Raw genomic sequence first — 144,179 nt, 5'->3', positions numbered from 1 at the left:
ACAGAAAGCAGACCTGTGCGATATAAGAGATCCTGTTGGCGCGAAACAGTTAATTCCCTAGGCTCCCGACTTGCTCACAGGAAATGAATTAGGTTCTGGAATGAGTCCAGCTCATTTATTCTCTTACTCAAGATTCATTCATTGGCCTCAGGCTTATGATTCCTGGTGAAAAATAAATACAAAACATTTAAATTCAATGTGGAAGTTAAATAAGAAAGCGGGGGATAAAGCCCCGTAGGTAAATCACCAACAAAATAGATTCTTGTCGCATTTACTGAAGGCTGGCATTGAGGCTCGAGGGAGCAGAAAAGTGCAGCACATTTAGGGAAGAACATAAGCCATTTAGAGGCATCGTGTGGGCTGGGTCAGACGCCAGGAGAGTCGTTGGAGGCAGCGCTGGTGAGTTCAGAATAGACATTCATATCCATGACCCGAGGTGGAGGCACTGCATTTCTTCACGGGCTTTCCTCTAACAAGTGGGGAGAATGAGCGTGTCCACAGAAACGTGACTCGGGATGTGTGCTAGCATGCGACCGTATACGTGATGAAATGAGTGTATCCCCCATCCGACTCTATTGCCTAACAGATGATCCAAGCGTGTGACATACACAGTGGTCCCAGCGAAGGCTGTCTCTTTCCCCGTTTCCACAGCACTTGTAAGAACTGTATGTGTTCAGATTCTTGTGCCAGCTGTATGGTATTCCACTCTTAGGCCCATTTCCTTGGGTTTTCAGTTACCTCTCTAACCACTCCAGCCTCCCAGGCTTTTCATGGTGGGCCCCGCAGATTTCCATCTCTGCGAGGACTCCCTATGAGCCCCCCTCTACTTAAAAATGCCGTCCGATGAGCTGCTTCTCCGGGAATCTTACCAGCTTGCCAAAACCAGCTGGAATCTCACAGTCTCCAGAAATCTTTCTCAAACCCTTCTTACCTAGGCTTTGCACCCTCCGGATCTCACCCTAAGCTGCTGTAACAGGCTCCCTAAACGAGGGGATTGACAACTATTTTTAACCAAAGTTACCAGTGATTTTTATCATCTGGAAACTCTGGATAGCGTTTCTCCAATCAAATCCATTGCCCAAGCATTGCACCTTTTCCCCAAATGCTGATAAAAACTTGCAAAGCAAGAATTATTAAGTCAATTTACTGACGACGAACTCTAAAAGGCTTGTGTGAAGCCACACGGCCAGTAGGTGGCAGTGTAGATTCAAGCCCTGCTCTGCCCTGTTTTAAAGCTGGAACTTTCGGTGGGCATCACTCTGGTACCCATGAAATAGACTTGCGTAATGTAATGGGATGTTACTGCACTTTGCTATTTCATTTCATTTCAAATAATCACATGATGATTTTTGGAGATTAACAGCTCTGAATTTTCCAGGAAAGATAAGATACCTGAGGCTTCTCAACGCTACAAGAGGTACCTGAGACCACGTTGTGTGGGTGTCCTCTCAGCCCTAGGAACCCCCACAGTCAGTACTTCTTTTCTGGCAATTAATTCCATGATTAAACCCAATCAAACCCTGTCACATTCCTGACTGAGAAGGCGGAAATCTAATGTTAGGGCAAACCGCTCTGATTTACCATTTGAAAATGAACTATTTAATAATAAGGGACGGGAAGAAGGGCTGGAAATGGTGACACTGCCCTGTGGACGTTCTGCGCAGGGTGTTTCCTGCAGCCGTCTCCTCTGCCCTCTGGTGCTTCCTGAATTATTCTCCTTTTGTCTGCCAGAGACACCCAGTAGATTACCTTGTTGTGTCTCCCTTTTCAAAGTTACTCCCAAAGCCAAGAGGAATTGTGCATTCAGCCTTGGTGCAAAAACCCATGATCATGCTAACGGGATTGTAGCTTTCATTCCCTGGTAAACAAGCTTTACGAGAACAAGAGAAAATTCCATTCAGCTCTAAACAGCTTTCCTCTTCGTCCTTAAAACATTTATCGATGTTTGATTTCTGAAGAGGCGCGCGGAAGGTGGTGGATACAATCATGGCAAGAGAAAGAACCCCAGGAGAGGCCAAACAAATAAATGTCAAAGCCAATGGTTATAATACTGACAGTGAATGAGCTTCTGCAGCCTAAATTACCAGGGAAAGCATGGACCTATTGTGAGTAACACTGGACTCCACCTGCCCTGAGGTTGTCATGGCAACAACACTGGAGTCCACCTGCCTTGAGGTTGCCGTGGTAACAACACTGGAGTCCACCTGCCCTGAGGTTGTCATGGCAACAACACTGGAGTCCACCTGCCCTGAGGTTGCCGTGGTAACAACACTGGAGTCCCCCTGACCTGAGGTTGCCATGGTAGGGGCTGGAACTAGTCATTGGTCAAGCCCCTTTGATAATGAACACTGATACCGGCCCTTGGCTTCCTGCGTTGGGATTGCGTCTCCTTCTGAAAGCACTCTATCGGTGAGAGAAATTGGAAGGTGTAAACCAACTCCCAAAGGAGCCAGATCAGAGGATTATGCTGGCTTGATTAGATGTTGGGCGTTCACTCTCTGACAGTGCATTAAGCTAAAGCCACACAAGAGGAAGGAACTACGTGTTGTGTATGGAAGAGAAACGGGCTTTGCTCCTGTGAATTCTTTCAAACCCAGTCAGTCAGCAGGACTTCAAATGGAGCTGAATGAGTATGAATGAAACAGATACACGAATGGGGAGATTGACAGTTTTACTTTATTAAAAAGATCGTTGTCACACATAATTATGGATTCTACAAATCAAGACTGCATATCAAGAAATATGATTAGACAAAGGAGTAATCTCTAATTTACTGTTTCCTTTGTCCATCCATCCATCTAAAAGTATTTATTGAATGAATGTTTGATATTAGAAGCCATAGAAATAGGCCCTGGAAAGGCAGTCACCAAAACCTCCATGTGATCGTGGGAAGACCTCCCTGTTTCCACAGAGCCAGCATTTTCAGCACAAGGGAGGGGCTACAGAGCTGTGTGCTCATGCAGCGCCTGGCCTCTGGCCTCCCTGCCCTGCTCAGAGCCACTGCACCGAGGTCCTAACATGCGCTGTCGATGTTGAACCATCTGCCACCATCAGTCAATAAGCCTAGGTCCCCCCACTGCACCCCTTGCATTCTGTTCTGTGTGTTTTTAAACTGACCTTTCTTCCATTCATCCCTAGTGTCCTAACTACTTCCATTCTAGCTATGGAACTGTCAGTCACCGGAAAATTCTCTTATATCCTCGATCTCATGCCTTCCATTTTGTTGCGATCCTTGTTCCAAGTAGAGTCAGGCTCACCGCAGGGAACTCTGCTTCCTCTGAAATCTCAAAACGACAACTATTTACTCATCCACACCCTTCACACAGCTCAAGGAGGCTCCCTTCTAACTTGATGTCTCCAAAGCTTTGATTTCAGCTTCTCCAGTCATTTAGCCTCCTCCCTACGAGTCCGCAGGTTTGCAGCTCATGGGATCAGGTAGCAATAAACAACACTATTGGTCTAAGTCACCTGTAAAACCCCAAGCTCTTATCCCTTAGGATTTTAGCACCTGACTCATTGTAACTTTCACGAATGATACACATAATTCTTGGTTAGTGTAATATCCACAGAAACTATGCTTCCAATATTTTCATTAGATTTAGTAAGGTATTTCCACAGAGTGAGTGTACCGCGGATTTTGACAAATGTGGTCAGTTATGTAACTACCACCACGATCAATATGTAGAGCATTTCATCACCCCAGTGTCACCCACCCCCATGCAGTCAGTCCCTCCTCCCACCTGCACTACTGACCCTTTCTCTAATGTATGCTTATGTGTCATAAGCTTCTACCTGTCATACTGAGAAAGCAAAACATACCCCACCACCAGTGATTTATCTGCCGTCTCTCCTGCTCCAGTACTGGGGTCACCCGGCTGCAGGCCTCTGTCTTTGTTTATGTATACTTACCCCTTGGAGATTTCATTCATTCATTCATTCTTTTTTTAAACTATAGTTAAAATCATTCATTCTTATGATTTTAAATACCTTAAGAATTCTGAAAACTCCAAATTTATATCTAGAGTCCAAATTTCACTCCCGATTTCAGACTTACGATCTAACCACTAGCTAGTCAGTCCTGTTTTCTATGCCCCCAAACACATCTAGACTTACTAATTCTCCTGCTTACTTGACCTGTGACCCAACCACTTCCCACACATCTCTAAGTGACATATCAAAAACCAAACTCTTGTTTTCCCAACTCCAATCTGTTCCTTCCCGGTGTCTCTACTTCCATTACCAGTTCTACAACCAGTCAACCATTTGGGGGCCTTCTCTTACCACCCAAGTTAAGTCTGTCAGCAGATTCTGTTGGTTTTGCCTTTGAAGTAAATCTGAATACATCCACTATCTGACCACTTCTTACCTGGTCCACTGTCAACATCCCGACTATTCCATTTTTCCCCTTTTAATTCATTATTTGGTTACCCTCCCATCTGGTGTCTTCACCTCCTTGCTTACCTTACCCTCCCTGAATTTATACTCAGTCCAAAAGCCAAAGTAGGAATGCGCTTCAATCTCGTATCGGCTCGCGTGACTTATCTGCTGAGAATTCTCCTCCATCTTCTCATCCCTACCAACATCTTTCTAGTTGTCCGCGAAATCCCCTGTGGTCTGCCACCTCTAACTCTTTCTGGCCCCATTTGCTTGGCTCTTCCTTGCAGTCACTCTGCTCCAGACATGCCTGCCTCCCCGCTGTCTCTCCCGCATGCTCAGCATGCTGTCTTCCCACTTGTAAGGCCTTGACCTTCAGTCTCCTGGACTCGCTTCCGCTTTCTGTCAAGTCCCTGATCAAATGGGGCTGACCTGCTGAGGACTTTGCTGACAGTTCTGTGTAAAATAGTTACCCATTCCTGACATGTGGAGTCCCTTTTCCAGAGCCTGTTTTATGTTTATTCATAGTATTTACCACAATTTGCACACATAAATGCATCTAACAACATATACCATATAGATATAAGTTCCTTATATACCCCCTTCCACAGAATGCAAGCTCTTTGAAGACGGTAATTTTATGTTTTGACTTTATCTTAAATATCAAAACTTAGAATTAAAGAACCTGACATCGAGTACGAGCTTCCTAAGTATTCCTTCTTGTAAAATGAGTAAACAAATGAATGAATTGTTTCTACCCTCACTGAATCAGAGTTTGGGAGGGAAGATGGACATCTCATTTTCATAAACTTCCACACAAATGATTTAATAAGCGCAGCTCAGTTGCTTTAAACCAGTCCTACAAAAAATACAAAACTCAAATATCCATGAAGGCTACATATTTAATGAAATGTCTTAAGTATAAATAAGGGAATTTTCTAAAATAATCTGTAGAAGCAATGTTCATGTTCACGTCTACTAACCACACGGCAAATATGTATATGGCTTAAACTTATGATCTCTGTTATTGATGGAAACTGTTATCACCTCGAGTTCAGGAGACAAAAGTCGGAGTAAAACGTTTATCCTCACGGGACCTCTTTGGCTCTCCCTAGTCAGCAACTACACATTCTCCTCTAAAAGGACCCCCTTGTGTGCGTCACCCCTTCCTGTTCTCCTCCAGGCCAGTTCTCAGGGCCTTCTGCCTGAGTCCTGGATTAACAGAAAGAAATAGAAGAAAAGGTGAAAACTGGGGGAGATGATAACTGGCCCAGCCAGGAGCCCCTCATACAGATGGATTGAGAGTCTCCGGCAGAAGTGTAGGCAGCTGCGCTGGAGGCAAAGCCGAGTAGGAGGGAAGGCAAACGGCCACACTGCGAAATGGCTGAGAGAACTGGCGACCCTGCAACCCAGCCTTCAAGCCAGTCTCCACCTGCACCAAAAATGAGCTCTTCTTCTGTAATGTGGACTGGTTTCCAAAACTTGGTGTTAGATCCACTGCTGACAGGGAAGACGGGAATTACAGCGGGAAGTTTGGGGAGAAGCGAGAAGGTATCAGATATTCATCTCAGAAAGGAGGAGAGCAAGAGGAGTAGGTGTTCTGTGCAGAGGGTCTGTTGGGAGTGTGAAATCCCAAATATTAAAGCAAAACTACTTCTCTAGGCCGTGGGATTCTCTCCGGGGGAGTTCAACCACTCTGGTCCAAGCACACGGAGGTTTAATTTACCCTGCATTAGAATTCTGTGAAGAGGGAAGAGAGTAAGTGGGTTGCAGTTGCTCATCTGAGAAGGATTTGAGTGAGGAGTCCTGGCATTCAAGCAGAAGGAGAAGGCGAGTCCCCAAGTGAGGACGTCGCAATGCGGGGGTCAGTGAAAGCACTGCTCTGCTGGGGGCTGGGGGCCAGCAAACTGAAAGGGGACATCCGGGGACGTATGTGGAGTACCAGCTGCTTTGGAAAACGCCATCCCTGTGAGTAGTTACAGCAATCAAATGCTATTGTGCTCAGTATAAAAGGAGAAAGGGCCTGGTTCCATTAGCAGCAAAGCAGTGCTAGAGCCTCGCTGTTGTCACAAAGGCTGGCAGCATCTTAATCCCCTGCGTTCTGCTGGGAATTAGACTCCCGTGGAGCTAATGGCCCAGTGTCCCTGCGCACCACGTCATGTGGGCATGACATCACCTCCGCGAGCGCCTGTGACATGTTACACCCCAAGTCTCAGCACAGGATCGAGTTGGGGAAGAGTTCCGATGATTAAGCACCAAACACAGGTCAGACTGTATGTCAGAAATACACCCGGGCATTACGTTTGTACACACATTCTGCAGTGACATACACATCGTAGGTGTCCAGAAAGATTTTGTGGACAACAAAATGAATGGATGCTATGTGATTTGCCCACAGAGACTTTCTTTTTCTTGCCTGCTCACTGGAGCACGCTTGGAACTCAAAGTGAGTCACCATGTCTTCTTTCCAGAAACTCTGTGAAGAAACATAGTAGTCTCTTTCACTTTTGGTGTTCCGTTTTTAAAAAATTGAATTAGCAATGAATTTTGAACCTCTGCAGGTTAAAATGAATAACAAAATACATTCTAATCAAAAGCTCGATGATATAATATTTAAGCTCGCAACTGGCTGCTCTCAAACTTAGAAATAAAATACCCTAATGGAATAGGTAGTACTATATAATTCTTTTCCGGAGATGTATTACATCTTGCCTCTCAGCGAGGACAGCTGGTATGGCTAGAAAATGGAAGTGTTTCAACAGCACATTTCTCAACTTGTAAAAGCCAGCATTACTTTAAAACTTGCACTAAGAACATAATAGAGAATTGTCAATGAATAGTTCATTGGTATGCAAAAGAGATTGCCAACAATTTGCTAATATTTAAATGAAAGACTATCTTGCAAATAATTATAGGGATGGACTCATCAAAGAATATTTTATCTGCGTGTTTGAAAGTTAGCATCCAATAATGAGATTGCTTGTAGACTGGAGGTGGGGGGGAGAGATTAATTAAAAGAAAACAAGAGTAATTAGTGTGTCTGAGGGATAGAAAGGGGCAGGAGACATTTAAATATTTTTATAAAGAAGGAGAGAAAATGCATTATGTACACTTGCTACTATTGCTACAATTCAATAAACTTTTTAAAAAAATTAAGTTTAGACAGTCTAAGCTATTTGACTCTCTTTTGAATGACGCTGAAGAAACAGTGTCACAATTTCACTACAAACTCAGTTCTGATCGTGGCCGAAGTATATATTCTTGTGTCTACACCCCCAATTTCCAGAGCATGTTCCATGCAGCAGCGGTATCAAAAGAGTGAATGATCAACCTCCCTGCCAAGAAAAAACTTCCCCTAATTTTGTTACTATTGTTCTTCTCACACCCCTACCACACTCACAATACTCCCCACACCAGACACACGTGGGTGCGTTTATTCCTCACACCAAGCTCTTCTCTGCGACACCAGCCAGGTGTCCTAAACTCAATTCAGTTCTGACAGTAACCAGAGTTAGTGCAGACCCCACAGGACTCGGTCCCACAAGACTGCCCCCCATCTCAGATGCCAGGCACAAGTCTGGGTGCTTCTGAATGACTAGCTGTAAATCAGGGTCCCCGTGACATTGTCCTTGGGTTTGATCCTTTGCTAAAATAGCTCCCAGGACTCAGGTGAACACTCAGGATTGCTGGCTTATTATATAACGAAGGATAGGGTCAAGGGGACAGGTGAACAGCCAGAGGAAGAGGTGCCCAGGGTGAGGTCCGGAGCAGTCCTGAGCAAGGAGCTTCTGTCCCCATGGAGCTGGGGTGCACCACCTCCCAGCACGGGGATGTGCTCATCAACTGGGGGCTCTCCCAACCTCGTCTTTGGGGATTTTTATGGAGGTTTCATCCATACGTATGAGGGACCATTAACTCAATCTCCAGCCTCCTCCCTTCCCCAGAGGAGGGGGTGGAACTGAAAGTTCCCAGCTTCTAATTATGGCTGGGTCTTCCTGGCGACCTTCCTGAAGCCATCCAGGAGCCACCAGGAGTGGCCTCAACAAAAGACACTCCTATCACTCAGGACATTCCAAGGGCAGCCCTGTGCCAGGAACAGGGAACAGACATATATATATACACACATATACATATATATATATATATATATATGTGTATGTATTCTGTATATGTATATGTATTCTGTTATTTCAAAATACCAATCCTCATCTTAGTTGACAATGAATTCATACATCTATCTATCTATCTATGTATTCATTCATTCTGTAACAACACCTTTTTACATTTGTGGAGACAGTGCTATCTGTAACATATCACGGATAATGATTATTACACCTTCCAGGCCTTCCCTCCCCATTTCACCTTGCACCCTATGGACCTATGGAAATGTCAAATAAGAGAGAGCACATGTGGTTGGTGAATCTTAGCAAACTTTAAGCATCACTTGAACTACCGAGTGCCCTTGGAGTAATGTCCCAATGTTGATCGGAGGCAGTCATTTGCACAAGAGTTTCAAGATCCTAAATTATAATCATTTTGAGCCTTCCCACTAATTGCATTGCTTCCTGATGTGGCTTCTTATCCATTAAAATCCTTAGCCATTAAAATTCCCAAGATGGGACAGAAGGGATGGGGCATGGGGGTGGAGATCCGTGTGGCAGCGCTGACCTAGGTAGTCTCACTCTGGTCTTGGATAAATTCAACTAAGCCATGTTGAATCTTTGTTGTTCTCTAATTTCAAATATTTGGGGTTATTTCGGTTATACCTAGATTTTGTCTTCTAGATGGGAGCAAGGAACATTGTCCCTTTTCAGTATTAACAGCCCTAGCTTTGTTTACTGTCCGCCCTAATTGAATGAAAATCCACACTGAAGCTGAGCATGGGGATTAAGAAGGCCCAACACATCTGAGTTGTAGAAGAGACGCTTCCACCTCAGGCGCCCTGCCTCCGCCTTCCCAGTACACCTCCCAGGACTGTGGGTTGCCGGGTCTCTGTTCTCTCCCTTTCCCAGCAGGCCCTGGTCTGGATTGAGAGCACAGAGACTCTGCTTAACGCCTCAGGCCTCAGAGTGGGCTGACTTGGGCCATCAGACGTCATGCCCTCCCCTGTGCTGACCTTATTGTAGGGGAGCTGACACAGGCCCCTCCAGGGTACAAGTTTGAGTTTTTGTTTCCGAACATTGAAAATAAAGTGAAGGATTCCAATCGGAGCAGTGCAGGCGACCCAAGAAGCCCATGGACACTCATTCCCTAGAGATAGCTGGAGTCTAAATACTGAAAAATCTGAGGCCCGAAACCAAAGCCAAGGGCAGAAAGAGTCTGGTAACCGGCATTAATCTGGGCAGAAATGTAATCTAAATGTGAAGGGGTCAAGTCAAGAAAAGTACAAAGGCCAAAACAATTGCAGAAAACCCCAGAATGTATTAATTTGTTAATAGATTGATTGATTGGTATTGTCTTTTTCTTTGTTTTATGTAACAGAAAGAAACACCAAAATCTCAGTGGCATCCAACAAATGTTTTCATTCCTTGCTCAGGAGGGACACGTCTGATCTCACCTGGATCCAGTGAACTGTCCAGAGGCTACAGGTAAGATCTGGTTTATCCCAGGTCTCCTTCTGAGGCCTGCAGAGGCAGTGGCCATCTGCAATTGTCACCTCTCTAGGAAGATCACAGCAGCATAGGAGGACACATGAGACCACCCACATGTTCCAAGCCGTTGCCCATTTCTTACCCCTTCACATTCCATTGCCCACAGCAAGTCGTGGCCAGTTGCAGACTCAGTGGAACAGGAACACACACTCCACCCCAATCAGTGAGGGAGAGGCGTGTTATTTGCTGCACAATAACCTATAACTACCGTGCAAACGGTGGCTTTCCTGGCTAGTTCTTATGGAAAGGGGGGCATGTGGCATTTGTCTTTGTGTGATTGGCATAAAAGGCCATGGGCAGAGCGAGGTCTGTCCTCAGATTTGCAGACTCAACAGCTCAACTTTGTCAGTTCAACAAGGATGACTCAGACTCTCTGTGACTCAGCTCGCCTGAGACTAATGGACCCATCAAGATGCCAGTTTGTTAACTTTGAAGGAGTTGCCGATTTTCGCTCAGTAACCTGGACATTTGTTTTGATGGATCAGAACCTTTTGTCCTTAAAAGCAAATCCATTAGGATGTCAGGTTAATAGCAGTCTCAGGTGTCGTGAGTGTGGATTTAGAGCAGGACTCAATGGGACGGTGTCACTCATGACCTTGACCTCTATGTCTCTATTAGAGGGAGGCACCTCCAGTGGGGTCAGCAGGTTTGGTGTGGGCCCCACATCAGTGTCAGAAGCACAGGGCTGATTGGATTGTGTCACTTGGACTCATGTTCACCACCTGCTCTTGACTGAAATGATCTTTCTTTGTACATATAAAGCAAGTCACTAGGATGGAGATGGTCACATTCCCAGCCCAGGGCCTATTTTGTCCATTTTTAGTAAACATTCTATAGATCAGAGCATTTAAATGAGCTACTAGTACACGTCAAATTTTCTGAATTATAAAGGTGAACCCTTTCGTCATCTACAGTAGCTATGTATATGGATATAATACCCTATGTGCCTTCTATATTCTGGGTCATTGAGATTTCAAATATTATCTCCTTGTTTCTATTGCATACTTCTGTTTTAGGTTTGCTACATATGGTTACTCAATATGTGAAGGTAAATTCTTTTGAGGGAGTGATTTTTTAATTCTGACTTTTAATGATAGCTACATAGATATCATAAAATAGTCATTGAAATATTAGTTAGCATCTGGTTTAATGCTACTTTTTCTATAATATGTTACAATATAAATTTTTGGCATTTGAGAAAGTTTTGAGTATCTATTTTCTCATTTGTAAATTGGGAATCAAATATCTGCTTTGCTTGCTCTATGGAAATATTGAAAAGGAAATTAGATAGTGTATGAAACAGCTAATTGGTCCATTTGGGGGACTACATAAAAGATTGATAAATCTGGTTAAGATTTTGAAGGGTTTCTATGAACTTCGATGCAACATATACTACAAAGTAACAGGATTTGAGTATTGATTGTTTTTGTTGCTTACATGCGCCTTGTGTTTTCTTCTTTAATGTTTTAAAGGCCCTTTTGTCAAGAATCCAAATCAGATTACGTCTCCTCCCTGCCTTTTCTTTTTTTGGTCCTACTGTCCTTGTATACGGAAAAATCTTGATTGATTTATACCTATTGTTCCTTTCGTCAGCAAATGACAACTCAAGTCAGCAAACAATAGAAAAAGAAAATATCAAAAACAATTGAACAATAGACCCAATTTTAATTTTACCTCAAAATCTCCCAAAGGAGGGTAGCAACAAAAATGATGCTTTTGGTATCGTAATATGCATTGTTCTAATTCATTTTTCAATAGTGTTCCTCCCTGGTTCATTTTAATCTTGATGGAATTCTTTGTAATGGTCATTAAATTTCAAAGTACTGCACAATTAAGGATTGGTTAACTATTAGACCATATAATGCCATTCTGATTTATGCAAGCTTCATTACAATCTTTTTTAGCTAAGATCTGAGGGGAATAAGAAATGCATCAGATTTAAGAATTCAAATCAGTTTAATGAGACTTTTTTCTTCCCTTTCTTGAACTCCAGCTATGTGCTTGTGTGGTGCTAGATGCTTCAGAGAACTAGATGCAAAGAATTATTAATGGTTGGTAATGATGACCAAAAGAGAGAATGTGGTATTTTGACAAGAGAAAAGAGTTTAATGTGCAGAAAAGAAAATACATTTTTGCAATAGCATAGTGGTAGAATATAAGGGCTTTTGAGTCAAACTGAATTGGACAAGTTATGCAATATTTCTAAATTTAATTTTAACTGCGTATTCATTTATTCTGGATGTGTAGCAGATGATCACAGATGTAGCAGCTTAAAGCAATATCCATTTACTAAATCTTAGTTCTGTACGCGAGAACTTGGGATTGGATCAGCTCGTCTCAGCTTAGAGTCTTGCAAAGCCAAAAACAAGGTGTTGGATGGTCCGGCTCTGATCTGGAGGTTCCGGGAAAGAACCCACTTTGAAGCTCATTCAAGATGTCAGCAGAATCCAGTTTCTTGTGGTTGCAGGACTGACGTCTCTGTTTTCTGAGGTCACTGGCTGTCAACTGAAAACGCCTCTCTTTTCCTGAAGGCTATTTACATTCCTTCTCACATGGCCTTGTCCGTCTTCAACCAGCCATGGCGCCCACTCCTTCCCATGTTTCAGATTTCGGGTTTCCTTTTGCACTTCCTCTCCTCCTGCATCTGGAGGAAATTCCATGCCTCCTGGCGCTCATGCAATTAGGTTAGGTCTGCTTGGAAATCCCTTCTGTCTTAATGTCCACTGATGAGCAATCTTAGTTACATCTGTAAAGTCTTTTCATAGCAGTACCTAGTTCATGGTTTGATTAGATAACCAGAAAAAAAAGAATCTGGGAGGAAGTCTCTTTGGAATTTTGCCAACCACAAGCTACAAAATGGGGTTAACAGGAGGATATAACCCAGAGGGGTCCAATGAAGGTTACATGACATTATGTAGGGAAAGAACTCATTACTAGCACACAGTAAATTTAAGAACATATAGCTGTTATCAGCTTTACTATTGTTGTTATTGTCACCATTACTGGTATTATTATTACATTCATATTTGAAAGATTGGAGAAATCATAAATGAACCTTCAAAATGCATTACTGTTTTATGCTAGGGTTTGCTTTACTCTGGCAGAGAGTGTTACAAATAGAACCAAAGCGATGCAATATTATATATATGTACATTATACATACAATATATAGATATAATATATATATATATATATATGTGTGTGTGTATATATATATGTATACTAATATATATAAAATACTATGTTCCTAGTTTATGCCCTAACTTTTCACTTTCTTCAAGTTTTATGAATACTTTCCATTTATGTTTTTAATTTAAGTGCAACATAGATTGAAAGGAAAATGATGGAAAATAATATAATATGCAAAAATTAATAAAATAAAGCTGGAATAGCTATATTAATATAAGAGGTTACTGAAGCAGTATTATTACCAGAATAAAGAAGGACATTCATAAAAATAACAACACAATAATAAAGGAATAAATAAGCAAAAAGAAACCAAAATAATCCTAAACATATATGAACCTAAAAGCAGAGCTTTCTTAAATACAAGTCACAGAACTTATAGAACTGAGAAAAGCAATGGACAAATCGAAAATTATAGGTGCGTACTTTTCACATTCATCTCTGCAATTTATAGATCATGTTAGTGGAAATTAGTAAGAGAAGAGAAAACTGAAAAACACCATCAACCAATTGACCTAATGGGTATTTAAAGAATGCTGGACCCAACACAGCAGAATACACATTCTTTCAAATACACATGAAACTCCCATCATGAAAGACCATAGTAAGGGCCTTGAAACAAACTTGTAAAAATTTAAAATATTTGAAATCACACAAAGTATAGTCTCTAACCCTAATGGAATAAAACTAAAAATCAATAACAGAAAGATATAAGAAAAAAAAATCCTAAGTTTGGAAAATAAACAATATACTTAAAAATAACATGTGCCCAAAGAGGACGTCACATGGGAAGTTAGAAAATATTTTTAATTGAGCAAAGTAAAAATACAAGAAAGCAAAATTTGTCAAAAGTAGCTAACGTAGTGTTTACAGGAAATTTAAAGCATTAAATGTTTAAGCATTTAATTTCTTAAATGATCAAAAATCAGTTATCTCAATTTGTACCTTAAAAAACTAAAGAGAAGAGCAAATTAAACCCAAAACAAGCAGAATAAATTAAATAATAAAGATAAGAGTGGGTTGTAATAAAATTGAAAATAAAACAAACACACACACACACACACACACACAAAAAGAAAACTGACAGGAAATCAGTGAAACACAAAACAAGTTCTTTTGCTAAAGATCAATAAAATCGATAAATATATAACAAGGTTGACCAAAGAAAAAACTGATAGAAGTCACACACTGCTGATATCAGAATTGTAAGAGAGATTATCACCAATGCAAGAAAGATATTAACAAGAAAACAGGAAATTATTACAAACAATATATGCCAGAAAAATTCTACATCTTAGATGAAATGGACCACTTATGTGTAAGACACAAACTAACAAGGTTCAATAAAGTAAAAATGATAACCTGAATATCCCTATAATAATTGAAGAAATGGAATAGCTTCCAAAAGAGAAAACTATTGGTTCAAAGATCTTCACTAACAAATTCTACCAAACAATTGAGGAGATAAAACACCAATTTTATACAAACTCTTTCACAACAATAGAGCAGGAGGAAACATTTCTGAATTTATTTTATAAGGCCAGCATCAACCAGATACCAAAACCAGATCGACATTAGAAGGAATGAAAATTACAGAACACTATATCCTATTAATATGAACAAAAAAGTCCTCTTACAATATTACAAATATTAGCAAATTGAAAACAGACATGTCTTAAAATAAAAATATACCATAATCAATTTGGGGTTTGTGGAGTATAAAAATATGAGAACTAATAAGTGACTTTATCAAGATTATAGGGTACAAAGTCAATATACAAAAATCAATTGTATTTTTGTTACTAGTAATGACAATTGAAAATTGGTAAACACACACACAAAAAACATAAAACTCTTGAACATAAATCTAACATCCGTGTAAGATTTGTATACAAAACAGTGATGAGAGAAATCAAAGGTGACCTAAATGAATGGAGAAATAAACCATGCAACAATGGATCGGAAGTCTTAATACTGTTATGCTGTCAATTCTACTAAATTCATTTATAGATTAAACATAACCCTAAACAAAACATTAGCCAGACTTTTGGAGAAATCAACAGTCAAATTCTAAATTTATTTTGAGAAGCAAAAAACTAAGATAGCAAACACAATTTGGAAAACAACAAAGTTAGAGAAGTCAAGCCACCTGCTTTCAAGATGTAGTCTAAAGCTATCGTAATCAAGCCCATCTCATATTGGCAAAAGCACAGACACATAAATCAATGGAACAGAATAGAGCCTGAAATAGACCCACACTAATAAGATCAACTGATTTTCAACAAAGTTTCAAAGACAAGTCAATGGAGAAAAGATAGTGTTTTCAACAAAAGGTGCTGGAAGAATTGGTCACCCACATGCAAAACACTGACTCTTGACCCATATATCCAATTTATTTTAAAATGTGCATGGCTCTTACATATTCACCTTAACGGGGACTCCTAAAAGTAGACCCTGAGCCAGACAGTCAGGTGCAGGTGAGATAATGAGGAAGTGCAGGCTGGGTGGTAGGGTAGGCAAATGCAGGAAGAGCGAAAAATTAGGGTACGTTTCCCAGTGTGGTCCCCAGACTCAGCCTGGTCCTGCAGAGAGGCCTGGAGCATAAGTTTTACCACTGAGATGACGCTGGCTTAAGGCAAGAGACCTGGGCTTTTACAATCACACACTGGTGATTGCGTGGCTATGAAAGCAATCTCCAGGATGCTTCCGGCCCTTCACACAGACAAAGCAGCTTTGGCAGCCCAGGGCCAGTTGTCTGAATGAAATCTCCTGTGTGAGCCTTGAGCAGCAAAGGAGCTGGGGTGGAAGCACAGCCCTCGTCAGAGGATGCAGGGGGCCTGGGTGGGCACCGAAGCTGCTGACCACAATGCTGGACCACGTTCTAGAACAGGTGATGGAGACCTAGACAGCACGCACTCATGATGTGGATACACAGTCCAGAAGAGGGGTACAGACTCCCTAAAGTAGAAGGTAAGCCTTCCAGTTCCAGCCCTAACATGTGCCGTGCTTGGCAGCCATCACTCCTAGCCCCACAGCAACAAAATCTTAAGGAAACTGAAAATGCACAATGTATCTTGGACTCATCGGGAACTGAGGTTGCAGGGCAAATCATCACCATGAAATCTGGGGAGGGGAAACAGTGAATCCTGAGGGTCACCGCTGAGATCTGCTTACCCAGAGCAGAGCCCCTGGAGCTAAACCTGCTGGGAACACTTACACAGCAGCTGGAGAATTGCTGGATGTGGAATGACAATGGCCGACCTCTAGCCAGGCTAACCGAGAGAGACAGACATAAAAATCACCAGCATCAGAAATCTGAAAAACATGCATCACCATCAGTCCCATGGACATTAAAAAGATAATGACGGAATGCTATAAACAACTCTATATGCACAAACTCAATAACTTAGATGAAATGGACTAATTCTTTAAAAGACACAAACGACTAAACCTCATACAAGTAGAAATGATGTTAGTAGTCCTATATCTATTAAGTAAATTAAAACAACAATGAAAAATCTTTAGAAAAGGAAGCACCAGGCCCAGAAGATTTCACTGGTGAATTTGACCACATTTAAGGAAGAAATTGCACCAATTCTTCGCCATCTCCTCCAGATGACAGAAGCTGAGGGAATAGTTTCTAACTTACTCTATGAAGCCAGCATCTCTCTAAGGCCAAATCCAGATGAAGGCATCACAAAAAAAAAAGAAAGAAAAGAAAACGATACACACGTATCTCTCATGAACATAGATGCAAACGTCCTCTACAAAATATGAGCAAACGCAATCCCACAACTTAAAAAAAACAGAATGGAACAGCATGACCAAGTTGGATGTAAAACCCAAGGAGATACACGCTGCACCGGAGAGTTCCACAGCGTCCTCGAGACTGTTGGGAGGTGATCGCATATAGAGTGTGCAGAGTCAGGGAGCGCTTCCTGGACAGGTTGGCATGCCCCAGGGTTTGGGTATGTGTCGATGTGTGTGCCGTGTGGCTGGAGAGGGAGGCAGAGCTCAGCTTATAATGACCAACAGTGAGGGAAAGTGGTGGAGTGGGCAAGACACCGACTTTCCAATCACACCGCCTGTGTTGGAACCACAACACCCCACTCACGGGCTTACACCCATGGCTAATGATTCGACATTTCTGTGTCTGTGTTTCCTTATCAGAGAAATGGTGTTCTGATGAGTTACTATACGTAAACCACTCAGAACACTGGCACGTAGTTAACTCTTACTAGCTGTTTGCTATGGGTGTGATGGCAAATCTAGAATTTAAATACATCGGCAGGGATTTGCGATGTTTCCGCAAGGCAGCTTGGAGTCCCTGAGATATTTTAACAAAGAGTTGTGCAGGGTGATGTTTTCATTTTAGGAATATGCATCGTCACTCTGGAAGCAGAGTGGACAGTAACGGGATGAATGATGGAGAGGGTTGAGTCCTTAGCATTTGTCCAGGACAGAAAGAATGGAGGTGTCACCACCATGCCGAAGGGACAGGGCTGGTAGGGAGACGGCTACGAGAGACGTGTAGGAAGAAGAATCTACAGGACACGGCACCTGATTTAGTGTGGACACGGGAGAAACGCGGCCCTGGAAGCAGTAAATAGTCTGCGAAGAATGAACACGCCTCCAAGACGATTCTTTATGGCTGCAAACATCGCTCTGGAGCCACAGCTTTGTAAATCACTGCCGTGCGTTTCTCCAGGAACTTGAAGAATCAACCATGAACAATAACCCTCAGCGATCCCTGACATAAGCCACCGAATCTTAGTGAGAAAGAGACTTGGAAAGTGACCGGAAAGGTCGGCGAGGGGACATGTCAAAGCAGAGAAGAGGGAAAAGATGGTTGCTAATAGCCTTGCAATTTTTGCAAATTTCAGCAACAGAGAAACATAGAGATCATTAGAATGTTCTTCCGTCCTGGATACCTGGTCCAGCCAGGCAGGATGGCGATGCCAAGGGAGGAAAGGTTACACACACACACACACACACACACACACACACCATTCTTTTCTCTATTGCCCACTGTACGCTTGAGATTTTCCTGAACTACCCAGCAGCACTTACATTCCTATCTTGCTGAGATAACCAATGATTAATCTGAAAGAAATTGTTTGAATCACTGCTGTCATTTCTCTGAGGAGACTAAGGGGAGGGTTTAGCCCTGACTTACCCGGTAACGGAGACACGGAGGCAGGCCTGGAAGAAGCGCATGCTGATGTGTGCCCTGTGCTGTCTCTAAACTGCTCTGCTCTTTCCTCTCCCTTTGCTTTTCGGCTCATCCCTCTGCTGCCCCCTCTCTACAGCCTTCCTCAGAAGAGCCCTCTAAAATGGAAGGCACTTTTCCATGTGTAAGGTTTTCTGCAGTGATTTCAGACAGCAGGTTTACTCAGCACTGTCATAAAAGGACATAGAAGCAAAGAGCATTCCAACCTGAACGACATGTCCGCGTTGCACCCCCAGGGGAGGAAAAACTGTCACAACGGTGTACACGCCTTCCGTCTCCATTTCCTGGGCACCCGCTTTTGGTCACCAGGATTCTGAGTGTCCTCCCGTATTTAGCACCTCAGTTACTTCCTCAAGAAATGCCTGGGAGCCAGCATTCCCTCCATGGGACTGTTCCTGCCTGGGCAGTCCCCTGTGTCATTTGCTATTTTGCCAACAGGGCACCATTGGCCCTGTCACGTTGCCACCTGCAGGGCACAGTGGGCACTGCCGGTCCTGTCCTCAGGCCCCTGGTGGCTGCCCATCCTGACCCCATGGCCCCGGACCAGCATCCTGCCATGTCGCAGGGCCATCCTTTCCTCATCGGCACCTAGTTCAGTTTTCACAGTGGCCCATTGGAAGCACAGGGGTGGCCTGTCGTTGGGGCACACATAAGCAGGGGCCGGGCTGTGGGCTGGTCCAGGACGGCCTGACAGTGGGCCCTTGCAGACTGTCGGCTGACGCTTCTGTTTTGTCCGTTCATTTTTGTCTACTCTTTTACTATTATAACTACTCAGTGACTCCTTTATTATTGATTGCCTATTTTCTTTGTGTCTTCTAGTTAACTCGTATTTTCTAAAATGACATCGTGTTATTTACAATTCTTTCATGACTTCTGTCACGTCATTGCGGAGGATTTATGAATTCTGACCTACATGCTCCCTTCACATCTTCTGTGCATTTCTTGGTGTCCTTAGTGCGCTGCAGTTTTCATCCTCCTGGCGTGTTGTCACGTCTGTGGGGCGCTCTGTGTTCTCCGTTACCTTAGAGCGACTTTGTAGGGAATTTGATCTTCACAGTGATCTGCTGTTCATTCCGAAGTAAATTTAGTTCTTCTGAAGCGTGAACGTTCAGAGAGCTGCTCTGAGTTCACCACGCTCACTGTCCTCTTGTTTTCCTGTGTATTAAACAACATGGCGATCTGCTTTCTGCTCTTCCAGAGAGACCTTTGATTTTTTGGACCCCTCTTTGTAAAACGCCTGAACTTTGCACGGCATAGACGACCCTTCAAACAAGCATTTCCTACGTCCCCTCTCCCTTGATCCCTCGTGCCCCTCCGCCCCTCCACGCTCTTGTTTCTCATCTGTCGGATTAACCCACTCACTCCACCATCCCTCTGCCTTTGGGTGCCTCCTTCTACGTCTGATGCCCTCTTTCCTTCTCTGTGCATAGAGAGCCCTTCCTTTTTCAAGATCCAGATACAATGGCACCTCCTGTGGAAACCTCGTCTGCTTCTTTCAGGCAGAGTGGCCCTTTGAGGTGGCATGCCCAGGCTCTGCCGTCACTCAGACAGCTGAGTGAGGCGTCCGGAAGAGTCAGCTCTTTGGGCCTCTCAGAGGCTCCAGGGAAAGCGGGTAGGGCAAGCTTTTTTATTTTCTTTTTCGTTCTTATTTTTTTGTTTTTTAAATTTCCCCCATGGAAGAGCATAACATCTTTAGGTCAGGAGCTGTGTCCTGTCTTCCCTGGCTTTCTCGTCCTGTCCTGCCCTCTTCCTCATCCCTCCTCTCTTCCTCCATGCTCCCAACATTTATTGGCTGTCTCAGCTCTGCGGGTCACTGTGACACATGGTCACTGTGACCGGAAACACAGGGAGGCATGGTCCTTTCACTGAGCAGCTAACTTCTGGAGGTAAGCGTCCCACTCATCACCCACAGGGCCCAGAGGGTATAAAAGTTAGTGTTGTTGAGAAAAGGTGGGCATTTCTGAGTGAGTAGCTCTGAGGGCAGCACACTGACACTTAACTTTTCTGACTGGGAATTGGAGTGACAAAAGTGAGGGGCACTCAGGAAAGGCCCGAGACAGGGCAGAAGTATGACAGGCACACGGTGACCTGTCATTTGCCAAAGCTGGAGGAAGTGGGTGGAGAGGGAATCTGGCCAGGCCCCTTTGGGAGTGCCTCGGAGGCCAGCCAAACACACCTGGATTATTTTGTTCTCAAATAGCCAAATAAAGGATTTCAAACATTTCCATTTTTTTTCCTTTTAGCTTTGGCTTTCCTGCTCCCTACAAAGGACTGTTGGGGAGGGGGGAGGAGAGCTAGATCAGTTAGATAGTTAGATAGAAAAATAGATAGATAGATGATAGATAGATAGATAGATAGATAGATAGATAGATAGATAGACAAATGGGTAACAGATGATAGAAACTAGGGAAGTAGGCATTCAGAAAGAAACCTGGGCAGCATTTGCAGAGGCGGGAAGGTGAGTTGTTGGCTAAGCTGTAGCATGAGGCTACCTGCCTGACACACCAGGAGTTCAATTCGCCATCAGTACTGCCCAGTGGGTGCCTCCACAAGGCCCGCCCTTCTCCTTTCAGTCCCTCTCTCGTCCTTTGGATTAACGCCAGGAAGAGGTCTTCTCCTCACTCCAGAAGTGATGTGATTTCTTGCTCTGGCTTAGACTTCATTCTCTTGTTTATAATTGCGTTTTTATCTCTTTGGCTCCAACCGTTTATGCAAAGGCTCCAAAGAATGGTTTGTTCTGCTCTCTGGTTCTATGTGTTTTTATCAAACCACAGTGCAGTCTTCAAAACCCTCAGTCGGTACCATTTCCAAAGCGGTCTGCACATATTAGCTAACCGCTGTGCACCTGGCCCTGGGAGGCTGGCTCAGGGGGACGATTTCCGCCCTACAGATGACAGCCTTGCATGGGCACCTTTAAGAGTTTGCCTGAGTTTGCACAATAAATCAGAGAACAAATGTGTCATTCACAGGAGGACTGGTCCTGCCTGAGGACTGCCATGTTCTTGGAAAGAAACTGGTGGGAAACAGGAGAGCGGAGGCCAGTCTGGGGAGGCAGAGGACAATCTGCTGGCCTCGGGCAAGACACAAGAGCTGCTTTCCTCACTGCACATAAGTCTGTTTATGTGTCGCCCGCCCTCGCGTTGAGGACAGAAATGGGGACAAACACACCTTTCCAATTAGCACAGTATCTGACGCACGCATGTGTTTAGAAATAGGGTATGTGCCTGAAATACAGAAAGTGCTAGAAGTACAGGCTTCTTCCCTTCCCAAAGTTTTCTACTTGACTAGAGCATAATAAGTAGCATTAGATACATTTAACTTACATTTTATTTGTGGGCTCTCGGTCAGCCTGATTCCACACCACTCCCAGGCCTTGCAATCGTGGGCTGACTCCCTTAGCCTTACTAAACCTTGTTTTCCTCATGTGTAAAACAAAGGAAAAAAAGAATTGTGCCTATCCATAGGGTTGCTGTGTAAGGGGAACAGAAATAATTAGAACAGAAGCTGGTATGTATGATGTAAGTGTGCAATTCTTCACGTCTTGAACAAATGCACACACAACACATGATATTTTCTTCTCACTGTGCCAAGTACCGAGTCATCTAATGCTGAACGTGAAATATGCATGCTTTTGGAAACTCACTGCCTCCATCTGAAAATTCGAAATAATTGAGTGCTAGTTACGCTAAGGCACACTGTACGGCAAACATCAGAGGACTAATCCAAATTGGTTCGGACTGATAGAATGCTTCTGTATTAATACTAAGTAGTACTTTTGGTTGGGCAAATGCTTGTTCTTGTCACAAAAGTTGTTAGGATAGGATCTGCCTTACACAAACGCAGGACAGCTGTATGTAAGTAATTGGCTGGGACCTCGCCTGGGGCTCTGCAACCATAAACGTTCATTACATGTTACTGGCCATTTGGATGGTCTGCTTGGCAGTAGTTTTCACTGATGGCCACTTGGGAATAATCAAAGAGAAAAAAAGTGAGGTCTCTATTGGACATGGAGGCGGTCGGAATTTTTAACATTATATTCACACTTAGTAAAATCTGAAGTTAGAGTAAATCTCTTAACATTTACAGATATACAAGTTGGTATAATGATCTGACCGTCACTTTGCTTTCATCAAAAGCCGCTTGTACCTATTCTTTTATTCTAAAAATTATCCTTTATTTTGAAACCTACAGGATTGAAAATATTCCATTTGTTTTCAAAACCACCGATGTCAGATATGCTGTTTGCTTTTAATTAATTTTATTTATTTTTTCTATTTTGTGGCATTGTTTCCCCTAAAATGTCATATGACATTCTTGACAGGTTTTAAAGAGCCTAAGAATTTGGTTCAAATGTATTTTGAACCTGTAACGCTCTTTGGAGAGTGAAAAGAACCTACGCTGCAGTGTAGCCACAATTGCAAACCATTCACAGTAGAGCTTCAGAGGCAAAAGAGAAAACAATTAAGTGAAAAGTATAAAACAAAGTAAATGCCTAGCGTCTGCATTCTAGGCTCTCACTTTGATAATTCTGATTCAGACTTCTGATGCATTAGAACAGATATTCAACAGGGCAGAGAAAAAAAACCCAGACTCAAGAGGGCAGAAAAAACCCCAGACTTTTAAAGGAAACATCAATAGCCTATTTCCCAGAAGTATATTATGCATGTAGTATGCAAATTACTCCTTAAATTTCTTGCTGAAGCAGGAACACAGACCAGCTAAGGCTATGAACATGAGTATTTGCTGGATGACCTCATCCTTACATAAGAGGAAAAAGGAAGCTGAACAGGTAGCAGAGAGAACACTGAAATCTTTGCTAAAAGGGTCATTTGGTGGGTGTGTTCTACTGAAATTATAAGGCTTTCACATCCTAAATTTGCGCGCCTTGAGAAGATTGTATGTTGGATGGGAGAAAGTTTATATCTTAGATTGTTTCATCCCAGTCTTGGTTGTGAGATGTAAGAGGGTCTCATAAAGCTTATCCTCTTGTGGGGAGAGCGACACCAGGGGAAGCCAGCTTTTGTCTGCATCCCCTTGACGAGGCTATTACTGTCTAAATAAGCAGCCTTCCTACAAGTCATCGCACAGGTAGAAAAGAAAGTGAATGTTTTCTTATTCCCTCTAGTATTTATAGTTTCAAGGCGATCACTTCAACATTTCCCCCCCTGCTTCTATGATTCACTTGTATATACACATACCTCCACGGTCGCTAACACATTTTAATGACATTTTCTACTTGATGAATCTCCAATTCCCCATCTTTCATTCTAGGTAACCCCAGAATTTAGAAGAGGGGCTAAGACTCGCAAATGTTTAGGAAATTGGTGGGAAAATGGAAATGGACTGTTGCTTTTAAACATCTAAAAGCTTACTCGTTACTGACCATCATTGGAACAATGCTGCTCAACTAGACGCTCAAACGCCTCAAGTCAATCTGTATAGTTTTCAGAGGAGATACATTCAAAGCCTCAGCTTGCTGGTTGGGTTTCGACTTTGATTTTGCTCTGTAGTGAAAGAGAGGCCATGCTCTTTCTAGCTTAGTTAGATCAAAACAGCATGCTTCTCCTTCTCTGTGCTTCTAATTGGCTCTGGTTGAATTCTGTTTTGGAGGGGGCTGGTGGGATTGCACTGTAAGCCAGATTCTGTATCAGCGCCACTTAGATGAAACTGCATGACACGGTCTGTGGTACTGAGACCTTACAGTTTAGCTTAGCAAGGGCTTTCCACCACCAGTCTCACAATGGAAGTGTAAGCATTGCCCCAGTGGAATATAGAGATGGAACTGATTAATTAAATGGAGCTTCAACTGGCAGCTGTTAGGAATGGAAATCAGAAAAACAAAACAAAACCCCAGAATAACCAAGAACAAACAATTTACACTAGGCCTCAGCAACTAGGAAAGAAGGAAGGCAAGTGTGTGATCAAAGCTTAGCATGTGGTACTGGTCTGCCACCCACAATGATTTATCAGGAAAAGGTTTTTTTTCCTGTGTGTGTGTGTGTGTGTGTGTGTGTATGTACAAAGAAATCTAGACTTTGAGCATTTCCTAATTAGGTTAAAATCAAGAAGTCCAGTTCTTTCCATGTTTCCTTTCTCAGCACAATGGCCTGTGACCTTGGGCCTTTCTTCTCTTGTTTACTAGACTCCTTAGTCTCAGTTCATTACACATACATCTAAACGTCTGGGAGTAAACACATGGCCTGGCATCCTTTAAAAATCAAGGACAGCCCTGGAAGGCCTCCATGTCTATTGGTTTGATTCATGTCATGTGCCCATTTTTAAATCAGATATGGAACTAGAAATATAACTGTAATTATGGGCTCCAACTGAGATTTCCCACCAGGGCGGGGTGTGTCTGATCTAAAGAACCTGGTCCTTTTACAAGAAGAGGTTCTGTCCCCACGGAAGAAATAGGTGAGAGGATGAAGTAGGCCTGGCTATTTGGGAGCCTCCAAGAACGGATGACTGACAGGCACGGATGGAAAGCAATGACGCGGATATTTACAGAACTCTGAGAAATTCAACTTGGGCAGACAATTGAATTATATATAGCCCAAGGGACCACATATAAGGAGTTGGCATTCGGGGTGACATATTTTGGGTCCCTAAACTCTTTTCTCTTTCACTAGTAAGAAACGTGTGGACATGGATAAGAATCAAATGGTGATGACCTCCTTACACTCTGATAGGTGCTCGAGATTCACAATTGCGTGTATTGTTACTAATATTAAGAAACAGGCATTATACTCACTTTTTGCAGATGAAGGAATTAAAACTCAGGGAGGTTAATTTACCCAAATCCTCATCAGCTAACAAGCAGCAGAACTGAGATTGAAACTCTGGTTGATTTTGCTCCTGAGCCCATGTGGTTTCTAGTTCTTTGGAAAACTGGTTACCTCTACACATCTCATTCGGGTTTTATCAAACCTAGAAGTAAGATATGGAATGAAAGATGCTGTGCTTTTTCTAAACCTCTTCGGCCTCTGCACCTGTGGTGAAATAGAGCTACGTCAGTACTCGGGGCCTTAACTGAGGCAAGCACAGGTAGACTTCTGGTGACAGAATGTCCTCCTGTCTCCTGGGGGGCATCTTCTTGGCTGCCCGTCACGGGGATTATTTACATTTGTCTCTATCCTCTGTCTTGAGGTTGGCAGAGTATAAGAGCCAAGAGGGGATTAGGAGGGATATACTTCTAACCATGTTAATTCAAGGTGCTTATAGACCTGGCCATTGGGGCGCCTCCTCTGGCCCCCACGCATTAGGGGGACCCACTCCATGCTTCACCAGCTGTGCCCTACCCCACCCAGCAAGGAGTCCATGGTGTCGTGGAATGTATGGCTGTACCTACTGAGAACTCACGTCTTTCTTCTAAACCACTGTCCCGGGACTCCGTCTCTAAAATCCCTAATGGCTTCCCGCCCACTTGCAGGCTTGTATGAGGCACTTTGCAGGTGTCTTGCCTCCCAAAGGCGAACGACCCTGCAGGTGTATGTACTCTTCAGCTCAAGGGGTAGAAAAAGGGGTCTGCTTTCAGGGATTAGCTTGCTGTGCGTGGACCTGGGGTTGCATGGGTGGGGTAGCTTATCAGCAGGTGTGCCCACGAGGCTCCTCTTGAGACAGGGTGGTGCCAGGAGGCAGAGAGAAGGCCCAGGCCTCAGCTCCTCCTGCTGCTCCAGCCCTGTGAATCTTAGGGAGGGGCCTACGGCTGTGAGCCAGCTTAGACGGGAGGAAGAAAGCAGAGGTCCTAAAATACATGGCGAAAGCCCCAGCACATCCGGCGTAGCAACAGCCAGGACTCAGATCACTCGCCGTGGGCTCTGTTCTAGGCCATGACAGATATTGACCCATTTACTCCTTACAAAAACTCATTGTATACCCTGGTGTGACTGAAACCCCTTACCTTGTTCAAGTTGCAAGGTTGACAGTCTGATTGACAGTCTTAGTGCTTCATGAATTAACACCCATTTTACAAGTGAAGACACTGGGGCCCAGATGTAAGTAACTCCCCCTTCGCTGCCTTCTGTGTCACACAGCCAGGACCCTTGACTCTACGTGGCAAGGACTAGAATTGGAGAGGCAAAGGAATGCAGCCTGTCTTACCCCAGCTTGAAAACCTTCAGGGGTTCCCATTGCTTGCAGATGACAGAATCCCAGCTCTTTAAACTGACTCACAAGCCCTTTTAATGTCGAGTAACCATTTCACTTTTGAAAATTCAGCCCATTGCTTGTCAGTCTCCCTCGACTTCCATTCTCTAGCCATGTTCTGTCATTTTTGCTTCCTCACACGTAACATTATCTCCATTTTTTTCGGACATTTGCACACGGGGTTCCTTTCCACCCAGATCCTCTCACATTCCGCTCCCCTCTACCCGTCCCCCCAGTTAAATCCCACTCTTTCTTCAATTTTCAGCTCATGTCACTTCCTCCAAGGGACCTACGTTAACCACGTACTATCCATTCCTGAGTTCCGTATTGTAGTTCTCATCGACGTAGTGGGCATTACCTGTTCACTCTCTGTGTCCCCAGGAAATTGTAAATATCATCAGAAGAGGGATCGTGCATGGTTTTCCATTGAGTCCCCCAGAGCCTAGCACAGGGCCTGGAAAATTCAGAGATGAACAGAAAATTGGAAACACTCATTATGCAGTGCAGAAGGTAATGGAATCTCAACAGCTTCCAATGCATTCACTATAATTTCAGTAATAATTAGCATCGTGCTTTCACTTTCATTTCTCTTGCCAATGTGAAATGGCAGGGACTATGGTCAAGACAAAAGGAAAAATCACAGAAAAATGAACTGGGTGTTTCTCTACATTTCAATGATATAAAGTGTAGAATTTTAAAAATTCAGCGTTAGATTTAACAAACTCCAACTCGTTCAGAGTTTATTTGAAACCATCTGCTTTATCACCATATTTTTCCTGCCTTTCCTTCCACTCCTCTTATTTCAGTTTTAACAGGCATATGCAATTTACATCCAATTGTAGGTGTGGCTGTAAGGAATTCAACATATTTTTCTAAAACAGTCAAATGTAAAAGAAAATTAAATTCATTGCATGTTACCAACGTTGAGCATAAAACAGCATGTCAATGAGACACCACCACAAGCAAGAACAAAAAAGCAAAAAAAAAAAAAGAAACACACACAAACACAGTCTGGGTTAGACTGAATGTGGCTAGAACAAACCCTAGGCTAGTGTTTTTAAGGGAAAGTTCCCCACATAACCATAATTTCATTCCCAGTTTATAAGGAGTATAGAGTGATATTATATGCAATACCAGAAGAATGTAGATGGAGACAGTGCCAAAAACTGACAAGTGTTTGCCAATATTTACATTTGCTTCGAGTTTCCCAAAGAAATCACTGCTTTAAGGATTAGGGAATGAATATGCACTTTTAATAACAATGCTATAGTAACACGAAGATAAACTGTCCCAGAGACAGCTGCCTTCATTCAGAAAACCTTGTGGAGTGCACACACGGGGCTTCAAAGGATAAAGGGAAGTTCTCAGTGACAAAATCAGCCTGGAGGCTGTGATGGCATGGAGATGTGAGGACTGGGAGATGGACCACAAACAGGAAGACTGAGGAACGCTTCTGTAAGTGACGCCACAGGCAACGGGACCCTGGAGGCATCACCTATACGGTTGGGCAATTCCTCTCTCTTTTGCCTATAAAATGTGTACATGACATTTTAAAGCTCTGGTAGTTACTCTCAGACGTATAAGAGACAGACTGTGCTGCTGTTATCTGTTTCCCGAGTTCAGAGTATTATGAGGAAGTTACTATGGAGAATATCAAAGCCTAGAAAAGCATGATGGGAATAGGAAGGAGCAACGCCCCAGGATAAGGCAACTTTGTCAAGAGCAGGCGACTCGGCCATCTGTAAACTGGGCAGTTTGGCAGCATGAATTTGCACAATCCTGGTGAGATCCACTTACTCATTAAATGAGTGTTGAGTGTGTCCCTCCTGCTGGAACACAGGTTGTTCTGTGCATGGATACCCAGTCTGGATGCTAGTGGCAAGGAGAAGATAACCCATCAGCAATCAATCAATCCAAATAAATAAATAAGGAGATTCACATTATAATAAAAATATAACACCGACATACGATGGAGTGTCTGGTTTTGTGGGAAGAGGGTAGACTAATAAGAGAAATGTCAGTTCAGTGGTGACTTTTGAGCTGTGTCTGCATGACAGCGAGGATACAGCTACATTCAAATATCAGGGAAGAATATTGTAAGAACATAGGGCAGGATGTGAAAACACACTGCAAGATCAGAAAGAGCAAAGACTGGTCAACAAAGAGAAAAACCAGGGCAAATATGGCATGATTCCAGTTATATGTGGTATCTAAAATAGTCAGCCGCAGAGAACAGAATGGCCGTCATCAGGGGCTGGGGCGAGGGGAACTGGGGCATTGTTTCTCAACAGGTATAAACTTTCTGTTATGCAAAATGAGTAAGTTCTAGAGACCTGCTGTATAACATGGGACGTACAGTTAACAATATGGTCTCATGCACTTTAAAATATGTTACTAGGATAGATTTCACATTAAGTGCTCTTACCAACACACACACATGGACACGAGGAAATTTTTGAATGTGATGGATATGTGTAGTAACTTGGTTGTGATGGTACCACGAGTGTATACATGTCCAAGCTCATCAAGATGTATATTAAATGTGTGCAGTTATTTGCATATCAATTAACCCACAATAATGCTGGAAGGATGGACGTAAGGGAGGGAGGGAGGAAAGGAGGAAGGGGAGAGGACAGAAGAGGAAGGAAGGGAAAAGAGAGAAAGAAGGGAGGGAGGGAGGAAGGAAGCCAGTAGTGCTTACTGAATGAGAGAGAACATGGCAGAAGTCTGGGGAGATGCAGGGGTCATGCTGTGTAGACTCTTTCAAGGCCGGGGAGGTAAAGCACATTTACATCTCCTATCAGGAGAGTCCACTGGAGGGTTTTACATTGGCAAATATTGACTTAGGCTATGTACATACTACTCTGGCTCTTCTGTGGGAAAAAGACCCTTGAGAGGCAAGATCAGAAGCCAGCAGACCAGGGAGGGGACAGTGTCAGTGGCCAAATGCGAGAGGACGAATGGGGATGCAGAGGAAACAGTGGAAATGAAGTCTGATCCGATGTGGCCTATCTCTGGACACAGAGCAGATCAGAATTGGTCATAGATTGGGGGTAGATACAGGTGATATCATGGGTCACCATAAATGTGTGTGCAAATGTGTTTGCTTGAGCAAGGACACACACGTGTGTGCGTTTGTAGTGTGTTGTCCTTTCCCTGAATTAAAAGGGTGAAATATAAGCATCTAGGCACCAGGTTCATGCATCTTCATTAAAAGATTTTCTCGTAGACACGAGACTAAATAAGTCACCCCCTGGTTGGCCCGGTGGGTTAGGGCGTAATGGTCAGCCCCAAGCTTGGCTTATGGTACCCAGCTGCACCTGTCCACACCGCTTGTGCACATCTTTATAGAGCCCCCTGCCCCCACCCCAGAAAATGAATGGCTTAAGCATTTAAATCCATAAGAAACAGTCAGCTACCACGAATTATTGTGTAAGGAAGTTGTACATGGGAATGGTAGTTGAGGCTAGGAATTCCAAATATGGTACCCGGAATGGATCTGAGATGAGGCAAAGGGGCGGCAGGAGATCGGTTTGCTGTTGTCAGAACAAAGCGGGGCAGTGGAATCCAAGACATCTGGGTTGCCATGGGAATCAAGGAAATTATATGAGTATAAAGATGCGGAACTAATATTTGTTAAGAGCATACAACGTGGGAAGCATCCAGCTGGCCGCAAGCACCCTTGAGGTAGGGACCTCCGGTGACTGAAATGGTGGCTGCAAGAGGTTAGGCAGGGTACTCAGAGTCACAGAACCCAGGCGTGGTGGAGCCAGCCCCTCCCCAGCCCACGAGTGTACGAGGTAGTCCTGAGTTTATCTGTCTTCCTGTGCATCCTGCCTCCCACTGGTCTCTCTCACCTTCCACATCGAATCCATCCACACGCCTTGTTGGTTATGGCTTCTGATTCTGTCTTCACTCACTGGACTTCTCGGTCGCTGTTGCCTGAATCAGAGGCTCTCACCATCTCTCACCTGGGCCAGTAGGCTTGTGACTCCATTTCCCAAAACCTAAGAAGTGAGAGGACCCAAACAGTCAGCTTCAAAAACGTGCAGGAGAAAGCAATTAGGGTGGCTTTAGTATTTCCACCCCAAGCACACGAGGGCTTTTTGTGTCTCCTATAGCATTTAGTGTGGCCCTCACTCAGGAAAACATGATCATTTAAGGGTGTATTTTGCATGAAAGCCAGTTAGAAATCTGGTAGCAATTTTGCATATTTGAACCTAGAAGGCAACTGTCTTGATAAATGTTTATTCTCTACAAACATTGGCAGAAGCAAGAAAAGCAAAAAGTGCCTGCAATGTTGCCAGACACACCACTAGCTTGTTCACTTACTATGACTTGTGGGGACCAATTAGTTTGAATTCATTTTCAATCAGATCAATCACACCATACTTACAGTTTGCTGGTGTCTGTATATGTTGTTTGTCTAACTGGTTGAAAAGTACTTATAGCCAGATTTATGGAAGGCTTTGGTCTGTTTCCTCCAGAGAGCAGGGTGATGGCCTAGGCAGGGCTGTCTGGGAGCCGTGAGCTCTGATTGGTGTCAATCCAAATGCATCTTTCTAATGCTAAGCTAATGAATGGAATGAGTCATCTGGCTGACTCAGAGACCCTTAAGTAATTGGGATGCTCTCAAGTTTCCTGGAGCATTTTTCTAAGGTCATTCCAAGCCTCCCATTTGGTCATCATCACACTTTATTTTCAAAGTGTCAGTTCGGATGGCACCTTCATTAAAACCATTATGACTTTAATAATGATGAGAAGTCCAGACACTGACAGCTGAGCGGCATTAGGAAAAGACAGACTGTTGCTAATTTATGTATCTTGGCAAAATGGGAGGCTGCCCAGTCCATTGTCTCAGCTCTCTCCTGGCGTCCGGTTCTCTAACTTGATCAGTGTCAGAACCGGTCATCAGGTAAAACCTCAGACTCCTCTCGCTCGCCATCTTCCCTCTCCCAACATGGACCAATTACCACCATCTCCTAGCACTGACTTGGAGATGTCTCTCAAACAACCCCCTTTTCCAATTTCCCTGCCATTAATTTAGTAAGCAGACCGAAAACCCTACCCAAAGAGGTATGCATAGCCCTCTCCGCCACCCCGTGTTTTGAATACATTCATGCTATACACAAAAACAAACAGTAAACAACGGTGAAACAATTTTAAAGGCATCCACAAATAGTAAAAGCATGAGTCTACAGGCATCTGAGATTGCTTCAAAATGGAAATATAACATTGGGACAAAATTAGAAGTCCAGAAACACCTCAGTGTGTGTATGTGTGTGTTCGTTTGTTAAAATTGTTTTCTATGGTAGATGGTGACTTCAGCTATGAGAAATTGGATGGATTTATCAATAAATGATACTAGGGGAACTGGTAAATTATTTGAGAAAAGTTTGGTACTTAATCCAAGTATTGACTAATGTAGTTTCAAGTTTAAAATATTACCAATAAATTTTTAAAAGCACTGTGAGGAAAATAAGTCATTTTAACCACAGGATGGGAAATGCTCTCTAACGCTAATACCATGGGGGAAATCATAAAGAAAAATGTACATAGAATGATAAAATAAAACTATAAAATTGTACATAAAAGGACTTAATAAAATATTTAAAACCAACAACAGATTAAGAAAAATATATTTGCAGCACATAGGAAAGATATAGAGTTGATATTGTTAAGGGTTTTAATAAATCAGGAAAGCAATAGCTCAATAATAAAATGAACAAGGAAGAAATCCTCACCCATACGTACACACTCTGAAAATGTCATGGCACTAAAGCTTATAATACAAATATTAAAATATTTTCACTTTAATTAGTAAAAGTAAACATAACTTACATGTGAAAAATTAGTTCTTTTTTATTGCCTACCAAATTGGCAAGAATGAGAAAGAAAAAAAGAAAAGTACTGATACAGAATTTGTATTTTTCCCACTTAAATCAGAACCATCCTACCCAGCAGATTTATCAAGAAAACTCCAGATGAAAAAATTCTGCCTTGAAAGTTCCTTTAGAACTTGCCTGCTTCTTAGACCAACTGTCTTCTTTGTTGGTTCAGAATATAAACTCAGCGAGGACGCCAGAGGTAAGAGGTGGTCGGGGGGTGGTGCCCACTCCTCATACATCGGAGTCTTCAGCTGTGTCCGGTGCTGGAGTGGCTCCAGAGAACACCTGAACCCCAGGTCATAAAGCTGGGCAGGTGCTGGGCGGCAAGAACCACCCCAGCCCCTCAGCTCCTGTGCCTCCTTGGGGGACGGAGTCTGAGTCTGGCCCAGCCAACAGTGAATCCCCACCACGCCTGGCACGTCGTATGTGCTCAAAAAAAGTGTGAGTTCATGTACAGTTTTGGTCCTTCCTGAGAATATTTGCGAATGGCTCCATTAGCTGAAACGTCAGGGGTCTTAAAGCAGATTCCCTCCTGAACAAGTGTCAGTCTATTGATAAATAATTTGTCATGCCTCCCTTTTTTCCCCAAATAAATAAATAAATAAATACATAAATCTGCATAGTGGAGGAGGCTCACAGAAATCCCAGCATCCTCAGGGCAGGTTGGTAGAGGCAACAAAGGAGCACAGAGAGTGACATCAGCTTGTCATGAGCAAACAGTGACATGACTTCCTCAGACCCACGGAAGCTTATTATCTGAGCATGGGCAAAATGCTGTCTATACTCTCACTTTGTGATTTCAATTTTGGGTAAATAAGGGAAGCCAAATGTGACTCTATTAGAGGCATCGAGGCATCTATCTCCCAAGTCATTTCTACCTCTTGTAATGTAGGTTCCAAAGCAAAACAATCTGGTTTGAGGAGGAGAGCTAGGGACCAAAGCTGACTTGTAAATGATCTCGCCCTAGAAATCCAACGTGTTTAGCAATGTTGGAAATCACAGGGGAGCAAAACGTTCAGAGGTACACGTGCATCAAGACTAAAACTTCACCTGAGGAAGGACTCCCCTTGAGCTGGTCAATAAACGATGGGGCAGGATTCCCCGGATGTGAAATTCTGTCACTCAGACTCTGGAGCTCATGCCCATGAACTCAAACTACGAATCCTTGGGAGAGAGGCCGGTGTTAAAACTGGAAACCAAAACAGTGTCCTTTATCTAAACTTGCAAGGCACATCTTTAATTGCAGCATGGAGGTGAAGGCTTTAACGGCCATGGAGGGAAAGGTCAGTGGCTTGGAGCGCTCTGACACATCACCTCTCATGTGGATCCCAGAGCCCTCAATGGTTCTTATCCTATTGGCATGGACACTAAGGAAACAGCAGAGGCACTGATAAAACACTCAGCGATTCTCGGGGTCAGAGCATCAGAGGCCATCACTATGGGGAAGGAAGAAAATGTCAGGTATCACCCAGTTGCTAAGGCTGCCGTCCTACGTGCATGTCTGGCACCTCTGGGCACTCGTGTCACACTGACGGTGACTGACAATTGGAAGGAGATGCTTCTCTGCCACCATTTTGTTCCTTCCCCCAAAGAAGGACGACTCAGCTAATTGGTCTGACACTAGGGAGCTGACTGGGACCTGGCCTGCGGCAGGTTGGGTAACCATCCATCCACAGGTTATAATGTTCATGAGAGTCCTTCCAACTTGACCTCCTGAATCCATGTTGGAGTTCTCAGGACCACGCCAGTTTACTTTCTTTTATTTCCCTCACATAGGTACTTTGTGTAGTACAAATCATGTCCTCTCTGTTTTGGAATGCTTCATCTTTTCCCTAGATGACGTGTATAATGTATGATTCTTTTTTCACTGATAATTGACGGCTATCAATTGGCAAGGACCTGAGAACTAAGATGTCTGATAAAATCCAGCTCCCTCTGTGCTTGTGGAGCAAGTGGCACATGCTCTTCAAGGAGACAGGATAAGGAATCTGCTCTGAGAGTGGGTGGTTCTTCTTATCTTTCCTGGAAATGTGTCCCCTAACGTGCAGGGGCATTGTGCATTCGTTCACCAGGGTCCATGGGGATTCCTGGGCCCCACACCACACTTACAAACAGACCTCGTAGGAGGCAAGGCCCAGGAATCTGTATTTTGACAAGGTCTGCAGATGTCTCTCTGCACACAAATTTTTAAGACTGTAGCTTTCCACAACGATCCAGGCTTGATACAATTCTAATTTTTAACTTAGAGTGATTTGTTAAATGCGTATTTGTGATTTAGTCATTTCCAAACCTTTTGTTTAGACTTTGCTTAAAGCCAACATTAAATGACATGCTATAGGAAGGCTGAGGAGAAGGCAGCCAGCCCAGCTGGGAAATGCTGCCAAAGAGTTTACGCCGTCAATTATCACAAACATGCTATCAAGAAAAACTGCAGCAATAAAGCAACTACACAGGAAACTACTGGAAAACACACTGCTTCTCTAGACTGTTCAGGTGAGAGGTTTTTCCTCTCTTTCCTCAATTAACAGATTGAGGGGAAGAAAACCCAACCTTGGTTTGTCACATGATGAAATCAGTACGAAAATTTTGTTGGAGGCAGATCCCCAAATGAGGGATTAGACAAGTGCAATTTTGAATGATGGTTCTGAGAGTTGGCTCGATGCTCTTCCCTGAGCCTCCCACACATGTTGAATTCAGTGTTGGGGAGCTGGCTTCCAGGGATAGAGCTGGGAGGCCCGTTCTGGGAGAGAGCCGTACTGCGAGGGCTGCCCGCGCACCGTGGAGGGCGGGAGGCCCTACCTCCTCCCACGTCATGTTAAAGAGACCTTCTGCAGGCTGCGGCCACGGAGCGCTGGTGTCTAAGTGACACGAGCAAACTCACAGGTGTGGCTGAACAGAGCAGCATTAGAAAGGGCTGGGTTCAGGAAGAAAGCAAACCCAAATTTTGAAGCTGAAAGGCATCACAATTATTCTCCCATGGGGGCCAAACATGATCCAGAGCCTCTCTTTTCAAGTAGCCCCCCTGAAAGGAAGCAGGGGCTTATGCAGGGGACACCAAGTGAAGCCTTGGATTCTTGTGTATACATGGATTTTATACCTTAACGTGACCTAGGAGGCCGTTTGGTTTGGCTTTTTGTTTGTTTTCAGGAAGTGACTACAGCAGTCATGGAGCTGGCCAGAAGTTCACCCAGAGACAGTGGAAATATTAAACCCCATGAACAAATGTAAAGGACTAATAGGCAAAAACAATACAGTGGTTCTACAATCGTGACCCACCACTCGTGGTTACGTCATTTACTAATTTCACGCATGTTCCACATGGCTCCACACAGAAAGAGGAAAACAAGACTCTGAATTAGTAAAGGTGTGTTCCTACATCAGAATTTGCAAATGGACAGCTGTGGTCACTGGCTATGTTTTGTCTAAGGACATACAGTGTTTATTTTGGCCAACATTTTAAAATTGGAGATTTCTTTAAAAAAGAGAAGAAAAGATCCAGTGTTCTGACTTCTCTGTACATTTGGAAGAGCTGGGAAAAGTGGGCCCGAATTCCCACTCGGCAGGTAGGCATTTTTGGAGAACAGTGTCTGCCCTTGACACTTCCTGGTGCCGACCAAGGAACCAGGACAACCTTCCCTGGGTGAGTCACCTTTGAGCTTGTAGACCATGGCGAACAACACAATACTTTGTATTTAATTTGTCAAAGGAAAATATGTTTAGTGTGTTACCTTAGAAAATCAGGAACCTGGTAAGTTAGAATATTTGGGTTAGATCCTGGTTCTGTAATTTAAAACTTGCATAAAATTACTCAAAATCAGTTGACCCCTTTGAAGCTGAATAATTCATCCATTCAGTGAGGGAAGAAAATAATACCTACCCTAGAGGCTTGCCATGGGTCCTGAGAGTTGTGCATCGCATAAATCCCTTAGCATATTGTCAAGCAACTTAACAGCACTCGATAAATAGCAGCTGATTTCAACAACGACTTGAATTTTGAATAAAATTGCCTGAGATGTTTTAAAGATATGTGGACGTGATGACATAGTTATCTTTTATAACAGAAACATATATACACCCTCTCAAGAAAACTCAGCTCCGGATGTTCGGGAAATAAAAGCTGTAGAGAGCTTTTAAAATCACTTGTTTTACAAATAGCAAAGAGAGGCCTGCAAAGATAATGTGCTTATTTACGATCCCCTATCTAGTTTTTGTGCGAGGTGTGTGCGCCTGGAATCCATACCGCCTCCTGCCCTGTCGACTATTCTACCCGAGAGAAATAAGTGTGGCTCCCAACAATAAGACAGACAGTTAGTTCAGGGAGGTACTGACATGGAAAACCAAGGAGAATGAGGGTCTTTAAGTGCAAATGAGATTTGTATTTACTGCTGAACTAAGCTGGGGATTTAACGTGAAAGAACTGTATCGTGGCCCTCGTTGTTGTTAATGGTCACGATAAAGTCCCATAACCTTTACAGCTTATAATACATGTTCCCATGTTTGATTCCCCATAATCCAGTGAGATTCACTTTATTATCCTCATTTTACAGAGGATGGAAAATCAAAGCGGAGACCCAATAGGGATTTTGGAAATAAATGGCTCATTTTTAATATTAGAAGAAAAAAAAATATTGGAGAAGCAAATACCAGAGAAGTGAAAAGATACAGGTGGCGGAATCTGGATGAGATGACCTGTCATCTAGGTCAGAGCCTCACACTCGTGTTCAGGTCTGCACACACCTCTGGGCATTTCCCTCACCAAGGGGTCAGGGGTACAAGACGTAAAAATACAGACAACAGTAATGATTTGTAATTTGCAGTGTTCTTGCTGAGTATCATGCTTGTCATGTGCCATCTTTCTAATCCTTAATTCTGTTTGATGATGTCAGTATGGCAATTGTTAATTTACAAATAAGGCGAACTCAGACTCCACATTACGGAATGAGGCAGGCTACGTCGCTGCTCCTCAAGGTCATGGTCCAAATCAGTCGCCCATTCTTGTGCTGTGTCTCCTCTAAAAACACTACTTGCCGGCTCCTATCAGACTGTGGTCAGGACATTTGTGTGGATAGTCCTCCATAGCGGTGACCCCGAGTAGGTCTGTGTCCTCCAGGATTTGTCTACGATCAGGATGGTCCAGGCCCGTGTTTCTGTGATTCTCTCTGAATCTCTTTTTTCCCAGGGGTTTAGAGGTCAGAGCTGGTGAAAGGGTTTAGTTATTCCCTGGTTATTGTTTCTGATCCTTACAACTGATTTCTCTTCTCCATGAACTGAGTATAATATACCTGCATGACACAGGTTTTATAACGCTGATAATAGCTAACGCCTACATAACACTCACTGTCTGCCAGACTCTGTGTCGGGGCTTTACATGTTGTAAGTCACCTAATTCTTACATGAACTCTCCAGGTAGGTCCTTTTCATCATTGCACAGGTAAGGGGACTGTGTTTTAGAGAGCTAAGTATATAAGATAATAATAATAATAATATAATAATAATAATATAATAATAATAATAATACTCATGCCACAAATGCTTGCTATTTCACAGACACTGAACGAGGCACTTTACATGAATATCTTGCTTAATGGTCATGCCTACAATTTGACTCAAGCATCATTTACACTTACCGTGGAGAGAAAAACAAAAACAACAACAACAACAAATAAGATGCTATGTGAGATTTAGACTGGACAGGTTCGCACAATTGGAATTAAAATCTGAAAACGGTTCTCGAAAATTCCACAGCCAGTGAGCGTTCTGCTCCATCAGCTTCTATACGTGACACACGTAGCTTCTACCTGCCCACCTGCTGATACGTGGCAGGCACTGAACACACATTCGCTTTCACCTCTGCCCCACGTCAACCCCCAGAAGCAGACCTCCATCCGAGGAGTAGCTCCTGGCCGATGTTTGGGGTTTGGGGTACGATGTGGAAATGGGAGTATGCAGCACCCCAGTCGCTGTGGGCTCAGAGGTAGGTCGCCCACTCGGGACAACTATAATCCCTTGAGAAATGATAAAGGTTATTTATTTGTTTTGCATTCATTAGAGAATGCCATTTAGTTTTGGACCTTTTCAGTAAAGTCAAGTAATAAGACATCCCTAAATCCGTTGGTATACTGGGCGTGAATAACCTTTACATAGTACACAAGGGTGGATGTTTGATTGGAAAGAGACTGTAGCTGAGAAAGAGTGGATTTTTCTGCCTCCTCCAACCCCTTCAATATGAGCACTTGCTGATATGAGAAAGGTCATGGAACATTTATCAATGTTGCATTTTCTGTGTAGCTCATTTAGAAACTATAAAGCACCCCTGCCCTCCCAAATATATTTTTGTTGTTGTTGATAAACAGGCATTTCCTTATCTCTAAATTAGTCTTGCCTTGTTAAATTTGTCCACCGATTACACTCAACCCTCAGGTCTAACTAGCCAATCAAAAACTCCCTTTTATCTGATCCTAGGAAGCATTTTACCTGTGGCAGCTTCCTCCTGGAAAATCTAAGCAGTTTCCAAATATTGTGGCTGTGACCATAGCCCACAAAAACACATGTCAAAATGAATGTGACCTTTCATTGGCACAGCTTTCTTTATTTTTCCTTTCTTTCCTCCCCTGTGCAGTTACCTTCAGAGGACTGTGCCCACAGATGTTGGCTATGTCGATAATTAACTTTTGCCAAAAGCTATCCCTAGAAAGAACATCAAAATGAGCCAAATTTTAATTCAACAGGATAGGAAATAACGGTGACTCTCTTATTGCCTCTTGGAGGATAAAGTGGAAATGGCACAGACTTCGGAATTGAACAAATTAAAGATTAAATTCTGGTATGACTTAAGGAGAAAGAGTGTACCTTTTTAGGCCACGGATTTCTCATTAGACAAAGTTTTCTAAGACTGTGTGTAGATGAAAATTGGTCTAGATTTGCATAGTTGTACAGGTTAAATGTTTCAAAGATGTTTCGTGCTGCTTCCAGACAGCATGATGGAATCTCAAAGGTACGTCTTAGCAGCAATCTGTCCTTCTCAGGTACCTAGGACCCATTGCTCAGCTTAAAGATTTTCTGTTTTGTGTGCATATCTGTCTCATAAACTCCATCATAAATATTGATCTGCCCTATTGACTACCTTTTACAGCTAATATGATAGACTGTTAAATAAAGCCATCGCAGAGAGTAGCACAGGAACCATACCATATTCCGACCGAGAACAGTATAGCCAGTGATTAAACGTGCAATTGCTTTCAGGAAAAAAAGCAGTTTTATGCCTGGACATCAGCCCAAGAGTACTCGTTGGAGCCCTGACAGGAAAGAAAAAAAAAATGCGAAGAGAATAACTTGTCATTAACTAATGTTGACTTCAAGGGGAGTGATATTTCACAAAAGCAGAAAGTTCAAAGCCTCATGTCGCACTGTTTGAAAATTAGTGCTGACAGGCCCAGAGGCGTCCGTCTCCATCAGAGGCCCTGTGGCTGAAAACACCTGTAGGAACCATTACCAAGCAGCGCCGTTTCTATCATCATTTGGACTGTATGCTCTTAATAAACAGCACATCTGTTTGAGGGGCAGCAGGATAATGATGATGGAGTTTTAATGACCAAAGAGTTATGCCTTTTCATCGTTTGATTTTACAACTACAGACAATAGCATTATTTAGATTACTGCTTCAGGAAAAGAAAACAAAAAACAAGCCACATGTAACAGTTTCCCTCCGTTCTTCCCCTCTCTTTTCTATAATGTCTTCACCCACTCTTCCCATTTGTCTCTCTCAGAGGTGTCTTGGGAAAGTCAGTGTAAGTGGTCAGAACAGGATGAACCTGGCTGTCAAATAGACATGGCTTTTCATCACGGCACTTCCTGTCCAAGCTGAGTGCGTGTTTGCATGTTAGGTAAGTTGGCAAGCCTCATTCTCCTCACCTCACAACTGGAGATAATAGCAAAGAGGTGATACCATGACGACACTCAGATACATTCACGTACGAAAGCCACTTGACGGGCATCTGCTCCATAGGATGGTAAGCGATGTGACACTCAGTAATGACACGAGGAGATGGGGCCGACCAATTCACAGGCATATGCGTGAGCAAGGCTCTAACACGCATAACTAAGCATATTTACAAATTAAAGATGGGAACCTATGAACGTTTACATAAATTCTTACCCTGAGATGCACTTTTTTTTTTTTTTTAAGTCTTTTAATACGGAGGCTCCCCTGGATCCTTTGGGGTTTCCCATTTTCGTTATTTTCATCCTTCCTGTGACTTTACCCTGGTGTGTCTCTCACTAGACAAGCATTCTGAATTCTTTGCTTTCCAATTCAATCGATACCTTATACCACTTCTTACTGACATCAACAAAGATTTTGCGAAAGAGGTCTACCCTAACTGCCTTCCCTTTAGTCCTGTGTGTAATACATGTATTTGTTCCAAGAGCGCTCATTGCCTCCCAAATACCACCCAATTGCCCAGGATTTCAAAATCTGTATCTTCATGTCCTAATCTGCTCCAAATTTCCAGCAAATCTTTTTTAACAATTAATTAACGGGTACCTAGAGGCATTTCCAATTTTCCACGACCTACATAATAACTTATCACCCCTGGGCACGATCCCTAATATGTTTGTCATCCAAACAAGAAATGCCAGCTGCCTCGGCCTCCCATTCTCTCAGCTGCACCACTGTGGCCACAAGTCCTCGTCACTGTACTTTCACAGGGTCTTTCCCACGTGTCTTTTCCTTCCCACCCTCTGCTCTTTTCTTTGTTTTGGTTCATCCTTTCCTGTTTGTTGATATTTTCTTGCTAAAATCACAAATCAGATAACTTGAAAAGATCTCTCTCGCCTAGAAAATCTATAATCCCAAACCTCATACTTACTTTTATCTATTCATATATTTTATCTGTCTTTCCTAGACTATGCAGCTCTTGGATATTATACATATATTTAATTATTAACTACTATATATTGTATACAATTTGGGGTCAGAAATGTTTACTCCCAAATTTTCTCACTCCTGAGAGATTGTATGAGTTCTAGAATTAAAAAAAAAAAATCAATTATGATTCACTTGGCTGTTTGCAACAAATGAAAGAAAATGACTTTTAAAAGTCCACTATTTGTCCTTTTTAACTGATTTACATGTGATTTGGCCTGCGGATTGAGCTTGAAGGATTGTGGGGTTACATTAAATGGAATGTCTAATCCGTATATTCCATATCGTCCCATCCCTGATCTCCTTGATTATAATCTTGCCTCTACCCATTTTGGTCTCTATTATTTCACAACAATGTTCATTAAGCCAAGAGCATCTTATACATGCACTATAAATATTTACTTGTTTATATTTTTATGTTTAAAGTAAATGAAAATTAAATTTCTCTAACTTCCCTATGGAGCACGTGGATAATCCAGAGAGGAAGCAAATCTGCTTGGGGAGAAATGACATAGTTCCAGAATTCTCTTTGAGCTGAAGGCCATGTGAGAATGAAAGAGATCCTAAGAAATATTGCCAAAACGAAGAAACGAGTCACCCTGCACATGCAGGGGGACAGGGAACTACCCAGGAACGGTCATGCGACCCCCACCCTTGCGCCCACCCTCACCCCCACTTATTGCATGTGTTTTCCTACTTTCCTAGAATGACTAGAGCCGCAGTTATTGTGCAAAGCATCTATTACTGTCTTGCTAAATATCTGGTTCATTCAAATAGAAGCAAGCAAACAAAACTATGCTGGATTCTGTCTTAAGTGGAAGGAGGTAGATATTAGGCTCCACAGAGAAGTCTGTTCTTAAGCCACTATTCAGAAATAGTCTTTCATTCATGCATTCGTTCACTGAACGAGACATATAATTAGCGCCTTCTGCGTTCCACCCACGGCCGGCTCAGAGGCTCAGGTCGCAGGACAAGCAGAGGCCGTGTGAGCCGCACGGTGTGGTGAAGAAAAAGGAGGGCAGTGAAGACAGCCCTGTTCACGATTACGTATATTTTCCGTTTATGTGAATACGGTCCTGCCTCCTCCGCTGGACAGTAAGTCCGTGAGGAAGGGATTTTGTTCCTACTTTATCCACCCCTGTACCCACCAAGTAGCCCAGTGTCTGACGGGTGCTTACAAACATTTGGTAAATGCTGCATCATTTCCCCCCATAGAAAGTTACCTGATTTACTTATCTCTTTATCAGCTCTAGTCACCAAGTACTTTTGCTTATTTGGAAATTGGTAAGCGGATGGTTCTAACTCATAAAATAGAATTATTTGCCTGTTTCAGTAAACACCAGTCCTGTCCTGTCAATCAATTGGCTTATCTAATTCTGCCCTCGGGTCCTGGATCTGCTCTTTAGAGTAAATAATCAATCACATCCTCTTGTTACTGGAGATAGTATCAAAGGAGTCTGCACAGGATATGCGTCCTACATCTTTCTTAAGACACCATGGACCCAGGAGAAGGTGTCACATGACAGCGTCATTGGCAGATGTAGGTCAAGTCTACAGCTGTTAGGAGAAGAGCTGGGAAAGCAGCCTCACGCTGTTAAGCGTGACTCACCACCAATCATCCTCCCAGACAGAAGTAAATGTCCTCTTCCACATTTGTTGCTAGGAGACAAAAAAGAAACAGTGTGCTCTCCCACACCTGGTAGCAATTTTTAAATGGATATAACAATAAGAAGAATAATGATAGTAATGATAATGCCTGAACCAGATGGATGTGCAAGGGATTGTAAAATCATAATCTCTACAATTTCCCAGCCATTCAATTCCCTGGTTGAATGGCACAAAAAGGCAAAAGCATTTTCAAATGGTGTTAAGCTTAATACCTATGCGTATCGTTGATGAATATCAGATTGTACAAAGTAAAATAGCAACTGGAGATTTATGCAGAGAAAATTGTTTTTAAAAAGCAGGACTGATTGTGACCTAAACATGATCTCACCCAACCTTCCTTCCTCAATGACTGAGTCCATCCGATCTCCCAAGAGACTCTACCCCTTGTGGCAACCCGCAGACATGCATATTATTTACTTCATTGAGAGTTCTCCAAATATTGTGAAAAAAAACCCACCAGAGTGATTTCAGGACTCATGATTTAACCTAATGCTCTGGTTTGCTACTTAATGTTTATAAAAGCAACGTAATAGAGGTATAAAGAAAGGCAAAGCAAGCCTCAGAGGGTGTGTATCGTTAAAGAACTCACTGCAATGGCAGATTTTAAATAGCAGCGAGGAAAGAGGTGGATACCAGGGTGAAACTCACTGTGTGCTACCTAAGGAACTGCCAAATGGAGGTATGAAGGAAGTCAGCGGAAGGATGCTGAGGGATGACACACTGGGCAAATGCAACAGTATGAACTTGGTTGCTACTTGTTAAAAACTCCGCGAGAGCTACGGGGTGCACCCCTTACCACCCACGTGCACACCCAAGTCAAGTCAAGAGAGCACAGACTACTCCTGTCTCATCCACTGTGCCCTGAAATTGTTCTCCAGGTCTGCAGTTACTGCCACTATGATACTCTAGAGACAAAGTCTGAAAACGTCTAACTGGGTGAGGAAGATGCCCCTGTGTATTAAAATGCTTTGCCTTGGGCAGGCCAGCGTTGCACATAGGCCTGCTATTTTGTGAGGACCAACAGGCTGTGTGTCGGTGCTGAAATTGTCAGCTACCTTCCACGTGGTCATTGCTACAAACGGCTTTCACGAGACTCTCTCAGCAGTTAGCGTATTTTGGGATGTCTTATTTTCAGAGGGATGCCAAGTTTGAGGACTAAGAACCTTCGCCATTGGGTTCACTGAGGATGAGCCTGTCAGATGCGGTAGCTGACGGAACTTAGGCTGTCCTTTGTGCGTGGTGAGTATGACGCCCACTCTTCATTCTTTTTAACCCAACCCTCTCATCCCGGGGTTTGCATCATGACGTCATGGGAGCTCAATGGGTCTCGTATGTAGGCCTCACTGCTGATTCTGGGTCCATGACGTGTTCCAGTCTCTGAACAGGGAAACTCTTTCACCTTCTGATCAAAGAAGATAAACATTCTTACCTCATAGTGATCACGGCAACTGAAATTACTGACTTGTTGTGAAAGTATTTTCTTACCACTAGATGGGTAAGATATTATTGTCCACACAGCAGTTCCTCCTAGACTCTTGTTATGGTGATAAAGCTTCTCGAGCCCATGTTTTATAAGCAAGAACCAAACTGAGTCATTTCGCTATTGCTACACATCACACCATTAGACTCTCCACAGAGAGATCTTAGATTTTCCAACTGAGGAGAGAAAAAATAGTAACTCTCATTTCCACAGCTTTATTGCCATGAAAGAATCGTGTATTCATTTATTTAACAAATGTCAATCAAGCACCTGCTCTGTTGAAGGCCCTGATCAGATTTTACCTGTGTGTGTGCACACACACACACTTTATTCATGCATATTTATGCATGCATGCCCACACACACACGTAGGTGCATTTGCACATGTGTGTATGCACATAAATGGGCATCCATGTGATTTAACCAAAGGGCCTCAACAGAGCAGGTCCTCACAGCTGTTCCCCCTCGAGCTTTGGAGCTCAGAGGCAGACTGACTGGTCTTTCTGAGGTAGGGTTATAAGAAAGTCTCTTATAAATACAGAGACATCAGGGAGGGCGACCCTGGTAGCGTGGAGCTGGTGAGTTAGGGCTCCACAAAGGTTGGTACTGGTGGTCTGTATTTTGAAGATTAAGGGAGACTTGACCTCCTTGTGGAGAGTGGGGACAGTGTGCAGGGGTGTTCTGACAGCAAGAGCAGCCCATCGGAAGGCACAGAGGCAGAACAAACATGGTTTTTGGGGGGTAAGGGGTTGCTTTTGTTTGTTTCTTAGTTTACACTGAGCAATTCAGTGCGATTGAGAGTTTCATTTGGTGCAGTGATGGAAAGGGAGCAAACCTCTTAGTTCTGTATCAGAAAGCCCCACACTGCAGGGACTCATGTCCCATATAAACCTTACTTAGCAGCTAGGAAGCCTGGGGCTCACAGGAAGCTTTGCAGTCCTCACGGATGTAGATTCTTTTTCCTTTTCAAGCTGAGTTTTGCATTTCTAAATGACTACTAGAAATCCAACCATCACCTTCCTGTTTCAGGAAGGAAGAAAGCAGGAGTATGAGCTGACCCCCTCGTGGGTCTGCTGCTCTTCAGGCTTCCAGGTTCCCCGCCAAGCCTCACTGCACCCAAATCTCTCTGGACACACCCAACGGCTAGGCAGGAAGATGTGTTTTTTAACTGGAAGTGAGTACTGCAGCCCTGGCTACAAGTGACACTCTGTCAGTAAGGAAGAAGTTAGACTAGAAGCCAGTTAGGCAATCAATAGTCTCTGCAATAAATTTCTTCAAGATGGCCTTATCTCTACTGAGCACCTACTATGTGCCATGATCTATGAGGAAAGATTTGAACTATGACGTCTCATTCATTCTCCACACCAGCTATATGAAATATCTTTATTATCTGAAAAAAAATACAACTCTAAGTTTCAAAGAGGTTCACATGTTTGCTCGTGATCAGACAGACAGTGAGTGATGGCATTGAGTGTGAACCTGATCTGTCTGAAACCAAATCGTCTTCCTACCACATGACACAGCCTCGGGAAGTTAACTCAGAGAAGACCCTCTGTGTCCCATGCAAGGGACACTGCTTTTCAAAATGGTAGTCTTCGTAATGAACACCCTGCTCTGGCCGATAGGTCACAATCATTTAGTTAGAGGAGAATGATGTATGCCTCCACGAAACAAAAGTTGGGTATAATTATAATTTCATTTACAAGCCACTTAGCTCATGCTCACTGGAGCAGATTTTCTTTCCCTAAATTGCCACTGTGTATTTTCCTGATACTCATTTCGAGTATTTGGGTGGCCACGAGGCCTGCAGAGTTTCTTGGGAAAACTGAGATGATGGCAACACTGGTGTCTGGCAGAGGTTATGGGCGCTGAGGTGTCACCACAAGCAGTGGAGACCGACCGAGATATTGCCTTCAGGCTGGGGCCGAGCCCAGCCAAGATTTTAGACGCCGCATCTTTCCTGGGGCTAAGGTTTAATTTCATAGAGAGGAGATCTTTTCTATTTCTGGGAAATATCCACAGTTCCTACGTGTCTCCTGCCCCTTGCACACTTAGCTACCCCGTGTAGAGCCCAGAATAATAGAGGGGCTGCCTCCTCCATTGCCAAGGCCAAGCTTCCCAGCTGTGCTTTGAAATCCCATCCTTTCAGCCTTCACAGAAATGCTGTTGACAGTCTCTTCTCCCTAGCTGATGTTTAGCCCTTCCCTTTAACCTCTGCCTCTCCCTTCTAGCTTTATTTAACATGCTTAAGTCGCCCAGTTTAAAACAAGCTTCCAAAGAGGCGTCTTTGACCCCACATACACCTCCAGTGGACCTTGCTCTTCTGCTTCAGAGTTGAAAGTTGTTTTAAAGCATTGCCTGTTCTGACCTTCTCCCTGCCTTCCAATAGGGATTATACCCATCTCTCATGTAAACAGCTCTCCTGCTTGGTGTGGGATCAGCCAAGGTTCCCGTCGCCTGGTGTGTCATTTCATCCCTCCCGAAGTGTCCAGTTCTCGTGTTCCGTGGGCCCTAAAGAGCTTGACCCAATCAATCACTTCCTGAGCTCGGAATACTTTATTCACTCTGCTGCCACCAGACCCCGGTTCTCCGATTTTCCTCGTAGGTCTTACGCCGTCTGTGTTTGCCTCCGCCTCCGCCTCCTCTAACGGCTTCTTACGTTGCTGGGCCCTCAGAGAGCTCTGGCTCAGTTCCTGTCCTCAAGGTGACACCATCCTCATCCGTGGCCTCAGGGAGCATCCACGCAGGAGTACAAGTCACACTTCTAAGTCCTGCGTGTCCTGCATGCTTCTCATTTGCCCCATGAACTCTTCATGAATTGTCTCCAAGTCATCTAAAATTCAAGATACCTAAGAACAAATTCCAGGTCTTTCATCGTAAACTTGGCCCCCTCCATCCATTCAGTTAAGCAAAGAGATACACTGACACAGACCCTTTTCACCCCTCAGCACGTCTCTAACACAGTTTTAAGTTCACCTCTTAAATGTCTCATATCTTTTTCCCACCACTAAAGCTCCCTGCTGTAGAAATCATCTTCCCTCGCTGGGAAGCCTGCGGGGCGCTGCTCGCTGGTCTCTCCACGGGCCCTCCTCTATGTGCTAGCCCTGCGTCCTCGTCCTCACCTCGTTTCCATCTGTTCCCCGTAATGCAGCCACGAGAATTTCATCATGTCACAGACCCACACACTGGCTGAAGGCACTGCAATCGTTGCGCTGCTCTGAGGGTGAAGACAGAAAGCCTTCCCGTGGCTGCGTCGCCTCGCTGTCCCCCAGCTCCCATGGCTCCAGCCCCACCCTCGCACCATCTTCCCCAGCACTGCGTGGACCACGGCCATGCAGACCTCATGCTCCAGGATCCCTCTCATTGCAGAGCTTCTGAATCACACGGCTTCTCCTTCTGCGTGGGATCTGATCTCCCCCCACCCCATCTCCAGCGCCCCCTCATCTAATGACCCTGCCTTGACCCGAGAGACCTCCCCTGAACCCAAGAGGTTTCCCTGAGCCTCAGCACTGAGCAGGTCTCACTTTTATAACATTAATAGCAACACTCATCTCCTTCCCACAGCTCATGCTGCAGACTGGGGAAACCGAGAGCAGCTGATCCTAACCGATGCTGCAGTGTGACTAGTGCGCAGATTCCAATGGTGTGAAATCTCACGGAGAACAGGGCTACCTGCTCATGAAGAGTGTGGGCCTGACGTCTTCCTACTCTACTCAGCCGAGGAAATGCCATCCTGTGTTCTCTCTACTCTGTGAAGAGCTCTGAATGAAAGGACTCTCTAGAGTTCAGAGGTTGACGAAAGAGAAGGGCTGCCACGCTCTGCTGTGAGTCCCTCCTCACTGCTCACGTTGGTAACCTTGCTAGGACTGGTTCCCACGGCAGTCTCTTCTCTCCCTCCAGCCCAGGGAGACCAGAATCAACGCACTTCTGATCGTAAGTCAAAACAGGAGTAATATCGCCCCCAAGAGGGAAAAATCGGGACTGGGTGGGGGCAAAACTCTCTCCCTTTGAATGTATGAAGAACAGATACAATACACAACCTAAGATATATCTGTGGTATTAAGATTTCATGGGGCGGGCATGAATAAGGAAAACAAGGTTTAAAAAAGTTCCTTAAGTGAATGATAAATGAAAAAAAGGCTAATAGACACCGAGTTAGATCCTACCTACTCTCATTTGCATCCCCTGCTCCCAACAAAAGAAATGCAACTTCTGTCAAAGAAATAATCTGCTACGTCCCCAATATGAACTTGTGGAAATTCTTTACACACGATCCTGAGCCAGACCGAGTGTAATGCAATCCATCTGTGAGCTCCTTAAGAACCGGATGGACACATTTGTGATGTGAACTAAAGCGATGTCCAGCCCCCAAAAGGTTTTACAATCCTCTGAATTGACCTCTAGAACATCTCCTTAAATTATCTGCCGTGATGGGATTTACCGAGCTTGCAAAGAGAGCAGACATTAAGCTTCCTGTCCACCGTTATACTCACATTTCTTAGCACAGTACCCAACATCGGGCAGAGGCCAGCACCGGCAGTAAATACATTGGTAGCTACCACCTGTTGAATACCTACTATGCGCAGACACAGGAGGTTGGACTGTAATTAATTTTCTATCTTAAAAGAACCCTTCTGTGCTGCTTTTATTATTCCCATGCTATAAACAAAGCCTATGAAGTCACGAGGCAAAGGGACGTCATCCAGGTCTCATACTTAGAACATGCCAGTCCCAGGATTAGGGCGAAGGTCAGCCTGTCACCAAGTCTCACCCCTTTGTGTTTTTAGGATCAAACACCACCACCTAAGAAGGCAATAATCCTATTGTATTACATTTAATACAGTCATGTCTTATCAGCTTCTAGTCATGTATGAAAAACCACTGAGCAGGCTCACTTTTGTGAAGTCACTTTTTAACTGACTTCACAGAAATAAAAATTCTCATCCGATGAATCAATAATCAATTTTTAGTATTCTGACAAGCTGAAAAAAAACCACAGTAAAACTCTTGGGCGTTAGCGCCTGTCAATCCTATGTGGTCTAAGTGGAAACCTGGTGTGGAAAGATGGGCAGAAAGGGCTGGGAACTGGAAGGGTGGAAAGAGATTTTCCAGGTCCACCAGGATGTTCTTCAAAGAACTATTTAGTCCCACTGGAACAGAATGATTTGGGGTATTTTCACTCAAACTATGGTGTGTGGCAAGTAGCCATTACCTAGGAGCTTGGTATAAGCACAGATTTTACGGTCTTCCCTCAGACCTGTTTCACGTAGCACAATGTGCAGGCGATTCCTACACACACTCAGGTCAGACGAGCACCCACGAGGGGCATTCGCACTCAGGGATATATTCGGTGACATATGCCAGTGTAGCCATCTGCACCACACTTTCTCCATTTGTGAGGACTCAGTACAGAAAACCATTGTGACAAAGCTGCTCGTCAGAGCAGGCTCAGGATTAAAGGTACTGGAAGTAACAACGACACCAAAACATGAGCAAAACAGCATATGGAGAGAACAGAGAAGTGAGGGACCCGCGTCTGGATTGTAACCCTTTCCTGATTGGCTGAATGACTTGGACGAAGTCACTTTAGCTCTAACACCTTGCGTGCCTCAGTTTTGCATTCACACTACGGTACTAAGTACTCCCGCATTTCCTTTATATTCTATTTAGAGAGCAGTGGGACTCGCTTCATCCCTGACTTACTGTATCCTTCCTAGGGTTCATCTCCAGGGCCCTTTTCCTCCAGTTTATTTCTAACCTGTGACGATGGACAGATAAGAGGTTCCTCACTCATCATAGTTAACGTGCTAGAACATCACGCCATTTAAATAAATTTTATCTGATACCTCATCATCCAAATTCTATTCTGGGATCACACTACGAATACTCCCGAGGCACAGTCTTACTTGAAAAATGTTATTTCAATTTGTTGAATATCATTCTTTACAGGATTTAGGTCAAACGAGGGACGGTGCTAAATCCAAACCAAACAATATGTGTCCGCAATAAATTTCTGTTCCTGCATTATTCATGCATAATGGCGTAGGTGACTCTGCAAGCATTCTGAATTAAGTAGAATTGATTTCTCACTTTTTAAATGCTCTGTTGTACAAGCCTTTTTGTACTTTTACTTCTCCTTAACAAATAAAGTATTGATTCGTCTCCACCGAACATGTTTTATTTAAACTTTGGTCTTTGTCAGCAGCTTCGTCCTTGGCACCCACAATTCCCTTTCCTCACTTACCAATTGTCTTGTGATCTTGAAGGTGAAATCCTTCAACCTGGCCACTGAGCAGGGAGTCACTGCAGAGTGGGTCACGGGTTCACCAAGAACAGTGACATTCTTTTGAGTTTTCACTCCATACACCCAAAATGTAGCCTACACATTTTTATTCCATTAGGGTGATTTAGAAATCAACATTGGATTTGAATTGCATTGTCCCTGCATTTTTATCTAGAAGTCAGCGCATCTCTTATTGTTAAATCTATGAGCAAGCATGTCTATCGATAGATTGGGGGGCAATATGGGCACGGTGGTACTCTCAGCACGAAGCACAGGCCTGGATCCACGTCACAAGAATGCATAGTTATTAAACAAATGAGTGAATCAAATTCTTATCAGGACTTACAAATAGTTTCCAGAACATGAGGCAGAAATCAGAGCACACACTACACTTTAGTTTACTCGGTAGCACTCCAGTTTTATACAAGAATAGAAAAACTGAAGAACTGAACAAGTTAAGAAATACTCAGCAAGTCTGATTTCTGACCCCAGATCTGCCATTAACTTTCTGTAACCTTGGCCTCTGGCTAAATTGTCCTACCCAGATTAAGAAAAACTCATTCTAGACACTACCTACTTTGCACTCCAGGGTTGGAACCATGATGGTGACGCAGACGTTCGCTGGCTTACTCGCTTGGGTTAAGACAATCCTGCTTATTGTCTGCTTTGATTCAATGCTTCCTCTGGAACGTGCCATCCCTCCTCTCCTTTCAAATGTTCTGTGTGATCTGCAGCATAGCCCCTAGCATGGGTGTCCACAGACTCCCATCTGGCTAGTCCACTGCAAACTGGCCACAGTATGTGCCCTCCAAAGCGCACCCCCTTTCATTGGCAAGTTTCCTAGGGCAGAAGCCCACTGAGACACACCCAGTCTTGCTGCAACTGTCAACATGTCAGGCCAGTTTGCTATCAGTGAAACACAACCACCAATATCACTTCTCTGCCCCCCTGTCCTGCTCTGAGTATTTTCAGCACCTGGAAATGACTTTTCCCAGTAAGCCGGATCCCTGAGCTGCGGCACGAGGCCAGCTCCTCTCCCAGGTTCTGGCTTCAACAATGGATTTGGTGCCTGTGTACTGAACATGTGCTCTGTACTCTGTACGCGGATAGGTCCAGAGATGACTCTGCAGTCTGGTAGGGAGGACGGGTCAATGCAGAGAATTTCTGCACAAATCGGCAATTGCTATTCCCATGCACATTTCTCATGCAAACAAGCCATTTCTCCAGGCATCGGCCTGATAGCAGCTCCGACGTGGAAGGCCAGGCCCTCTCCTACTTTGTGCTATGCTGAGAAAGAAATGTCCCCACGGCCACGTGGCCTTCACTCAGCACTGTCAGCGAAACAACTTGCTTTATTCTCTCCCAGCTCTCTCTGCACACGAAGACCCCAGAGGCCAGACCAATCCACTGCCCTGCTCAAAATGTGCCCTGCTCCAGAGTTCTTCCTCTGGTCCCCAAGGCTGTGCACTGAGTTGAGGGGCCAACGGCTTCAGATTCTTTCTAACAGGAAGTTCTCTCCCTGGTGGACCTACAGTTGTCTTTCTTAGAAAAATCACGGATTTCCTTTTCTTGTCCAGGTTCTAATGAGGAACGTTTACAAACACTCACCTTCTTCTGACACTTACCCTTGCCCTGCCTGTGTTCTTATATTTCACACTTGGATTAGCCCTTGTACCTGCTAGCTTGAATAGTTTGGGCATGGTACCTGCTTTTTAAAAATTAGTTTCTCTGTATGATGTCAGATGGGTACTGGATTTATTGGGGTGGTCACTTCATAAGGCATATAACTGTCTAATCACTATATTGTACACCTGAAAAATGACGTCATAATATTGTATGTCAACTGCAATTGTAAATACATATATATTTATATTTATATATATATTAAATTTATATATATATATATATTTTTTTTTTTAACACACACACACACACACATATATATGTTAAAAAAATAAATAAAAGTTACTTTCTCCAAAAACAGAATTTCTAGGGTGGATTTCTTTGGTTTTCCCTCTCACCCTACATACACTTCTCTAAGTTGGGTCCCCAAAGCCATCATTGAAAATATGCCTGGACCTCTTTGGTTACAGGGTTTACTTCAATTCCCTTTGTTTGACCAGCTTATTCTAAACAAACAAACAAACAAACAAAGGCAAAGAAATGTCAGAACATGCTTACACGATACCTCCTAATAACTAGGGAACACATCACCTACACACAAATAATTCAGCCCGATGCCTTGGAAAAAACGGTGCTTGGTCCCCGTGCTCGCCCTCGAACCTTTTGTGGAACGCATGTGCCGGTCGTGTTTTAGGGACTTTGTCTGTACGTGTCTTGTGATTCTGAGTGCAGCCCTGAGAAGGCTGAGCCAGGACTGCAGAAGACGGAGCTCTGGTCTGAGGCATGTCAGTTGCTCCCTCAAGAGGTAAGAAACGTGGATGGGAAAACGGATAAAAGAAAGTAAAATAAAATAAAATTAAAATTGGCAGCTGTTCATGACTTACAGTCAGTGTCTTCGGTATAGTAAACCTAATCACACTGGTTACCATTTCACTCCATCCGCGGCTGGAGTCCATTAGAACAGTCTAATTTACACTGCGGTGTAATTCATCTGTTTTATTAAGGCTGTTCTTGTATTTATGTTGGAAGTAAAAGCGGCCTCTGGCTCAATGTTATACAGTCAATCTAAGAAAATGCCACAGGGCACAGCAGTTAATAAACCTGGGAACTAGATTCCAGTCCCCGTATTGTTGACATCTGACAAGTTTACTGTGAATGTAGTTTTGGTGATGCAGGATCTTATAAAAATGGGCATTAGCATGGTCATTACAGACCCATTCCAAAATCATTGTAAATTCCATTTATGGAGGTAGTTAAAGGTTTGTGCATATACTTTATTGAAAATGTTAGCATTTAATCTTTCTACCATCTTCTTCCCAGGAAAAGTTGCACTTAGGGTTAGCGTGCATGGGTGGTAAGAAAATTACCTCATCAAAAAATGATGATAAATTAGAGATTGGGACATCACTTAGCGAAGTCATGCCACAATTACAACAAGATTAGACATTTCCATTAAAAGAAAATCAGCTTTAGCTACTGAGAAAGCTCTCTGTTCTGTGGAGAGCTAGGTAGCCAGCTCCCCTCTGAAAATACCCAGTGGGGTAGCTGACAAGACACTGTCCACGTCACTCCCTGAGCAATGCTCACAGACAGGCCCCCCTGAATGGCAGGACGCCAGCCACTCCCCGAGTGTCCACCAGGAACTTTGTCTCCCAGAACTCATTATTTGAACTGGTATATGGATTTAAAAAATCCTCTTTTCTAGAAGGAAAAGAGAAGGAAGTGTGGTAGAGACTAACCTAACGACAGCTGTACTTCATAAGATACGGAAGAAGCAGAAGAAATGGGGGAGCAAGTAATTACTGAAAAAAGAAGCCGAAGACAGTTCCCAGACTAATCTGCTCTGCCTGGTAGAGAGACCATAGACTCTGGCATCAAATGGACTTGAACTTGAGTCCAGGTTTTAAAACGTACACCCTGTGAGAATAGTGTTTGAACAATGCCTGGTATACAGTAGGTACTCAATGAAAAGTTGGCCAAGAGCATTGAGGCCACAGAGGACAATCCCAGGGCCTCATATGATCCCTGCCATATTGTTGATAGCCATCAATGTTAGCAGAATGTTTCTCTCAGCATCATTTATCGGGGAAAGTTACCAAATGCGTCCTCCAATGCATGACTACTTACATTTCCTCAGAAGGTAGAGGCTGTGAGAGGAGACCCAGTTTCCATCACTAACTCTACGCCCATCTGCTACGGGACTTTAGGTCAGTAACTCTGCCTATCTGAGTCTATCTCTTCTTCTTTAAATGAGGACAGAGGATGCTAATAGCTGCATTAACCCTTCGGAAACTAAAATTCTACGACTTCAGTGCTTACTGAAAAGTCCAGCATTTCAGATTCGGAGCGCCCATAATTTAGGAAGCGTCAGGAAGGAAATTACATGATTTCAATCCACCTAATCTTTTAAAAAAGTCTTCATTATAATGCTTGTCACCCCTATTCAACAGGCCACCGGTTCTGTACGTTTTACCTCCGAGAGCTGCTCAACGTCATCGCTTCTCAATTCCTACGGCTACTTCCTCAGTGCGAGCCCATAGCGTTTCTTGCCAGGGTTCCTGCAAACATTTCTTAAACTGATTCTCGGCTGCTAATTTCACCCTCTTCCAAGCCATAGTCTATCATTTTCTGCAGTCTAGAAACCTCAAGCCTCATTTACACAAACTTACGAGTGTAATTCTGGTATTGCCGCATCCGTCCATACTTTCCTTTGCTGAACAAATATTTCCTACCAGTCTGACCTTGAGAAAGTGATCAATACTATCTATGCCTCAGTTTAAACATCTGTAAAGGGAGAACAATAACAAAAGTAGCCATTTGGGTTGTGATTATTAAATGAGTTAACACACGGAGGAAACTTAGAAAAGTGTCTGGCTCATAGAAACCACTCAAGGTGAGAGTGACATGACATGTTAACATGATCACTCATATAACCTCACCAGCAGAGTCCCTTCTCAGACCTTTTGTATCTGATGGGCCCTCCGCCTGGATCTTTCCTTCCCCGGATGTCTCCATGTCACCTTCTCTCCATTCAGGTTTCTGTTCAGACAACACCTCCCAAAGGAATCCTTTGGTTTTCCCATGTGAAGTGGCTTCCATGTTGCTCTCTATTCTACATTTCTTCATGGCACTGACAGCTTATTGAGATTGTGTGTTAGCATTTCTTATTTCTCTTAGTCATTATAATATATATGTGGGGCTATGCGTGTGCATGTCTACATACCCATAAATAAAGAAGTGCTTGACACATAGCAAGTACTCATAAAATACTGGGTGAAAGAATTGATGAAGCGATCAAATGATTTGATTATGATTGTGATGAATGCCTTAGAAAAACAAACAAATAAATAAACTTACAGCCTAGAATAAAAGCAAAGAGCAAGAAAAGCTGCTTGGTGGCTTCTCTCTACCTTCCCCTACTCACTGATTGGGTTGGCGTCCTGCACAAATGCATGAAGAGAATCTCAACGCTTTCCAGATGTGCTTCAAGTAGCCCTTCAACGAGAACAGAAGACTCCTGTGGACTCCGAATTATTTCTATGTGTCCGGACCTACTATTACAACCCGAAGAGGTGTATCTGGATTGCTGAGAAATTTAATTTTTGTCCCCCAACTTTGTGTTTTCTGTCTTCTTAAAGACACAACTACGTTGTATGTTGTTGAAGGCAGGGGCAGGGACTTGTACTTACCATAAATCATTCAACAACAACACACAAAGTGGGCAGAACTAGTCAACATCAGGAATTTGAAGTGTGAAAGAAGAAGAGTCAAAGTTGACTTCACTGAGTTTGGTCCAAACAGTTGTCAAGCAGGTGTGGTTTTGGGAAATGAGACGGCTCCAGGTATAACAACATCCTTAGGGTTATTGAGAGTAAGTGATGGACACAGAATGATGAACAGGTGATCTCTGACAATCACTGAGTGCTTCCCACATAGAATCCAAACACTGAAACACGATGCGGGGAAGGAAGTAGGCGCTGATTCTGGAGTCTCGACAACTGGTACCTGTTCCGAGCTCGGTCACTAATACGATTTACCTCCTGCTTGGGCAAGATATGTATTCTCTTGAAAATTCTGTGTTCTTAGAGAAAAAAACAGGGAGGTGGACTCGATAAGATAAAATTTAAGATCCTTTCCCATGATAACGTTCCATGATTCTAAGCTGAACCAATTCAGATGCACCATCAAAAAATAATTAAATTGACAACATCGACCAAGAGAACACTTTCAGGTTTAACAAATCAAGACTTCCGTATTTTTTAAGGACAACACACAGCTTACATTTCAGAGGGGCATGAGGTCAACCCAGCTCCATGATGGTGAACTGTTTTAAGGCGTAAGTGCCCTTTCTGGGATTCCCAGCTTGGCACTGTATCTAAGTCTAATTAAATCCTTTTGTGCTAACCTTAATTAAAACAGGTAGACTTGGTATGATTAATTCCAAAGGTAAGTAGGTTAAAGTGTAGGCTTTTCTTCTTTTTTTTTTGTTCTGCTAATTAGTTGAAGAATGATCTTCCTTTCTGAGAGGCCAAAAGGCAGGAGAATCATTTATTGAATTCAAATCTGTTTTTAAATGTCTTGTCCAAGCCTTTAGGCTTTGGAATTTGAGTTCTACGAAATCTGAATGTTGGGGATTATTTCTCCTTGTTTCATACTTAGTTAAACCCAAAGCAGGGCTCACTGAGATCCAAGGGTTATAGAGTAACCAATGTTCGGTGAATCCATACACACAGGCAGCAAAACCAGCCACGTGCTAACTGCATTATCACTTCATCACTCTTGAGAGACTGGCTTAACTTAATCTATTATGATAGCTTTTCAGAAACTGTGACTTACTCATTAAGTATTTGATTCTTTGAAATACTCCTTTTGGCACTGAAGTGTCAGATTTTCCCAGTGCGGCAGATGTACCCACTCGCCTGTATTCTAAACTGCTCCCACCTCGGGTTTGGGGCCATGGCCGGGCTGAAATGGCTGAAGGAGCCATTTGGTTTGGAAAGATTCCCCTCAAGGCAGTGCCTACAATTCTGATTTTGCTCCATATTATGATGAAAATGTAATTATGACATTGCTACAGAAAATACACAATTGTGTACATATAATGCATAATGTGCATGGCTGACGGCACGCACGGTCTGGCGCCATATTAGTGAACTTCAGACGTTCATTTTCATACTGAGCACGTGTTGTCATGCAGACTCCCTGTGGCATGCTGAAAATGTTCCTAGCTCCTTAAAATCGTGTTCTGGGTCTGGAGGGAGGTTTAGGGGTCCTCCCAGACACCCAGGACGCCTGGAGACAGAGGTACAGTAGACATTTTGTGCTGAGTAACACAGCTGCTCTCCACACAGCATTTTCTCATCAAGTGAGCAATATCCATATAGTTATAAAAAATCACCTTTCACAAAAAAGGAGCAACTTGAATGAAATAAAATGTAAATGTGTCATCTATCAGGACAAAAATTAATCAGTGTCATCCACCACATTAAGAAATAACAGACAAAAGCCATAGGGTCATCTGAGCAGTTCCAGAAAGAAAATAAAAACCATATTTAGCAAAGTCTGTGACTGACTCGATAAAAATTCGAATGAAGTGAAAATATAAGGCAACTTCTTCAACTTGATAAAGAGCATCTACAAAAGCACGCAGCTAACATCACATGGTGGAGGGTGAATGGTTCCCCTACGACTGCAGAAAGCCAAGGATATTCAGTCTTATGAATTCCATTCAGGGCTGAGCCTGAGGCCCTGGCCAGTGCAGTAATACAAGAAAAAAAAGCTGAAAGGCATGAAGATAGGAAAGAAAGAAATACAACTTGTTTTATTTGCAGATGGCATGTTTGGGTGCATAGAAAATCTTAAGAAATCGACCCTAAAACACTATTATAAAAAATAAGTTGATTTTAAAAGGCAGCAGGATACAAACCCAATTACACAGAAATCAAGTTTATTTCTGTGCATGAACAACTGTAAAATAAAGTTTTAAAAAGGCATTTATAAAGGCATCAAAATTACATGATGAAAACAATGGTCTTACTATAATGTAGCTAACAAAAATAAATTAGATACTTAAATAAAATAACAAATAATTTTTAGGCTCTCTAGCCTGACAGTTATAAAACTTGTTGAGACAAATTATGTAACACTTAAATAAACAAAGAGATTCTCCACACTCGTGGATCAGAACGCTCTGTGTGGTTAAAATGGCAGTTCTCTCCAAATTTCTCTATAAATTTCATGCAACCCCAATCAAAATTCTTTTTTGTAGAAATTAAGAAGCTTATATTGCAAGTTATCAGGAAAAGCAAAATAAACTTGAAAAAAACAAGTTGATGTAAATAGACGATTTGATTTAAAAAAATAAAATAAATGTAATCAAAACGAAGTAGAATTGTCAAAACAATAGACAAAAAGTAAAAGTCCATGAGACAGAACAGAATCCAAAAATAAATGCACATATTCTGGAGTAATTAAGTTTTGACAAAGTGGTCAAAGAAATGTATGGAAAAATAAGTACTTTTAAGACCGAAAGCATAAAAGCCTTATCCCCTATTTCATTTCATGCACAGAAATGAATTCAAATGGGTCAAAGACCTAAACATACAATTTGTAAAGTAGACTTCTTAACAGTTAGATCTGGTTTTAAATTACACCAGCAGCATGATCTTGGGAAAATCAGACAACCCCTGTGTGAAACGGGAACAAGCACAGGAAATGTGGTTATCAACACGGTCGAGGACCTGATCTTGCAGGGAGTTGTAAGTCATGTCAGGTTTGAGGCAGGCAAACTTCTTAGGAACCACTGTTAAAATCCTGGGAGAAAACGATGGTGGTCAGGACTCCGGGAAATGTTTATAAAGAAGAGACTGAGAGATTGAAATGCTGAGGACATGAAGAGAGGGCTGTGGAGTGGGTAAGGGAATGGTAAGAAGAGTGAAGCACGCCTGCCAGGCTTCTCGCTCAGATAAACGGTGCTATCGGTCTCTGAAATAATTTACAACGGAGTTGGGATAAGTTGTCAATACCGGACAAGCCTTATTTAAGGTACCTGCAAAATATTCATGTGCAGAAGCCTTGTGTGAGGCTGTAATGGGGCTACAGACCTGAGGAGTCAGAGTTAGGGGGGCAGTAAGATTTGAAAAATGGAGACGTGATTGATACGCAAAATAAAATGGAATGAATGGCATTACCAGTTAGAAGGCACAGAATAAGAAGGTCAGGGGTCCAGAACTAAACTCCAAATTCTTCTTAATTTGCTTTGTGTTTGGCTGAACTTATGTGTTTGGGGAAATTACTTTATAAAACTAAAATCAGATAGGATCTAGTAATCGATCATTTAATTGTATAGCATCAGACAAACACAGAATAGACAAAAACTTGGGACTAGTGAATCATATTATTTTTAAATGTTTTAAGCCAAAACCTATCATGACCAAATTGAAAAACATAAGCAAAATTCACAACAATTATGTAACCCCAATAAATTTAATATACATAAAAAAAAAAAAATGAAGGAAAAAATGAGCTACAGCCTAGAAGAAACTGTTTGCAGCCCAGATATCTGAAACAGGATTTGTTGTATCCAGAGTAAACAAAGAACTCTCAAACCTCAACAATATGGAAACAAACAACCTAGTTGTACAGTGAGCAGCAGACCCTGAGACTTCAAGCCAGACAGATAAGGATGGTACGTAAGCACACGAACAGTGTTCAACCTCACCAGCTGTTAGGGGGATGCAAACAAATCTCCTGTGAGATCCAACGCCTGCTCAGATGACCAAAGTCTGACTCTCTCTCTCTCTCTCTCTCTCTCTCTCTCTCTCTCTCTCTCTCTCTCTCACACACACACACACACACACACACACACACACACACACACCAGTGCTGGGGGTCATGTGGAGCCATTGGAACTCTTAGACACCATTGATGTGAAGGCTAAAAGTTGGGGCCACACTGAACAGGTTTTGTCAGTTTCCTCCAAATTTAAACAAACACTTCCCATATGATCCAGCAATCTAGAAAAATTAAAACTTACATTTACTAAAAAAAAAAGAAATTCAACCCAAAAAGACGACAGGCAGTGTTACAGATACACAGGCAGATACATGCATATGCATATATAAAGTACACATAATGTTTAAAAATAATAAAAATATTCCTACTAAAGATTTGGTAATGGAATTCAAATAGAAACAAAACAAGAAATGTAAATGGTTGATTATTATATGAAAATGCATCTGAAGTCATAGAAACAAAAACCCAATATACGAGGCCAGACAATTAAGTTCGTGAACTCATCCTAGAAGAAGTGCTCCATACCTCATTGCTGAATATCACTACGGTCACCTTCGAAGTACTCCCCTTGGGACGCTATGCACTGACGCCAGTGCCTAGTCCACCCTTCAAAGCAATGTCGGAACTCTTTCTGGAAGGACATCAGAGCTGTCATCGTATTACCCTTGATGTCCTGAATGTCATCAAAATGTCTTCCTTTCAATATTTCCTTTATCTTTGGGTCAAGAAAGAAGTCACTGGGGGCCAGATCAGGTTGTTCCAATACAGTTATTTGTTTTCTGGCTAAAAACTCCCTCACAGACAGTGCCATGTGAGCTGGTGCATTGTCGTGATGCAAGAGCCATGAATTGTTGGCAAAAAGTTCAGGTCGTCTAACTTTTTCATGCAGCTTTTTCAGCACTTTTAAATAGTAAACTTGGTTAACTGTCCAGTTGGTACAAACTCATAATGAATAATCCCTCTGGTATCAAAAAGGTTAGCAACATCATTGCAACAAGTTTGTGAACTTAATTGTCAGACCTCTATTAAATAATGGTGACATGTCAGTATTTACCTGTCCAGTGGGACAAGAACAGGGTGTGCACTGAGAGATGGGCAATCAACAATCAGACAAGCAGGATTGGAAACTGGTACAAACTGGATTTGAAATTTGTCAGCATTCATACATTCATTCACTCATTCTTTCATTCACTCATTCATTCATTCATTCATTCTTTAAAGAAACAGTTACTGGATTTGTGTCAGGATGAGACCTGTTTGGGTACTGTCAGTGCAACTGTAACATAAATTGTTTAGTCATGTTCGGTTGACGCTTTCATCCCAGTCCTACAGCCTAGAACCACACTGCTAACATGGGAGCCACTGCTTACACGGGGCTATGGAGAACCCGAAAAGTAACAAGTCCCAACTGAGCTGTGTTCTAAGCATAAAGTACTCATCCCATTTGGGGGCTGACAATAAAAAGAAGACTATAAAATAATTGTAGAATGATTACAGATTGAAATGATAATCTACTTGGGATATAGTGGGTTAAACACATTATTAAACACTTATTTTACCTATTTCTTTTTACTTTCGCTAGTGTGGCCACTAGAAAATTTTCAATTATATGTGTGGCTTGCATTACAGTTCTATCAGAGAGCACTAATCTAGAATAAATTTGGGGTCTCAAAATATTCATTTTCTACTATATCTTTACACACAAATGCATTCAGAAATCCTTGTAAAAGCAGACTCATCTTCATAGTATTCAGAGAGGCAAATACATCTATATCTATATAGCATTATATATACAAGCGTATAGTATATAAGTATGCATGTTATATATATATAATGATTCTATGTACTTTCGCAGTGACATTTTGGAGTAAGCATCTTAGTCTCAAGCATGTATACATCCATGTATACACATCTTTAGACATATATTTTTATTTTCTTGTATAAAATACCTAGGAGTGGAATTAACTATTGTATAGTTAATGTACATTTAACATGAAAATAAAATGTCAAACAATTATCCAAAGCAATGTATGAAAGTTCTAATTGCCACATTTTCACCAACATGTTGTATTGTGGATTAAAAAAATTGTTTTTAAAATTTATCATCTACTGGGTGTGTAGTAGTTTCTCACTGTGGCTTTAATTTGCATTTCATGGAAGACTGATGAAGTCTGAGCACCCTCCCATTTTGGCCTTCACTTTGGTATAAACTGACTCTTTAAATATTTTTTTCTATTTCTAGTGGGTTGTTTTTATTGTAAAATTGTAAGAGTTATTTATGCATGCTGGGTACAAATCCTTTGTCAAATATGTGTACTGGGAATAATTTCTTAGTCTGTGACTTGTCAATTAATTTTCCTAATGATGTCTTCTGATAAAGCTGAAGATTTTAATTTTGATGGAGTCTCATTTATCCCTGGTTAGTTTATGTTTAATGCATTCTGTATCCCATCTAAAAAGTATTTGCCTACTCCCACACTGCAAAAATATTGCCCTAAGTTTTCTTCCAAAGGCTTTATAAGTTTATATTTTATGCATACGTAACAGAGACTGAGTCCTGATGGCTAGAAGGTTTTTTAAAAAGAATGGTTTGTGTATTAGCTGGATATCCTCATGTAAGTCATGTAATAGTCCAAGAGTAGGACACTTAACCTATATAATTAAGATGATAATATCATCCATACCTGCTTTGAAGAGTTTGGGGAAAATGAACAATTATACAGAACGTACACGTTTTGGTAACTTAGATAGGCTATAAACGGATGATATTATGATAAGCGGTATCAACCACCAAAACGTGAGGTCTGACAATTAAGTTCACGAACTCGTCCTAGAAAAAGCTGTGAGACACTGATACATGAAGGTTATGAAACCTCACCAAGCTGTTTGTACAGTGCTGCCAATGTAAGCACACGGTGGCAAGTTCACAAACTTAATTTTCAGACCTCGTATCTTATTAACTAATTACAACATGCACACCATGTCTCCACGGTGGCCAGTTCTATTGCCTCTTCTCTGGTTACTGTATATGTACCCCATCCTTTGCGGCTTGATTCTCAATTAGCCAAGTAAAGAGTGTGAGATAAAGAGCTTCTGAGCCACGAACATATTGTTCTGTGAACCACAAAGCGTAGGGACGTCAGCAGTCATTTCGTGAGTAACTCTTACATACAACCTCTACAGGAGGTGATCAACCCTCATACTTCCTTTTAATGTGCTCTAGAAGAAAGTTCACGACACTGTCGGATGTTATTTACTTCAAAATAATGGACTAACAGATGATTCTAAATGATCTGGAATGATGATGTTACTATTACTTAAAAAATAAAGAAAGTGATTCTGTCCTTGGGCAGTGAGGGGTGACAGCAGACTTTGATGTTGAGCTGTGAAACATCTTATTTCTACTCCAGGATTTATGCTAATACGTCTTGAATCTTTCCTATTTTTCAAGCCTTTCAAAGGCTGGAGCTTCTGCAAGTACAATCAATTGTTTCATTCTCAAGGCAAATTTCACCTATTCTATACAACTTTTTAAATGTTATCAGATCTTATCAAGAAAGTGGAATTCATCTCCAAAATCTTACTGTGACTTTGTGTTTCTCCTTCGGCCTTTTTAAGTATTTATTTGTGTAATTATCAGAATTAGCTTTGCTGATATTTGCTATGAGGAAATGCAAACTTACTATTCCCCAAATCTAGTTCTCCACTGTTGTCAGAGTTCCCCTCTCCCCAGGTACTCTAGCCTATTGAACAGATCATAATTAAACAGTTATAAATTGAGTAAACTAAGGTTAGTGACTTTTTGGTTCCAAGGATCATCTACCTATTCATTGAAAATGGAAAAGGAAAACCCTGGTTCAGATTAGCATGTGGACATTGAGTTTCTCCTGACAACAGCCAATCCATAATTAATAGAAAAATGTCAAAGCTGCAGTCAGAATATTCTTGCTCTATTTTGTACTCACCCTTTAATAAACTATGTCTTTGCTACCAGCTCAACAAAACTGAAGATTCCTTTGATCAGACGTCCATGGAATGGATCGTAAGTAACCATAACTCTAGTGTCTTGGCCAGCTCCCTAATTATTGCAACTGACTTTCACCTTCTATTTCCTCTTTTTATGCTCCACTCCATGAGGAAAGCAGATCATATTTTCTGAACTGATGAAATTAAACTCACCCATATTTTCCCAGTCATCTTCATTTTTACAAAGCACTCATCTAATCCATTGTTGGCAAGAGAACCACAATGCTACACTAGACAGTGCCATTAAGATGAAATAGTCATGCTGTTGAATTAGAGATACTTAAATTAGGTAGACTGAAATTTAGTTTGGCTTTTATTGTCCTCACTCTTCTAACCCTTAAGTACATGTTTTGCAAGGTTGGTCATTTAAATCCCATCAATATTTCTCCCCATAGAGAAAGGAAATATTGCTTTCCAGGTTTTTGCAAGCAGAGATATTACATGGAAACTGAATTTGTACGTTTAATGTCAGATTCTCAAAGGATACAATGACAACCCTCTACCTATCCTAGCACACAGAATTTCAACTGCAATAGTTAAGTGGTAGCAACCTACCTCAATGATACACCGTGTTTCCTCAGAAATAGTACCTAGCCAGACAATCAGCTCCAATGTGTCTTTTGGAGCAAAAATTAATATAAAACCAGGCCTTATTTTACTATAATATAAGACCAGGTCTTTAATATAATATAATATAATATAGTATAATATAATATAATATAACATAACACCCAGTTTTATTTTACTATAATGTAAGACCAGTCTATAATACAATATAATATAATATAATATAATATAATATAATATAATATAATATAAAATATTTTTTGCCCCAAAAGACGCATTAGAGTTGATGGTCTGGCTAGGTCCTATTTTCAGTGAAATATGGTATATCTGATAGTGACATAACTAACATGCCCAGAATAACTTCAGCTGTTCCAACCCCCAATTTCTTCTAATAAACATGGATTAAGTTATAGTGTTTCTGTGGAGAAATGCATGAGACTTAGTATCTACCTGTAAAGAGTTATACCTCAGTAAGAAAGATGGGTTATATACAAACAAGCCAGAGCACCCTATGAAATTTCATAAAACCTGAAGAGAAAGGACCGGAAATAGCATGCTTCAACAGTACAGACCTGCGCTGTCTATAAGTGGCTTGTCCGTCAATAGGAAAAGGTCAAAGAACTGACCCCAGGTAAACCTATAAAAGTGGTAACCATCCTAGGAAAAGCGACCCAGGCTTCTTGGCCCAAGTCTGGGTCTCTGAAGCCGGGGAGGGCAGGATGCGCGGTGTGCGTATCATTTATCTGCAGGATGCACTCGGAGGCCTAAGATGGGTGATCTGAGAAATACCGTGTGTAGGAGCGACCAAATGCAGAAGCCAGCCCAAGTGTCAAGTGAGTTACTGATCCAAGGGAGTTAGGAAGAGAGGGCGTGCTTTGCATGAGGAAGTAAGAAAGATATTGAGAAAATCCACCAGTGAAAACAGAATTATCAAAAGCATCACACAAGGTTATACTGTAGAACTGTGCTACCTGTTAGGAGGGAGAAGTATACAGCAGCATGCAAGCAGATGAAGTGGGGGAACCAGAATGATCCTCAAAGTTCAAGATTTCTTTAACAAAGCGATTTGTAACAAAGGTTCCAATGTTAGGCTAGAAGTCAATCACCCCCCACCCCCACCCCCTGCTCTAAGGATCACAGCCACACTGATGGAAGAACAGGAGGCTGGAAAATCCTGTGGGGGAGCGGTCAGAGATGAAACTGGGAAACAGGTAGGAGTCAGGTCAGGTGGGTCTGACAGGCAGAGCAAACATTTTGTTACTTAGTCCAAATGTGACAGAATGCTATTAGAGTTGGTTAAACTGAGTATTTGCGTGATGCAACTTATGTTTCACTGTTATTATTCTGGCCAAGGTGCATAGAATGAACTGAAAAGCCAAGAGAATTTGGCAATAGACCAGTGAGGAGACAGCCATAATACCTCATTTTCCACATATGAATATAATAGATTGAGCCCAATATACCCGTGTGCCTGGAGACACTAGTCTTCCCACAAGTGCCTTCAATGGAATTCTTCTGCTTGGGTTCCTATTTTCACTCTATTTGTCCTTTGTTCTCGCATTATTTGGAATCCAGAAACAAACGTTGGTCACCCACTTGTGACATCACTAAAGTCTGTCATCCCTCTGTGCTTATTGGCAAGGAGCCTGGTTAAACTGGAAAAACCCAGGGGAACCAGAACTTTACCAGCAATCTCATCTACAGGATAAGCATTGCTTGGAACTGTCTACCTCTATTTGTCGTTTCAAAATATCAGATCTCTGAGAGTTACGCTCGCCTGAATCCAACAGAGGTTTCGCATATCCCTGTCCTGGGGACCTGGAGACACTCTCAGACTTTATAAACTATTATTACAATTCTCAAATTATACGAATACTTACAAAAACTCTCTGTTGAATTAAGGCACATGCTGTTTCTTTCCTTTAAAGTTGAGAAAATGGAGTCTGACAAATTAATTGACCAGCTCAAAGTAACACAGCTAGTAAGAACAGGAAATTGGACAAGAATTTTAATGTACTCTTCTATTAAAAATCAAGTGCTGATTTCTTCAAATATTTCTGCCGAATTCTTATATAAATACTTGTATCATCACGGTATGATCAGCAATGTGAATATAGGGGGGCTGGTTAGTGTTCCAGTCAGAGTTTATCCAGTTCCAAATATAAAGACACTTAATATGAAAACACATGCTTCTTTGCTTTAGTTGCCATGATAGCTATAAGAATAGTGTACGTATTTTTTCCTAAATATGAGTATTGTTGCGTCTGCATCAAATGCATATTTTTCACGAAGCACTGTGAAAAATCAAATCGTGCTAACATCCATCCTAAGGAGAAGAATACTTCCAAACAATACCTATTTCTGATCAGTACTGAAACACCGTCTTTGTTTTCCTCCACCTGACTTTGGGAATCTTCTCCTCTGTCAGCTGTTTCAGTAGCTGTTCTAGAAATTCAGATCTATGTGTCGATTCTATTGACCGGGTTCTGGTTCCCAGAATTGGATGCTTAATAGAAATGTGGGAAACCACGCACTAAAAGGCAGGGTATTGCTTGGCAGGACCCATTCTGCCATTCAGATCGACATCGGGACATGGGTCGATTGTATTTTATGTGTCAGCCAAGTACAGTCATTACAAGGAGACATGCTCCAGTGACAGGCTTACAGTTTATACGGGGATGATATTAGGCGGGTTGTCTTAGTAACCGTCAATGTGGACAGACAACATCAAAGCTAGATCCCAGCTCTGGTTTATCCTGGTTCTGGGTGAAGTCTGCTCCCCTTCTGCTCTGCATCCATCGCCAAATTTCTAACATTCGTTTCCTGTCATCTCAGCAGTCATCACGCTTCTTTAGCTTTTGGACTGAAGATGAGCTAGTTCGTTGTCGTGTTCCTTTCAAAGGTCACCTGTTATGCATTTTAGGTCAGGGTCAGAGTGGTGTATATGCAAGAATGATAATTGTGGAAGGCAAAAAAAAGAGCTTCAGGTCTGACCTTGCCACGAAATAGAAGCCTGCCCTCCACTGGTCGCTGCCTCTCTGAGCCTCAGATTTTTTTTCACGTGTCGAATAAGGAAAATGATAACTACCTCCCTATATTAACGCATTTATTGTACAAATCAAAATGATTCCTGTGCCAATCATTTATAAGCCATAAGGGCTGGTGCTTTAGAGCAAGGAGCAGCTAATTAGGAAACAAAATGTGGCTTCTAGGATTTGCTTTGTAATAATTCGTGCCCTTGACCAAGCCCCTCAGGGTATTTTCTGCTCGTCTATAAAATGAGAAGGAAACATTTAAATCCCCAGAGTGACTTTCAGCTCCAATACTCTAATGTTCTAGTATAGACATTATTACTTTTTTGTTAATGTAAATTCTGCATCATCTATTAACACTTCTACCATTTTTCTCTAAATGACGACAATTATTTCACACCTTCCATGCACATGTGTTTTATCAATTTTCCTCAAGTATATTTTCCATGAGGAATAACTCTTTATAAGCACCCCTGAGTTTTTTTTATTTCCCTCAAAATCTATTCAATCCTCTTCTATTATTTTCTTCCTTTTGTATTCATAACCCTTCCAAATTAAATACCATTGGCACCTTAATTTACTAGGCATCTACTTTATTCTTGGTAATAAGCCACACAAGAGGGGGCAGCGTACATGAGATTTCGGAGTGAGAGCAAATAGCATGTTAATGAAATTCTCACATTATTCCACATTGGAAGATGTAGCAAGCCACCGAGTAAATAGGGCCATAAAACAAATGGACGTGGAGGGGTGAGAAACCCAGAAAGCTAACAGAAAATTTGGATTTGGTTAAAATAAATTCACAAAGACGCTAATGTCCTAAGAATACCTACTGACGGGGAGTATAGGGTGAAAGGGTGGAACAGGAAAATAAGCTGGAACTGTATTAGCTAATTCCAGGGGTCTGAGGAAAAACTGGAACACGTCACTCGGTTTCTCTCCTTGCACACAGGAAGTCCACTTACTGGTTCCCTGAGCAGGTGTCTTTACATGCCCATCTCTTGCCTGGCAATATGGCTCCTCTAGGTTCTGGGAGTAAGCGTTAAATGGGACACGACCGTCCTTTTCCTAAGAGTTCACAGTCTAGAGGTGCTGGTGGACAGGGGCCCGTCAGCTATACCGGGTGATAAGGTCAAAAGACAGACACCTGTAACACACAACCAAAACGTGAGCAAAGGAGTGGACGGTTGGCATCCACCTCATTCTGGAAACATAAGTGAATGGCCAACAGGCCAAGAAGTTACAGAGGAAGGTGGAAGGCATTTCAGATGGAGCAAACACCGAAAGCAAAGAGGAAAGACATGAACCAGCCAATCCCCATCCATACTTAGCCCCTCCCACTGCACCCTCGCCCCCTCTATAACTCTGATCTAATAACTGAGCTCCCCTAAAGTAGACCACGATTTCTGAGTCTCCTGGATGATGGATGGGCCAATCTTGTTGGGTGAAGGTTCCTTCCTTTCTGCTTCCATCATATCTGACACTTCTTTGTGCAGAAATACCTCTCGCACACGATGGCAAATAATTATTTCCTTTTTGGCATTTCCTACCGGTTCTTGAGATTTTAAAGCAGGAAGCTTGGATTTATTTCCCATGCTCCCTGGAGCATCTCGCCTCATGCGTCATGGTAGGATGTCAATCGATGTTTGTTCAATAAGTGAGTGGAGAAATGGGCCGATTCCTCCGGGCAGTAACTAGAGGTGAGTGGGAGGGACACTGGGTAGAAACACAGGTGGCTGCCTACACATCGGGCAGATGTGTGCATAGGAGGGTGTGTGTCAGTCAGGTGACACTGAGATCCAGGTCTGCTGTTCACCAACCATGTGACTTTGGGCCATTCATTTTACCGCACTGATCAACCGTGCAACGAGAATAATTCCTCAGCGTTAGTTACAGACCATGGATACTGTATTCTCCAATGTGTACGGCGATGCCTGATGTGTTACAGGTGGCCTATACATTTAATTTCCTTCCCTCCTTTAGTCTTGATGCCAAAAAGGCCAGGCTTCTGAGGTGTCATGTTCAGGTGACTGAGCACAGGCTTGTTTGTAGCAACCACATGGGGACAGTCTCCGAGGTAAGAAAGGAAAGCAAGATAGTGAGGTGGGATAGTGTGAGCAGTGTGGAAACTCACGGACTAGCACACACTCAGCGAGGGCAGGACAAGAAAGCAGCTATCGGGGAGTTGGACTGACTCAGTATGACCTGACTTTTTGGTAATAATGTTTTTGTTCACTGTCAGCATTTCTTTGGAAACTGCTGATATATCTTAGCTTTTATAAGTAGATGTGAGAGAAGGGTCATTTGTTTCAATTCATGATCACAGGTTATCACGTTTCTGTTCTGCTAGACTCATGGATGAAAACAACTGAATCTGAGAGCTCCCAAAAAGAAAGGAGTTTGGGGGGGATCAAAATCCAGGTCACTTAGTCAGTTTCCTCTACCTTTAGGGAGAATCACTTTCCAGAACATACTATGGAGAGTTGGAATTGGATTCCATTTTCATTTCATTACCGATAGGCTAAGAAAACAGCACCGTATGCTTCCTCTTGTAGCATCAAGTAAATTTAATTTTGAAATTTAAAAAAAAGAAAAACTCAAGCACTTATAGAATTATTCTAATAGATTCAGAATCTTCGCTTAGAAAGTATGTAATTAAAAGAATAAAAACAACATGTTTTATGGCTTCCTTGGTTTTATTATGACTGTTTTATTAGAAAAGACATTAGCTATTCATCTATGAGTGATAGATGCCAAGTAAACTGAATTAGGGTTATTATTAAGACTTCATTAAGTCAAGCAATTTCTATCCCTCATTTACTGTGTTTCCCCGAAAATAAGACCTAGCCGGACCATCAGCTCTAATGCATCTTTTGGAGCAAAAATTAATATAAGACCCGGTCTTATTTTACTATAATATAAGACCCGGTCTTTGGAATGGAATGGAATGGAATGGAATGGAATGGAATGGAATGGAATGGAATGGAATGGAATGGAATGGAATGGAATGGAATGGAATGGAATGGAATGGAATGGAATGGAATGGAATGGAATGGAATGGAATGGAATGGAATGGAATGGAATGGAATGGAATGGAATGGAATACCGGGTCTTATACTAATTTTTGCTCCAAAAGATGCATTAGAGCTGATAGTCTGGCTAGGTCTTATTTGCGGGGAAACACGGTATGCTCCTTTTAAACTTAGCATGCTAAGTAAACTAAAAGAACATTAATATTGGAAAACGCATAGGCTTTAGAGACTCAGCTCCAGGAAGTCTCCTGTGCCTCTCCAGATGGGTCAGTACCTCCGCTACACACTCCCAGCCCCCACTAACTTCACACCCACTGGGAAGCTACTACGAGTGCTATCTCATGAGACATTCATGACGCCAGTGGAGCTCTGTTTCCACCCACGACAGGGTCAGATGGTCTGGAATTCCAATCCTATCAGATACAATCAGGAAACAGGACAAGAAAATATGAGAAACATTTTCAAGTATTGGACAATATCAGCCCAGGATTGGGATCTTTGAGAAAAGAAACACGAGCAAGAAAACCCATCCATCACCCAAGCTCTCTACCCCAGGAAGTCATCCATGGCCTTTGGCACAGAAGGGAAAACGGAAATAAACTCCAGCCATCTCAGCAGACAGGGATGAAAGTGTAAGTGGCTGGGAGAGCTCAAGCCTGTGGAGTCTGCAAAGACCCCTTCAGCCTTTGGCTGGACATCAGTGTGAGAATACATAGAGAGAGACCCCCCAGAACTGAAGGAGAACAATGACCAGAGAGCAAGAATGGAAGGCCTCATTATGTAATTGCCATGGCACACAGGGATCTAGAAGATGAGCAATCCCCACTGTTTACACAAGACTGGAAATTATTGGAATTCCGTCCAGCAGGAGTAGAGAGACTGTGTTGAACATGGGGGACCTTCAACAGAGATGTCACAATGACCTATGATTCTCTCAAATAGCTCCAGAGTAAAGGTGAATCTTGACCTGCCCTGACACAGCTTAAAGACAAAACTGACATGGAACCAATGAATCCACAAGTGACTCAACATCCTCTCAGTAAAAAAAAATCCAACACTATTTAAAGGAATGCAACAAAAGGCTTCACAACACAGCTTATGCAATGCCTACATCCAATGAAAAGTTACTAGTCAATAAAAGAATTAAGAAAGTGTAATCTGGAATGCAGAGATGATGGGATTTGCAGATAATGGCTATTATAAATACGTCCCATATGCTCAAGTCTATAATGAAAAACATGAATATGATGAGGAGAAAATGGAAAGTATTTAAAAAAATACCCAACTATAATTCTAAAGATAGAAAATAATATTTTAATGCCAATGACTACTATTATCATTTATCCTTTGCCACAGATTCATCCAGAATGATGTTAAGAAGCTGGGCCCTGGAATCAGATGGCTGAGTTTGGGTACGGAATCCACCATGCACTGACTGCGTGACCTTGATCATAAAACTTAGCATCACAAAACTCTCATATGTAAATTAAAAATAAAATTATATTAAGTCCATAGGTTGTTTTGGTGTTCAAGTAAGAAAAGACATGTAAAATGTTTAAAAAGATGGCCGTGGAGTTGTGTAAGCTTCAGTGTTGGGACTGGAATTACAGGAGAGGAAGTGAGGTATGTTAGAGGGCACGTCCCTCTCCCAGGACACAGAGCTCTCGGAGGCAGAGGACGGCCTTGCACCTGACCCCACACCCGTGCCATCTCCTCATGCTGTGCTTCAACCTCTCTCTTGTCTTGGATTCCCGGTTTTTGTCTCACCAGGTCCTCCCATGACTGTCTTTCTGTTCAACCTCTTCACTTTGACAGTTTATCTTCAAACACTTAATGAAAGATTTTATCTACACTTGACCTCCAGGATTCTTAACTTTGGCTAGATTTGCACTGTCATAGGAACTGTGGGAAACAATGCTCTGCTCTGCCCTTGATATCTGCCCAGATCAGCAACGATCTCAGCAACTCAGAGCAGGAGAAGTTGGCAGGGAAGCAACTGTGATTATGAAAGTCTTGTCTCAGAATCTCTACAATACTAGAGTAGAACCACACAATTTAGGGCTCGATTGTGGAATTGAAATAGGATAAGGACAGTATTCAGTCCTCAGAGACACTCTCTTATTTGCAAGTTTAAAGATGACGAAAACATGCTGGCTCATAGTTGTAACACCCTGTGGAGATCAGGAGACAATCAGCCATGTTCCACATGCCAGCTCCACACTCGGCAGAGTGGGTGCTGAATGGACCCTGCCTCTTCCCCAAAAAGGGAACAGCTGTTGTAGCTGGGGTGACCTGTTGTGACAAAAGCTTGTGTGAACACTAAGCAGATCACGTCCTCTGAGCAATCTTTAGGTCACGTCTTGATACTATCTGAACACATCATCCCATCACTGTTTAGTTCAGAAGCCAGGGAGTTTGCAACTGGGCTTTGGGTTAGAAGAGTTAAATTAACTATGTAAGGCTCAGAAATACGTATTTGGGAAAACTGACACTTTAATGGTTTGTATTTTTGGTGCGCGCGCGCACGCACACACACACCCATTAATTTTTGCATCCTAAAAGTTCTAATCCTACCCCATCCTCTAAGTTTCTAAACTCTGTTTGAACTAAGAAAAATGGGTAGAACAACGGCTTTCTTTCTAGAAACACCATTAAATAACGGGTTGTGCTGTGATACTCTCTTGCCTGCTCACTTTCTTGCTACAACTTTCCTAAGTGTTTGTCTTTCTTCGTGTAGATGGTGGTTCTTCTTGCCCTGTCCCCGTTGTCCCCCAGGCCACACCTATCCTGAGGCATGAGCAAGTGTTCTCTATTCACAGAACCGACTAAGTGTAGCAAAACTTGGGATCTTTCTTTAAATTAATAATCTTCTGAGTCTATAAACAAGAAGAAAATTCCAGGTAAGAACTGCCTCATCCCATGGTATGTCATTTCTCTGCATAAATTCCTCTGATGGGTTCCTGTTAAGATTAAGTTCTAACCTGTTAAGGGAAGAACAAGCGTTGCCTGATAAAACTCTTCTATTTCCTATCCTCTACTTCCGGTTCATGCTATTTCTTCCTGCTCATCTACACCGCAGCTTTGCTATACCCTTTTGCAGTCCTTCCAAACTGCCATTGCCCTCCTTGCTTCAAAGCATTTCCATCTCTTCTGAGATTCTCATCTCACGCTCCTCACATGACAGACGTCTCATCTTTCAGGCGTCAGGTTCAACTTCAGATGAGCTCCCCTGACGACAGGGTGTAGAGAAGACCCTACCCTGTGCCCCTTACTCTCTATCACTGCGTGGGCTTCCCTGCAATTATTACAGTTCATACCTGTTTTGAGTGTGTTTCTTTTCCTGTTAATTTCTAATTCTCCACACTGAGTGGGGGCTCTGTGATAAGGGGAAATACATAATAGTTTTTGCCTGTGGTCAGATAACATCTGGACCAGGACAGGGTATCAGTCACATTTGTCACAGAGAGTCCAGAAAAGAAAGCCCAGGGGCAGGACACGGGATTTGGAGGCCCACAGAAGTAGGCTCTCACCCTCCCTCTTTTCTTGACAAGCCGAGTGACCTCACTTTCCTCGTATGTAAACAGAGATAGTTGATAGCGTACAGGGCTAGATACTCAACGAAGAGTACTTGTCACCGTTGCTAATTCTGTTTCCCTTTCTTCTTTTAGGGATGGGACTACCTTCAATCTGACTCATCTTGTGCAATGAACTAGGATAAAAATTCTAAAATGTGATTAAATAGATTAAAATCATAGACTTTGAGAAGGAAAGTGTAATTTGTGTGGCTTCACAAACAGAAATATCAGCTAGCAGAGGACAATATGGTCTTGGAGACGTCCCCACAAAATGGCTCCTAATCTCAATCCATGTGGCACAATTTAGAAAAAATATTGACCAATGCATTGTTTTGAATCTCAAAGGAGATGATGGTCATGCGACTGCCCTCCAAATTGGAAAGAATTCATCAGAAGCAATGTGCCATTGTTTTTAAATATAATAAGGGAGAGATGAGTCTGATTCCACAAAACCAAAATGCCCTGCAAGACACAAGACACCCCAAACTAGCATTTCCTCACATCGTTCAATGTTCCTTGAGGAAAACTAGAAATCAGATCCATGTTTCTGTCAATCTGTAACTTCAACACACCAGGTATGTCTTCACTGCGAGACGGTGTATTCCGTGGGAGAAATCTCTCCACTCTGGGGAATGACTTTATTGGATTTATTGGCTGAACAGCTCACCCAGACAGTGCGCGGTAAAAGTTAGTGCTGGAATGGAGACGATTCCGGTTCAAACTGACGGTGCGAGAAGGAGACTGGAAGGTTGCATTTTAAGTGCTTTCCCGGGAAGGTTCTGGAGATCTAAACTGAACGCAGTGAAGCTAATGAACACCTAATGCCAGGCTATGGGCTTCCCACCTTGCTAATGGTTTTCCTCTCAAATACCATGTCTTACTCTAACCTTAGACCCCAAACACACTCCTTTACAAAAACACGTGTTTAATGTGCAGATTCCACAATACAGTTAGGTTGAGAAAGATAGAGAAACTAAAATAATAATAAATTTGTCCAGAACAGCACTAAGGGCTTCATAGAAAGAGGTCATTGTTTCTATAACTTCATTCAGAACGGACACACAGGGTGTGTCCGTTCTCTCAACAACACAGGGTGCATGAGAGGGTTGTGTCTGTTTTCAGAGAATATTGAAAAGCTCCCCTTAGTTTTCAGGGTACCTCAAATCTTCAAATTCAGCACTGCTTCATGGGTGGGGTCACTAGATGAAATGTAGGAAGTCCAGTTACATTTGAATTTGACATAAAAATAGATATGTTTAGTATACATATGGCCGAAATATTCATAGGAGATACTTATAGCAAAATACTATTTATTGTGTATTTGAAAATAAAAGTTAACTGGACAATCTATATGCTTATTTGTTAAAAGTGGTATCGTGTTAAAAGTGGTATGTGAGAATGCACATTTACTGTGAAATGAAAGTGCTATGCCACATAATTTAATTATTGTTGGATATGAACACTTAAAAAAGTTGCTTATTTAAAATAAGTTTAAACTTTTCCGTATCCTCTGACTCTCTAATAATGTGACCTGGGGCAGTATTACGTGTCAGGCAGGACTTCCTGGAAGAGGTGGCAACAAAGTTGAAACCCGAGGCGTAAGTAACAGCACCTTGTACCCAGGGGTAATAACACATATCAAAGGCTAAAAGTCATGGAACTATATAACACAGAGAGAGAAACGTAAGGCAAACTATAGACGTCAGTTAATAATGGTGTATCAATATTGGTTCATCAATTGCAACATACCACACAAATAGAAAATGTTAATGAGGGGAAACTGTGGGGGTTGGCGTGATGGGGAGAAGAGTATGAGGGCGCCCCCTGTACTTTCTGCTCCATTTTCTGTAAAGCTAAAACCATTCTAAAAATAAAGTGTGAATTCTTTTTTTCAATAGGCTAAGATTAGCGATGACATTATTTTCGAAAACACAAAGTAACAGTATATGATTAGAGTGTGTCATGTTGATCAGAGATGGAGTGAAAGGACCATTGGAAACGAAAGGCCTGAAAGGACAATCCAATAATTCAGGACGTTATCCCAGGAGGCGTCCAATTATTTCAACAGTGAAGTGATACAATCAGATGTTTGTTTGTTTTTGAGAGCTTCCGGGACCTCTTAAGAGAATAGATTGAAGGGATTCAGGGCTCAGTGACAAGTCGTCATCTAGAAGGACAGAGGTACACTCGGTGGACAAAAATGAGGTTGACTGACATCAGGCCCAATTGTGGCATAAAGAGGCAAATGAGCATTTGCCATGTGAAGCGTATGAAGACATCCTGTGCCAGCCAAGTCCCTCCTTTTTTTTGGTAGAAGGAGCTCCATATTTACTAGAGTTGGCTGCAAACCCTGAGCTGATGGCCTGGGTAATCCCTTCTGTTTGCAGTCGGGAAGAACTAGCCTCATTCTTTTTTTGTTTCAGGGAAGTGAGGACGCTAGGGAGGTAGCTGCATCATTTGCATGCAGTTTGGTGTGGTTTTTGTTTCTTGGTGGTTTTTTCTTTTTTTTTCTAAATACATTCGACAGAAATAGTTCCCTGTGTCCTAGAAGAATGCCAAGAATAATATGATGAATGCTTCAATTTAGAAATTTGCCATCTGGTGAAAGCAGAAGCACGTAAACAAGTAACTATTCTCCATTGATAGACAAATGGACCAAGTACAAAACTGGGTGGGGTGGCTTTTGTTTACTGACATAAAGGGAGGATTCATAGAGGTGTCACTTGAATTTACCATTGAGGGCTCGGGGGAGAGTTTCCTAAGGTGGTGGAATGGTATTGAACCTAGACAAATGACAGGGACAGACAGGGACGGGGCACCATGGGAAGCAGCACAGTTGGGCTAGCTCTAGAATTAGAGTGAGGAGTCGGGAAAAATCCAAAGCATTGTGGGCCCCGGATGGTGAAAGTCACACTCCAGGTTCAGGGTCATGAGGGCACTGTTAGAATACAGATACTGGGTAGACCGGAAGGATGCCAGGGGAAGTGGCAGAGTCCCCTTTGGCACTACTGAGAAGAAAGGAACCACTGAGAAGAAGAACCTCAGATGTCTGGGGTGCCAGCATTGTAATTAGGAAACTTAATCCAGGCTGAGAGCATTCCCACAGTATCACCTCTGAAACTTGGGAGAAGAATGATAATTGTCCAATATCCACACACACGTCTGCTTGCCCAACTGGTCTACAGATGAATTTTGTAATAACCATGGTCTTGGGAGTCAGATGACTTGTTAAGTCCTCTTGTCTACTAATCATTAAATATGCAAAGAGCAAATTGCTCAACCTCAAAATATATTAATCTATAAAATGTGATTAGTAACACCAACTGTTAAGATTTTTGGAAATAAAAAATAAGACTTTAAATGAGATGCTTATGAAAGGGCGTGACCCAAAACATCCCCTAAATCTCTAGTTACACACTTTCTTATCAAGGGGAATTCTTACTTATGCTTAAAATTTCACTTTCCAGAACAGTTCCCAGCTTATAGAGTGGGCGTTTTTATTTATTTTTCCCAGTTTTATGGAGATTTAATTGACGCACAACATCATATAAGTTTAAGGTGTACCATGTGATGACTCGATACAAAAAAAAATGCAATACGATTACTAGAGTGAGCGCTAAGTGTGCCTTTGTTGACGAAATGAATGAATGGATCTCAAGAGTAATCTTCCAAGAACTCAGTGTTTCAAGGGAAGGCCTTGGTTTTCCCCAGTTTGAATGCCCTTCTCTGACATTCCAGCTGGGCTTTTAATTCCTCAGCTCTACCCTTATATCACACTGTCTCTTCATTAGCACCAGATCTGTTTGCCAGGAAATCTGGGGAAGTCGATTCCTCTAGGCAACTAGTTTGTACTTTTTGTCCTTTGATTGCAATTAATGAGATTAATTGTTTATCTACCTCCCTATTATGCTTTGATGAGGCCCAACGAGTACATTTTCCAGGAATATAAGTATCGAGCATTAGTGTGTTGTCTTATTGACAGAGCAGTGTTATTACACTGCTTCATTAATGCCTGTACATGTGGTTCAATTAAGATTTATAAATTAGGTTTAATTAAGGTTTATAAGCAGTTACGTGGACGGGCTGCACTCGTGCTGCTCATTCCTGTTCTTACTCTCCTTTCCTGTTTTTCTTACATGGTCTTAACTGTTATTAGAAAATCAAGTTGGTACCGGAGCTGAAACACGCAGTGTCATCTCAGCCGTCTGATCTCCTCCTGCCCCTGGGTTCCTTCTGTACATGAGACCCAGAACAGAGGTGCCCTCAGATCCATCCTGTCTACATGACAACGCATTCATGGAAAGCCTTGGGGCATTGGAACAAAGCTGTTCACATCAGCTGTGTGACTTTGGGCCAGTTACTCACCCACTTGGATCCTCAATTCTCTCATCTAAAAACATAGAGATAATAACAGCTTTCTTTATATAATATTACAGAGATGAGATGAAATAATTTTGGTAAAGTATTTGGCATGATAGTTTAATAAATAAGAGCTATCATCAATAAACCATATATAACTGACACATAAATAAAGGAATAAGGCGAATGGACACGTGGCCAATATTTGAACACTTACAGGATGTGAATGTAATGTTTCAGGGTGTCAACCATGTCTCTCATTCTGCTGCTAAGTTCTATTCAAACTAAACAAGCACAAGTATGTAATAAATACCTACAAGGTATAAGACACTGGGCAGAGCGGAAATCAAAACAACCGAGACAGAAATCCCCACTCCCCGTCTTGAAGGAGGACATGACCAGGTATGGGAAACAGAAGTGAGTGTGACTCATGATAGAACCAGGCACACGTTTCCACGACAACAGACAGGAAGGAGGAATCCCTGCACCTACGTGAGCCACATCTGCTGCCTTCTCTTTCAGTTCAGGGACCGGCCCATCCATGCCGTTCTTTGAAGAATTCTGGCTTCCTGGCTGTGTCTTCAGGTTAGGTTTATGAAGGGTTTTTTGTTGTTGCTGTTTTCTTAATGATCAATCATGCCTGTTTCCAGAATTATGCTGCCCTACCTGGCCCATTCATTGACCTGACAGCACCTCTCCAGTGTGGGGTACCCACTGCATTCTGGCCTGAGTTTTGAACACCAGCATAGAGACACATGGTGCTGAAAGGTGACCTAGCAGAAACTGCGACCGACAACTCTGGCTGTCTAACTTTGGTGACAATGCTCTCAGAGTGACGACGCAGCACCAAACACGTCTAACACTAGATGGAACCACGGTCAGAGCATGAAGACACGTAGAGTGTAGAGACCAAAGGCCTTTTGCTGCTGTGCAGTTGAGTCACAATATCATTTAAAATAAGTAGATTGTATTTGAGGGACAACAAAATAATAATAATAATCCTTTAATAGTCACATTTAATTGAACTTGACTCTGCTAGGGGCTTAACTGAAGTTACTCAATTTAACTTTTCACAACCAGATATGAAAAGTGGTGTCCCTAGAAAGTCTCCCTTCGTATGCAGATAGCTTACAAAGGAGGGCGTTCCATAAACGAATTACACCCATTTTTTGTTCGGTTGGTATTTGGACCACCTTTCAAGCTATCCCATGAAATAGTAACTAGGGAAGGAAAGAGATATTGATGTGAAATAGCACTAAATGACGCATAGAACAGTATTGATAATGAAACACTTTTGAGGGCAATGGCCTTCAGATGGCTTTGCCCAACTCAAAACCAGTAGACTAGCAGCCTAGGGACCTATCCGAGACCTAGTTGTACCCCTTTCTGAATCCTTGCTTCCCTCCACGCTTTGCCTTCCCCTAAGAATCATTAACCAAATCCAGAGAGATGCAGGATATAAAGGATGGGGAAAGGCTTGGTAAGTTGTATGTGGCTACATAAACATAAGGAGTTATTTTTATGTTGATTATCATTGATGACAGCTCCGACGAATGTACTAATTATACTCATAAAATGAAGATGCAAATGCTTTACTCTGGACTTTCAAGAGAGGCTTCTTCTTCTCCTAAAAAGAGAGATTATACGCACAAAATATTCCTTTTTTATTAGTACTGCAATAACTGTTCCATGTAATATTAATAACAATAATAAAATGTAAGCCACTTCTACATTATTTTCAGGGAGAAAAGAACACAAGAGCTAAAAAGGTGAGTGAGCTGGAACTTGTTCGTTTTAATGATATCTGTAAAAAAAAGCAATGGATGCTCTAATAAATCTACGCGTCTCTCCAACACCCTCTATGTTGTATTTGCCCTAACTCATATTTGTGTCTCTATTGTGCTTGGTATCATCTGTGACCTCAGTGGATGCACTAATAAAAGTGACCCTGATGGGCCCTAAAGCTAATTTTCTTTACTATCCAACAGACACATCTTTCCCAAATTGTCCCAACCTGTCCACTGGAATTTATCAGCACATATGGCCAGAATGCTTGGATAAATTTTGATTGCATGTGACAAGGTTCACTTCAAGGATTCTTTAATTTGGGTTGCGCATGTATGCATACTACCCGGAGAAAAACTATGACAACTCTGGTCTTCTACATCATTTGCCACAAGCTTTGATATGGCAGCTGGGTAAAATTTGACTAGTAAAACCAATGAGCCCCGATTTTCTACAACTGCTTCTGAGGAGGATGTGGGCATTACGCCTTTCAGTCAGCCTAAGAGGGAGGGTCTATGGGCCACGAAACATTGTAGGTGCCGTGAAGGATACAGGGAGGAGTACCTTGTGTTGTGTGTTGGTTTGATCCAATTTCAACGTCCTTGTTTATGACAGAGACAAAAGAAAGTCGTTCTTAGAAGTAACATTGTTTTGCTGTAAGAATGAAGTGAGACGTGTCCGGATGTCATCCTTTCACCTGTTGTCCCTGATGAGCATTCAGTAGCTGAGCCGCTGAATGTCCGCATTGAGGGCTTATCGATAAGGACATGCGGAGAAGCAATCAGGCAAGGGGACATTTAGACTATAAATTTGTAGTTTGTAAGGAAAAGAGTTTCGGACTGGGCAAGGTGACACTTTGCTGACCTACGTAGCTCTCCACAGATCTTTGGGGCATCAGTTTGTGTCCTAGTTAAGGGTACTCTTTTACCAGCAATGGAGAAAGCTGTGCAGTGGCCCCTAGAGGGAGATCAGCTCACCTGTCAGCACTGGTGCCATTGTTCCCTAGCAACGATGCTCTAGCAACAAAGGACTTTTACTTCTGCTCTGGCAGATGGACATCAGCTCTTTGTTGGCTAGGCCATCTCTCTGGAGAACCAAACCCCGCAGAAAAGGTACACCTCCAATAAATTAGGACTTTATTTCTTTTATCCCCACCCCCACCCTCTGATGGAATGATAGTGTGATTAATCTATCACTGATTTGGAGTATGTAATTTCTTTATTGGCTTATTCAGAGACCTTATCCTGTATGGGCTTGTGGAATGCCCACAGTAAGCCTGTGTTAAGCAAATTACTGGCAACGACAATGTAATTTCTGAGCATGATTTGCTGCCCCAAACAAAACATCTTGGATCCTGACCAAATAACCTCTAATTTAGATGAGTGAGTGTATAGTTTCCTATTGTTGTTGTAACAAATTACTATAAAATTAGTGCCTTAAAACAACACAAATCTATTATCTTACAGTTTTGGCAGTCAGTCTGAAATGGGTCTCTCTGGCCTTATATCAAGGTGTCAAAGGGGTTATGTTCCTTCTGCAGCCTCTAGGGGAGAATCACTTTCCTTAGCTATTCCAGCTTCTGGAAGGTGCCTGTATTTTCTGGCTCACGGCACCTTCCTCCATCGTCAAAGACAGAAGTGTAGCATCTCTCACTCTCTCTACGACTCTGACTGGTCCCTCCTGCCTCCCTCTTTCACTCACAAGGACCCTGGGGGTTGCACTGGGTCCACAGAGGTAGCTCAGGTCATCTCCCCATCTCAAGGTCGGCTGGTTGGCAACAATAACTCCATCTGTAACCTTAACTTCCCTATCCCATGAGACACGACACATTCATAATTCCGTAGGATTGGGACATGGGTATCTTTGGGACCCAGTGTTCTGCCCACCACAGTGATATTACTTAAATTTTTTATGAAACAACGAGTATATATCACATGAAATTATAGAGTTATATTCAATATTATGTGATTTGTACCATTTCTGTAAGGGAAAGTCACAGAAAAAGTTCCAACCAGAAGGGAAAAAGAAGGGCCACCATAGTTACAACGGGATCTGAGCATACAAGATGAAGAAGAAAGAAAGAGGAATACAGACAGAACACTTAACTTGCCTAGGAACGTGGGGTTGGATCATGTGTTTGTTAGAATAGCCTACAAATCAGTACATAAATTACCAAAATAAAATACAAGCAAAAATAAAAGTATATTTCCCTCTGCCATGTGGCCCAGATCTGGTATTTCCATTAGCAAGTGGCTATCAGGAGTTTAATCTGCCTTCACAAGAACCATGCCCACTGCGTCTAGCCAGCGGGACAGGGAAAGAGACATGGTGGAAGCACCCCCACTCTTAAAAGTCACCCCTGATACAGCAGAGTACTGTCTGCTCATATTCCAATGAATAAATATTAGGTACATGGCTACACAAAACTGCAAGCAAGATGTGGAATGAAGTCCACCCAGGCCTTGCTATAGTCTTATGACAGAAAAGAAAGAATGGGTTTTGGTGGATGGCTGGCTATCTCCAACACAGATAGGACAACTTGAACACCATGCCTCCATTTTTAGCATTGTGACTCTCTGCCTGACTTCTGAGCTGATCTCCCCTATTACTTCTGTGTTCTTATGCAGACAGTTTCACAGATATGTATTCTTTCTACTTTAGCTCCTGTGTGACGTCATATGGGGTCCTAGGACCTTGGCCCACACCAACCATTTCACAACACACACGTAGAGGAGACAGCAGTGGGTAGCACAGGAGTCTACATGGAAAGGATCCTGGTTTAAACCACAAGTAGCAATAGAAAGAGAAAAGGCACTGGAGTCTGAGTCACCTCCACTTTGTCACTTTCTAGAATAAAAATAGCAAACTTGAAGTTCATTATCTGTCACTTGTAAAATAAACATAATCCAATCCACCTTGAGGGATATTCTGGATGGATTATGATAGGTTGTGTATAAAAATGCCCAGTCCTTTGCTAGCACATGGTAAATCCTAAATAAAAGATGCCATTAACACTATAATATTTATATCGTTTTGCTAAAATGGTAATTCATTTCTTATAGAATCCCTTTTTAAAGGAAAGGAAATTAAATTTGAAAGATTAAGAGGGTCGAGCGACATTTTTTTTTTTCCTCTTGAGCTAAACCATACATTTTATCTGTGACTTTACTGCTTATATTTCTGAATGGATTTTTTGTTATTGTTGTTGCTTGGACTATGAGAAAACAAATCAATGCAGCATCAATAATTAAGCAGAGGATATTAGTCTCACGACATCTTCTTGGCAAAGTGAGAGATGAGAAATAGCTCCTCACCCAATCCTTTAGGCTGTGGACGTGAACACATAAATTTCTACATACATATGCCATAGTTTATGGATAAACCTCTTGCTAATGGGATCCCCAAGTGTAAATTATATCAACATTATACTGTTTCATTACTTCAGAGACAAATGGAATGACATCTCTAAAAGGATTCTAGACAATGTTGAATTTCATTTGCAGCTCATAGAATCGCAGACACTAGGTTTGGGCAGGATTGAATCTATACTTTTGCAAACTATCATCTGGTGTAAGAATATTTTGTTACACACCTGGCAGGTGTGTGCCTAGTAGCCCCCTTGTTAATGACAGGAAGTTTGCTATTTCACAGTAAGTGGTTTTATCCATGGGTAGCTCTGGACATCACCCACCTATTAATTAATGAATTAATTAATTCAAAATAAATGAGTCCGTGTTTAAGGCTAGGTGTTCATTACAAATATACAGATAATAATAGTTTCCATATTTTGAGTTCCTTCTATTAGCCAGACACTGTCTGCCATCTCATTGAATTGTCCCAAGAAACCTACAATATGACTTTATTATTTGCCCTATTTTAATATGAAGAAAGTGACGTTAAAAAACAAAGTAATTTGCCTCTAATCACACAGCTACCTGGTTTGGGCGGGGGTGGGGGAGGAGGCAGTTGGGACAGAGTCTTAACCCGAATGTTATGCAAACTCCTAAAATGAGTGGTGATCACAGTGCTTGAGACTTGTGGACTCAAGAGTAAGACATGAAAACAAACAAATGAACATATGGGTTAGGGAATGTCATAACTAACATATGTACATAGTATTATGGAGGCACAATAGCACATACTATTAAAATGTATTTCTATGTATTTTCACATGCATTTTCTTTAAAAAAAATAAGGATTTAAATTAATTACTTGACGCTAGCCAAAGTGCTCTACACTCCTTAAAAGCAAAGCTACATCTCACTGGGCTTTGAATTTTAGGTACTAACGTAGTAATGATGTCAAAACTGGCATTCAGTCAGTGAGAGACCATACAAGTATAAACACTCTTCTCACCAAGTCCCTTTTACATGTGTCAGACCAGGTTTAAGTACCTCCATTTAGGATTCTTTCTCCAAGCCTTGTTTCTACGTTGATTCCTTTCTCACATGCTGAACTAAATATAACAATTACAGAAAGCCAACTGGTCAACCAGAGGCATAATGACGCAACTTGATTAAGGAAAGCTGCCTAGGTACACTCTGAGACAGAGTAGGCTTCTCCTTAAGGATATAGACTCTGGAGTAACCTAGACCTGATACCATCACTCATGACCTTTATGACCTTGAGCGAGGAATTCAGCCTCATTAATCCTTTGTTTTCCCATTGGTGGAGTGACCATTATAATAATATCTTCTTCAAATGTTTATTATGAGGATTACATAAAATAATCTACCTAAAGTGTTTAACAGAGTACTTGGCACACAGGATTATTTAATAACTGTTTACTTCACAAGTTTTTGCGTAACTATGACTAATATTTCAAAAATGCAAAGTGAAGGGTGTATGAGGGGTGATAAAAAAATATGGTGAATGTTTAAATATATAAAAAAAATACAGTAAAAGATGCATTGCCATTAATCCCCCGCAAAATATCCCCCTTCACTTCGAACGCACTGATCCCATCATTCCTGCCACTGTCTGAAGCAGCTCTGGAAGTCCTCTTTGGTGAGTGTCTTTAGTTGTGTTGTTGTGGCTTCCTCAATGAAGGTTACCTTTCATGGTCCTTTTGACTTTGGGGAAGAGCCAGAAGTCACACAGTGCTAGATCCTGTAAATAAGGAGGGTGGAGACCCCCGTAATGTTTTTATTTGACAGAATTGCCGTACCAGAAGCTATGTGTGACACGGAGCTTTTCTGTTGTGATAAAAACTACAGTGAATGCTGCTGCCAAGTGCCATCCAATGGAAAGGCAGAGATCTTCAATACAGGAAGTGGCATGCCGAATCTTAGTAACAGTGTGTGACAAGTTTCAACTTGTTCAGTGCAGTGAGTCAGGTGTGAGCTACGGTTGAGAGAAGGTGTGTTTTAAAGTGTGCCATAAATTGTCCTCCATCATGACAACGCTCCATGTGACACATCACTTCTGGTATATGGCAATTTCTGTCAAATGAAAACATTACGGTGTGTCCCCATCCACCTTATTCACCAGGTCTGGCACCATGTGACTCCTGGCTCTTCCCCAAAGTCAAAATGATTCAGGACATTGAAGCAGCCATGACAGCGCAACTAAAGACACTCACAAGAGAGGACTTCCAGAACTGCTTCAGAAAGTGGCAAGAATGATGGAACGAGTGTGTTCAAAGTGAGAGGGAGTATTTGGAGGGGGGCTAATGGCAATATGTCTTTTACTGTAATCAAGTTTTTTTGTTTGTTTATTTAAACATTCACTATATTGTTTGATCACACCTCGTACCCTTCTCCCAGCCAAACTTATCTTGAGTATTGGAGTAATAAGTAATCCTTCACAGGGGTAAGGCATTTGGTTATATATAGATGCTTTCCCATTAATTATCTCATTTAATTCCCACACTAACATAAGAGGTAGACCATACCATTCTCATTTTGATGAGGGACATTGAAATTGAAGAAAATGAAAAACCTTTCTTGGGATTTTCTAGTGATTTTCCAAGCGCTAATGTGATATAAAATGGAAGCAGTAAATTATATTAATGGCGTCTTCTTGATCTACAAAACTTACTTTACTTTGCATGCTTGGAAATTTTTAAACAATAAATTTTACTATCACCAATTTATTGAGATTGATTTTATTAATTACATTTCAAAGCATTTGCTTCATTTAATAAGACAAAGTCAGCCCCACTTCATTTCAATGTTAGCTATAATTAATGATGATATTATGGAAATTAATGCTTTTCCATTATCTATTATGACATCATCAGTACTAATGGCCTGTTTATTACTTCTCTGCTAATGGAAATTAAAAGAAGCCACATTTTAAAGAGAAGAGAAAAGCCTAAGTAATTTTCAAACCAGTAAAACCATTTCCACTTACAGAATATTTGATTCTGTAATCATGCAGCAAACATGGTATAAAATATAACCAGTATTCCAAAAACCCAAGTCATATTAAGGCTATTAATATGAAATCATTGATCTATATAATGAAACAAACTTATCTAAGAATATCTTCCCAAATTATTCCATCATTGTTCTTACATTGGGATATCATTTCTAACATTTAAAAGTCTTTTTTCAGGAACTTAAAGTGGGAAATTTGGAAAGAAAAAAACGTAAGTAGGGATGATGGGTTTTGTACATATCAATCGTTTAATACACATTAAACCCACAAAAAAAATCAAATACAACACCCTCCTTTAATATACCTGAAACCAAAACATCAAAGGTATACAGCTAACAAGAGGTGAAGCCTGGACTTCTTACATGTAAACATTGCTGGGATATTAATAATTCATGTCTTATCAAGAATAACTTAATAGGAAACTTTCCTGGGTGGGGAGGGGTAGAAATATTGTCCAGTTTTGCCTGTGGCTTAGATAAGAGGGTTTTATTTATAGAGTGTTGATTTGAACAGATTTTATGTAAGTAATTGATGGATGAGACAATGATTAATTTGCCAATGAAGTAGATGGGATCAGAAGGTCAGAGCTGGACATTGTCTTGAAACCTCTCCGCAGAGAGAAAACTAAAAACCTGAGTATTCCACGACACGACACGCTGAGTAAGTTGTGAGTCAGAACTACAACTCAGCTCACCCTCCACCTTCTCACCACCTCTCATGGACACAAACATAACTGTCCATTGGGAGGTCAGTAAAACAATATGAGTAAGGCAAAGGCATTGTTTTCCTTGCAGAAAGGAATAAAATGAGAATGCTATTAACATATATACATATATATATATAATATTTTCCTGCTGGAAAAGGATGACCTTTGTGTCTTTCACTGCATAGATTCTAGGATTGATTTGTCTCATCAGGCTGACTTATCATGTGTCTCTTCCCAATGCAGTGAGTTGCCCTCAAGGATAAAATCTCAACCCAGCATAGCCTCTCAGAGAAAAGGTATTTATTTGTTCTTCGATCACAGATGTTGATTCTCTGGGTTCTCCTGTTATAATGAACAAGCTCACCACCAAATCCTCTTCGTTGGAATGTATACACCATTAAAACATCCAAGCCTTCAGGTCCATCTCATGAGAAGGATAACACCCTTCGCTGAATCTGGGGTGTATGCTACTGAGCCCTGTGAATAATCTAAAATGTCGACTACCATCTCCTAACTGCCTTTGCATTGAAGCCTCATCCATCTCTAATTTTGTTATGTGGTGATTACATGGGCTGCGTGAGGAAAATGAAGCAGAGAATTCCTGTCATGTAATTATGTTTTAAAAGCCAAGTACTAACAGCTCCTTTTATTAGCATGGACAATTAGCAGACCTCTTAACTTCGGCTCTGATAAAGAAGTCCCTTGCAATGATTTTATAGTGGTAGTTTTATCTACCTGCCATAGTAACATGAATAATAGAGTTAATGTCAAGGAGAGTTGATGCAGACATTCCTTACTTAAAAAAATAATAATAATACACAGGAGATGGAAAAAAACAATGTGCAGAGAATCATGACCACCTATGGATCTTAGTTCCTTCATGTTCCAAATCATGTCCTTGAAATGACTGAAAGGACTTACTTGAGAGTAAAGGTCATGTCTTGTGCTTCGAACCACAAGATTTTGGGGTGGAAATAATTCCCAGAACTTATCTCAGCAGCCAGAAATTCAGAAGCCTCAGGGCAAAGCAGATAATGTAAATAAGTAAAAATGCTGGACAGTGGATGTGGCAACTTGGAAAACACAAACCAAGTCAGAAGAAAAGTTACTCACACCACATGCTTTTCCATAAAGGAAGGCAGGCCCAGTATGGCCAGATCCTCTAACTTGTCAAGATGCCATCTTTTAAAAATGAGATTAATAATAGTTTATAAATATTTTACTTTGACAGCATTTGATATTTAAATGTGCACGTACACACACACACACACACACACACACACACACACACACTGACAGAACTAAATAAAACACAGATTTGCCAACAAGGATTTGGGCCTCTGGGCTGACTTAGTCCAGTTGAGAGTAACTGAGTCCTAAAGAAAAGGAGATGACTATGATTTACCCAACAGCCTTCCAATAAGTTAACAGCAAAGTTAGATTTTGGAAGGTCTGTCTTTATAATCGGTGTACGGCTGTGTTCTATGCCAGAAATGTGATCCCAGGATTACTCTTAGGTATTCGGAATATTTCGCTGCATTATTTTGCTCAATTTATTTTCCCCAGACTTAACGACTGAGTCTTCGAGAATTAAGTGACTTTCCCAAAGATGTACAGACGGTGAGAAGCAGAGGTAAGTCCAGAAGATGCTTTGGTCCTCTTTCTGCTTTCTAACAGCACATGTTACACAGGCAGGAAAATGACACCTGATTACCAACCGTCAGGGCCTCGAGGTGTACGTGAAGTTCTTTTCACACCATAGCTGGCGTCCTGAGACCTGGAACCACATGCCACGTCTACCTGCAGAGGGAGTCTTCACCCAGGTGACCTGCGCCGCCAGAGGAGGTCCTGATATGCTTGGGCTTCCTTGCCCCTGGAGAGTTAATGCCCTCCTATTAGCAAGTAACAGCTGACCATCCTGGGCCTTTACCAGTGTCCAGCCCGAATGACTGACACTCATGCAAGGTCATGTTTAAAGCCCAATGCCAGACAGTTCGAGGCTGCAGTAAGTCCCTGTCTTTCTTGGAGTTTGCTATAGTAAGATCTGTTCATGGGTTGGTGGGAAAAAACACACGAGTTAGAGCTTAAGATGTCTGAAAGGAAGATATAGGGGACTGGGACAGAACTTCCGTCTAAGGCAAATTGTATATCTCTTCACCGTCAAGCTGGCAAGTGGGAAGCCAGTATCTTCTGAGCCATAGAATGGGATGGCCAGGCCGCTGTTAAGAGAATGAATCCAGGAGTGATGGAGGTGAGAAGGAGTGGACTGAGAACAAGGCAGTCACGAGGTGATGGCTGCAACCTCACAGGGATGACCAGAATGAGGGGAACAGCAATGGGACCAGGAAGGATGGGATTGGTTGCAACTCTGATTGTTCCCAGCCCTCTCGCTGCATCTGGGATCCCTTTCCAGAACTGCCATTCTACCTGCTACAGTTCTTCAGAGCCACTGGTATTCAATCCCTCCGCGTTCTGCTTTCTTCCATATGACACGCACGTCACTTGCACATGCTCCAGTGCTGCCCTTGTTTTTTATTGATTAATGCACGTCCCTGGGGGAAACAGTGTGGCCTCTAGGATGCAGCCTGGGAGCCAGGGCAGCCTGCTGGAAAATCTGCTGCTTCCACCTGACATCCAGCTGCAGCTGGAAAACAGAGTGTCTCCAATGTGCTTGACTAAGTTAGGTGCCACCTCCCTAAATCCAGTGACTTAACACCAGGAGACCATGATTTGCTTTGGCGACATCCCCACACTGGGTAAATCCACTTGGCAATGTGAATTTGTTTTAGAGACAGAGAACTTGCGGTCCTGACAAAGTGAGCTCTGTGTCCGCAGCTCTCTATCAGAGCTCCCTCAGTGTCCTCGTTTCATTCCTTTCTGACATGTCTCATCACTTTCTCACTCTGCACACTTTTCTCTGTGCTTGGCGGACTGGAAAGGACAGCGACATACAGACCTGGAATGGTCTTACAGCTTAACCCCCAATGACAGGTCCTTGGACACCGTTTTCAAACTCTATAAAATGCAGAAAGTAGGAGATGCACTGCAGGCTTTTCTGGTGAATTATGACAGCCCAAGCTTGCAGGGCGTCCAGCACACTGCAATTGCTTAACTGAATTACATATTATGTTTAATCATATTTCTCTATCTTTCCCCCACTTTCTCTTATCTCTCTTTTACCTTTGGTATCTCCATCCTCTCTGTACCTCCATTTGGTTTGCGCTCTGTCTCTTCCGGTTTCTTTCCTCCGTGTGTCTGTCCTCTATCTCCTGCCGTGGCTCTGTGGTTACTCCCGGCTCTCGCCCTGCTCCTTTTTCCTTCCTTGCTTCTTCTCCTTTTCTCTCCCCGTATTTCAAACAGCACTGCTCCGTGTCTCCCTTTTCGCTCACTGCATCCTTCCCTCTCTCCCCACCTTTTGTCAGTTTCTCTCCCTCACTTAGTCTTCCTGCCATGACGGCCTTTGCCTCTTTCTTTTTACCCTTCCATCCCCGCATTTCTAGACTTTTACACTCTCCCTCCTGCTCTCTCCACTGTTTTGGTTGTTATTCCCTTTCAGTGTTTGCCTCTCTCCCTGTACTTCTCACAGTGCTCCTCACTTCTCTCCCCTGCAAAGGTAACCCTTTCCTCTGAAAATGCACTCACACACTCATCCATGCAATGGAATCGGACTGGTGCTGTTTGGGGAATGATGAACGATGCTTTCCTTTGGTTTGTTTCACCTTGACTTCCCCTTGGATGATCTACAAGCTGCCATTCCATTTGCATGAGTCAGTCTCTGCTGGTTTGACGCCTCTGCTACACAACACTGCCTCTCAGTGTGATCTAATATTTTACGCACTGTGTATAGCATGCCCAGAAGCTCACAATCTTTCATTGCAGTGTCTCAGGTGACACAAGTAGAATGTGTTACAAAAGAAAACAAACCTAAAAAGAGGTCACTGTTGAATTAATAACAAAAGGTCAAAAATCTTGTGGGAGAAAGATGGATACGTGTCGGTTTGGAAATATCAAACATTACGGTATGCCTGCTAGAGGGAGGTCACACATTTCATGCAGTATCTGCCCAATTTTCTATACGAAAAAAACTGATACTCAGACAGAAGTGCCGTGTCCTGGATTTTACTCAGTGCTCATAAATGCAGGGGTTGGATTTCAAATCCAGATCTCCACGCCTTCATTTCTGAGTAGGTTGGATTAATTGTGGCAGGCCAGCACTCACACTTAAAGAACGGAGATAAGTATACAAGAATAGAGATAAATTGCAAAATTACTATGGTTACAATAATTGGATGCTTCTGGAAATAACTGTAGGAACTAAAATACCAGAGCAGGAAGAGCCATGCCCCCAGGTGAGCTAAGACCTCCTGCTGTGTTTTTATTTCCCTGGGGGCATTTGCTGAGTCTGACACAAGCTGAGCAGGGATCAAGGACTCTAGGTGGGAAAGGTCCACCCCCTGAGGTTCTGATGGCAGCACGTGCCACCAAGTTCTGAAGCCACACAGCAGTCTGGGGCTGGACTAGGGGTGCAGGAGGAATCCCAGGAAACCTAGGAGTCGAGAGCCCTGCCAGAGGGAGGGGCCTGCAGTGAGCACATGTGCATCCCACCCTCAGGAATCTAGTCAGAATCTGAACCTGCCTGAGGCAGAGGAACAAAGAGATAAATGCAAAATCTCTACAGCACAAAATGTCCAGCACTTAAGACTGAGGCAAACCAAGTTCTCAAACAAAAGCTCAGAGTGTGGTCCTCTAGGGCGGGGCTACGTTAACACAGAGGCAGATTAGAGATATATGGAGACCCATGAAACTATGATTGAACCTGACCCAACTCCGATCTTGACCAGAACCTCGATCTCTCTGGGAAAGACCGGAAGCATGATGCGTCTCTAGAAGAGACAGCGTACACGATGCCAAGCAAAAAAAAAAAAAAAGAAAAAAATTGTAATGTACATATGACATGTGTGGAACCACAAAAAATGTAACTGATGATCAAGGGGGGAAAAAAGACAGACACATTCACTCAGTAGCCACCGAATAGCAGAAAGTGACTTTAAAACAATGAAAGATGGTACAATAACAGAAAAATGGTATTGTGAAGGAAAATGCAAATAGATGTTCTATCACATTATAATATAGCGTTTTCTTCTTTCTCTGCCAAGATTATTTCCTTTCCTATACCCAAGCTTAAAAAGCAATGCAGTCCCCAAACCAACTTCTAAGCAGTTGAGTGTGTGTTGCATCTACCTGCTTCTTTTCTTTCATATTGTCAGATAGCATAGAGAAAGTTCCTAAAATTTTGGCTTGGTTTTCTTGAGCATAAGATAGGCATTCCCGAATCCTTTGCAAGATGTTTGCAAAAACAAGGAAAATATAAAGAAGAAAACAAAGTGGGAGGTGTTACACTCACATGTGGAGGGACCTAAAAGTTTATTTTTTTTCCTTTGTACAAAGACTCATAGATAATAGCCATTCTGACAGGTACAAGGTGGTATCATCTCATTGTGGTTTGGATTTTCATTTCCCTAATAGCTGGTGACATTGCACATTCACAGTGGTCAAGACGTGGAAACAACCCAAGTGTCCTTCAATGGATGACTGGATAAAGAAGATGTGGTACATATACACAATGGAATACTACTCAGCCATAAGAAAAGATTAAATACTGCCATTTGCAACAACATGGATGGATCTTGAGATTATCACGTGAAGTGAAATAGACAGAAAAAGTCAAGAACCACATGATTTCACTCACATGTAGGATATAAAACTGAAAGCAACAAACGAGTAAGAGAAACCAACAAACAAAACTCATAGACACGGACAACAGGTTAATGGGTATCAGAGGGAAAGGCAGCGGGAGTAGAAAAGGGTAAAGAAGGTCAAATGTGGTGGAAGAAGATTTAACCTTGGGTGGTGAACATACAACGCAATATACAGATGGTGTATTACAGAACTTTACACTTGAAACCTATATAATTTTATGAACCAATGTCACCCCAATTAATATAATCAAAATAAATTTAAAATAAATAAGTAAAATTAAAAAGCATCCTAGAAAAAAAAGACTAATAGATATTAGAATAAAGCCATCAACTTCAACTTCAAAGAAAATGTCTGAGCAGAGTACAGAGCTGAGAGCCGGGGAACTGGGCTTTGCAGGGCTTGGAGACAGTTCCGTGACGGCAGCTCTAGGAAAAGTGAGCAAGCTACTTGAGTGTGTGTGTCTTACCATAGGCACCTGCACACAACGGTGACATTCCAGACCAAGGCCAAGACGACTGGCTGCTTCTCTGGTGCCTATGACTGGGCAAAAGCCATTCAAATACTGGGGCTTATTTCTTATTTAGATTATCCAGAGACTGGCAAGTGGTGGATTGTCCTGACTGCAGGGCACACCTGTCTCCCTCTCTCCTTCAACTTCACTTCAGAGCACTTTGAAATTTGCATCTGATAGATACCTTCTCCATTGGAGTTCCTTGCGTTTTCACATCTTCCAAATGAGAAGTTTTCGGCATGGTGGATTGTAAGGCTACTCTCTAGCTCTGCGATTCTACAGGAGCAAGAAGATTTAGTTTGAAAGAATTTGTAGTCCCTCCATCCAAGTAGTATGTAGGATGGATGATAGAAGTTATGTCGCCAAATTAGGATTTGATAAATCGCTGAAGCAAAGAAACAAAATGACAGCCACACCCGGATAGCACTGAGCAGATAGAATTTAAATGTTAAGATTATTTTTATTATTTCTCATCTCCAAAAGATTGATCTGCCCCTGCAGATAGGTATTGATTGGGAGGCCAGCCAGAATTGTGATTCTCTAGGTTGTGTTCTTGTCCATCTGCCTTACGGAGACATAAAGAGAAACAGGGGGAAATAAATATATAATTTTTTAAATTAATTGTTTTTAATTGAGGTATAATTGACATATACCATTATACAGCCTCCCCTTAGTATCTGCAGAGGATTGGTTCCAGGACCACCCCAAAGATATCAAAATCCTTGGATGTTCAAGAGTCTTAGTCAGCCTGCCATAGCTGCAGGGTCCACATCCATGAGTTCTGCATCCGTGGAGTCGATCAACTGTGGACCGAAATTTGGCTGTTGGTTGAAACCACACAAATGAGGGCTCACTGCATTAGTTTCTCATGCACAATATGATGATTCTATATTTCTATATATTGCAAAGTGAACAGAGAGAGAGATTGATTTTAAGGAATTGACACATGAATAAACGGAGGCTGGAAAGTCAAAAATCTGCAGGCTGGACAGGCAAGCTAAAGACCCAGGAGACCTTGCTGCTGCAGTTCAAGTCCAAAGGCCATCTGCTGACAGAAGTCCTTCCTGTTGTAGGGAGGTCAGTTTTTAGTTCTATTCAGGGCTTCAACTGATCGGATGGGCCCACCGACCTTATGGAGGAAGATCTGCTTTATTAAAAGTCTGTTTAAATGTTAATCTCATCCAAAAACACCTTCACAGAAACATCCAGAATGATGTTTGACCAACTATCTGGGCACTATGGCCCATCCCAGTTGACACATAAAATTCACAATCAGGTTGTCAGACTGTCACTTTGCCCATAATTAGCTCTTTCTGAGGTGCACAGCTGGTCTTGTCTTACCCTTGTGGAAAGATACGGCACAGCTAACTAAATCCTGAGACAAGCTCTTTTTGGTGAGCCATTATTATCAGAAAAAAAAAGAGCAAAACACCTATTTTTTCCCCCTGCTTTTGTGGGCGAAATCACGAAGAAAAATAACTCCATCAAAAGTGCAATCTGAGTTGAATTGTATCAGAAAAAAAAAGGGGGAATTTTTTTTTTTCTTTTTCAAAAACAAAGTCTGTATGGCTGGATTAAAATTCAACTGACCATCTTATTTTAGATCAGAGTTTTGTAAACTTCAACAGCTTTTTGAGTCTGAAACTGTTCTTGTCTCCTGAGTGCCCCCATTTCTGGGGCTGTCAGACTTTCCGGATGCTAATAAAGAAGGCTGAAAATAATAAACAGGAAGAGTTGGATGGGGGGAGAGGAACATGCATCAATCAGGTAATACCCTTGGCCAGAAATGTATTTGCATTAGCAAATGAAAATTCTATTCAGGATCCCATAACTGTAACTCATAAATGTTTAATTCACAAAGAAGAAAACAAATTTGATTTGAATTGGAAAGGAATTCTTTTGCTAAGCACTACCATCTCTAGACATTCACAGATAAATTCATAGTTAGCGAGTCTGAATTTTCATAAATTCCCCATGCGATTTCTAAAGCATTTTTAATCTAATGATATCATCACTTCTTCACATCTTTATTCACCAAACTCCTTGACAAGAAGTGCTACTTTCCAATGCAAGTTACATCTCTGATTATTGATGGGCTTTTAGATAAGGCACAGATTCTTTGAACTTCAGCTGCCAAATTGGATGAAAAAGTATGTTTGACTATATGGAAACTTTTTAATGTACTGTAGAGCACAGATTGATCAACTTGTCCTGTAAAGGGACCGATAGCTAATATTTTAGGTTTTTCAGGCCACCCAGTGTCTGCCACAACTACTCGATTTTGCCATTGTGGCATGAGGGCAGCCATAGATTATGTACATCAAGTAAGCATGGCTGTGTTCCAATAAAGCTTTATTGTGAACATTGACATTTGAATGTTGTCTAATTTTCACTTAACGTTGTACTTTTTTTAAATTAAAATTTGTACTTCTTTCGATTTTTTTAATCATTTAAAAGTATACGAGCCCCAATAAATTTAACAAAAAATAATAAAATAATAAAAATAGGCAAGCAAATACAAAACAAAGAAAAATAAAGTATAAGAACCATTCTTAGTTTCAAGGGCCATGTGAAAATAGGTGGTGGCACATAGTCTGCTATCTTCTACTGCAGAAGGGCGCATTTGTAAATATGCTCTACACTTAGAGGTATATAAAAATATAATCAAATTGCAAATGAAAGATAAAAATTCTTTAAGACGGTATTTTTGTGATGCCAAATATAAATAGGTGTGTCTGGGTTAGTTGGTTCATGGTGGAGCCAATTTTAAAAAGTAATAGACAGAAAATATACTGATAAGTATCACTCTAAAAATATATGATATTTCACATAGCTGCAAAAAATTATTCTATTTTCATCAAGAGGGCAGCTTTGGAAATAAACCTTAAAATTATCTTTTTAATTAAAAGTAGGATTTTCTTACTCTTACAGGGCAAAGAATAGTCATAGATCACTATGGAAAACACATCAGAAACTAAGCACAAGTTTTCCACTTCAGTCTTTTTTGCTAATTCTCTTCTGGTATGAAGTCTGTGCAAACCATATAATTTAAGAGTGAATGACAAATTAATTAATAATCTCTACCAAGGTGAAAACATTTTTACAATTTTTCTACTACGTAAGGTACTTATTTGTACTAAGCAAAAAACTTTTCTTTTTAACTATTAGGAAGAAGAAACTAAATTTGGTGACCAGGAAAAAAATGTGAATCTTACGCATAGCTGATTCAAATTTGATTCATACTTATTGAGTGACTACTCTTAGGCAGATAATATTATAATGTAATATTCTAACTACTAGTTTATTTAATATACAAAGCACCCTTCATGGTAGATGCTAAAGTTTCAATTTGATAGTTGAATAATAAGCCCAGAAAGTTTCATGAACTTTCCATTCCTACCTCAATAATCCACTATTCTCCCCACAACGTGGAGTAAATATATACCAAATCATTTTCAAAGAAGAGGCGTTTAATGGAAAAAGAAGCAGAGGAAGCACAATTTGTGGGTCCCTACTGTGAGCAAGGTATTATGGGAGGTACCAAGCATATCCACGCATCAATTATTCATTCACTCATGAAGAATCTCCAGTATGCTACTGAATACCAAACTTGCTCTGACCCTCACAAATTAAGCATACCTTATGTCAAACTTCCAACGGCCTTGCAAACTAGGGGTTATTATTCCTGTTTAGCGGATGAAAAACTGAAACATGAATTCAGGAGCTCAAGGTCATAGTGCAAGCATCATTTTCAAGATGGGAACTTGCATTCAGCTGAGTAAGAGGCTCTGCTCATTTCATACCACAACACCTCCACTGCCGTAGAAATACCAGACTCCCTTCATTGTCTTCAGCTGCCTCTCCACATATTTTCTACATCTTTTCACTATGACCATGATAGGAAAAAAGAATTCTGCCATTCCGAGAAGGCACCCAGATTTCTGATAATATCACAAGTAGTTTGCTTTGTTTCCTAAGTGTTATCTGTAGTGGAGAGGGCTACGGATACTGGAAATGAGTCAGAAGTAGGTTTTTATTTGTTTGAAATTATTTCACCAGCCGTCCCTGACATTTGCTGTTAATTATTCACTGGGAAATGGAGAAATATGTCAACACAACCATTTGTCACTGGTTATTTAGAGGCGCAGGTTGACAGATCTTGGCAGAATCCTTGAAAGATATATCTGATATGGTTGCTTTTAGTCTCCTTATTTATTTTGTATTCTTGAGACTGTAAAATAAAGTAAAATCCACAGCTAACAAAGCCATGAAATAGCTACTGGCAAGAAAGACAAATGTTTTGGACCTGGCTAGCAGTCCTGAAACCCTGACAGACAAAGTAAGTGATCCTGATTTGGCCTCTGTCCTGTGCAGTCCAGGAAAGAATCACCCAGGGGGGAGTGAAATTGGTACATTTCAAACCTGAAGGGAGTCAGAGGATGAATGTAGCCATTAAGTGGTTTCTTTACCATTCCCGGTAAAGGAGACGGTAAGCACACAATTTAAAAAAAAAAAAGAAAATCCAAAACCGCACACATGATGTCATAAGCTCTGTTGTGACCGCTGGCTCCTGTCTTGCCAAATTTGACCTCATCTTGTCTCATTGCATTTCCTATGTTCTGCCTCTCTTCAAACTGCTTGATTCTCTGTGAAGTAGGTCTCGAAATGGCACCATTTGCCATTCCAGAAACCCTGAATAGCACTGGTCTTCCCCTTACTGACCAAGTAAACTCACTTTACTTGTCTAACCTCCAAATCTCATGTTGTTGGTTTTTTTTTTAATCTTCAATTCAAAACAATTATTCTTGTGTTCAATACCACTATGGTTCCCTCTGTCATTCCAAAAAAAATGTCCAAGTCCTCACAGGCCCTACATTCTTGATACTCTGTCATGTCGTTGTTTGGTGGCCTCCCACCATGCCTGCCTGGCTTCCTCTGCTCTGGCAGCTGCTGCCCCGGCTCCCAGGACACACACACCCAGCACGCTCCTCTTAGGGCCTCCGCTTCCGATGCTCCTTCTGCCCAGAGCCCTCCTTCCTCGGGCCTTCCGTAGTTTCCTCCATTCCTTCAGTGAGGTGTCTGTTCACATGTGACGTTATCAGAGACGGCCTCCTCATCCGTCTCATCCAAAATGCCCCATCCCCCAGCCTGCTAATCTCTAACATCTTTACCACCCAACATATACGAGTGTGAGTCCGTGACAGAGGGACCACTCACAGAGCAGGTGCACAGCGGCGCGGACATTTTGATGTTTCTTGCTTTTGCTTCTCTTTCTTGTTACCATGGGAGAAAGAATGCTGTGCGACCTGAGCTGTGCTGTATAGCGGATGGGGTCACAGGTAGTTAAATGTCCTGAGTTTGGGCGTATTTTTTCTCTTCTTCCCATTACATGTTAAAGTGGCAGGGCCACAATAGCCCAGAGGGGTTTCTCTACCCTTTCCTTGTCTTTTGCTCCTCCCAGTTTCATTCAACTGTCTCCATATGGCACATTTTTCTACGGCTCAGATGAGTAGAATAGGATTCGAGGAGTGACTACTTTTCCAGAGTAGACACTCCAGCCCTGGTTACCAAATCTGTCCTGGGATTGTACAGATAAGACCATGGAGCAACCAATTATTACATCTTTTCCTTTTCTATTGCTGCTCATATATATGTCTTTTGGAGCCTCTGGGGAACATGAATTTATGCATCCATGGGACCCATGGTAATAAAATCATCTTAATGACATGAAAGATCTCGTATACATTCATTTATATCAAAGATGCTTTGATTAATTAATGGAAAACACTTGCGATTGGATGTGGAGGCATCCAGTAACTGGCAAACATGACTCCTAATAGTATAAAAATGCTTCTAATAATATTGTGCAAATAAATCTTCAATCAACATTTATTCAGCACCTTCGAAGCGCAGGCACCATGTGAGGTGCTGAGAAAAAGCTAAAGAATGACAGTGCCTGTCTGGCGTTTACATTCTAGGAGGGCAAAGGACAAAATATGAGGAACTAGTAACAAATGAATGAAATAGATACAAATTGGGGGGAAAAAACACTGGAAAATACCCAGAACATCCTGACAGATGACAGTTAAAAGATCCACATTAGGTAAATATTCTATGCCACGAGCGGAAGGCTGTGAGGGTACCCACAATGCAAAAGCCATGACAGTAGCATCTTAAAGAGCAACAGCAGCATGGGATGAAGTTGGAAAGAAGGCCGGTGCAGTCTAACTAGGTCCTCATTCATCACGGTGGAGCATTGGAACTTCATTAGCAGTGCAACGAGAATTTAATTGAAGGGCATTTAGACAGAGGAAAGACATAATCTGATTTATATTGTTAACAGATTGTGCTGGTTACAAGGTAGAAAATGGATCTGAACACACAACAATAAAAGCAAAGGCATTATTGAAGAATCTTTGGGGAAACTGGGGAAATTTAAGCATCTCCAGGCCCGCCGGATTCTACCTCAAGTTCAGGTGGTGACGTGAAGAAGCATTTCAAGTTATATGAACAAAGATGACAAGCTATGGTACATGGCACCTAGAATAAGCTTGGATTAAAAAAAAAAAAAAAAAAATAGAAGAGAATGGAAGGTCTAGAACTTCCCCGATCTTAATTTGTTGTGTTTTTTTTTTGGTGTTTTTTTTTTTTTTATTTACCTTGGGACACAGTCCAAATATTAATGCCAGAACCTGGTCTCTTGGCCAAGCCTTGGTCAGTTTGGACAGTAATCCAGCCAGAAGTGAAAGGAGAGAGAAAGAAGTATGCAATTCAATGAAAGAAGGCAGAAATGCAATCCGTTTCCAAAATAGGGGCACCACAGCTCACTCAGGAGAAACAAATTCTGCACAGGGGTGTCTATGCACCCTGAAATCAGAAACAAAGCTGAAGCTAGACATTAAGGGACTCCAATGACCCAGACCCCGATATTGAGTCCAGTTCTGTTTTGTTCCCATCCCCAGATGTGGTTGCCTCTACAGGTGTGGCTGTGACTAAGCAAAGACGTAGACTTAACCAATTGTAGTGCGTAGCTAGGCATGCCCAGTGATATGGCTTTTGGTAATCAGTCTGGATGCTATGGCTGGGGATGACAGGAAGATAAAGAAAGGCCTCTGATGAGTACCTACATCTAAGTTTGGGTCAGTGGAAGATGAACCCATGGGGAAAAAACTTTAAACGGAGCAAATGGAAATATTTGAAGAACATGAGGATAATGTGTTGTTATCCCCAAAGTCAAGATAGGACTTTGTTTCCAGAAATGGAAGCAGTACAGGAATGTAAAACACTGTAAATAAGCCATTATATTCTAAATAAGAGCTTACTTTTCTTGGTCCCTCAATGATGTTGTGTTGTCTTATGGAAGAAAACTGGGTGGTAGGACAAACGTGAGCTTTCCCTTGACAGATTCGAGTGTGACTCCTGGTGGAGCCATTTACTCATTATTTCTGGGCAAATATCTCAGTATTGCACGGTCTTCTTTAGTAGGCTAATCGCAGGAAATGGAGATTAAATAATAAATGTGTGAACCGAATGCATGGTTAAGCATCGAATGTTTTACTTGTTTTGGTCCCTTTTCCTAGCAGTTGAATATATTTCCTAGCAAATGAGTAGAACAGACTAGAGAAGTGTCACAAATCCTAGCACTAAGAGAAAAACAAATACAGCCATACATTTGTTTCTGCTTTCGGCGAGCGTATAGAAGATAGCTAGTATATATCACACCTATGAGGCTCTGAAGACAAAGACATAAATAAAATGCGATTTATAGCCCTAAGATCTCCAAATCTGGTGAGAACTTTTTGCCCATGTATTATTTATTTATTTATTTGTTTGTTTGTTTGTTTGTTTGTTTATTTTTTAGAGAACTGAGAGATTTTAAAAATGTGGAACTGAATTGTTGGTATTGTACCTTGCCTGAGATTCTACAGATAGTAGCTAATCATGCTGGGTCTAGAATAGCACTGTCCGCTAGAACTTTCTGTGGTGATGGAAACATTCAGATAGAACATTTAGCTACTGAGTTCCTAAAATGTGGCAAATACAACCAAGGAATGGAATGTTTAACATTATTTCATTGTAATTCATTTAAATTTGTCTGTGAATAATCACATAGAGGGAGCACCCACCATACTGAACAGAACAGGTCTAAAACCTGAGTCCCCTGCACCCTGATGAATTTAATGGTTATCATCTTATCTTGATGGAAAAGAAAGTAAAAAGTGGCATCAGATGAAGAAAGCTGACCATGTCTTTAGGCCATGTAAACTGCTCCCAGAGAGTTCCCAGTGTCAGACTTGTCACTGTTTCTTTCTATGATATCTTAAATGGAGCGTGAAGCTATGAGAGCCTTGAGCATTTTGGAGATTTTGCTGGATAAGCAGCTCTTATCAGAAATTAATCTGAGGGGGGGGGGGGTCTCTGCCTCAAAGAAGTCAATGCCTGTTATTTCCTCCTATTCTCCCCCCTCCCAGAATTAGGCTGACATGTAGGCAGTTTCCCACTTACTTGTATTTGCAGACTTCTGAAAACTTTGGAGAAAGAGCTGAGCTATATATTTAGAACTGGAAGATCTAAAGTCAAGTCCTTTACCGGCCATCTGAACAAATCAATACGCCTCAGTATTTTTACTTAGAACATAGGGACAACCAATGTCAAAGGGGCTCCGTAATAAAGCACATGTAACCACTTGGAAAAGAGTTAATTCTAGCCCTTGTAACGATTTGTAACCAAATAAGTAAAAACAGTCCTGCCCTAGAAGTCACTTTGCAGAAATTTAAGTCTGTATCAAACTGAAAGAGTTGAGCTGTAAAATTCCATCAAGTCAAACATGTCAAGTGGAAGGAATGCTGTTTACAGAAGCCACATGCATCTCTTTGGCAGCTTTCCAACTTCCATGGCAACATCCGTTGACCATTTATACCGTCTCAAGCCCAATGTCAGGAGTTTGCAAATGTAGAAAGGCCATGTGACACTAAGCCAGTCCTGCACTGGTGCCCAAGCCTGGCAAACGCAGATGCTTGCTCTCATCAAATAAACCATTCAGGGTGGAAATGTCAGTTTTAACAGATGACACCTGCCGGTTTTATAAGACTAGCAAAAGAGATGCCTGTCATAAGTTATGAATTTAATTGAAATAATTTAAAGTTTCCCTTTATTGTAAATCCAACACCTATTCCACTGAGAATAGAGACAGTATTGAAAAAGAAAGAAGTGGAATAAGAAATGTATCATTTTTTCCCTCGTATCACACATATGTATTGATGATCTGCTAAGTGCCAGATATTGCCAAGTTCTGCAGATAAAATCTGAGATAATATAGGACCTCTATCCTTACGAAGCCGCTAGTGCCACTGAGAGACAAACATCTGTAAATGACTACAGCACAGTGATGTTTAAGTGAAAGGTGCCCCGTGTGCCACCCAGACAGACCTGGAAAACCAGCTTCCCGACTGTGGTTCTGGACTTGAATTTCCCTCAGGGATGAAGAATTGCATCCCTTTTTGCCGCTGTGGAATGAATGACTCCTTGTCAAGTCCCTGGGAGCAGGGCAAATAGACTCTTCCCCAGCCCCCAGCTGGGCAACAGGCCAACCCTAGTGTTGCATATAAATCACCAGGTGGCTTAGGCTAGGGACAGCCAGAGCGGTAGGTGACTCAGAGAAACAAGACAGCTTAAGTGCATGCTGTCCTTTGCTTTCTCAAGTTTCCTTGCTCACGTGGTAAGGGGCAGTCATGAAGGTGCCAAAGCCAAGATCGTCACTTTGAATCCTCATTCATGCCATTTTAATTCAAATTCCACCGAGCTTGTGTCCCTACCATCTTTAGCACACCAGGCAATATAGAGCAGGGGGTACAGAGAGTCCTAAAATCAGTACACAGATGTTATAATGGGGGGAACCGGGGGAAGATAAGAAGAATCTTTCTGGAGTGGTTGTTATGACAGTTATATGCATCTACACATATCTCAAAATTTTAAAAAATAACAATAAAATAAATATGCACGCACAGCTGCATAGCGTGTAGGAGTATAAGCAGTTCCGGACAGTCCATTCATTCAATAGTTCAATCAACAAACATGCGGTTCTAACTTAGTGTGTTTCACCTCCCGGGAGATCGAGTTTCAATCCTTTACAAGAACTGAAGCTGACACTGTGCTTACCTCCATCATAAAGATGACAGGAATGGGCTTTGTCTTACCGAAGGTCATAAATCTGTAAGTGGCAGACTTCAATCTGAAGTGTAGTGTACCGAGCATATGTGTGTATTATTGGCTTGTTTCACTGTTTCTCCTGATCACGCTGCTGCACGAGAAGGCCCAGCCCAGCCCTGAGGAGTTCAGCATCAAGCAAGAAGCAGACAACGCCCTAAGTGACTCTCGGGTAGGTGAAGCTACACGATGGTCTGTAGTCCAGGTAACACACATGCTCCAAGAAAGAAAGCAGTTCTGAGAGGGGTCAGGTGCTGGCTAAGAGCTGATGTGTGTAGTGGGGGGATGGGGCATTTCCAGGGACGTCGGCAGCTCGACTGGGGAAGCTCATTTCAGACAAAACTTGGCCGTAGTTTTAGTATTTTGTGTACTATTTGTTTATTTTCCTTATTTTAGGCTTGGTTACTTATTAAAGAATGGTAACGGGTGGAGTCCCTCTCGGCCCTGCTGAGTCCAGGAGAAGGAAGACATGGACGGGGGTGATGGAGCTGGAACAGTGAGGAAGGAAGAGTTACCTCGGGGGACAGACTGGAGACTGGGTCACGAGCAGGACTGCTTAGGCCTTGGAGACTCTCCTTCTCATTCTAAACCTTGGCAATCGGGAGTGAGACTTACAGAAAGGTGTTTCCTCTTTCGTTTATCAACCGTGTGGAAACACATGGAAGGAGATCATTCTCTCACCCACTTTGACCCAACATCTAGACACTGGGTCAGACCTTCAAGTAACAGGAGTAGCTATGCAGGAAAAGCTCCATTTGTAGGGTGTGTGTGTGTGTGTGTATGTGTATTTTTTCTTCCTCCCACTTATCCTGAGTTTGAGCTGACCGAGACCTGGTTACAAAAAAGATTCTAATAAGAGCATGGTAAGCTTCGAGACTCAGACCTCTGTTTCAGACTTGCCAAGCTTGCTGACAGTAAAATGTTTTCTGATATATTGGTCACTCTTCCTGCATCCTGCGCCTGCTATAAGGAGCTTGCAGGTAGGATAGACTGCGGATTTGGGCAGGATCGGGGCCATTTCTGCAATCTGTTTTCCTAACCCCCCTTTAATAGTCATTTTGTCCCCCCCTCCCAACGTCTTATTTGGTTTGGATAAAATAATTTAAATCCCATTAACATTTAAAAGACTGTGAACAGGTCACTCTCAACATTTGTGGGGAATTCAAGATGGACAAGGCAAATTGAGTGTGGGTTTTTGTTTTTGCTAATTTCAGGTGCTTGTGCTAAAAACTCTACTTCCCTCATCTTCTGTTCTCAAAATAAAATCCTTTACCCACTCCCTAAACCAAAGCATCCGAATCCAGCATGCTGAGGGAACATTCCTTCCATAAATAGAGACGGACAGTATGTGTATGTTTCAAAAGAGAAAATGTCTTTCACTTAGATTCCACTATTTCCTGAGTCCAGGAAAAACCATTTCATTATTCTGAGCCAGACAATTTAACACGGCAGCCATCTCAGCACCCATGATGGTGAGCCGGGTGTATGGCGTTCAAATGTTTCCTCTGTTTGCGCTAAGCTCAGACACAGTGAGGTTCAATGTAAAGGAACTAGAGAAGGTCCCCCTGCCCTGCAGTTCTCTCCCTGACAAAGTCCCCATTACGTGCTGAATGTCTCCAACCAGGAAGTCATGATGCTGATCTGAGGGTCCTGGTACAGGAGCAGCATCTCCGAGTCGCTGGGAGAAGACCTGCGTGGTTCCCAGCGCTTGAGTCAGCACTGTCCCTGCCCAATACCTGTCGCCAGCACTTGTGCAAACTACTGCACTTTCCTGCAATAATATGTCATCATTAACCATATGTCTTCTTTCCACAGCTTTTTTTCCCCCCAGCAATTCACTCTCATTAATTTTTAGTACTCTTTCCTAAAGACAGTTGGCTCCTATCCAAACGTAATGAGGTTGAGATTCGTAAAGTTCAATAATTGTCAAGGGAAGAATATAAATGTAATAAAATGCAAGTTTCTTTTTTTTTTTCTCATCTTTCAGTCAGATGGGCTGAGAGTGGTCATCTTTGTGAATACCATGCGAGTTGAAATTATCAGGGTCATAAGGGGACTTCAGTTGGTACTGGTCAACTAGCTAGTCACAGTTGATGAATGCCGGGAAAATATTAATGATGATTAATGAATTTCATTAATATTCACAGACTATATCTGCAGAGTGATGCATCATTCGATTTAAATCAACAAGTATTTATCAAATTCCTGCAGTGCGACAAGTACTGTATTAGACTCAGTAAAAATGAAACATCCACACATGCAGGGTCCCTGCTTTCAAAAGATGTCCCATCACATTGGGGACAAGAGCTATGCTAGTGGTACAGTTGTCCTCAGCTCAGGAAACTCTTCAGGGGCTTACAGAATGATTCTCTGCTTTTTTATGGCAAGATCCACAGAGACTGTTTTCAGGGTAGCGCGATGCCTTAAATTTTTACAGCAGCTTCTGGCCTCTCAAGGTCATCAAGCACTTGACATATGGCACGTGTGTCTGAACAACTGAATTTTCAGCTTTATTTGACTGTAAGTCATTGAGTTTAAATTTTTAAAAACCGGATACTCATTCAGTTAGCGGTAAACATTTAATTATGTTTGCAACAACTTGGGTATGTGGACCTACTTTTGCAATTGCCATTTTTATGAAATGTAAATACAGATGATGGATCCCCTATGAAAATACAGCATCTGGATTGAGACAGGCTAAAAGTGTAAAATACACACTAATGTCTAGGATTTAACCTGAAGAAAAAAGATGTAAGCTATCGCGTTCATTTTTACATTGATTGCGTGTTGAAATGATAACATTTAAGACATAGCGGGTAACATAAATGCATTATTAAAATAAGCGTACCTTTTTTTTTTCACGTTTTAAAAATATAACTATTAGAAAAATTTAAATTATCTGTGTGTCTTGCATTACATTGGCGCTGGACAGCGCTACCCGAAATGAAAGTCGTGTGTCTCCCTTCTCATGGTGGATGACACCCAGACAGACCCACGGTACCTTAGCTCTGTCTGCAAGAAGCTTTTCCCTCACCTCTTATCTCATCATCTCTGGTGCATGGGCCACAGGCAAAGAGATGTGCAGTGGCAGAGCCTAAAACCTCACTGCGGGGCAATCAGATTATCCCTAAGAGGTACATCGCCTCTGATGAAGATGTCACCTTAGCAATTACACAAATCAAATTCCTCATCTTTACCTGTAGAGATACTGAGACTCAGAAGTATCAACTACCCTGTGTAAAATGATACTAAAAGTTAATGGCTGTGTTAAAGCCAAGAGATTGGTGCCATATCCCACGTTTTACAAAATAGACTCAAATTCCATGTCAAAATAAACTCCTGATCTATATCTATATCTATATCTATATCTATATCTATATCTATATCTATATCTATATCTATATCTATATCTATATCTATATCTATATCTATATCTATATCTATATCTATATCTATATCTATATCTATATCTATCTATATATATATATATTTGGAGGGGGAAGAAAAAAAAAAAAAAAACACCTTATTTCCCTTGGGAAAATCCCTGTACTTTGGCAAGTTCAGGTATTTCATGTCTAATATCCCTTGTGAAAACATGTCACCTTATCAGACAGAAAGTTACTGATGAAGTTGCCTGCTTATACAAGAACCAATACCCCTGTTTGGGAAGACTGTTCATTTTGCACTAACAATGGTGGGTCGTGAGTCAGGAACCGGCCCAGTCCTAGAACACAAGGCAACACCCCCACCTAGTGGTTCCTTCATTAAGTGGTACACGGCCTGTCAGACTAAAGGTAGCCCTGAGCACACAACTGTGCACACGTTCTTTTGCCTATTATGTACACTACAGCTGTGACCTTGCCATCTAGAAACATGGACTCTAAACAAACCCATTACAGAGTACTAGAGCATGTCCTCCAAAGATTTAGAGAATTACAATATCATGGCTTCATTAAAGGAAAAACTTCCCTGGTGATTTCAGGGGGTTGGAAGTTATCTGTAGTTAACCCAGGTAGGCTTCCAGGAGGAAGGTATCCCAGATTTGTGGCTTTAAAACTGAGAGCATGGAACGAGACATTGATATGCGAGGTCTTGCCTTGGCGTCAGGTTAAAACCCCCGTTATTTCTGGATCAGGCATTCATCCCCTTATGCTACATGACAAATGAAAAGTGGCTTTGGTAAAGGGAAAAACAACATCAATTTAAAAAATCAAATAAATAAATAAACATGGTCTGTAGGTGTTTAACTCATTCAGTAGGAAGCGATGCAGAATTATAAGGGGTTTATTATTTTTAGGCTCTAGGAGAGACGGAAGTCCAGAGGGTCTCTGGCCAGTCAAGTACAATACGTGGAATCGAGATATTTAATCAAAGCTTTGTCAGGTAGAGAAATAAGAGCATAAATCGTAGACCTGCAGTGAGTTAAATTTTTAGATTGATAGACCTTAAACTTTTTAATCTTTATGGCCACAGAGTTAGAACCCTCGAGCCATAAAACTGCGGGATGTCAGAACCCTAAAATCATTTAACTGTAAAGCTAGTCTTAAAAAGCCCTGGGAAACCGACAGTCACTTTTCCTGGTGCCAAAGACAGGGACAAATTGGAGGGGGATTATTTCTCCCAGAGACTTTCACAAATTGATAACGAAGTCATTTTCTTGGGAAGGTCTGTACTTTTCCTGGACCAGGTTCCTGAAACATTCTCTACCAAATGAAGAAACTGAAATAGGGAGTTCTCTATGCATAATTTCAATAAGAGAGAGTCAGACTAGGGGAGCAATTGGTTCCTTGAGATTTGAGAACAGGAGCGTCAGGGCTTGGGTGATATGTTGACTGGGTGGGGAAGCGCTTACTCAGGAAGAAGTGGGTTGGCATTCACCCGTGCGGTACTGAGATCTGCCTCAAAAGAAAAGCTTAGTGCATTGAACTGTTCACTGTGTTTATTCTTCTCCACTTACTCTCTGCATATGGTAAACAAACAAGGAAAGGTACAAAGGAAAATGGGAGTGAGTTCAGGTTGGAGTGCTGAGCCTGTACCAGAACTTTCACGCAGAGTTTCATTTAATCCATGACCATCCCAGAACAAGATGTATCATCTCTATGTTTCAGACCAGAGAAACTGAGGAACAGAACAATTACAGAAGTTGCTCAAGATTAAACAGCTCACAAATACAAATCCAGGATCTTAGCCAGACCTGTCTTACTATCACACACTTTCTTTTTCTAAAATACTAAGTAGTTGTTAGTAACAGAAATTGCCTATTGAACCTCTACAATGTCCATCTGCCCTAGATGGCAATTTTGCACACAACAGTGAGTTAATTACATGTCCCTAACAATGTCACCTTGAAGTGGCTATTCTTTTTCTCATTCCTCTGATGAGATATATGAGGGTTGAAGGGTCTGGACAGGCCCCCCAAAGGGTTCAGCAGGTGTTCAAGCCATGATTCAATAGCTATCCTTCTTCATTCAAAGCTCGAAAATCCTCTGGTAAATACACTCTAAAAAGTGCTCTCATCTGCCACTGACCTCACACCTGGGTCCTTGTTGATTTCCCTCATTTCCTTCAAATCTGACAAATTCATCCCAAAGAAAATACAATTAGGGATCATCTCACTCTGATGCTCTTTCTGAAAGCCAATAGATTGTATTGGAGAAAGAAAGGACTGCGGTGGCCTAAGCTCTGCCAAGGATCCTTGCTTTCCATTTCCTGTTTCCATGATCACAGAGCCTTGGGAACCTGGTGAGATTTTAGCAAATGCTGGCCTTACTTTCACTAATAGTTGTGGGTTTTGTCATTTTGCTCCAAATGCCGCAGTCGTAATTACATTTCCTCACTACAAAAGAGCTGGTACTTTTATGATAATGAAGTTGACATTTGACATTAGAGGTTCTTTGCAAATGCATTATGAAAATCTAGTTTATAAGGGTATATTAAGGGACAAATGAGGGCTTAATTTTCAAGAAACATACTGAGATGTCCAGAGGATACCAGCTCTCAAGCCATCCCTGTATTATCTGAAATACAGGTGTGTTTCTGAAAGGTGGCCCTCATTTTCAGCTTTAGATTCCTTTATATTTTTTATGTCTGCCATGCATCAGAAAAGCAGCAAGCTACTTTCAAAAACAGCAGAAATCCCAGGAAACAAAAAATGAAACAACACAAAACTGGAATACACGTTTAGGTTTTTCTTGTTTGTTTTGTTTTGTGTTTTTTTTGTTTTGTTTTCCTCTTTCAAAGAAATAAAAGGGCTCATCAGCTAGAGGGAAGAGCACCAATACAGAGACAGAGGTGGAAAAATAATGGCTGGTTTCATTTAAATGAATTATATGCAGATGTCTGGTATTTTCAACAAAGATACTTATCTACCTGGCCACCGCTGTGTGATGGGGTGGAAGTGACAGGAAACCCAGACAAATTATGATGTAAAGTCTCAATGAATATGATTTTAGGCCACTGATTCATTCACATGTTCACATACCAGCTTGATCCTCATCTGAATTAGGTCTTTGAATGACAGATAGAATTTGAGTGGAAATAATCAAGGATAGTAAGGCATTAGTTTAAACAAGCCATTTTAGTATGTTTATCACTATTAGAACTAAATAGTCATGTTTAGAACCTCAGCGAGAACTACAAGCTACATGGATGGCATTTGGAAGGATTTTTAGGATGGTTTCACTTAGCATGTATGTGCATGAGAGCACAGAAATTATCAGGAGAATATGGAGAAAGGTCTTAACAATGAAACGGTGAAGAAGGGGGTGTGGATGGGGTCAAAAATGAAAGACAATGGTATACTTCCACATTTTAGATTTTACAAGTCTGGAATCTATGGATTTTTATGAATATATGGATTATAGTATAAAAATATTTTAAGTTTGGAATATTAAAGATATTGAAATTTAGGGAACATCTGAAAATGTATCCAGTCCAATTATGCATATTGTCAGATAAGAAAGTTTAGATCAGACGTAATGAAATAGCATCTTAACAGCACACCGTGGATTCATTTCAGAATCAGGCCTGTGTCTCAGGCCTCCTGAGACCCCTCCAGTGTTTTCAGTTGTACGTTACTCAAAATGCCTGTGAGTTCAAGCACATGCTAAGATTCTAATATGCTCTTGTGACATTTATCACAGGAGGTTTTCACAACCACATTGTAAGCAGGACTCAAATGTGTGTCCTTTTAAAAACTAATTCACTCATCTATGGATATGATGCCCTAAGAGAAAAGACAAAATATTTTTTAAAGCATGTTAAGAGACAAGTCTTTGCAAACAAGTCAATTCAAGCATTCATTCACTCACTCGTCCTTCCATCATGACTTCACCAATTTCGTCGCCAGTGTGTTACTTCCTTTTCTAAGTATTTGCTGCTATTATGTAAGAAGGCAGTTCATTTTGAGGTATTGACCTTGTGTGTCTAAATTCATAAATAATTTCAAGTAGGATTTTTAAAAATTGTTTAATTCTCATCTCTTTACTCCATGGAGCATGATTACAATAGTTGGTTTAAAGGCTTTTTAAAAAATGATTCCAATATCTAAGGTTAGTTACCATCTATTGATTGTTTTTCATTTGGGAACTGGAGATTATATATATATATATATATATATATATACACACACACACACACACACACACACACACACACACACACACACACACACACCATAATATGAAGTAAATCTGAATTTACTGTGGGCATTGGGAATATTTTGTCATATGGACACTGGGCCCTGTTGTAATTTTATAGAAAATGTTGATGTTTTGCTTTGACGGGGAATCTCCTGGTAGGTTCAGGCTACAGTCCATCTCCTCCTCCTTCTGTGACAGCTCAGATCTCAGTTCATGTCTCCAAACGTGGCTGGGTGAGTCTCACGCATGCACAGAACAGGGGAAGGTCTGTTGAGTCCAAGTGCTGGGTTTTGGCACCAGTTCAGTCCTCTGAGCCCGGGTCCATTGGTGTGTACCTCTCCCATGCATGTGTAGCTCCGGGGTTAGTCTGGGATTGAACAGTGGTTCACATTGTAATCTGACTCCACAGACCTTCGTTACACTGCGTCTGTCTCACACGTGGGTGACTCAGGCTTGTTCATAGATTTAGGGGCTTATTTCTCACTGATCAATAAGGAAATTATCCCTACATGCTCCCATCTCCAGAGTCCACTTTCCCTCTCTCCCCTGGCCAGATATATGTGGCTTCTCTTCCAGCTTTAGCCAACACCACTGTGCTACTTATCCCCGACTGGGGCAAACCCCGAACAAGAAATTCAAGAAACTCCGTCCAGGGAGGTCATTTTTCCCAATTTTGACTCTTCTTCAAAATCTACCTGTTTTACTTCTGTTACAGAATCCTCAGGTACATTTCTTTCTTTCTTTTGTTGTTTGTTTGTTTGTGTTGGTTTTCAAAGAAACTACTTCTGGATCTTATGTTGCAACTCTCCATTTATCAACGCAACCATATATCTTCATAGACACTTATCCCTATTCAACTGAAATACGGCAATCATCTATCAACTGATTACTTTGTAGTCACCGTAGCCGGTGTTGCTGAAAGGAGTATGGGCCCCCCCAATCCTCACGAAGCTCAGCATCTAATGGGGCACTCAGCCCTCTACACAAGTGACCAGGAAGCGTCACGGAGAGAGACTGCCATGAAAGATCTGAGTACGTACGCAGGGTGTTGCAGTCACACAGATGCCAAGACGACAAGAAGGAGGGTTGTTTTTCCTTGAGTTCCAGCAACAAGAGAGAGAGCTATTTTGTTAGGTAGAAAATCCGGAGAAAGGTTAGGGAAGCATGAAAGACGGAATGAGTTTATCCACATGGTTGCAAAATTAACTGGGAGGGCTAGAAGGTGGCAGGGAGAAAACAGAACCCACATTATGCCCAACAGGAGTTTGAGTTTCATCTTATACACAGAGGTGTGTGCTGACTACGCTTTTGAAACTAAGAGAGTTAAAAGAATAGGCCTTTTGAGTTGAAACATATAAGTGCATTTTCCCCCCAAATTTCCTAAGCACTTAGCATAGTAAGCTTTTCATAGTCATTTGGGAAATCTCTCCCGACCTCCCGCTATGTGACAGGTGCTAAGCTGGCTCTCCATAAACATGCTGTGGTTTATCCATGGACACCAGTGATGAAAAAGTGGGAAAGGAAAATGCTGAATTCATAGAGCAGAGCTTCTAATGTGTATTAGAATGCTATGCTTTTGAATTATCCTATTTGTTAATATTACCCGTTTATGAAAACAGAGCTCTGGCTTAGTCTTGCTTCCTGCTGTGAATTTCAAACTTACTTGTGGAGGGAAAAAAAAAAAAGAAAATATAGTTTTCCTCTAAGAACATCAATGTATTCAAGGCAGGCCTGAGCATTTCATCTGAAGAGCACAATTAGTCCTAGAACAGAATTTGAACAAGACAGCTTTGCACAAATTTAGCAGCAGTCCACCTTTCCTCCGGACGTGACCTTCCACTCCGTCTTGGCCATGGCACACACAGGAGGACACGTACGGGCATTTATACTTGTGTACCTGAGTGCAATGTCCAAAGACTGTCATGAAGACACAAGAGACTTAAAATAGTTCATGTTGTCCAGTTCTGTTATTAAAATAGATTTTAGAGTCTGCTAAAAGCAATTGTGAGATTAATTATAAATTTAATAAATAACCATAATATATTAAAAGTCAAATTATAACAGTGTGATGTTATTGAATGAGGGCAAATACACGACATAGGGAACGCTTTAATAAATTATGCATGAGCCTTTCTAAATTACTTCCTCAATTTGGACAATGCCAGAGATTAAAGACTACAGTGTAATATTGTTTGTAGTTTGAGGGCAAATGAGGAGAAAAGAAACAGCCTATATTAGTTCTACTTTATTTTAATATTAATGTCTTACTTCATAATTGTGTTTGAAAACACGTTTTACTTACTTACTTATTTTCTATCTGTCTACTGGTCATGCAAGGCTTTGGAGAGAAAATCAACTTCAATAGAAGTTAAAATGAAACTTCTTTTGGAAATAAATGTGTTTTCCCCACAAAATCGTCTCCATCTCTCAAAACTCCTTATAGGACCTTTTTTTTCACCCACACCTTTATTTTGAAAAACATCTATTTCAAGCTTTAACACGGCAGGCACAATGCTAGTTTGTGGGGAAACTATTAGAAATAGGGCATTACTGTTTATAGAAATATAAATATAAAAATAACTGTAAATATAAATATGAACTCGAGGGAAGAGGTGGTTGTCTAAAATAGGCAAAATGAAACACAAGATGAATATCTTAACATATGCTTTGTGTCTTGAAGGTTCTTTGCAGAGTTTGGAGTGACGCGTTCGAGGTATGGAGTACAACCCCCCTGTGCTGTGGGAGAACAGAATTGGTGGAAGGAACCAGCAGCAGCTTAAAGTTGTCAACTCAGAAGTGGAAGCACAGAGATGCTGATGATACACTTTCCTCAAACAATATATTTTGTGTTTCTTCACCTTGACTTAGCAGAGAGTTAAGATGGAAGCCTGAACCCAATTTCTCAGCTCATCTGCATTCCAGTATCGGTGTCCACGCCCCACCAAATCACTGCTATGCTCACGCACGTTCAGAGCTGGGAGATGTGTGAGCCCCATGTTTTAATTCACCAGGTATTAGCACTCGTCTGTCAGAGGTGTCAGTGTGCTGCGCTGTAACAGGACCTAGTTCTTCCCAGGAGCTGTGCCCTCGTCCTCTCTCACGTTACGATCAAGGCAGTCTGAGGGTGCAGGCTGGTGTAGGCAGTTTTCTTAAGGCTGAGTTTTAAAAAATATCACAGCTGGGCCTTTCTGGTGAGTAAACTTGGTATGGAAAGCAGAGAAAGAGAAAACCATGCTTCACATAGACCCGTTGATGTCTGCCCTGTTGTGAGATGCTAAAGAAGCAAATATGGAAACAAACTCTCTCATTCACCCTGTGTGTACTGCACCCATGCAATGTCTGATACCTTTTAGGCACTAGATAAATATTGCTAAAAGCAAGAGGAAGCATAGCTAGGCAGCCACAAAAGATTCCTTCTTAGGGAAGGTGCTAGTTTGGGGAGAAAGAGGAAATCCCACGGGACAATGCAGGTGATGAGTGCGGCCTGCACTGCCACTAGTGCCGACAGCTACCGAGTCTGCACTTACGAAGGCGAAGCTTTCAGGCCTGCCTTTCATGTTGGTGGAGCCGGCTGCATTTGGCTGGTCTGGGATGAACATGTCTGCAGGCTGTGAATTGGGTCCAGTTCTGGCCCATGTGTCTTATTCTGGGACTCAGGGTCAAGTGTGGAATGATCTTTTCATGGTAATGACAGAAGGTCAAACAGGCAAGTGTACCAACACAGGCACAGTTTAAGCCTTAGCTTGCCTCCTGTCTGCAACAATCCGCTGGCCAAGTGAGCCCACGGCCACGTGTGAAGACAATGGGTTAGGGAAATAGCTTCCACCCACCCCCAGGACTTGGCTGCCTGTGGATATATAACACTGCCATGCGACAGGGGAGTCAAGAATCTCAGTATTTACTGAGAACTTAATTTAAAACGAAAATATCTGAAAGGGAAAGTTATCTAGAAATCGATTAATTTAGTAAAAAGAATCAGAGTGATTTCTTTTTTTTTTTTTTTCAATCTTAAGAACATTTTCTGGGTTTATTCTTTTACCCCATGGCAGTAGTTATATAAAGCAATTATGTCCTTGCTTAAAAATGTTATTTTTTTCTTTTGAAATTGCATTTAAACTTCAATCATTACCTTAATAGTTTTCCTACAGAAGCCAAAACAGAAGGTTCACACATCCCTGATTTGATGTTGAAATCTGGCTTCACTCTTTATTATCTTTGTTTCCTTAGAAAATGTATATAACCACTTTCCTCATTTAAATAAAAATATCTAATAATCGGGACTTTAAAATATTATTTGTTGCTTTTAAACCTACAAACCTGACTCATAGCAGTGACACAATAGTGGTCCGTTCCCCAAACTTAGGGCTGGGAGGGAAAGCTTTGACTCCAGAATCTGGGCTTCTAACCAGGGTGCAATATTACTTTATGCATGTGGCATCTCCATCATTCTCAATAAAAACATCCTAATTTCTATAATGGGAATATTTACCAGTGCATTAAAATCTCAGTGGTTTAATACAACAGGACTTGTTGTGTTTTTGGTGTTTTTTGTTTGTTTGTTTGTTTTGTTTTCATTTCTGTGGAGGTCAGTGGTGCATCCCTCTGCAACCATAATAAGCTCACCAGTTACGTGGTATGGCTCTCCTGTTCCCTTGGCCTAAATGATTCACAGAACATTTTACCTCAAGGTACCTTTGTGTGCTGCACTGAGGTCTGGTGAGTGTAGTCCGCCTGTGTGCTCAAGGGAGCAGACGGCAGCTCCGATACTGATAATTGCCAGCATTGTCTGCCACACTCGTCCCTCCAACTCGAAGCCTCTGTGTCATCTCTGACTCCTCTGTTGGCACAGCCAATGTCATGCATTCACCAAGTGATTTTATTTTTGTCCTCAACAAATTGGAAGACAGCCTATTCCTGACTTCTTACATTTGCATGGGATTTTGAAGGATCTGGAAGGATTGTTAAAGCATGAAATGGCATGGCATATGATAAATCCTCAAGAAACACCATTTATCTGTTCCTAGAGATAGGATGCAACCCAAGTCTTCTGCTTTCAGAATGTTCCCACTTCCCTGTATTTCCCAGGGGGCTGTGCAAGGGACGTCTTCCCGCAAGATTTTATGCCTTGCGGAGAGATTGATTCTCCCAACACATAGTGGTCTTAGCTCACAAACTCCGCTGGTTGGCTGTTGCCCTGTATGCTCTCTTACCAGACCCACCTGTCCACTCTGCCGTCTTCCTGTTCTCACACACACTACACTCAAACCCAGTTTCTGTACTGAGCCCAGTCCTGTCGCAGGTACCATGCCCCCTTCCCTTCCCTCCTCATGCTACATAAGTCCTTCCCAACAAAACCCCCTCCCCAGTTTCCTGACCAAACCCCTTTACATTATTTGGGTTCTGCCTAAATCACTGTCTCTTCCCTGAAGCCTTTTAAACATCCTGCCATCCCCACAAGGGACATGTTATCCGTCCTTCTTCTGAAAGGCCACAACAATGTATCTGTATCTTTTTATGGCTCATTGAGTCCAAATTTAACTAGCATCAAGAAGTGATGTAGTTTAGACCTTATTTCCTCACATTTCTGAACACCAGCAGACGTTCCCAATTACATAACAAGAACGTAAACACCAACATCATGGGGATGTCATGAAATTAAGTGAAATAATGATGTAAATATCCTCATACGAGGAAGAGTTCCATGCCATCCCACCACTTGCTCAGACAAAAGATCTCTAAAGATGGGGACTATTTCTGATTTTTTTAAAGAGGCACAGCACACATGAGCTCTCAATAATGTTATATTAAGGAATTTAATTACAATGTCTCCACCAAGATATATTTTAGTCTATTAGGCTTTTACAGCATGTCTCAGGTAGGCAGTCCTTTTGTGTCCTAAGCACCCCTGAGACTTTATCTCAGGTGCTCAAATTTAATGAGAGAGATTGTTCCCTTCTGCATTTATAGTACAATGTCCTTTCACGATGCTTAACAAGAGAAAAATACAAAATCACAGAAAAATGCTGAAGTTTCAGGGAAATGGAGTGAAAGGAAAATAGCTCATTCATTTCCCTTCTGTTTCCTTTTTTTCCCCCTAGCAGTCCATTTACTTATTTTTAAAGGTTATCACCTGTTTCTCTCTGGCTAAAAATAAATTAATGAAAAATTTGTCCAGAAGGCTTTTCTTTGAAAACTCTAAAACTGCAGTCAACAATGCCTGGGATTTGGGGGGTTTTGAAGCTGAATAACAAGCAGAAAAAGGTAGGCGTAGGGCGGAGGACGAGGAGAAGGACATCGCTTCTATCTTGGTAGCAAAGTCACATCCTTATCACCGCTCCGACAGCTGCTCCGATTCCCACATATGTGACAATAAAGCCATGATTAAGTTCATTGTTTTTGTGTTATTTTTTTTCCTTGTCATTCTTTTGTATATACCCAGATGTTTGGAAAGAAAGTATAAAACTAAGTTGTTAGGCATGCACGCATGCGTGTAGGCATGTTTGCAATTGATAGATTTCTCCCAGCTTTGCTGACATGGGTGGGATGGCATGATAAAGGTGACGTCACAGAGGCTCATGGCACAGCACGTGCCTGCTGGCTGCTCCTCGGGTTGTAATCCTCTCTGCACCTACTATTCTCCCTACCCTACGTCCACACCCTGAACCAGCAAGCATCACCACGCCTGTGCATGGACACTCACGTCTGTAACTGTATGACAGATGAAATTTCAGAGGGGGGAGGGTCCAAAAGTGGAAAGGAAGGAGGGTGGGACCACGTGGCGTCAGTTTCTGCCACTCCCGTTGACCTGCATAACATAAGACCGACAGTGGAAGTCAGAAGCTATGGCAAAGATTAGGAGAGCTTTTCAGAGTCTCTGGGGTTTGCCAAATTGCATCAAGGCCCAAAGGGTGAAATGAGTCTTGGAGAGAAAAGCTTGGTTCCCCGTCCATCAGCAGGGAATCAGACAGGGGCAGGACCTGCAGAGAGAAACTTGGGAGCAGGCATGTACTGAATAGGGCAGAGGCAGGGGTCAGTCCTGAGGATGGGCGGTGAGGGGGCTCATTGTCCTTGGGAAATGGAGAAACAATCATGAAGCTGACCACATGTCAGTCTGCCTTTCATATTGCCATGACCAGAAATTCTAAACGCCACCAGTGATGACACACTCTTCCCTGAACAAGCAAACAAACAAATGCAAAACCTTTTTGGTTTAAGTTTTAAAGAACTGTCACAATTACTGTTGAGTTCTAAGTACACACACACACACACACACACACACACACACACACACACACAAACCGACATGCATACACATATATGCTGCAAATTAGTACATTTTTATTACTCATCTTTGCGTAAACATTGCATCCTGTATGAAGGTAAATTCTTAGGACTCTCAGCTATAGAATCAGACCCTGATACGCACAGAGACCCAGCCATACAGGTGTGTTTCAAGAGTAAGGTTGTAAAGGTTTGAAATCATCCGAGCTCATTTTGGGCACAGTGTGTTTCCATCCTTTATGGTACTACATGTTTCCACATTAAAACAGCAGATTCAGGATGGACAATGACAGCACAGAGATTACAAAGACAACCAAAAATAAATGAGTGAGTGTGCAGTCCTGCCTTTCTAGAACCATCCCATCATTCTACATTAGAATGTGTGCAATCTATGACAAAACTATCATGTTTGTTGTAATTCTCTGTCCTGATTTTGGCTGTCAAGCCCTGTACTAGTCAGGGTGAGTTAGTTTATGCTACAGTAACAAATAGCCCCCAATTCAGTGACTTAAGAAAGCCAAGTGACTGTATTTACACCCAAGACCAAGAGAAGTATCCTCACTTATGACCCAAGAAGGTGGAGGCTTCATCTCAAAAAAAAAAAAAAAAAAAAAAAAGTGAGCAATAAGGTGAAGGGAAGGAGACAAGTCTTCCATTGACCCACAAAGCTTTATTGTCGAAGCGACTCGTATAAGTTCTGTTCATTTTTATTGATCAAATCAAGTCATGTCATTGTGCCTATTGTCAATAGTGGGGGGGGTGCGGGGGGGGGGAACACTCCTGCTCTATCTATGCCATGGTGAGCAGCCCTAATTTCTATAATAACCGCCTGCCTTGCACAAGCCTGATTCACTGCTGCAAACCAAAGTTAAGAAGGGGAGGGACTCATCACTCAAGTTTTAATTTACTTTAGTTACAGAAAAGAAATGAGTGTATACAATAAATATCTGAGTTCTTTCTTGAATCTCACATCCCAATGTAGTAAACACTTCCTGAGTTATGGCTCAAAACCTAATTAGTATTTTAGGAATTATAATAATACTTTAAAAGCACATCATGTTTTACCTGCCCCCCCCATATTTTCAGTGTTCTGCTCTGTGATGCCAATATTATATAGCTCGTAACACACCTTATTGAGAGAAGGGATTGCACATATAATGCCCAGGCTGCTTAGTAAGTCAGATGTGATATCTGCACTCTCCTTAATTAAGGATATATATATATATATATATATATATATATATATATATATATTTCCCTCTATTAAAGCATCATCTGTCCATGGCGTCTTAAGTTTGAGAATCTGCTGACACTGTTACTGAGGCAACAAAAGAATACTGATGGAATAAAAATGGGGCTGGTGAGGGGAAGAGGACCGTGAGCCAGAACTAGGCACTTCAATGGTTCAGATCACGTGTATACACAGAATGAGAGCAGGAGGGGCTGGATGGCATGACACACAGGAATCTATAGCAGGTGTTTCCAGGGAGTAAGAGCAATATCATAGAGTGTCTGTGCCCAGGTACACCTGGCTATAGGTAAAGGACATATGAGAGGAAAGGCACTTCCTCTTCAGAGGTCTGTAGCCTCCTTTGAAGACACACATGTTTTCATTTAAGCAAGGAGGGGAAGAGATCATTTGGAAAAGAACAGAAAGATGTGGGCAAGGTACCTGACCTCTTATTATCACTGTCTGCATCTGTTAATTTAGAATCTTCCCCCTTCCTTCTTCATTCCCTTCTATATTTCAACTAATATTTCAAACATCTTCTACATGCCAGACTGTTTAATGGCCTGTTTAAGACAGTTTAAGAACCAGAGATGAACACAGCAAACTAAACACTTGCCCCCATGAAAATGTTCATATATATATGAACCATCTTAATATTATATTAGAGAGAGAGCAAATAACTGTACGTTACAGTCTCAATGACATCAATTGTGAGGGATGATAAAGCAGGATAGGAAGCTAGAGATAATGGGGGCGAGGGTTGCTCTTGTAAACACATATATGATGCGAGATGAGAGAAGGACACTCTGTGGAGCTGAGAGATGAACAGACACCTAAATGAAGTGATAAAACAACAGTCGTATGGATATTCTGGGGAAGAATGTTTCAGGCAGAGAACATATCAAGGCGGAGGTGGGTATGCTCTTCATGTGTTCAAAGGAGAGTAAAAAGTCAGGAATATCTACAGGCACAGAAACAAGGGAGTTACAAGAATAAGGGTAGGAGAGGTGATGTAACAAGACCTTGTGGAGCAGGTTGGGGATTAAGAGTGTGTTCCAAACGGGATGAGAAGGCTCTGGAGAACTCTGAACAGAAAGGCACGATATGGTTTTCATTCTAGATGCTCTGTGTGCAAGGGTCACAAAGCTAGACTTAGACAATTCTGGAAAACATTGGACATCTGGCATATACTCAATGATTATCCTTCCTATGGGTTTTGTCACCATGTGAAAAAATGACGTACATCGGCTGCACGTGAGCATGGGTGAGCATCCAGTGTGCGTTACTGTTTGGCTGACGGCCCCTTGAGCTCACGTCCTATTAGCACGGGATCCTCTACTTGAGAACAGAGATCCAGAGGGGAAGGAGGTCATGTGACTTCGGGTGACCAATCAGAAGCCCTTTCCTGGCTCGTTGCATCAACAGCCACAGAGGCAGAGGCACTCAGCCCAGACCACTCCGAAGGGATGCCCTTTGCCAGCATCCCAGGAGTCTCGCCTCCAAGAAACCATGAGTTGGGGGGGAGGGAGCTCCAATTTCTAGTTCCCTGGAGCTTGTTAATAAATTTCCGTTTTCTTAAGATATTGCAGTGGACACTATCGCCACGGTAATTTCCTTTCCTGTCCCCTTTACGAGATCTGTGTGTTCGGTCCTCAGTTTTTGTATGACAGGTACTAACCGGTCACACCTGTGTCTCCCCAAGGACTGCCTTAGATATTGGCTGTTAGGAAGACCCAGAAGTGCCTGAGAGTTGAGAGTTTTACATCTCCCACCTTACCCCCATCCCCACACACGGAGCGCATCCTTAATGACTGACTGCTGTGATGTGAAACTACAGAAGTCTTTGCTTCAAAACAGGATCAACTCTGAGGCATACTGCACATGCCAGAGCTCCCTCCAGGATCAAGCTGAGTCTGGGATTTCTGAAACCGCACGCTTGTTTGGCTGCTTTCCATTCCTTTTCATGCTCCAGCCATCCCCTTACTGTTTTCTCCTGTTCTTAGAAAAACAAAAATGTACGACACCCTGTTAAATATGAATTCCAGTTAAACAACGTTCCTTTTTATTTGTTTGTTGTTTTGCTTTGTTTTTAGTATATGTCTGATGCGATATTTGAGACATAGTTATACTAAAAACTTACTTGTTGCTTATCTCAAATTCAAACTTAACTGGGTGTCCTGTGTTTTACCTGGCAAACCTACCTGTGAACCCTTAAAAAAAAAAAAAATGATCTTCACCTATGTCCTTTACTCAGGGTGCTTCTGGGAAAATGTCTTCTGAAGCAGACAGCTGAAGTCAGTTTCTATTGATTACAATCTGTATACCTGAGAGAGGCAGAAAGAGTCTGATTCCAGAGTTGTACAGCCAGAATAGCATCTAACCTTCACACTCCTAGAACAACCAGCCCTAAAAGTAGATAGTGTGTTAGATACTATTTGTTGGTCTATCCAGATCAATTTTCTACCCTCCTCCACCCTTTTCTATGCCCCGAGGGGTTGACCTTTCTAGGAGGCATCTCCCTGCCCCCAACCCATCTGTGTTTCCGTGTGACCTCTGGGTGGGAAAGAACAGAGGGAAGGAAACCTCACAGGAAATCTGAGTATGGCAGGTGATAGAGGTCCCTGTGTTCATGTTTCTGGTTCTTTCCCTTCTAAGCCAAGGGTTGTGAGTGGCTACAGTGCCCTGCTGAAGGCCCCAGCTCTTGACCCAGGGTCTCATCCTACAGCCACTGTTCTCTACAGGTTTTAGTGACCATTCACTCCCCTTGGACCTTCAAGCCCAGGGATGACAGCAGCTCATGTTTTGCTCAAGGGTGCTTCATTATCCCTTGTTAGTTTCTCTTGACCTTGTCCACGCTTTTGTAAGTGCCCCTTCATCAATCACTCTTTAGCCAGCTCTATTCCACGTATCCAAGTAGAACCCAAACTAATGCAAGTATATGTATTCAAAGCAAACAAATCTACTTACAGAAGTAGCATGAACTCTCATTTTATTATGATTCAATTACTTTTGCTTGTAATATATGGGACATTAATTCATATATTATTTTGAATATAAGCCAATGGACTCTTTTTTGTATTTATAGTATTTGTAATACTATCATAGACTCAGTCAGTATTGGAAGGCTTACATATCAGATTTGTTCAGCAATTAGAGGGGTTATTAGAATGTTGCATTGCACGGATGCTCAGAAAATGGACTTGGCAGCCAGATGAACATATTTTTATGTCTTGGACCTAATTTGTAATAAGTGTAAAACTTTAGTTTCTTCAGCTTTGTGGATTCCAGTTTGACACCTGTAAATTGGGAATAATTGAACGTACTTTGAAGAAGAAACTGAGAATGCTTCTTCCAGCATGGTATATTAGTCATGGTATAGATTCAATAATCAACGGCCATTTGTACCCATTATCAATGGATTTAACCTGCAAGTCTCTTCATTTCTATGATGGCAATACTTTGCAAGGGTTTGCGAGAATTATAGACAATCTAGCTGCAATGCACAGTCCCATAAATGGCAGGTCCCATTGTCATGAGAAAGAGAAGAGATGGAAAGCCAACCCAGGCACAAGACAATGGCTTCCAGTCTTTCTCCAGAAATGCAACAAACAGCAAAAGCATCCAAAACAAAAATCTGACTCTCATGGAAGATTAGAAAAGGTTAAATAATTCCAAGTAAAGAACGTTTTTCTGTGGTCATTCACTGGTAACTGGCCTTAATCTTAAACTGGCTGCTAAGAAGAGCCTCGTCCTCTTTTTCCATTAGATACTAATTAATATGCCTCTAGATCCCAACAGAAATAAGCCTGAGGCTACTCTGAGGCCAATTCCTGCCATGGGCATTTATGTCCCTAGCCTCTAACTAGCCTCTAACTATGCTCCCAGACAACCAACACAAGCTGAGGCAGCTCTTTGGGTGGGAGGAGGGCACCACGATTCGCTCCTCAGCCAGGAAGCAAAGAGTGGTCCCTTCTTACAGTCATGGCACCATTGCATCAAAGATGATTGTATCCAGGGCAAGGATGTACGTGTTTAATCATTTTTACTCCTCAACGCCCAGACTGTTTCTTGATTATTGTGTTAAATCTTTCATAACTCAATTTAAGAGAGAAGAAACATCTTAGAGCATGTCTCCTTCCTACACAATACGCCTGCTGGTACAGCTGCCTTACAAATTAGGTACAGATATGTTTTCACGACAAGCTTAGAAAGCTCTTCCTATAGGTCTCATGTCTAACTCTCCTCTGTCTTTTCTGGTCAATGCCCCATATGCCTTCATGCAAACTTAACTCGTCATCATCAATCTCTGACCTTGAAAGACACGTCAACCATGCAACTAACTACCATACCTCCATGCCACTCCCCTCATCTCACCACCATGGGACATATGATCGGAGCCTTTTCTTTTTTTTTTTTAACAGACTTATAGACAGTCAGACCCTTCCTTTTGCCCAGTTTCCCATGCCTCACTGCCCCACGCAAACAGCAAAGAGTCTTCATCCACAATCAGCATAGGAGCCGAGACACAGTGAACTGGAATCCCGCTCTTACATCAGGCCAGCCATTCCCTCTGATCATTACAAACAGCAAGCTTCAAAGTGTACCCATCCTGTCCTCTCTGTCACATGCTTTAAAAATGTCAGCTCACCAATTGAAAGCTATGGGAGCTATAATCTCCCCATTTCATCAGGAACGAAATATAGTGAAATCAGTTGCATATTACTTTGCTAGGCTTTTGATCACTGAACAAGTTCATGTGTGGTGATACCTCTCTCACCAGGATATACTCTTCAGAGATTTGTGTGTCAAATGTTTACACAGGCAAGAAAACGAAGTACAAATTATCAATTTCCTTTAGGTGTGTTCTTTTTACATGCTACTGGAAACTTCTGATACCAACTCGAAGCTGGCTAAGGGGTCTGTGGCTATGCTCATCCACTGCTGCTGGCCTTTTCAGGCACAGACACCCCCTAAGAGCTGGCAGAATCTGCAAATTAAAGACAAAGATGGGCTAGAAAGGAGAATCACTAAGACAACTCAAATGACAAAGCACCTGGTTTTCTTGTAGACAAAATACTCCTGGAATTAGGTGGGACCTAGCATTGGCTGAGAAAGCAAGATCTGGGCTTGCAGGGAGAGACTAACTCATTTCTTCTACCAGAAAATTGTCACCTCCCAAAGAGAAACCTCTGATATGCAGTCTTTGGTGGGTGGCATGTCATTTACTGCTGTAGGTTGACACTAGTCTTCTTTTATTTCAGTTCAAGCTGAGGGACTAGCTTATGACGTCTGAGGAAATTGCTACTGGCGAGAAAGTGGCAGAATGCATGTTTTGTGAGGCAGTTAGGGCCGCCAAGCTTAGCCAAGTCCGGAAGAAATCAAATATTGATGACAAAGTCTGAAGCAGGAGCAGGTACTGTAGAAGACCTCCAGAATCCATGTTTTCCATGTTTCCTCACTTCTCTCCTTGAGAGGAGGTGAATACACATCTGAGGAGGCATTGTCTTTCTCAGGGTCCAGGCCTCTACAAACCAGATGTGCCCATGTTCACTTTTAAGTCCATAGATGAAGGATTCTAGACAGACGGCAGAGATTGAACAGGGCATTAACTAAACTGAATCAACACCTGTCTCTGCACATCCAAAACTGTCTCTGATAGGACTCATAGGAAAAACAAAAGAAAATAAAAACAAACAAAAATGGAGAAGCTATGTGGCCAGCTTGTGACTTAAAGGGAAAGAAAAGTCTTAGAGGACAATCGCGGCACGTCAGATGGAAAATGGGGCCCCCACTCATCCTATCAATGACGTGTCCGTCTGTACGGCGTGCCCCTGAGTCCACATGTGCCAGCGCAAGGAAGCAGAGGGAGAGGTAACCGCCAAGTGTGGGCTGAAAACCCGAGCCACCTCCATCGCTTCCCATCACAGACACGACTTCCGTGTTCTGAGCCCCTTCCAGCCCCCTCTCACCTCTCGGGGCTTGGCTCTGATTCTTTGTGCTCTGCATCTCTCTGCCTCCTTCTCTGTCTGACAAACACTAAAGCAAGTCACAACGTGGTGGCTTAGGGACATAATCTGACCTGCAGTTTTGGGGTTCTGTTGCAAGTTGAATTTAAATGTTTTTAGACATTAGCATGTTCACCCAGGGTAAAACAATTAGAGGGGTTGTTTAGAACGTCGCATTGCACAGATTGTCTGAAAATGGGTGTTGCAGCCAAATGAACAAGGTTTTATCTTGGACCTAATTCGTAATAAGTATAAAACAGTCACTTATTACAGGTACTATTTCTGCCTCCCATACTTTCTTAACTTCCTGATTGCTAGTATTAATGAGTCTGTATGCTTAGCACTAAGTCACTGCTCACCTCCTCCAGGAAGCCTTCCATTCCCACTCTTAATATGAGTTGGGGGCCGCTGCTCTGAGGAAAAACATTCCCACAGCCATCATAGCTATTATCACACTGAATCTTCCTGAAAACAGGAGTCAGTGTGTTATCTCTGTCACCAACACCTATTGTGCTGTTTGGCACAAAGAAATGCCAAACACATACCATGCACGTATATGTATATCATATCTCAACAACAGACTACTCAGATAATGCCATAAAAGGGATAATGAAAGAAATGGAAAGTTGTGAACTTCAAAAAAGCCAAACTACTGGACAGCACGATCATTTCGTAATGTATCATTTCACAATAGAGCACTCACGTCTGTTTTTGGCTCCTGCACTCCTGTGGGGCAGAGCTTTTCTCCTCCCCTTTAAATTATGAAGTCTCCAGAGTCCTGCAGAGGACAGGCTCATGGTCGATGAGCAACACATCAACTATGAGTTAATGGAAATATGCAAAGCCTTCAGGGCACAGAAGGACACTCGTTGGCTTTCCAACATGCCCCCCAAGTGGCACTCAGAAGGATGAGGACTTGACTGCTTTAGGAGAGGAAGATAAAACAACTGAAGTGGCCCAAACATCTGATAGACTATTTAGTGGGAGTCACGAGTGTCAGGTTCCATGCCGTTTGAGAGCCCTCTTCAAAGATAAAATCTTCCTTTTGAGGCCATGTGGATTGGCGCTCTCAGAACTGCAAGTGCCTGGTACTATATCAAGAAGAGATTTATAAAATTTAACAGACCAGAATATTATTACATAAAGAACTGCCCCCGAGCTGCAATCAAATCACTCGGCCATCTGGTGGTTTTACTCACTTCCTGAATGTTTCTTCTTCTCCATCACTGTCAGTTGGTCAGAACCAGACGGGTCTGGCCACTTTGCCGGGAGCCATTACACGTGACATTGTGCCTCCGACCTGCACCGGTTGGAAACTCAGAGACCTCAGCACTGCCATGCTTTTCTCTGTTGGTTGTGTGGTGCTTGCTTGTCCGTGTTTGGTACAAATTTACTTTGGACTTCCAATGGAAGAGTGGCCATTGAGTGGCTTCTGATGCTTTCCTGCTCATTTGATGGTACGAGCAGCTTTTGCAGATTCATGCCCAGTGATTGGCATGCAAGGGGAAGACTATGAAGTTGACGGTGGCTTATCATGATAATGTGTGTATGACCAAGTAGCTGAAGACCCAGGGTACCCCAGTAAGCTCTTCAGCCCAACTCAGCCCCACACGTGAGTCACGCACTGAGGCATCTGAGAGTTGGAGCCCGAGGGATGGCTCGGTATCAGGGAGGGTTTTGCCCAAACCCCAATCAGAACTTGAGTAAGCTCTCACGGGTATGCACAAAATACAACCGTCATATATTTCATGGGCCTTGTGTACATTGGATTCCATTTCACCCCATCATCAAAAGTCATACTCTGAATTGTTTTCAAGACATAGTTCTCTTTGGAGACTTATCCAAAGCTACGCTGAGTGTGTCACAGTGCTAATCAACAAAACCATAAGATCTTGGAATCTCTCTCTCTCTCTCTCTACCCGTCACCCACACCCCACACACCCCGCTATGGCTTTTTTAAAAAAATCTTTATGTAATATAAAAACCAACTACACTGATTGGCCAATAGACATATAAATATTTCAAATATTGCTATTCATGGCACCCCTTCTGTGGTTTCACTAAAACAAGAGTAGTTACAAGGGAAAGATGTTTGATAAAGGAGCATCCACGTATAAAATTACTACTTTTTCCCAATGCAACATGTCACAACACACTCCCAGGATCAGCCATTTCCCATCCGAACACCATCATAACGGCCCAGTCCGTTGTGATAAGGTCGCAGGCACATACGAAGAAAGAAATGTGCATGCTGTCACTTAGAGTCTTCTTGTAGCTTACGGGACAGTCTAACGTAAAACATTTACTCAAAAGCCTTACAAAGAGGTTTTAGGCTTTTGGGGGTTTTTCTGTCACTTGTCACTGAGGATCTCTCTTGGGTTTCCCCTCACATCTAACATTCATAGACAAGGGAAGAGCCCACATTTAACAAACCCTATGTTCCAAGCAGTAAACTAATAAAATAAATTAAGTTAACCTCATCAGGGTCAAGTTAGTAGATGCTGGGCAGCAAAACTAATGTTAGGTGGTATAGTTCATATCGCTCCTCCTGAATTCTCACATTTATTAAATGCTGTGATGACCAGCGTGCTCTCCTGGCTGAGTCATGGCCAGAGGTCCTATGGAGGCCACCAGCTCACACCTACGCACAGAAGCCCATGTGGCTGGCTCTGTCCCGTGGGTGCAGGGGAGTCCCCGTTGAAGCCTGATCGTCTGGGTGCTGAAGGATGGGTGCTGAGCAACCCAGCAGCGTTAGAAGATGATGAAGCCAAACTTCTGGAGTCTCCACTGACCAAGTGTCCAAAACCCAGAAGGCAGGTGGGACCAAGCGAATTCGGGGAGAAGCATAATGGCGGGACTTGAACGTGCTCTGTACTCTTCAGCAGACGCCCACTGTCCTGTTCCCCTGAAGACCCCTTGTGTTCTACCTACTGGTGTAACAATAAGCCACCCTGACAGTTACTTACATAAAACTGTCGCCATCTTTATGTCCTCATGACTCTACAATTTGGACAGGGATGGCAGGGGCGGGCCATCACTGCTTCTCTTGGCTTCCGGTGGGGCTGCAGGCTGGTTGAGCTGGGTCATTTCCTCCAGCTTCTCGCCAGCACACTGGTGTCAATGCCTCTGCACTGTTCACACAACAGCTCAGGGCAGAAAGCCAAAGTCGAGAGAGAGAGAGAGTGAGGAAGAGAGAGACATGGGTGGCAGATGCACCCCCCCTTCTAATCTAGCCTGGGAAGTCACACTGCATTGCTTCCACCGCCTTCTCTTCATTATAGAAGAGTCACTAAGGGAAAAGGAATTAGGTTTTACCTTTTTATGGGAGGATGGTTCAAAGAACGGGCGGTAAGTCTCAAAGCCAGCACTCTTTGAATCTCAACGTGTTAAGATTCTGTCATTCACATAGCTTCTGTATACCTTTTGCCTCATCTTTGAACAGGTCCTCAGAACCTATTCTTTCATGGTGTGATTTTTAAATGGTGCACCTTTTGCCAACCACGTGTATAGGGGGTGTGTTGCTGCATTAAAATTTCTGTAGCCCTCTAGAGGCTATGGATAGGAATCCCATTTCTAGGATAATTGGAAAGTCGAAAAAAGAAATAGATACCAGGAGAGAGTATCAGGCCACAATTTAGGACACTTGTTAATTGAAAACTTGTACATGTAGGATAATGCATATAAATAATCTTAAAATGGGCATTTTACTGAGCAGAACAGTGTCCACTTTAGAACACTTGCAAGAAATAATCCTTAGTTGTGGATGCTACGCCGAACGCAATGGGACACACATAGAACACACCTAGACCATTGTTAGTGGGGAGTCACACTCCCCTAAGATACCATTGGACATAATATAGTAGCTGACATTTCCTGAGCGCCGCCTATAAGCCAGTCATGGGTGCGCAGGAAGAAATCAACAAACATCTGTTTTTGAAATGAAAAGAAACATAAGACAAAGCAAACAGAATAAATATTACTGTCATCCCCTGAATGTCCCAGAACTTCCCAGAGTCCATCAGACTGGATTTAAGGCATGATACTGAGTTCTCGGAATGAATTTTTGTGGGAAATAGACATACAGCCACACGGAAATGCAAAAGGCGACGGAGAGAGGGGTGGGCAGCATTCCATACTGTACAGCGTGTCAGTGATAGGTCTGCCTGCAGTTGATAAGGAAGACCATTTTGCAATGGAAAAATGAAGCACAGAGAGGATAAAATTATTCCTGTTTCAGAGCTCATTGAGGGAGGCAGCAGGATTTATCCCACACAGTTTGATTCAAGATGCTCATTAGTGAGTGGTCCCCAAGGTGGAGGGCTCTCACTCTATGGGTCCCCAGATTGCTCTGTTGGGATGTCAGAAAAAATATGACAGCTTTCATTAATATTTCCTCACCTTTTAAAATTAAAACATTTAATATGGTTATATATACATGAATATATAAGGTAATACAAAAAGGCATATGTAATTTTAATATAAATACACATACCTAGAGCAGGATGCATGGTCTTTTTATAAGCTTACATGAATTTAAAGTTGAAAAAAAAAAGCAATAACTGAATTAGGCCATAATTGTGCCCTGCCCACTGGCATTCTCTGGTATGAACCAATCACTCTAGTCTTTAAATCAAGAACACAAAAATAAGCATCGTTTCTCTGAGTTGGAGTAAGTGTTCAATTACTCTGAGTAGCTTTCAAGTTGATAGTTAAGAGGCATCATTATTTCCAAAGCTATTGGTTCCTGGAGATTAAATTATATCTAACACTCACCATCCCCGACCCCATTAAAATACCAGCTTTCTCGGCGGCTCCCTCAGTGTTACAAGAAACTCAACACTGTGAACTGCCATCGAATTAAATGGAGCCCATGATGAAGTTCTGAAGCCCTTTTCTACCTGGAGGAGACCCAAGTGTCTTACCTGAGTCCAGGTGTCTAATGCTTTCTGTCATCTGAAAACATGACTCTTAGGCTGGCTGACCACATGATATTGCCGATGTGGAAAATAATGCAACATGTTCTTATCAGGAGGATAAAAGGGAAGTGTGTACCATGGCTACGCTTTCACAGCTGGTTAGAGGCAGAGCTAAGACAATTCACTTTCTTCCAAGAAACTGTTATGAAGCACATACATGTTAGGCTCTGTAGGAGGTGAAGAAATAAGACACCTTTCCTGTCCTCAGGCCCTCATATGCTAGTTGAAGACATATAAACAAATACATTCATAATGCTGTGTTGTACATTCAGAAATGAATCAGTACACAAGGGCACAACTTCACCCCCAGGCTTTAAACTTGACCTGCCCACCCTTCAACTTGTGCCCCCCTTGAGGACCACCTGAAGGATTCTGTATGATCACTTCAGATAACACAGCATTTGCTCTTATTTTTTCAATTGAATACATTTTTAATTTCAATGGAAAACTACACATAAAATTACAGACAAGAACATGGCAATAATCCTTAGCCCCATCTCTCAAAATGAATCACTGCCACTATCTAGCAGATACTTATTTTCACTTTAAGGAAAAATAAGATTATTGTTTTATAAAAATGATTCTTGGTTATTAAATAATTTAAATGTGTAAGAAAGATGAAAGAAAAAAAATCACTGCAAGCCTCACTACTTATAAATGACATCCAGTAACTCTAGGTGCCATCACGTGGCATCTTTCAAAAACTATAAACAAATATGTAGGGGGCGGATATGTTGAAGGAGTGGAATGTTTTTTATAAAATGGAATCATTCTGCTCCATCCTACCTGTTTCTGTCCTTCTAGCCACCCAGGAATCCATGTCCCTTGCCTCGTCTAATTTTTGTTTCTAAATAATCTTACTGGTGTTCACTCGATCTTGCCTGTTTCCTCACGTATTGGATGTGGGAGGCACGCTATGATATGTTTTCAGTTTTCTATTTCATTTGCTCTCTACCTGCTACTTCCTTGCTTTTTTACGTCCTACTTACATTTTTCTATGTATCTCCCAGTTTGGGTTAATTTGGCGTCTTCCATTTGACAGTTTTAAACTTCTCTTTTAGGCCCTGCCATTCATTCTTTAATATGATTGGACGACCCTCATGAGCTGAGCACCGCGCTACATCCTGGTTTCTGCTGTCCATGGGGAGACAAACATCGAGCACGTAAAGGGAAAAGAAACAATGTCATGCAAATACATGGGAATAAAACAAACATGGTGTTGAGGAGGGACCCACAGAGTAGAGCCCTCTTTTAGCAGGAAATTCTTCCCTAAAGAAGTGAGAATTAAACCAAAACCTGAAGAATGGCAACTCCAGCACGAAAACAGTGCGTGGCCTATAGTAGCTGCTTAATAAATATTTGCTGAAGGAATGAATGTATTAACATGAATATTAGGGAGAAGAGCATTTAAGGAGAGGGATGTGCAAGAGCCCAGCCCAGTGTAACGCACGCAGATTTCCTAACTCAACCTCCGTTCTAGTTTTGACACCTCTTATAATAATATAGTCATGATAATAACTACTATCATCTTTATAGCTATCATGTACTGACACTGTGGAGAAGGCACTTTATCATAATCGCTTTATAGCAATCTCAATTAACTCACAGAATCATAAGGTAAAACTTTGTGTGTGTGAGGTGTTACTCCCCCCGCCATGTTTTTCCACGTAAGAAAATTGAAGCTTAAAATTTAACAAAATTAGCCCAAGCTACAAAGCTGTGGGACAGAACTTGGAGCTGAATGGAGGCTTGTCTTTATGGGAGTCTGATGACCTGCACCTAGACTGTTCTTACGTGAATTGATGTGGTCAACTGTGTGTCTCAGTCAAAATCCCCTGGGGTAGAACTGATGTGAGCAGCATGTCCACCCCCATCAAGGTTGGGAAAGGAATTCTGAGAAAAGGTAGTGAGTAGTAGGGTAGGTAAGAGGCTTAATACTCAGGCCAGGTACACCTGCATTCAAATTCAGGTCCAGACATCCGCTAGGTGCACAACCTTGGGCAAATAACTTAATCCAAGTCGCTTGGGTGTCAATACCTGCACCATGGAGCTTAATTCTTATGAGGATTAAATGATACAATGTGACTAGAATACTGAGCACTGTGCTTGACAGTTTAGAACATAGGTATAAAGACAGCAAGAAGTAGTTGGCTTATATGTGGAGTAGGGTTCTAGACAACGTCTTAGAAGAGGTGACAGATGAGCTGGGAACTGAAGGACAAATGGGAGTTTGCAAGGTAAAGGGACGGGGGAAATATTCTGGGTATGGTGAATGCTATGCTCAAAGACAGAGGCAATCTCATTATCTGGAAGCCATACATTGTCATTCCATTTTTCTGCGTTTCCTTAGAGCATTGTGGGGGCACCGGACACAGTGTGTCTGCCTACAGAAATCCTGACGATAGTCTTAAAATCGTGCCCATGATGATAAGGATGACAACACTCATACATTTAAATGCTAATGATTGTATTCTTCCCTTCTGAGCACTTTGGCATTCCAGCTGAGCCCAGAAGTCTAAGGGTGAAGGTAAAGCACAGCAGCTGGGATGGGAGGTGTTTCCGGAAAGGAGGAAAAGCTGAAGTATTAAAAAAAAAAAAGTCTGTGAACGATACTGGCACCGTGCTATTTCCAGCTCAATGTAGCAGCCTTGAGGAATTTGGAGATTTTCATTAGCATTTTATTCCTCCATGTTCACCAGCACCATTGGATAGGAATCAAATGGAAACCTCGCCAGCTATTATTTTTGTTAGAACCACGAAATGCTTCCGTTTGGGTGGGATTATTAAAAAGGGGAGGGAGTGTCTCTTGCGGCCAGCCTACCGGGGTACCGTCACAGTGCTTGATCCTCCCCATTTTGTAAGAGTTCCTATGGTCGTCCCCATTTGCAAAGAAAGAATGGATGCCCAGCGAGGTGAAACAGCTTGCTTAGGTCACAGAGCTAAAACGTTACCGTGCAGAATACTCGCTCTCCTCACACGTTCAAGCCATTTTTAAAACATGTCGCCAACCATTGGCGTAGACTAGGTCATTAAAAGCATGTCCTTTGCTTCAAATAAATTCTATGCAACCTATATGTGGATGAATGCCTTGGTAGGTAATGAACAAAGGGAGGTCATTCATTGATTTTCTTTTTGTGTACATTCCATTACCATGCTAACAGGATCTGGACTAGCATGCATTCAAAATCACATGAGTTTTTGAAAGAAGAAATAAAGAGTATAAAGGCTAAATTCTATCGTTTAAATAATGGTAGCAGGGGAGAGGAAATCAATTATTCAAAACTGCAGGACGTGGAAAGTGACTGGAAAGCGTGAACTTTATTTCAGGAGCGTTCTGGTATTCAAAGTGAAGACAGAAGCAAATTGCATTCTACCACTCATTTCTTAATAAAAAATGGAGCATCAGTTTGCAGGAAAGATGAATGTGTTCGGAGTGCATACTTTGTACTATTTGGTGTGGCTTTGTACAAGATTATTATGCAGTCCGTCATGGGCTGTTGGGAGGCGCAGTGAATCCAAGTATTTACAAACCCCATGCGTGATCTCTGACTGCATTACCACAGCCTCTTGGCTGCACCACTTGATTGGAGGAAGGTGTAACATCCTCCAGCTCTGCCGGACGGCCAAATCTCTCTCTCTACCTTAGTTTCTAAGATTCCAACTCATCCTCTGGCCTTTGCACCCATCCCCTTTAATACAGCTTCGCATCACAGCCCAGCACTTTGACTACTATGCAGTCTTACGTTCCCCCTGCACACACCCACCGTGTGGCTTTCCTTCTCTTTTCACCTGTGCTTCCCGTTTTTCTCCCACCTTTTCTCTCTACGAGAAACTGCCCACCAAGTTTCGTTAATTTATATTGGGACTGTCCTAAAAAAATAAATTGCTCTCCTCCAAAACTCAAACCTTCTAATGATAATGTGGAATTAGAGTCACCAGCTTCCACCCCTGTAGGTCCCACTGGATCATGCGTACATTTCCCAGGACAGTGCATGAAGTGTATGTTTTCTCTTGACATTTACCAAGCATGCCACACACAAGTGTGACAGGTGGAGGTGAGCAGTGAGTAGGTGAATGTGAGTGTGAAGTCAAACATGCAGAACTCTGAAGGTTACAAGGGGTCACATTCTATCCCAGAGAAAGAAGCGTCTTGGGATGGACAACAAGCTTCCTGTACTTCAACTTGCCTAGTGGCATCACTCTCCTGCTCAGTATGCTTCTATATCCCATTCACTATGGGGAAAGACCCAAATGCTCACACAATCTGAAATCCCTACCATAGTTTTGCACTGCCCGTCTCTATAGCCCATGTTTAATGACTTTCCCTTTGGGTCTTTCTGCTCAGCCATTGAGGCTCTTTGCCATTTCCTTCATGATGTCATGCATCGTGCTGCCCCAGGGCCTTTGCTCATTCTATTTCTGCTGTGAGAGCTCAGTGAGCTTCCCCTTCTCATCCAGTATTGTAGGCTTCAAGACTCACCTCAAACATCACATCCTTAAAGATACTGTGCTAATCCAACAAGGCCGCACTTTCCCTTATGTTCTAGCAATCAATAACTTTCTCTATAATATTTATCATGAATTATAATTATATATTATTTGGATAACTATTTGGTTACTTCTTTCCCTGGTAGACTTTAAGCTTTAGGAAACCAGGGTTTATGTATCTTTTACACTCATTATTTTATCCCTGGCCCCTAATAAAAAAAGCCATCTTTAAAAAAATTTTTAATAAATAAGTGAATTCAGTCATAAAAGAGGGCTATTAGGAGCTATTAATAACCTGGGTGAGCTGACACATATGGAAACCCCTAGAAAGATGCAAACTGCCAATAATAAGAAGTTAAATCAAGTTCTGGATCTTTCACTAAATTTAAATCAAGGAACATTCCTATTCTGTCATCTGTAAAAGGAGATGTTTGTATTAAAACCTCTTCAAATGTTTCCATGATGATTAAATAGCACCATACCTATCACACAGTGGACATTCAATAAATATCTGTTAAACCCATAAGTAAATGGATGGGTAAAAGTCTACTAAAATATCCATAATATGATTAAAAAGTGAAGATCGGGTATCTATTGATGGCATTGATGAAAAGTCATAGGAGAAGAGAACAAGGCAATGGAAGGGAGAGGAAAGAAAGCTCATACTGACAGAGAAAAAGCTGTAATTATGTTTGCTTACTCTTTTATTAGAGGATACAAGGCTTTGATGGCAGATTGCAGAATCTAAAGATCTCTTCAAGGAGATTAAGATATATGCTGTTGGAATGTTTCCCAACCTTGAAATCCCCATGGGAAGAAGAAGAAGGAAAAAAGTATCCAGTCTGCCTCTTAAAAATCTCACTTGTTATCCCAGCATGGTCTGGGGAATCCATATTGCTGACCTTCATCCATGGTTATTTGGATGACAGGTCATGTTCATAAATCCCTCTTTGGGACGTGATTGTTCCAGAATAGGACTCACCACTGTGGCCACACAGAGGAAGTGGGCACCTGTAGGCGGAGCCAACGTCCCTGTGGGGAAACTGATTTAGTCCTACCAGGTCTCCATGTGTGCAGCAGAGCCCATTCACATATCTGCGCCCCAGCTCCAATCCTCCAGTCACAGAACAGTTACGTAATTACCTGGGACACCTGTTTCCTAAACAGTGGAATAAGGTACAAGACCTATTTCTCAGCCTTGTTTTAAATGTGAACTAAAGTAACCCCCACAGAACTCCCAGGACCATATCCATTCTCTGTTGTCACACAACAGATGCTCCGTGAACGGCAGCAAAGAGGAAGAGGAGAAAGAAAAGGGGAAGAAACATAAAGATGAGGGAGAGCATGAGGATTTCCTGATGTCCTTCACTTCAGCAGACTCCATAGAAACACATTTTTCAGATTAAGTCACAATGAAGACACCAACTAGGTAGGTGTCAGTGAGTAATGTTAACTATACATTTATTTATATATTCAAGCCTCACGGCAGACCACAGATGTCTATTGATTTCCCTCCTCTGAAATAGATGGTTTTGTTTCGTTCTGAAAAAGTGAACAATTTTCCTGACACCAACCGCTTGTTTAATAGTTTTGGAATAATCTATATTTCATTAAGATGATGACTTATTATGCCCAGCCTTCTGCTATCTTGCAAACTATTGATTTAAGGCAGTTCAGCACTTGGACAGCGGCTCAGGCCTGGGTCCCGATGGGCAGGGCTGAAGGACTCATCTCTCACTGCACATACACCACTGGCCTGGCATATGTGACAACTCGTCCAGAGATTCGATTCCTTGACAAGAGCCCGCCCCTCCGGACCCTTCCACTGAAATGGTCACTGCTTGTGTTTCGTTTTGTTTTTTAAATATAATCCACATAAAACTTTTAGATAAGTAGAGCGTACCACAGCAATATTCAGCGTGATTTATTGGAAGTGGAAATATTCCGCTAAATTATCCCTGTAAATCCAGCGCGCAAAATACTTAGCGCAGTAATCCATCTCAGGTTTATTCTAAACGGGGCTGCGAAGGCGGAGTGGCCTTGAATCAATCACCTGCGTGATGCAGGAGGGAGAGGCTTGATCAGCTCAGAGCTGTGCCTTCTGCCCCTCCCCCCACCCTCGCCCATTCATCCTAACTCAGCGGCTCCTTTCTCAGAATGTCCGCCTCTTATCCTGTTGGGCACCCCAGTTCTCTTTTTCATGGATGCAGTATAGAGCCTTGACAGTCCTGGAGGGCACTAATTGGAATTTTAAAGTTCTTTTCTATTTTCTATTTGTTTTCCCCTCCAGGGCTAATTTTTCTATCATGGATTCTTATCTCTTCATTTCTTCAAACGTCTTATGTTAGAACTTGATTGGCTCATAGGCATGACTCCCCTCTTAAGGTACATAGGACAGTTGCACTTGCCAAGTTGTAGATTGTAAGAACACAGCAAAAGCCACACTACCGACCTTACACAGTTTTAGGTGAAGTCTCAAAGGTGGAATTTGAACAAGGTCTTTAAAAAAATGATTAGGGAAGACCGAGATAGGAAAACAAGTATTCCATACTAATACGTACTTAAATATTTATAAACATAATATGGCAGTTATCCTACGAACTGCAATTAGTTTAATGTCGTTAGAGCAAGGGCTATTGGGGCTCAAGGCAAGTGACCCCGAAACATCCCCTGATGGCATAGTGATGACTTCAGATTACCATCCCTTGGAGGCAGCAGGAGTGGGAGAAGCTCTCCGACTCTGTCTCTTTAAACACAGGGGTAAATCTCCAGGTGGAAGGAACCCGCCTGCTAGGAGGGCTAAGAACAGTGAGATAATGGTGAATCAGCCAAAGGCCAGAGACAGAATCCAGAGCTGAGAAGCCCGGCTAAACAAACCCTTGTGGGCTTTACTCACTTACTGCCCTATGCCCACTTCTCCTTAAATTCCGTACTAGCTACGAACCCCCAAACCTATGCTCCTTGTCTTGTTAAACACCCACTGATGTATGGCTTCTTTATGTAAAGGACATGTAAACGGCCTGCTCCACTTCTCTCCCAGAGAACCGTTCTTTTCATTCTCCCATATGCACATAATAAAATTGGGGACTTTCTCCTGTTTTACTTCCTTGTGTCAATTTGATTAGCAGCCCGGCCACAAGAACTGAAGAAGGGTAGGAGGGGGCGTTCCCTCTCCCTGACAGGGCAGACAAATATCAATGAGAGGAGACGAGTGTGGAAAAAGAGACCCAAGAAAATTTGCAGACTTACGTATTCAATAACCATTTGCTGAGTGAAAGAATTAATCATTCAACCACACAGTAAATCAATGGATAAATACTGTCTCGTCTTCCAATCTCATGGTTACATTTTCCTTCACAGACACAGTGTCTTCTGTTCCGTTTTTACTAATCAATACCTCATTTTTATTCTTAAAAAGAAGTGAGGACAACTGTCTTATCCCTTCTAAGTCTGCTGACCTTTGATGGAGAATCAAAGTTCCTCTCTATTCCTTTTAAACTATTTGGTAGTTTTATGTCCTTGAAGGTGATAATAATTAGGTCCGAAATATTGCCACACTTCTTTCCAACTCTTTACACCTTGTATCCGATAAGACACACTGAGCCAATGCATCAGCTGGCCCTTTCAATGTATTAATCCAAAAATCCATCTGTTTTAATTGAAGCTCTAACAACACTACTGTTAAAGCCAGATGGACGAGTTTGTCCTAACACCCCAGAACAGCAGTATCTTAGAAGCTTATGACAAGGACGTTCTGCTTTTTCACCCACCGATGGGGAACAGTGGCATTTTCTCTGTGGGAAATTTGTGATTGGAGACTCCCACCCTGAAGCCAATTTAGCAGAAAAATATTACTAAGCAAATAAAATACCTAGCATGTTCACTCTCTCTTATGTCAATATTTTATGTGGGGGGAAGGGACAGGCGAAGGGCTATGATAGAGGACCTTTATTTAGACAAACTTTTTAAAATGGCATTGGGCATAGGACATCCTTGGGAATCCTGGAATCTTTCTTTTGGCTTCACATCCCCAACTGCAATGTCAAAGGGGGGATTTATGGAATAATGATGAATCATACCAAATCCATGGCAAACTCCTTGTCACGTTTATAGGAAATTCAGATTATAGAGGCTGCCAGGAAAATTCTGCCTGCATCTCCAGCTGACTGTCTTGTCCGCCACACACCAGAATGATTCATATCAGGAGGAGGAAGAGAGAAGAAAGGTAACTAAAGCTGAAACACACCAAGATGTGTCAAACCGACACTCAGGCACTCCTGTACTAACCTCGCAAGACTCTTGCCATAAGGTAATGGATTTATCTGACGACTGCCATGGAGCGCTGAACATCTTCTGGGGTATACTTGCATTCTCATAATTTTGGTATTTCACTTGGAGTCTGACTCCTTTTTGCTCACACAACCTAATATGAGGTCTAGTGTCAGTTTCCAGAACTTACCGGAACAGCAGATCTTCTTTGGGTTTTGTACATTAGAAATACATCCACACATAGCAGGACCATCCAGCTAGATGGCCATTTGAACAAAGTACATTCTCAAGAAATTATACCAAGAATCATAAGAGAAACATTGTACCTATTCATTCAGAAGGGAATTGAGATGAATCTCAAATCCATTACCAGACACAATGTTGAATTTTACCACTTTAGCTGCAACAGGGATGGTTTCAACAAATCCCCTCTTTGTCATTAAACCTCTATGGTTTCAATGTTATGAATAATTTACTTTTCCACAACAGCTACTGTAAATGTTTCCTCATAGACTTATTTATTTGTCTGTCTGTTGGATGATTTACTTATTCACCTACATATCAAACACATAACGAGTATTACCTAGGCGTCAGTCATCATTCTAAATGCATCACAGATATTAAATTATTTAAGCCTTTGACATAACACTTAGAAGAAAGGTATATTTTATACCTATTTTACTCATGAAAAACTCAACCATAGACAAACTTATTTGTCTAAGGTAAAAACAGTCATGAAGTGGAAGTGTTAGGACACCGGTTTCTAAGTTCTGATCCTGAAGCACAGTAATCCCCCAAGAAGGGGTAGAAATCATGATTAGTAATGAAATTATTATCACACTCTATGCTGTGTTGCTATTATAAGTTAGTTATGCTTTTTAGACATAGTCTTGAAGCTCTCTTTTAGGTCAATGTAATTTATTTGCATTTATTTCTTATGATGGAATTTACAGTGTCCTATAGTACAGTATCTGAAACCGTCTCCTGAGAAAAGTGATTTTAGGGAGAAGCTCAGAAGGAAAGCTCCAGAGACTGGTCTCTGGGTCTCTGACCTTATTCCAGCTACAATAATGCTCCTTCTTATCAGCTTTGTGATGTAGGATTTTAATTGTCACGGAATCAAAGTCTTCTAGTCTTTTCAAAGCACTTTAAACAGCACTATTTCTGCCTCTTCCTTTCTAACATTAATGCTATCAGTCTTTTCAACTGTCCCCCTTGAGTGATGGTTTCCAGAACCGGCTCCCCTCCATTAACCTTTCTCAGCCTGGAATCCAGCCTGTCAATCAATACCCTACTGTAAATGGGAATTTCTCAATTATTACCCTACACGGATTGTGTGTCAGGCTGGCAGGGAGTAGGAGAAGTGGCCCAAATTTAAAAATTCACCTAAAAACATCTGTCTGTTCCACTTTGTAGCATCATATCCACAAGTAAGATCACTGGAGACATTCCTAAGTATTCTGGTAAAATTGAGAACTACACAAGACTTTAGCAATATTCTTGAGCTAACAATGCAATACGACTTTCCAAATGAGCCTATGTGATTCCCCCTTGTTAGAGCAAAGTCATGGGCAATGAGAAACAAGACTGTCAAAAATTTATACAGGAAATGGATCATTAAAATTACCTGGAGCACGGGACTCATAGGAGGGCTCTTTAGAATTCACAGCAGGACCCACACGATTAGGAATCTGGAATGAAAGAAAGGCAGCACATGGTTTGAAACCTTGAGTCCTGAGAAGAAAAAGAACAACAAAACAAAACAAAAATACATGTGTACTGTTTTTTACATTTACCGACCTAGTTACAATTCCCAGTGTTATTTATTCACAGATATAAATTACTGTCCAGTGTCTTTTCTTTCCAGCTTGCAAAAGTCTCTTAGGACTTGTTACAGAGCAGGGTACCCTGACAGGTGCTGGGGGCACACTGGAGTATCTCGGCTTTCTCTCCTGCAGTGAAGGTGGCCCAGCAAAGGTCCTCAAGGAGGAGATAGACCACCTGTCTCATTCCTAACTCCCTAAGACTTTGTTGTATTTCCTGTATCCATTCCCAGGGTTCCATGCACCCAGGGAGACCCCTCTCACTTGGCCAAGCCTCTCTGCAGGCTAGAATAACCCAATCAATCGAGGGTCTCCTCAGGTCTTTCCTGAGCATGTGTGTGGCTTTCCAGATTCCTGGAATATACAGGAGTTTTCCAAACCCCTTACAGGTATCTCATTCCCCAACCTTTCCACCCAGGCTTTTTGGTTCTCTATTGTTACATCCTTATCTGTTGCCTCAGGCGATGGCAGCAAAGACAGTCACCTAGACCCTGCAGGACCTAACGTGCTTGCTTCGTGTTAGTCAAAAGAATGACAGTCCATTGGAGCGACCAGACAGGACAGAACAAATAATCACAATTCTTTGTGAATGACGTCTGTATTCCTCAACGGTGATTCTGATCACCCCCCCCCTCCACTGTATCATTGCTTTTATGAAAGGGAAGAATGTGCAGTTTCTCGCACCACCATTTTCACTGGCGTACAACCTTCACATTTCTTGGCAAAGAAAATAGCCGTAAAAGAGGAGAAAGAATCCTAGCAGGGAAGCCTGCTGAATCTACAATTATCTTCCTCCTGGTTGAGGCAGCAGTGGCTGAGACCACGGCTGACCCTGGGAAATGTCTGCAAGGAACCAGGGCGTTTCGACAATTTTCATTCTTGTTTTAAGTAATAATTTTTATTATGTTGTTGTAAAGGTCTAGCATAATTTCTCCCCTCTAAAAAGAATACAAACTCTTTACACAAAATCCGCAAGACGCACACAGCTGTAAAGACATGAAAACAATTACACTGAGTAATGAACTACGATCCTATTAAGCACCCTTCCTTCCCTACCTCTGTTTGCATGGCCGTGACATTCTCCATGTCTAAGTTTGCATGCTGCTTATTTCCGTTTTACATTTAGGTTCAGGATGCATGTGAGTTAATTCTTACATAAGATACAAGGCCTCGGTCCTCGGTTTTATTTTGTTTTATTTCTGTTTGCACATAGATGTCCAATTGTTCCAACATCTTTGTTGAAAACATTATCCTTTCTCCATTGAATATCCCATGTGCCTCTGTGAAATTCCAGTGGACTATATTTGGGCTGTATCATTACTAAAATTCAGTGGGTCTATTTCTGATTTCTACATTTGGTTTCATTGATCTATGTGTCTATACTTTCATTATTACTGCATTCTCTTGAACCTTATAGATTGGTAATAATTATTGAAACAGGGTCCAGTGAGTCCTATAACTTTGTTGGATTAACATTGCCAATATTTTGTTGAGGATTTTTTTTTATGTCTATGAGAGATTATCGGTCTTTAGTTTCCTTTCCTTGTAAGGTCATTATCTGGTTGTGGTACTTGGTATTCAGATAATTATGGTTATTCAAAATGAATTAGGAACTGTTCCTTCTACCTCTAGTTTCTGGAAGACACTGCAGTAAAGGGGTATTATTTCTTCCTTAAATATTTGATAGAACTCATCAGTAAACCCATCTGGACTAGATGTTTCTATCTTGGAAGATTTGAAAAACTCTCTGTTCAATTTAATAGTCATAAGTGAATTTAGAGTATGTTTTTTTCTTTGTACAAATTTTGGTTGTTTGTGTCATTTATGACATTAGTCCATTTCATCGAATTTATCAAATTTGTGGGCATAGAGTTGTCCATAGCATTCCCTTATATTTTTACTACTGTAATATATTTTCCATGTTTTTGCAATATTTTTTCAGGCTAATGTATCATAACAATTCACATATACCATCATTTTGCATTGTTTTCTATTGGTCATCTATAGGTAATGCTGTGGTAAGTACTAAGGGTGACAGAACATGCCATCCCAAAATATGATTATTTTCAGCTAAAGGCACTTGAAGAACAGCAGATACAAGAAGGGCATTCTAATCTCCTCTTTTCTTCTTAGAAACAGGAGATAAAAACTCTCATATAAATGATGCCTTCCTTGTACCGGAAGGGAAATAACATTCTAATCATTAAGGGGGAGAAATTGAGACCAAGAGAATTCTATACAAACAGAGCTTGTTGAAATAATTTTCATCTCCCTTTAGGGCC

At 41.9% G+C, this 144,179-nt stretch overlaps 1 long non-coding RNA gene across 1 annotated transcript; it reads right to left on the bottom strand.

Moving 5' to 3' along the window:
* Positions 1-26,135: 26,135 nt before the first annotated feature.
* Positions 26,136-141,793, bottom strand: LOC141567815 (uncharacterized). Its single transcript, XR_012490654.2, has 3 exons — positions 141,702-141,793; positions 30,444-30,593; positions 26,136-27,040 (listed from the first exon to the last, which is right to left on the bottom strand). It is a non-coding gene; the product is annotated as an uncharacterized LOC141567815 (long non-coding RNA).
* Positions 141,794-144,179: the final 2,386 nt, after the last annotated feature.

Source organism: Rhinolophus sinicus, chromosome 6, assembly GCF_057876585.1.
Source record: "Rhinolophus sinicus isolate RSI-liver-muscle chromosome 6, RSI-T2T, whole genome shotgun sequence".
NCBI classification, from domain to species: Eukaryota; Metazoa; Chordata; class Mammalia; order Chiroptera; family Rhinolophidae; genus Rhinolophus; species Rhinolophus sinicus.
Note: the sequence above shows the minus strand (reverse complement) of the source record. Positions and strands in the feature narration are given on the sequence as shown.